At 42.0% G+C, this 132,176-nt stretch overlaps 1 protein-coding gene, 1 non-coding gene and 2 pseudogenes across 3 annotated transcripts; 3 read left to right on the top strand and 1 right to left on the bottom strand.

Moving 5' to 3' along the window:
• Window positions 1-1,568: 1,568 nt before the first annotated feature.
• LOC113931577 lies at window positions 1,569-1,699 on the top strand (annotated as a pseudogene).
• Window positions 1,700-36,459: 34,760 nt separating this feature from the next.
• On the bottom strand, window positions 36,460-36,546 carry LOC113931667. Its single transcript, XR_003522819.1, has one exon. It is a non-coding gene; the product is annotated as a small nucleolar RNA SNORD35 (small nucleolar RNA).
• Window positions 36,547-55,829: 19,283 nt separating this feature from the next.
• On the top strand, window positions 55,830-126,257 carry PDK3 (pyruvate dehydrogenase kinase 3). 2 transcript variants are annotated; one of them, XM_027609454.2, is made up of 12 exons: window positions 55,830-56,096; window positions 75,127-75,268; window positions 78,544-78,615; window positions 82,243-82,427; window positions 84,529-84,618; window positions 97,092-97,169; window positions 105,651-105,727; window positions 107,039-107,140; window positions 107,520-107,630; window positions 110,550-110,663; window positions 112,178-112,317; window positions 115,909-126,257. In XM_027609454.2, exons 1-12 carry the CDS (start codon window positions 55,991-55,993, stop codon window positions 115,937-115,939), a joined length of 1,248 nt encoding a protein of 415 aa, XP_027465255.1. In that variant the 5' UTR covers window positions 55,830-55,990; the 3' UTR covers window positions 115,940-126,257. The 2 variants fall into 2 exon arrangements, with proteins under 2 accessions (XP_027465255.1, XP_027465256.1); XM_027609455.2 differs by lacking the exon at window positions 55,830-56,096 and adding an exon at window positions 58,474-58,638.
• LOC113931458 lies at window positions 97,183-98,837 on the top strand (annotated as a pseudogene).
• Window positions 126,258-132,176: the final 5,919 nt, after the last annotated feature.

Raw genomic sequence — 132,176 nt, 5'->3', positions numbered from 1 at the left:
TACAATACTACAGAAGATAGAACTCCTCAAATCTGGTATCTTCAACCAAACCTTTTCTAGCTTTTTAAGGCTGTACCATACATATCTGGGAATGTGTGGGAGTTGGCCCTTCTTCACATCTCCATCGTTGGTCAGCTATTCACTGGTCTGGCCAGTTTTTCTCCCCATTTCCCTTACTGTAGGCCTGTCATCCATCTTTCTCCCCCAACGATGGCCACCCCCACCTCCATCCCAAGGGCTGGCAAAGACTCTCTCCTTGACCAAACTTGAGTCAGTTTCCTCCGAGTTCTCTTTTTGACTAGGCCTTGGCCTTAGGCTCAGTTCTTGACCTGGTTAGTCCAGTTTTAGCAAGAATCCTGCTGAGTCAGTTTACTAAAAACCTCCATCCTTGGTATCTGACCATCTTTGATCTCTGATCAAATTTCCCCATCTCTACCCTTAATATCTCTCATACCCTGGCCTGTCTTCAGCAAGAATCCTGTTGAGTTGGATTTGGCAGTGAGGAGTCACCCTAAGCCTTAAAGGTCATCACCTCCCAGAATTCCTTGCCTGGATCTTAGTAGAGAATGTGCTCCATTTTGGAGAAGATCCTGCCAGCCTTGATGTTTCCTGTTAGTAATTTTCCATCCACTGACCTCACCCTGCTCCTTGGCTATAAATCTCCACTTGTCCTTATTGTGTTTGGAGTTGAGCCCAATCTGTCTCCTCTCCTGCAAAACCCCCATTGCAATAGGCCCCTTCTTGAACAGCCTTCCTTACCATCTTTAACAAGTGTCCAAATAATTTTTTCTTTAACAGGGGTGAAGGAAGAAAGCAGGAAATTCTAGGTGCTGTGGTGTCATGGTATCGTGGGCACACAAAAGCTTGGAAGACCTGGGTTTGAAATCCATACCTTTTACTAACCAGTCATGCGAATTTGGGGAAACTTCTCTGAATTTCAGTTCCCTCATTAATGAAGTAGAGATAATTCTACATATCTCACAGGATGTTTTGTGGTTTAAATAGTCAAAGTTGTTAACACCTAAAATGTTGCCCAGCACATGGAAAGCGCTTGATAAATGTTTTTAGTTGGAAGACAACATCACCATCATGTCACATATCACCATGTCACAACATATGTTGGACACATTTTCAAATCCATATTGTAACTTCAAAACCTGTGGAGGTGCATTAGACGGTAAGCTGTTTTCCAGGAAAATGTCTCTTGTCTTCCATGAAGGTCTAAGGTATAAGCCAGTGTCAAGCTGTCCTTGACCTGCCCTGTGAAGATCTCAGAACTGGTTCTTCTGCACCTGGAGGCCACCCAAGGGTCATTCCATCCCTATCCTGGTTCTCAGCCTCTACATTTTCCTTCCTGCCCACAGCAGAGTTATGTGACTCCACCCACAAGACACAGTGGTCCCATTGACTGCACTGTTCTCCTGGCTTGGTGGTCTAGTGGCAAACTGGGGGTGATTGCAGTGTTCACCAATGTCAAGAGGGTTCTAACTCCCACAAAGAGAGGCAGGAATTTCCAGGGTGAACACTGAAAATCCCAAGGGATTTTTTTAAAGATTTTATTTATTTATAGCTTTGTGCAGTGGCAGTATCGTAGCCAGTAAGGGTTTTCCGAGGCGCGATTATTGCTAATTGAAACGATTTTATTTATTTATTTATTTATTTATTTATTTATTTATTTATTTGACAGAGAGACACTGCGAGAGAGAGAACACAAGCAGGGCGAGTGGGAGAGGGAGAAGCAGGCTTCCTGAGGAGCAGGGAGCCCAATGCGGGGCTCGATCCCAGGACCCTGGGATCATGACCTGAGCTGAAGGTAGATGCTTAACGACTGAGCCACCCAGGCACCCCGCCAAGGGATTTTTTTAAAAAAGATTTTATTTATTTATTTGAGAGAGAGAGCAAGAGAAAGCACAAGTGGAGGGGAGCGGCAGAGAGAGAGGGAGAAGCCCCAATCCCAGGACCTTGAGATCATGAGCTGAAGGCAGACGCTTAACTGACTGAGCCGCCCAGGCACTCCAAAAATCCCAAGGGATTCTTATCATGTGAGGGGATGAGAGGAGGGCAGGCATAGATGGACTTCTATGAGTCTGGGCAGGTAAGGGCTTAAGTATTACATTCCAGACAATACTGAGGGGATTTCTAATTTCAATCCTTTTAGATATATACCCAGAAATGGGATGGCTAGATAATATTGTAGTATTATTTTAAACTTTTTGAGGAATCTCTATTGTTCTCCACAGGAGTTAAATCATTTAACAATGCTACCGACAGTGTACAAGGGTTTCAGTTTCTCCGCATCCTCACCAACACTTGTTATTTTCTGTTTTTTTTTAAAAATAGTGGTCATCCTAGTGGGTGTGAGGTGGTATCTCATTGTAGTTTCAGTTTGTATTTCTCTGATAGCTCGTGATGTTGAACATCTTTTAATATGCTTGTTGGCCATTTTTGTATCACTTTTGGAAAAGCGTCTATTTAAGTCCATTGCCCATTTTTAAATCAGGTTATCTAATTTTTTTTTGTTGCTGAGAAACAGGAGTTTTTTATATATTCTGGATATTAACTCCTTATCAGATAGATGATTTGTAAACATGTTCTCCCATTCGTTAGGTTGCCTTTTCACTCTGTCGATTGTGTCCTTTGATTCAGAAAGGCTTTTAAGTTTGATGTAGTCCCATTTGTCTATTTTTTTTGCTTTTGTTGCCTGTTTTTCTTTGTGTATGTATGTCATGTTCAAGAAATTATTGCCAAATGCTATGTCAGGAAGGTTTTCCCCTGTGTTTTCTTCTAAAAGTCTTAGAGTTTTGGGTTTTACCTTTAAGTCTTTAATCCATTTTGAGTTTATTTTTTATATAGTATAAAGGTGTAACTTCATTCTTTTGCACGTGGGTATCCAGTTTTCCTAACACTGTTTCTTGAAGAGTCTGTCCTTTCTCCATTGAGTGATCTTGGCACTCTTGTCAAAGATCATTTGACCATAGAAGTTAGGGTTTATTTCTGGGCTCTCTATTCCCGTAATATATCTGTCTTTATGCCAGACCTCACTGTTTTTATTACTGTGGTTTTGTAATATGTTTTGAAATCAGGAAATGTGAGTCTGTCACACTTTTTTCAAGATTTGTCCTTTTTGAAAATTGTTTTGGCTGTTTAAGTTTCCTTGGGCTTCCATATGAATTACAGCATTTTTTTTTTCCATTCCTGCAAAAAATGCTGTTGGGATTTTGGTAGGAATTGCATTGAATCTGTAAATTACTTCAGGAAATATTGACATCTTAACAATATTAATTCTTCCTATCCATGAACACAGAATGTCTTTATATTTATTTGTGTCTTCTTTCACTTCTTTCAGCAATGTTTTGTAGTTTTCAGTGTACAGGTCTTTCATGTCTCTGGCTGGGTTTATTCCTAAGTATTTTATGCTTTTTGGTATTGTTTTAAATGGAATTGTTTTCTTACTTTCCTTTTCAAACTGTTAGCGTATAGAAACACAGCAGTTTTTTGCATGTTCATTTTGTATCCTGCTGCAACTTCGGTGACTATTAGTTTTAACAGGTTTTTTTGTATGTCGAATCTTTAGGGTTTTGAAGTACCGATTTTTTTTTAAAAAAAAAAGATTTATTTATTTATTTGAGAGAGAGAGAGAGAGAGAGAGCACAAGTGGGAGAGGCAGGGAGAGAGAGAGAATCTCAAGCAGACTCCATACTGAGTATGGAGCCTGATGCGAGGCCCGATCTCATGACCCTGAGATCCTGACCTGAGCTGAAACCAGGAGTCAGATGTTTAACTGACTGCGCCACCTGAAGTACAGTTTTTTTTAAAAAAACAGCCTCATTTGTTAATAAATACCAATTATGAAGAAACAGGAAAATGAGAAACCACAGGGAAAATACAGAAAAAGAACAGCTAACTTGCATTCAGAGGATTTTTAGTTTTTTGATTAGATAATAAAATACACACACACAAAATAAATAGAATTGTTTCCTTGTAACAATCTTTCTACATTGTTTGAAGCAGGTAAAGTGTTCAAAGAATACATATGTTCTTTGACATATATATAATTTTCTAAATGTACTTGTAACATATATTTATATCTATAATATATATTTTTTAATATAACCAAAACACCAATCTTGACTTTATCACAAAAGGTGTGACCTTCAGTTAACCATTCAAACTTCTAAATTTTATTTTGGGGTTAGAAATGAAATACGATATTTCCCATTAAAAAAGCTGTAAAATCAATAAAGCTTAAGAAACTCACTATAAGCCAAAACTTTGACTTTATGGAAAATTTGTTTAAAGAAATGTAATCTTTTATATAAAAAAGTTAATGTTGTTAACATTTTTAAATAACAATACTAATAAATTATATTATGATAATGTTAAAAAACAGCCTCATTGTAAGATAAAATATTAACGTATGACTGAAATTATGAGTTTCTAAATAGTTCTTGTGTAAGTTGAAACTTCACTAGAGAGGGACTTTGTCCAGATTTCAATAAACCTGAAATTCATGGCACCATCTCTAATTGTATAATACTTACCATTGTCTGTAATATAATGGAAGGAAGTGGGCAGACTTTTTTACTTACGTCTGATAAAATATTCATGCATGTGACATTTTTGTTTTCAATGACATTTCTATTCCTTTACCCTTCTAGGGAGATTTCTGATAACCCCAATTAGTTTTCATCATGCCAGTGCAGATTATAAAACACTGTGTTGGGTTTCTGGAGATTTCTGATTACAGCGAGTGTATTGTATGTGAGGCTGGTGTTTCAGCCTCACGATTACAAAATTCACAGTAAGAATTGATGGGGCTACTGAAGGAAAAGGTCTGACTTTGAGGTTCTTCTTATAGGTCAGTGCCCAGCATCTTCTGATGATGCTCTCAGACGTGCTGTGGAAGAAACAGCCAGAAATGTACTTTCAAAATCTCATTGCAAAGTAGGAATCTCTCTTTCACCAGATTCCTTGCCTGCAAACATTCTTCAGGGTAGAGATTGTTGGCATTCTCAGAGGTAAATGCACACGTGGAAGAAACAAAAACATTCTTTGAACTCTCCACCCTGAGATCGAGACCTGAGCCAAGATCAAGAGTCAGATGCTTAATTGACTGAGCCACCCAGGCACTCCTGAAAACATTCTTACTTTGCTAAAGTTTGAAAGAGTTCCTTTTAACTTTGAAAAATATATTCTGAGACATTGATTCTGAACCGTTTGGGAATTGTGGCAACATCATTGGGTTAATTTTAAACATATCCTATTCTGACTCCATCAAAGTTTTTAGTTGTCAGCCTCAGAATCCACTCTCTCTAGCTTAAGGGGTTTATTCAAAATATTAAATAGCTTTCAGAGTCTTGGAGGTCAGAGAGTTAGGCTTGGAGGCTGCACACGTGGAGAGACAGGCAAAGCTCAATTGCTTCATGCACCTGTCCCACAGGAACCTCCCTGCCAATGTATCTATGACCTTAGATCCACCATTCAGCTCTGAGTCCATGGCACCCAGCTAAAATTTTGAAAGCCTTACAACAGTCTTTAATATATAACGGACTATGAAATTTCCTTGCTGATTGAGTCTGAGTCAGGTCAACCGCTCATTTTCAAGAGGAGGAATGACATGGCTTGCACAAGGTTTTGACTCTCGGGCCAGTATAGAGGGTGAGGGTGGGAAGGGATGGGTCTCCTCCAGTCTGGCAAGAGTTGAATTAAAGACGTTGTTGGTGGGCCCAGATACCATCACTGGATTCCTTTCGCTCTTTTGTCCTTGGAAAGATGAGGCTTAGATTCTCTCCCCTACCTGTCCCTAACCTGTCCCTAAGTAACTCTGGGACCTTGGGCAAACCATGCAATCTCTCTGGCTTCAGTATCCCTATCTGTAAAACCCTTGGAGAATCAGGCATGAGCCTAACAGTAAGCTATTATTAGCTTATTTTAATGATGCTAACATCATCATTATTATTATTAAGTGTTCCACTAATCGCCACATGTATGCTATCTCATTTAATTCTCATAACCACCCTGTGAAGTGGATACTTTCATTCAGTTCATTTTATGGATGAGGAATCTGGGCCTAAAGGGGTTCAGAACCTTGCCCAAGGGGGTAAAAAAATCAGAGCTCCCATTTGAGTAGAGAACTGGCTCACCGCAGGGCACCTGCTCTTAACCCCTGCCTCTCCATCTTTAGGGGAAATTCCAGCTTTAAAACTATTGTTCTCTGATTCAACCTTGCTACCTCAGTGGGAATTGAATACCCTTTTTGTTTCTGTAAGACCTATAATTGCCCACCAAACTACACTCTTTCTGGTGTTGGCCCAGCATGATGTAATGACACTTGGCCCTTTCTAACAGGGAAGAGTGTGAGGATTAACGAGGTGATGATTGGTAAGGGCTTTGAGCCTGTTTAATAAAAGCTTGATCTTGGGGCTTCCATATGGGAAAAGAATTATTTTTAATAGGAGTGAGAAACTGATGAGCATTCAATAGCAAGTGGCATTATTTTTTTAGACGGCGGTCTCTTAAACCGCGAGCTATCATTTTGTTTAATGATTTCCAACCTGAATAAGCAGTATAACAAGTGAGCCTAAAATCAGTTGGTCAACCAAAAGGCAAACATTTTTGTAACCAGGAGATCGGGGAGCTTTACAGACTTTAAACAATATAATCGGAGAGCACCCCCTGCCATCTTACCAACTGGCAACATAAAATATGTGGGTTTTAATCATTACACTGAGATAGCTGGAGCAACCAGCTGATAGGAAGCTTAAATCTACTTGATTCTCAGGGGAAAAAATAAGCTTAAAAACCATGTGGTGTGTTTATTTTATTTGTGTGTTTTCAAATCTACTGCAAGGGATTAAGAATTCAAACACTATAAACATTGCCGTCAAGTTACACTCTCTCCTCAAAATGATATGCTAAGCCCGCTGGAAGATACACATAGGGACCGTGGAAGGGAAGTTAAGTACAGGGGCCTGGCTTCCAGCTCTTGGCGTGCTCGAGGGAGCCAACAACACCCACCTTGGCCTAGGCCCTTGCTCTGCTAACACCAATGCCATTCTTCCCTGCGGCATTCATTGCTTTGGACATTTTCATGTTTCCCATGCATACCCTGATCTCCATTAGGTCTTTCCTGCTTTCTGTGTCAAGGCACTTTGAACTTACCCTCATAACCTTATCTATCATTTTTCATCATTACTTGTTAATGTCTACCTCTCCCACCGTACCGTAAATTCCCCGTAGGTCTAGCCAACCCCTGATGCAGAGTGTGGCACAGAGTAAGGGCTTGATAAATATTTGTAAATTTGTATGTTCTTGTGGGGGAATGGGAGAAGAATGGGAAAGAATAAAAAAAAACTTTAATAGGATTTAAGATCTTCTTTCATCTTTCCGATGTCTTCATAAAAACGCATGTCATGGGGCGCCTGGGTGGCTCAGTCGTTAGGTGTCTGCCTTCAGCTCGGGTCGTGATCCTAGGGTCCTGGGATTGAGCCCCATGTCGGGCTCCCTGCTTCGCGGGAGGCCTGCTTCTCCCTCTCCCACTCCCCCTGCTTGTGTTCCCTCTCTTGCTGTCTCTCTCTCTGTCAAATAAATAAATAAAATCTTTAAAAAAAAAAAAAAGAAAGAGAGAGCAGGAGCGGGAGGGGCAGAGGGAGAGGGAGAGAGAATCTCAAGTAGACTCTATGATGAGTGCAGAGCCCAATGCGGGGCTTGATCTCACGACCATGAGCCGAAACCAAGAGTCAGATGTTTGTGCCACGCAGGCGCCCTGTCCCGTGGCTCTTTTATCACCACTGCACTCCTTGGCATAGGAGGAGCCTTTAGCAGAATTGGGATGTCTGTGACATTTGTCCTCAGTCCTTCTTCTTTTTTTTTAAAAGTAGGCTCCATGCCCAGTGTGGAGCCCAACATGAAGTTTGAACTCATGAGCCCGAGGTCAAGACTGAGTTGAGATCAAGAGTTGGACGTTCAACCAGCTGAGCCACCCAGACACCCCGTCTTCAGTCCTCTGATGCCACTTAGTTCAGACCCAAGACCATATGCATTCAGTACAGTGGCAGAGCAGTGTGCTGTGGTGTCAGAAAGGTCCCAGTGCAAATCCTAGCCCCACTGTTTACTGGCTGTATGGTTTTAGGCTATCATGGTAGCCACAAAAGTGTTCCACTTGGGCCTCTTGCTTTGTGAGCCTAGTTGACTGAGGTCCCAGCTCCTGCCCCTTCTAGATCCCCTGCTGCATAGCACCCAGGCTGTGCTTCCCTGCTAATGACTAAGCACAGTCAGTGTACCGGTGCAGGTCATTCCTGAGATGTGCGGGACTCTTCCACTGGGCCACCTTGGCTTGAGGACTCCTCATTGACCTGGCTGAGACTTCCCCAGAGCCGTGCCACAGCCCAACACTCTTCCTTTGAACTTCTGCTCCCTTCTGTATTTCCTCTAGGAGGGCCAGACTATCATCACCATCTGAAGGCTCTCCCTGCATTCTCCTGCTCCTTCCCCATGAGCCTTTCCCAGGTGCCGTCCCCCCCCCCCCCATGCATCTCTTGCACATCCAATTCCATCTTGGCATCTGCTTTTCAAGGGACCCAGTGAATTAACAGAACCAGTCACCTAACCTCTCTGTGACTCAGTTTCCTCATCTCTTAATTGGAGATAACAATTTTCTATTAGGTTTGCAGTGAAGTTCAGTGTAAATAGGTCTGGCATCCTGTCACACAGAAACTATCATTAATTCCCATCATTTTGCCTTCTATGGTACCCCTTCCTCCTTCCCATTGACATTGTCCCTCTTGAAGTATCGTGTAGCTCTTCCTTCAGGTCCCAAGGTATTAATTAGCTGACAACCCCTCTTCACCTGTGTTAATATACTAATGAGAGTAGTATTTTAACAGGGGTCCTCTGTGGCATAACCTGTAAGTCATTCTAAGAATGGAACAGCATGAAGAAATCATGAAATGGTCACATGTCTTTGGCACCCTTCTAAATCCCCTTTCTGCCTCTCTTTCTGTTTCTACCCTCTCAGTGGTGGGAGGAATAGCCTTCGGCTGTGTCTTCTCTGCCCCTAATAAAGCCTGTTGTCAGGGAGGACATGCCAGTAGGGGCCCCTGGTGTCTACTCTGTATTTAGCTGCCTATTCCTCCTGTCCATAGGATGGGCCTGCCTTGGGCAGCTGGGAATAGCGATGAGGTTCTCAGTCTCACTGGCTCTTAACTGCCTTTCCATGCTGCTCTGGAACTTCTTCTTAGCACTCCATTCTCAAAAGGCAGTCTCTCCCTTCTAGACTGGGCCTGAAGTTCTACTTGCACCAAAGTGGTTGACCAAATAGAATAGGGCTTGCTTATCCCTCTAAGCACACATGTTTCAAGCATAGCATGTAGAAGGATCTGTTTGGTAGACAGGATGGTCTTAGTGTAGACAAGTGGTGGGCAAAGTCCACCCTCTTTTCTGGTGCTGGAGACCCTCAAAATGTCTCCTTTGCTGCCCACACCTCTCTGGGCTGACCCACAGCGACTCATAAATGGCCTGATCTCTAGGATGGACCTGACATTAATTCATCATGACTTCTGAACTAGGGCTACAATGAGTGTCTTAGCTTCTTCATTCCTAGCTGATTTGAACTTTCTGAACCTTCTGGAACCTCCCTGAGAACCACCATCCCAACCCTTCCTTTCAGGATCTCCTGTTGCAGTTAGACTTGTTGCAGTCCAGTTACATGTTTGACTTGTAGGTGGCATTTTCCAAATGTCACACCTTCCTCTGTGTAGCCCAACAGCTCCCCAGGCCCTTTTATGATGGGCTAAGAGTACCATGCGATGCCCTTGAGGTGTATAGAAGATACTGCCCACACCGTCTCTCTCCCATGGTAGCATACTCTTTTCCAAAGCCTTCAGGACCCACACGCACAGGCTCCTTTGACACGTTAAAAGTTTAAAAACAAAGAATGAGACAGAGAGTAAATGCTGTTTATAAACAAGCCTACCTAGCAGACGTTGTGGGTACCCCACCCTCATCTCTTGGACCTCACCATTTCCATGTATGCCAGTGACTTCCTCCCCTAAGCTCCTGTGACTATGAGCCCAAGGCTTACCTGGGTGGGGATTAAATGCCGCAGGAGTGGTTTTCAACCAAGGGTGGCAGAAACTGGTGTAGAACTACTCCATCTTCCTTTCCCCTAGGGTGGGACAGCAATAAACAGGTTTTCCACCAGTGTCCATTTGCCCACAGTGATAACCTGCTCACTAACATAGCCTGTATCGGTGTTCTTCCCTGTCTCACGTCCCCACTGCCCTCCCAGTACTTCCTGGGTCCATGGGTCGAGCTACTTGTCATTCAAGTAGCTTCTGCCACTCCACTTCTGCTTCTGGGGGAACTCAACCTAGAACAGTCCATATCCTAAACAATATTCTCTGAGAAAAGCCTTTCACCTTGCTTACAGCAATGAACTCCAAATTTTTTGCTTGTGTACTTTCATTAGTACACACCCCTATTATGTCCATACTTGTTTATATATGACAGACTATCATTAACCAGTATATTAAGTCACAGCCTTGGGTAAGGTTTAGATCCATATTTCCAGTAGGTACCTGGATAATTTTGACTTCTTTGAAAAACCACTTCTTTCTAAAAAGATTTAATTTATTCATTTGAGAGAGAAAGAGAGAGAGCATGAGCAGGGGGAGGGGCAGAGGGAGAGGGAGAAGCAGATTCCTTGCTAAGCAGGGAGCCCGATGTGGGGCTCCATCCCAGAACCCCAGGATCATGACCTAAGCCAAAGGCAGATGCTTAACCATCTGATCCACCCAGGCACCACTGAGCAATCTCTTTTCAGATATGAATAGGTGGTATTGTTTTTATGTCAAATATGGTGGACAAAGAAGGTTCTAGAAGGAGGGGAAATGCAACATTCATTACATTGTCAGAAGGAGAAATCTAATGTTTTCTGGTTGTTTGATTCTTCTTGCTTTATTAATATTATTTCCAACCAGGGTTTCCTTGGTGGGACTCCTCAAAATTACCTGTTTATTGTGTGAGGGTCGGTTTCATTCTAACTGGAGCCTAGAATCTGTAGACACATTTTAACCAGCCAGGAAAAAACTTTGAGATGTTGCAAAATGTTGAAAGCAAATGACAAGGCTTATCATCTTATCATCCCTTCAAATGAGAAACTCCCACTCTGTCTTCAAAATAACTTGAGCATTGTTCTGGTCTTGTGACTGTCTGACCCACAGACAGGGGGGAGGGTGGCAGCACCAATCCATATCTTATCCCCTAGTTGAGTTTATTTTCTTATTCTTTGAATCAAAAAGAAATGCAGTAGAAGTTATCTCTACTTCCCCCACCCCAGTGGATCATCTTGACCACCCCTTGTAGTGTGTACCCCTCCTTTGGAGGCCATTGGTATGCTTGCATCCAGTCCCCATGTCTCCCCCTATCCTTCAAGAGCCTCCTTGCCCTGAACCCATCTTCCCATACCTGCCCAACCTCTCCCGAACACTCTGCTCCAGTCAGCCTGGCCGCTTCCATCCTCTAGCCCTTCATTTTTTCCCAGTCGTGGTGTGTGACCTCTCTCTTGCCCCGTGTGCATCCACGTTTTGTTCATCTTTCCCATGGGCTTCTGCCCAGCTCTTCCAGCCCAGAATGATCTCACTCTGCTCCTAATCCCTGGAACACGTCTAGACTTCACTGCACATTTTTTTTGGTAACTTTCCACATACTTATTTGTCCCTGTAGCTGAGCTCTAAAAGCTGCCCACAGGCCAGAGCCACCTGAGCCTCTAATAAGCCACAGAGGAGATGGAGAGTTTATTAGAGGTAACATGGTTTTTATTAGGTGGTGCCAGGTCCTACATCCCCAAAGCAGCCCACAGGCCTGAGGATCCTCCTGGGCTCTTAGCACAGACCTTGCTTTTTGGCTCTGCCAGTGGCTGTCTCCTCTGGTGACTGGCTGGGGAGTACAAACATGAATGAGTCTATGTATGGCACAGAGGCAATAAGGAAGCCATGGAGGAATTACTTGGACTTCTCCCTGAGAGGGCAGAATGGTGCCAGGCTTAGGGTGAGTTAACCCACATTTCTCATGGATTACAGCTTTTGTTCTGCCTTTCCAGGCTGAGCCAAAGACATTCATAATGACTTTTCTTTAAAAGAAGCCCACATTTATTTTTTAAATTTGATCTCCCAAAGCACAGAATTAACCCCCCCCTTTTTTTTTACAGCTTTATGAAGACATATTTCACATGCCACATAATTTACCCATTTAACGTGTACAGCGGTTTTTAGTATGTTCCCAGCATTGTGCAATCTAACCCTGTGATGATCATTTTTATGTGTCAGCCTGGCCTTAAGAATCTAGTTAGTCCCCAGTTATTCAACTGAACACTAATCTAGGTGCTGCTGTGAAGGTATTTTGTAGATGTGGTTAAACTCCATAATCACTTGACTTTAAGGGAGATTATTTTAAATAATCTGGGTGACCCTGATTCATTCAGGTGAAGGGCCTTAAGAGCAGAGCTGAGGTCGCCCAGAAGAAGGAATTCTGCCTGCAGACTGCCGCTTTGGCTCCTGCCTGAGTTCCAGCCTGCTCTTCCTGTCAGCCTGCCCCAAGGGTTTCAGAATTGCCTTGCCAGCCCCGACAAGTGCACAAGGTGTTTCCTTGCATTAAATCTCTTAATATATATCTCTGGTTGGTTATATGTTCCTGGTTGAACCCTGACTGACACAAACCCACTTATAGAATATAAAAACAAATTTCCATTTTCTATAGGAGTCTGCTTCTCTTCCCTAGGATACCTTACAATCTTCTGTCCTTCTGTTGTGTGTTCTTATTTATTTCTTGTTTTAATTATTAGTATTATTTTTTCAAATGGTAAGAACATTTATTGTAAAGAGGGTCTAGGGTTTCCATAGGAAAATCAGAATATGTGAATACTTACAATTATTTTAGTCTTTTAAAAAAATTTCAGTATACTTAACATACAGTGTTACAGTAGTTTCAGGTGTGCAATATAGTGATTCACCAACTCTGTGCATTGCTCAGTGCTCATCATGACACGTGTACTCTTAATCCCCTTCACCTATTTCACCCATCCCCCCACCCACCTTTACTCTGGTAACCATCTGATTGTTCTCTAGAGTTTAGAGTCTGTTTTTTGGTTTGCCTCTCTTTTTTCCTTTGTTCATTGTTTCATTTCTTAAATTCCACACATGAGTGAAATCATATGGTTTTGTCTTTCCCTGATTGGCTTATTTTGCTTAGCATTATGCTCTCTAGCTCCACCCATATTGCTGCAAATGGCAAGATTTCATTCTTTTTTACAGCTGAGTGATATTCTAGTATATATACACACCACGTCTTCTTTATCCATTCATCTATTGATGGACACTTGGGCTGCTTCCATAATTTGGCTATTGTGAATAATGCTGCAATAAACATAGGGGTGCCTGTATCCCTTTGAATTAGTGTTTCTGTATTTCTTTGCACGAGGGTTCTTTTTTCTCCACATCCTCACCAACACTTACTGTTTCTCGTGTTGATGATTTCAGCCATTCTGAAGGGTGTGAGGTGATCTCTCATTGTGGTTTTCATTTGCATTTCCCTGATGATGGATGATGTTGAGCATCTTTTCATGTGTCTGTTGGCCATCTGTGTGTCTTCTTTGAAGAAATATCTGTTCATATCTTCTGCCCATTTTTAAATTGGATTATTTAAAGTTTTTTTTTGTGTTGAGTTGTGTAAGTTCTTTATATAGTTCGGATACTAACCCTTTATCAGATATGTTATTTGCAAATATCTTCTCCCATTCAGTAGGTTGTTGTTTAGTTTTGTTGGTTGTTTCCTTTACTGTGCAGAAGCTTTTTATTTTGATGTAGTCCCAATAGTATATTTTTTGCTTTTGTTTCTCTTGCCTCAGGAAACATATCTAGAAAGATGTTGCCACAGCCAGTGTCAGAGAAATTACTGCCTGTGCTCTCTTCTAGGATTTTTATGGTTTCAGGTCTCACATTTAGATCCTTAATTCATTTTGAGTTTATTTTTGTGTATAGTGTAAGAAAGTAGTCCAATTTCATTATTTGCACGTAACTCGCCGGTTTTCCCAAACACCATTTGTTGAAGAGACTGTCTTTTTCCCACGGATATTATTGCCTCCCTTTGTTGAAGATTAATTGACCATATAATTGTGAGCTTATTTCTGGACTTTCCATTCTGTTCCATTGATCTGTGTGTCTGTTTTTGTGCCAGTACCGTACTGTTTGGATCACTACAGCTTTGTAATATAACTTGAAGTCTGGAATTTTGATACCTCCAGTTTGGGTTTTCTTTTTCAAGATTGCTTTGGCTATTCAGGGTCTTTTGTGGTTCCATACAAATTGTAAGATTGTTTGTTCTAATTCTGTGAAAAATGCTGTTGGTATTTTGGTAGGGATTGCATTAAATGTGAAAATTGCTTTGGGTAGTATAGCCATTTTAACAATATTTGTTCTTCCAATCAATCCATGATGATGGTTTTTCTTTATGTCATCTTCAGTTTCTTTCAACAGTGTTTTATAGTTTTCAGAGTACAGGTCTTTCACCTCTTTGGTTAAGTTTATGCCTGTGTGTTTTGTTATATTTGGTGCAGTTGTAAATGGGGTTGTTTTATTAATTTCTCTTTCTGCTGCTTTATTATTAGTGTATAGAAATACAGCTGATTTGTGTACATTGATTTTGTATTCCGCAGCTTTACTGAATTCATTTATCAGTTCTAGTAGTTTTTTGGGGGAGTCTTTGTGGTTTTCTATATGTAGTGTCATGTCATCTGCAAATGAGTGAAAGTTTTACTTCTTCCTTACCAATATGGATGCTTTTTATTTCTTTTGGTAGTCTGATTGCTGTGGTTAGGACTTCCAGTACTATTTTGGATAGAAGTGGAGAGAGTGGACATCCTTGTCTTGTTCCTGACCTTAGAGGAAAAGCTCTCAGTTATTCCCCATTGAGTGTGTTGTTAACTGTGGGATTTTCATATAAGGCCTTTATTATGTTGAGGTCTCTTCCCTCTAAACCTACTTTGTTGAGGGTTTTTATCATGAATGGAGGCTGTAGTTTGTGAAATACTTTTCCTGTATCTATTGAAAGGATCATACGGTTTTTATCCTTTCTCTTGTTGGTGTGATGTATCACATTGATTGATTTGTGAATATTGAACCACCCTTGCATCCTAGGAATAAACCTGATTGTGGTGACTTTTTAAATGTATTGTTGGATTCAGTTTGCTGACATTTTGTTGAGGATTTTTGCATCTATGTTCATCAGAGATATCAGCCTCTAGTTCTCTAATTTTGTGATGTCTTTATCTGGTTTTGGTATCAGGGTAAGTTGGCCTCATAGAATGAATTTGGACGTTTTCCTTCCTCTTCTGTTTTTGAAAAAGTTTGAGAACAGGTATTAACTCTTCTTTAAATGTTTGCTAGAGGGGCCCTGGGTGGCTCAGTTGTTAAGCGTTTGCCTTCAGCTCAGGTCATGATCCCAGAGTCCTGGGATTGAGCCCCGTATCGGGCTCCCTGCTCCGTGGGAGGCCTGCTTCTCCCTCTCCCACTCCCTCTGCTTGTGTTCCCTCTCTCGCTGTGTCTGTCTCTGTCAAATAAATAAATAAAATCTTAACAAAAATGTTTGCTAGAATTCATCTCTGAAGGTATCTGGTCCTGGACTTTTGTTTGTTGGGAATTTTTTGATTACTGATTCAATTTCATTGCTAGTAATTGGTGTATTCAAATTTTCTATCTCTGGGCACCTGGGTGGCTCAGTCGGTTAAGTGTCTGCCTTCAGCTCAGGTCATGATCCCAGAGTCCTGGGATCGAGTCCCGCATGGGGCTCCCTGCTCGGCGGGGAGCCTGCTTCTCCCTCTCCCTCTGCCTGCCGCTCCTGCTTGTTGTGTTCTCTCTCTGTCAAATAAATAAAATCTCTAAAAAAAAAAAAACAAAACAAAAAACAAATTTTCTATTTCTTCATGCTTCAATTTTGATAGGTTATATGTTTCTAGGAATTTATTTCTTCTATTTCTTCTAGGTTGTCCAATTTGTTGGCATGTAATTTTTCATAATATTTCCTTACAATTCTTTGTATTTCTGTGATGTCAGTTGTTATTTCTCCTCTTTCATTTCTGATTTTGTTTATTTGAGACCCCCCCCTTTTTGATGAGTGTGGCTAGAGGTTGATCAATTTTGTTGATCTTTTCAAAGAACCAGCTCCTGGTTTCATTGATCTGTTTTGTTTTGTTTTGTTTTGTTTTTAGTTTCTATATCATTTATTTCTGCTCTCATCTTTATTATTTCCTTCCTTCTGCTAGTTTTGGGTTTTGTTTGGTCTTCTTTTGTTGAGTGTTCTTAAGGGTGCTTCTACATTCCTCCTGCTCCCAGGACTAAATCTTGGATTTAATGTTGATTGTATATAGGTGCAATCAAAGAAATGTTCACCTCCACCAGAACAATTTGTTGGGACTCTATTTGCATTTTTTCCTATTGTAATTTCTACTAGAATATAAATTCCTCAGAGGAAAGGATTGCAGTTTGTTCTGCTTATTGAGGTATCTCAAGAGCCCACAACTCTATCTGACACCACATAATAGATAGTCCATACGTATCTGTTGAATGATCAAATGCCCTGACATTGTAAGCTCCTTGGAAGGAAGAGAGGGCCTCCGTTTCCATCCTCCATAAGAGCCTAACAGTGCTAGGAAAATAGAAGGTGCTTGTGGTAGGTCGCAGAAATGGCCACAAATTCTTCCTTTCTCAGAAGAGCTGGAATATCTCCATCTCTTAAATCTTGGCTTGGCTGTGTGAGTTTCTTTGGTCAATAGGACATGAGCAAATGTGATATAAGCAGAAATTTAAAAAATGCTTGGGTATTAAAACTTGGAATTAGAACCCTAACATGACCATAAGCTAGCCTGCTTGTGCGTAAAAGGCTACATGGAGGAGAACCAAGCATCCCAGCTGACAGGCTACCAACTACCAGACACGTGACAAGGCCTTTCTAGATCATCCAACCACCTGCCATCCTATAAGCTGAACAAAGACACATGTGCCAGCCTGGATCTGAAGGACTGCTCAACTAACCCATTGAATCGTGAGCAAAATGAAATGTGTGGTTTTAAGCCACTAAATTGAGGTCATGTGTTATACAGCAATAGATAATTGATCCAGTGCTCAATAAATTCCCAAGTTTAGTTAAAGAAAGATATGTCATCTCAATTCTCAAATATTGTGTACCTGCTATATGCCAGGTTCTGTTCTTGGCACCAAGAATATGAGGATTAAAACTTGTGGTTCCTGAAAGCCTCCTTAAATATGACACCAAAAGCACAGATGACAAAAGGAAAAAAGATATATTGGATTTCCTCAAAATTCAAAACTTATGTGCTTCAAAGGATACCATCAAGAAAGTGAAAAGACAACCATGGAATTGGAGAAAAAATTTACAAATCAAATATGTGATAAGGGACTTATATGTAGAATATATAAGGAACTTGTACAACTCAATAATAAAAAGTTAAATAATCCATTTTAAAAATGAGCAAAGGATCTGAATAGACATTTCTCCAAACAAGATATACAAATGGCTGATAAGCATATGAAAAGATGCTCAGCATCATTAGTTATTAGAGAAATACAAATCAAAACCACCATGAGGTATCACTTCATTCCTACTAAAATGTCTATAATAAAAACAGAGAATAGCAAGTGTTGGCAAGGATATAGAGAAATTGCAACCTTAATACTCTGCTGGGGGAAATGTAGAATGGTATAGCTGCTTTGGAAAACAATTTGTCTATTTTCCCAAAGTTAAATGAAGAGTCACCATATGACCCAATCTGGGGAGTACTCTGACACCCATCAACCAATTCTCTGGACACCAGTTGGATGTCCAACAATTCCATTCTGACACTAACTATATGGAGTTACTGTCAGATTCCACGTATTTAAGGGTTTAGTCCCACAAGACTGCCCCCACTTCAGATGCCAGTTGCAAGTCATACTTCTGAGTGACTGGCTATAAAGCAGAGGTTCCCATGACCCCCTCATCAGATTCAGTAGTTTGCTGGAATGGCTCACAGAACTGAGAGAAATATTTTATTTATGTTTACTGCTTTCTTACAAAGCATACAACTCAGGAACAGCCAGGTGGGAGGGATGCATAGGGCAAGGTATGGAGAGGGGAGGGAGTGTGGAGCATCCTCCCAGCAAATTCACGTGTTCAGCAACCTGGAAACTCTCCAAATATCATATTTCGAGTTTTTATAGAGCTCCAGTACCACCTCCCCTTCCCATAGGTCAGTGGGTGGGACTGAAAGTTCTAACTCTGATCACTTAACCTTTCTGATGACCAACCCTATCTTATGACCATCTAGGGGTACCTCCTTAAGTCACCTCATTAGCATAAGCTCAGGTGTGATTGAAAGGGGCTTGTCATGAATAACAACAAAAACACCCATCTATTACTCAGAAAATTCCAAGGTTTTAGGAGCTCTATACCAGAAACTGTGGGCAAAGACCAAGTATGTTTTTGTATTATACCACATCTAGCAGTTCCACTCTAGATGTATACCCAGGAGAAATGAAAATGTGCATCCACACAGAAACTTCTATGTGAACATTTAGAGCAGCATTCTTTATTGTTTTTTTTTAAGATTTTATTTATTTATTCGACAGAGAGAGAGAGAGAGAGACAGCGAGAGAGGGAACACAAGCAGGGGGAGTGGGAGAGGGAGAAGCAGGCTTCCCGCGGAGCGGGGAGCCCGATGCGGGGCTCGATCCCAGGACCCTGGGATCATGACCTGAGCCGAAGGCAGCCGATTAACACCTGAGCCACCCAGGTGCCCCAGAGCAGCATTCTTTATAATATCCAAAAAGTAGAAATAACCCAAATGTCCACCAACTGATAAATGGATACACAAAACATGATATATCCGTACTACAATGGGGTATCATTTGGCAATGAAAAGGAATGACGTTCTGATAAGTGCTATAATGTGGATGACCCTTGAAAAGATTATGGCAAGGAAAAGAAGTCAGACGCACAAAAAACACATATCCTATGATTCTATTTATATGAAATGTCCCAGCTGGGGGATGGAGGGTCACTGCTAATCGGTACAGCATTTCTCCTGGGAGTGATCAAGTGTTCTAAAATTGTATTGTGGTGATAGTTGCTCTGCGAATGTAGTAAAAAACAGCGATTTGTATACTTTAAATAGGTGAACTGTATAGAGTGTGCATTATAACTCAATAAACCTGTTTTTACAAACTCCAGCAACTTGGCCAAGGGCAAAGAATTCCTAATAAATAGCTGAGTTGGAACTTGAATCCAGGTCCAATCTACACACTCCCTTTCTGTCTAACTTTCTAGCTCACATAAGTCTGGTGTATTTATGTACCTTAAAAAATTGTGTGCATAGAAAAATAGTAATATGTATTACATATATAAAAACATTTTATCATCCACCCTTTAAAAAAAAGATTTATTTACTTATTTATTTGAGAGAGAAAGAGAGAGAGAGAGAGAGCACACAATTTGGGAGGGGCAGAGGGAGAGAACCTTCAAGCCAACTCCCTGCTGAGTGTGGAGCTGGGCTAGATCCCACAACCCATGAGATTATGACCTAAGCCAGAGCCAAGAGTCAGACGCTTAAGCAACTGAACCACCCAGGCACCCATATCATCCACCTTTATAAAATTAGTTCTTTATTTTAATTCCAGTAGGGTTAACATATAGTGTTGTATTAGTTTCAGGTGTAAAATATTGTGATTCAACACTTCTGTACGTTATTCAGTGCTTATCATGACAAGTGTACTCTAATTCCCTTCACCTATTTCCCCCATCCACTCACCCACCTCCCCTCTGGTAACCATCAGTTTGTTCTCTATACTTAAGAGTCTGTTTCTTGTCTCTCTCTTTTTTCCCTTTGCTCATTTGCTTTGTTTCTTCAATTCCACATATGAGTGAAATCATATGGTATTTGTCTTTCTCTGACTTATTTCACTTAGCATAATACTCTCTAGCTCCATTCATGTTGTTGCATATGGCAAGATCTCATTCTTTTTTATGGAAGAGTAATATTCCATCGTGTGTATCTATATATCGCATCTTCTTTATCCGTTCATCTGTGGATGGACACTTGGGCTGCTTCCATATCTTGGCTATTGTAAATAATGCTGCCATAAACATAGGGGTGCATATATTTTTTGAATTAGTGTTTTCATATTCTTTGGGTAAACACCCTATAGTGGAATTACTGGATCCTATGGTAATTCTATTTTTAATTTTTGAGGAACCTCCATACTGTTTTTCATAATGGCTGCACCAGTTTACATTCCCATCAACAGGGCAAGAGGGTTCCTTTTTCTCCGCTTCCTCGCCAATACTTGTTGTTTCTTGTGTTCTTGATTTTAGCTATTCTAACTGGTGTGAGGTGAAATCCCACTGTGGTTTTGATTTGCATTTCCCTGATGACAAGTGACGTCGAGCATCTTATCATGTGTCTGTTGGCCATCCCTATGTCTTCTTTGGAGAAATGTCTGGGCCCATTCATGGTTTTTTTTTTTTTAATTTAAAATGGATTGTGAGCATTTTTCCATGTCATGACATAGTCTCCTACAACATAAAATTTTAATAGCTACATAGTATCCCATTGTATGGCTGACCCTTAATTTATTCAACTGAGTGTTTATTATTTGGATGGTTTCTAATATAGAAAGAGCTCTTATCAAACTAACTGCTGTAAATAGGCTGATGGGCTTTTTATTTTTGATAGCATCCATGGCCTTTTATCAATGATCAGAGTAGGGTCTCTCTCTCTCTCTTGCTCTTTCTTTTTTTTTTCTTTTCATAAATTAGGTACTTTAATGGTAATTCATAGGCCACCCATATTTTTGTGCTACAGACTATTAAAATGTCTTCCCCAATCTTTTTTTTTAAATTAACATAATGTATTATTTGTTTCAGGGGTACAGGTCTGTGATTCATCAGTCTTACACAACACCCAGTGCTCACCATAGCACATACCCTCCCCAATGTCCATCACCGAGCCACCCCATCTCCCCTCCCCCCTCCCCTCCAGCAACCCTCAGTTTGTTTCCTAAGATTAAGAGCCTCTTATGCTTTGTCTCCCTCTCCCTCTCTGGTTTTGTCTTGTTTCATTTTTTTCCTCTCTTCCCCTGTGATCCTCTGCCTTCTTTCTTAAATTCTGCATGTCAGTGAGATCATATGATAATTGTCTTTCTCTGACTGACTTATTTTACTTAGCATAATACCCTCTAGTTCTAGCCACGTCATTGCAAATGGCGAGATTTCATTTTTGATGGCTGTGTAATATTCCATTATATATACACACACACACACACACACACATACACACATACACACACACACACACACACCACATTTATCCATTCATCTGTCAATAGACATCTAGGCTCTTTCCATAGTTTGGCTATTGTGGACATTGCTGCTATAAACATTGGGGTGCAGGTGCCCCTTCAGATCACTACATTTGTATCTTTGGGGTAAATCCAGTAGTGCAATTGCTAAGTCGTACCGTAGCTCTAATTTCAACTTTTTTAGGAACCTCCATACTGTTTTCTAGAGTGGCTGCACCAGCTTGCATTCCCACCAACAGCGTAGACGGGTTCCTCTTTCTCTGCATCCTCGCCAACATCTGTCATTTCCTGACTTGTTAATTTTAGCCTTTCTGACTGGTGTGAGGTGGTATCTCATTGTGGTTTTGATTTGTATTTCCCTGATGCCGAGTCATGTTGAGCACTTTTTCATGTGTCTGCTGGCCATTTGGATGTCTTCTTTGCAGAAATGTCTGTTCATGTCTTCTGCCCATTTCTTGATTTCCCCAATCTTGACACCAGTTCTTAACTATTGCTTCTTCAAAGCCCATAATCATCTTCCTTTGCCTTCAGCTGTCGCCATTGTTTGAGTTTATTGATTCTTCTTCAGTTGTTCCTACAAAGTGCTGTTTTGGCATAATGCCTAATGATCAAATTGCCATATTAACTCCTCAAATTCCCTCTCTTAGTTTTTCTTCTTAACACATTCACCCCAAGTCCTGGAAGAGGAAGAATGCTTCAGTGGTTCCCCAATGGCTTCCCATGGTTCGGAGATCCCTGAAAAGCAACCAAAGTCCCTTCACCTGTGTCTAGCAGCAGTACTAAGACTTCAGCAGCCTTCTTCCCACCTCTTCCCTAAAACTTTCAAGTGAAAACTAAATAATTTAGTAATGAGTTTGACCTCCTTCATCCAAAGGAAAACAACCCATGGGCTGGGGGAATGCGGTGCCTCACACGCCAACGTGTAGGCTTCCAACTCCGCCCTCTCGCTCTTTCTTTTAAACTTTTTACTAAAGCACAACGTATATACATAATATATACATGTCATAAATGTAAAGGTGGACATATTTCACAAACTAAACATACCTGTGTAACCAGTATCCAACTTAAGAAACAGAATATGACCAGCACTTCAGAAGCTCCCTTCATGCCCTTTGCCCACCCCCACTCCCGCCAGGACTTTTTCTTTTTCAGTTGAATATCGGCTGGCAATATGTCCAAGTGGCAAATCCAACATGCCCCTTTGGGGCAGGGCCAGTAAAGACATCACAGATTGCCACCGAATATACACTCACGGCTCTTCTGCTTGTGCCTTGGCTCTCCCACTTTCAGTGCTCTGGTATCTACCAACCTTAACCCTCACCTGAGTGTTACCTATACCCAGAGTCTCCCCCTTTTAGGTAGCTTCTGTAGCTGAGTGGGCAGCCGGCAAGTTGAGCTGGCATGGGTGAGTGGCATGACCAGGCATGTGGTGCCCTCTCCCCTGCCCTACACACTTGATAAAGCTGAAAGGGAGGGCCTGGGTAGTTCTGAGCAAGGGCCAGACGTTCTAAACCAGTGACTTTGCAACTTGGCTGTGTATTAGCGGGGGAGCTTTAAATGTAATAATGCCTGGCTCCTACCCCCAAATATTCTGATTTAATTGGCACGGGGTGTGGCCTGGACATGGGGATTCTTAAAAAATATCCAAGCGATTCCAGTGTGCAGCAAAGGCTGAGAACCCATGCTCTAAACTCAGATTCTTTTTTTCCCTTTCCAAATTTTTATTTAAATTCTAGTTAGTTAACATATAGTGTAATATTGGTTTTAGGAGTAGAATTTAGTGATTCATCACTTACAAAAAACACCCAGTGCTCATCATAACAAGTGCCCTTCTTAATGCCCATCACCCATTTAGCCCATCCTCTGCCAATCTCCCCTCCAGAAACTCTCAGTTTGTTCTCTATCCTTAAGAGTCTCTTGTGGTTTTTCCCTCTCTCTTTTTCCCCCCTTCCCATATGTTCATCTGTTTCGTTTCTTAAATTCCACATATGAATGAGATCATATGATATGTGTCTTTCTCTGACTTATTTCACTTATCATAATACACTTTAGCTCCATCTACATCATTGCAAATGGCAAGATTTCATTCTTTTTGTTGGCTGTGTAATATTCCATTACACACACACACACACACACACACACACACACACACACACACACACTACATCTTCCTTATCCATTCATCAGTCGATGGATATTTGAGCTCTATTCATAGTTTGGCTATTGTTGATAATGGTGCTATAAACATTGGGGTGCATGTACCCCTTCGAATCTGTATTTTTGTATCCTTTGGGTAAGTACCTAGTAGTACAATTGTTGGATTGTAGGGTAGTTCTATTTTTAACTTTTTGAGGAACCTCCATACTGTTCTCCAGTGGCTGTATCAGTTTAAGATGTAAGAGGGTTCACCTTTCTCTGCATCCTTGCCAACATCTGTTGTTTCCTGTGTTGTTAATTTTAGCCATTCTGACAGGTGTGAGGTAGTATCTCATCATGTTTTTGATGTGTATTTCCCTGATTATAAATGATGTTGAGCATCTTTCCATGTGCCTGTTGGCCATCTCTATGCCTTCTTTGGAAAAATGTCTATTCATGTCTTCTTCCCATTTCTTAACTGGATTATTTATTTTTGGGGTGTTGAGTTTGATAAGTTCTTTACCTTTATCAGATATGTCATTTGCAAATATCTTCCCCCATTCCATAGGCTGTCTTTTAGTTGTGTTGATGGTTTCCTTTGCTGTGCAGAAGCTTTTTATCTTGATGAAGTCCCAATAGTGCATCTTTGCTTTTGTTTCCCTTGCCTCTGGAGATGTGTCTAGTAAGAAGTTGCTATGCCAAGGTCAAAAAGGTTGCTGCTGGTGTTCTCCTCTAGGAATTTGATGGTTTCTTGCCTCACATTTAGGTCTTTCATCCATTTTGAATTTATTTTTGTATATGGTGTAAGAATGTGGTCCAGTGTCATTCTTCTGTATGTGGCTGTCCAATTTTCCCAGCACCATTGTTGAAGAGACTGTCTTTTTTTCATTGGATATTCTTTCCTGCTTTGTTGAAGATTAGTTGACCATATTAAACTCAGATTCTTTTTGGCTTTTGTCAGTGTGTTGCTCAGTGTCAACATCAGCTGAGGATTAAACACCACATCTCATTGACTCTGTAATATTTGTGTAATTCACATTAGCGCTTTTTTTTTTTTTTGGCTTTCCTTAGAGGGTTTGTGCAACACTATTTTGACAACATGCCACTCTCTCTATAGATTGAACTGACAATCTCTAAGATGGTTATGGATATACTGGGTCATTTAGCCTGAATAGGAATTAAGATGTCTTAAAACAATAATGAGTTACAAAAGTCACCCCTTAAGCATATTTGATGTGCTTTCTTATGTCTCCTGCACATGATGTGCCTTGGTAAAATAGTGTGCCTACTGGAAGCAATGTTGGTTTCAGATGTGTAAATCACACGGAAGGAGATTTGCAAAGCCACGATGCCTGATCCATCTGAGAGGTTGCCTGGCTGTTTCCTGCAGAGGACACAAGCCTCAGTCAGGGAGGGCTTCCCCGTATAGGGGCCTGAACAGCATATTTGAAAGATGATTAAAGAAGGCTTCTTTTTATAAGTTATCTTAAGAGGGAAAAGGAAATGCCTGGTTTATGAAGCATAACAAATGGGGTGAGTAGAAATCAGACAAAGTAGAAAAGGAAGAGAAAGGAGTTTGAGCAAGAAGAGAGATGGGTCTGGGGTAAGTTGGCACTTCCAGGGTATGAAAAGTGTATGGCTGACGCCCAGTAGAGGGAATGATTGGCTAGCTTACTGTTGGACTTACAGCAGGACTATTGGCTAGTATAAGCCGAGCCTCCCATGTATTAATGTGCAGAGTTGTGGGCAGGTGTCTCAGTGTTAGACAGGGTAATAAACAGTAAAAGCAAAAAGAGATATAGAAACACCTTCTGATTCCTGGGGAAATGTCAAGCTCTCCCCACTTTCACTCTTAAATGTCTGCATGAGAATGCTGTTCCCAGGCTGGGGTTCCCAGGAGCCCCGTCTTTTCCTGAGGAGTGCTTGGTGGATCCTGGCCGGGGGGTCTGCACCAGCAGAGCTCAGAGCTGCTGATGCATTTGCCCACATGACTTCAAAGCAGTGGTGGGTTCTGTCTTATATTTATACAACCAACAGAAAGAATCTATTTTAGAGAAAACACACAAAGAAGAGAGCGGAGGGTAGCAATTTCATAGTCTGCTCTGTAATTTAGTATGGTGTTCTGTGCTAAAGGAGAAAATAATCCCTGTGTTAACAGACAATGGAGGACGAGAGAAGGAAGGATCAAGCAATTTGGACCCCGGTCCTGTGAATTTTGAATGTGTTGGGAAAGGAGGAAAAACTTTTGACTTTTTCTTGTTCCATTTTAACATCATAGAGAGACATTGGTTATTTGTGGAGTCAGACGCACGGATTAAGATATAGATGGATAGATAGATAAATAGCAGGGTGGGCAGTGTAACAATAGATAGGCTAAGAGTTGCTGAGAGTACTGACCAAGGACATGGGCTCTGAAGTCAGACTGATGCCTGGGATTGAGTCACAGCCACCATGAATATGTCACCTTGGGCAGGTTATGTAAACTTTCTGTGCCCCAGTGTCCTCATCTGTAAAATCGGATAATAAAACTACATACCTCATGGAGCCTGGCACAAAGTAAGCCAATAAAAGTTTGGTTTTATTTTGTTATCATTAGTATAACTCACCAGGATATTAAGAGAGAACAGATGGGGATCATCTACTCTAGCCTGAGGAGGTCAGAGAGAATCACCTGCCAGGGCAGTGGAGGTGGTGGGCTGGGCTGAGTCTTGGATGATCAATAGGAATTGGCAAGAGAGGAGGGAGATAATATCCCCATTCTAGGCAGAGTGGGGTCTGTGGCTGAGGAACAGAGCGTCTGTAAGGAAGGTTTTTATGTGATTTATATTTTTTGAGTCACCGTTGCTGCCATATTTGACTAATAGGTGAACACATGTATGGAAGTCACAATGGTTTTCTCCAGTCCACAGAAAATGACCGGAGTGCAAGGGGGTTCAAGAACCTCTTGTGACGTCTCCACGTCTCCCCACGTTCTGTGGTCTACAGTAGTTTGGAAATCATTGCTGGAGACTGTTGTATCCTGGACCCAGGCCCTGCTTTCCTTCAACAGTGCTGTCCAGCTGGAGAGCCACTGGAAGTTTTCAAACAGGAGAACCATGATGGAAATGGTTATTCCACGTCTATTTCAGTGAGCCTCCTTTCAGTGTGCCTTTATGTGTAGCTGACTCTAATAAATCAAAAAACTACATTTCCCAGACTCCCTGGAAGCTGTGCAATTTCAGTTCCACCAATCAGATGGTGGTCATGTGAGACAAATCCAGACTGCCTTTAAGTGGGGAAGGAGGCATGGTGGGAAGCTTCAGTGCTGCAGGTGTATCTTTCAAGAGGTCTGGTGTACCTCTGAAGCCAATGGTTCCAATAGTGGCTTCCAGAATCCCCAGATTATATCTGAGGTTGGCAACCCTGGGGCCAGCTGTTGAAAGGGCAGCTTGCCGATTTCCTCATACAAGTCCCTCCTGAGGGTGGTGGTTTGCTGTCAGGAGAACCCAGTCAGCACATGTCTGGTGTTGGCTGTATCCGGGACCCAGATCCTGCTTTCTTCCTGCCTTTAGCCAGTCCAGGTTCAACCCCACTCTCTGTGTCTCCTTTCCCCCACCTGTAGCCCTCCATTCAAGTCATAAAGTCATGGTCTCTACCACAGGTTTGGGAAAGAAATCTCTGCCCTGGGTCTAGGTTACCTTCCTCCCAAAAGGCACCTGGGCTTCTTAGGCAAATTTCCCCCATACCCCTCTTTATGCAAAATTGACCATTTCCTTCCTTCACCTCCCCAGATACCTTGCCACAAAGTAATGCCACTTTGTGGGGGGAAGAGTGAAGTAGCCTTGGGGGGGGGGTCATGCTGATACAACAGGCTCAAAGATCTAGGTAAGCCAACTGAAATGGAAGGGCAGGAGTTCCCAGGTAATTTATAAAGGAAGCAAGTTGAGACAGAAGTAAGGAGCTGTCCTCTGAAGTGGAAAGAATGACCTTTCAGGATCTTGAAGCAAGTGCTTAAAGAGAAGTGTGATGAGTAAACTGTAGGAGTGACCTGGGGAGGGGTGACCTCCACCAGGCCCAGCGAGGTTCCCACCAGTCCTAGAGACAGTCCCCAGACACCTGGCCAAGGGCACTGAGCAGGAACTGAAATCCGGCCCATCCCCCACTTGCCCGGTGAAGGGCCCCAGCATGGGGCTGTGGGCTGCAGGAGGAAGGGGGAGGTGCCTTTTAAAATCCACACTGAGGTGTCCTGGGGGCAGCCCTAGTTCCAGGGGGCGGGATAGGGAGGAGAGGCCCAGACACTGTCCGTGTCAAAGGCTTCTGACACCTGGAAGGGTGTCCTCTCCCTGCGCCAAGGCACCGACACCCGGTGGGCAGAGCTGTCTTCCCAGCCCTCCTCCAGCTCTGAGACAGCAGTTTGCCCTTTTATGACATAAGCACATGCAGTGGGCAAGGTGGCATTGACTGTTACTGTTTCCTCTGCCAAGTGTTTTCGTGCTATAAAACTGCAGAGTACGAACTCTACAATCATTCTTTGGACTTTAAAAATTGCTTAGGAAAGAAGAGGGTGTGGGGAAGAAGGGGAGGAGGAAGACAGGGAGAGACAAAGTCCTTTTGGATTGCAAACTGCCAGTTTCCCTTCTTGCATTTGGTCTTTTGTTCCTTGCCTGGGGAACATGTTCAACAAGTATAAAACCAAATCAGGTTGTTTTTGGCAAGGCTTTCTGCTGTAAGAGCAGTGCGGGCTGTGTCTTCTGCTGCCTGGCACCACATCCACCAAAAACAGACAACAGGTCCAACCAGAATGAGCTGCTTGGGCAGCAGGGCCCTCAGCCCGCTGTTCACTGGGCATAACCTCTGGAGGGAGTGGGGCGGAGCAGGCGGGGAAGAAGGATGTTCAGCAACAGCAGGAGCGCAGCCCCTGTGCGCCCTGGGCGAGAAAAAGGAAAGGGCAGAGAATATGGTGGGGCGAAAGTCTGCTTTAAGGGCTTTCAACCAGAAATGTCAATCACCAAAACCACTTTTTTAAAGGCACCAAAGCGAAGGAAAATGCTGTGCACACGTCTGTTTACTCCATCTACAGTAAACTGTAGGAGTGACCTGGGGAGGGGTCAGCAGATGCCCTGCTCCCCCACTTGCAGTCCCCAGCATTGACCATTTTCATGCACTCTTGCCCAGCGTCCAGCAGTCAGCAGTGGCTGCTCACACCTGGCACTCTCTCTGGACACAGCACCCTCGCTTCTCAGGCAGGGTGACTCAGATGCATGCCTCCGGCCACCCAGGGTTCCCCAGCAGGATTATGCTCCAGTGGCCCACAGTGGCAAATTGCTTGCCAACACACCCTTAAGTGGCTCCCTTTCCTTCCCTTCCTTGCCTAACTTCCCCACTGCCCTAGTGATGTTTCCTGAAATCTCCCAAATCACCTACTTGCACTGGAGTCCTTCTATCAGCGTCCAGTTCTGGGGGAACCCAAGCTAACACATCCTCCTAGCCTTACCCATTTTGATAAAATCTGCTCTCTTCCCTTGTTAAGTAGGCTTAACTTTGCTCTAAACTTCTCATCCTCGGACTTACCACTAGGTTGGAGTGGCTCCTCTATCCACACAACTTGTTGGATACAAGGGGTATCCAAGTTTTAAAAGTCCTTTTGTGATTTTTAAAAAAAGATTTTATTTATTTATTTGAGAGAACAGAGTGACAGAGGACGAATGGGGGCGGGGGTGGACAAAGGGAGAAGCAGGCTCCCCGCTGAGTGGGGAGCCCGAAGTGGGGCTCGATCCCAAGACCCTGAGATCATGACCTGAGCTGAAGTCAGACACTTAAGCAACTGAGCCACCCAGGCGCCCCTTCTTTTGTGATTCTTTAGGAACTTTGCCAATTCTTTGATAGACTGTAATTTGTTGTATTAGATATTTGCTCTGGTATCTAAATCATAGACGAGCTTTTTCTTGGCAAGTGTATTTTCTGAGAGATGATGTGAGTAGGGTCATGTTTTAAATATATTAGGGGAATTTAGAACTCAAACTAATTGTCTTGTGAGTCCTTTGATGAAACAAACCCAAATTTATGAACTTTCATGTATTTTCTTTCCTTAAACTGAACTATACCCACTTTGCTTTAAATGGGACTTCACCTATAGTCTCCCCCATTTTTAAAAACTTTTAAGTAATCTCTCCACCCAGCATGGGGCTGGAACTTAAAACCCTGAGATCAAGAGTCACATGCTCTACCGACTGAGCTGGCCACATGCCCCTAGCCTCCCCTATTTTAATGCTACTTCTGCTAGTGTCATTTAGCCTGTTTCTAAGGCTCTAATACAGAACTATCTGAAATACAATATCGATGGCACAGAGCCTACAAGAGAATAATTTTATTCTCCAGCATCACTTTAGGGCTACCGTAGTATGTCTTTTTCTGTCATTAATTTGTGGAGAGATGCTGGATAAATCCCTGACTCTGCATTCTTCTGTTTTTCCAGCATATTAATCAATAAATTAATATTTGAAGTTGTATGAACTAAAGAAAGAACGGGACTATAGCCCTTCCTTAGAAACAAAATATTAGGGCTCATTTCAGTATAAAAGTTATACACACACACACACACACACACACACACACACACACACACATACAGAGAAAACTAGAATTCAGAAAAGGGGAAGAAAAGCATCTATATTTCTTCTGCATAAAGACAGTCAGCATCACATTTTAGTTTATTTTCTTCCTGCCTTTCTATGTACAGTTTTTGTGTTCTTATTATCATCGTGGCATCAGATATCATCTTAACAGCAACATCAAATTTCAGGGAGTACATACACTGTTGTCTACTTATCCAGTTCCCTACGTTCAGGTGCTTTCGCCCTATTTTTACCATTATAAACGGTGCCCAGCATGACTTAGTTTGTGTGACAGTATGTTCTGGAACTTCCCCCAGCACTTGTTAATCCTTGTTAGTGTTAAGTCATGATGGGTAGATCCCACGCTACACAGATAATGAGATCATGAGTTTCTGTACCTCTCCTCTGCACATCCTGAGTGCCTGTTCTGTGTGGGGCACCTTGAAGGAGCCAATGATGAATAAGATACAACATCTGTCTGCAAGGAGCTTGGCCTCTGGACGAGGAACACAGACCTGTCATCCATTAATAATAGCAACTAAGTAAGAAAGTTCTACACCGGGTATTAGGAGAGCCCAGAGGAGCAAGTCTCTGACCCTTGCTAGTGGAGGGTTTTAGAAGCGTTAAGATTTTCTAGACAGTGCAGATAAAGAAAATAAAAAAATAAATCAGGGACGTGTGATAGCAATGGGAGGAGGGCAGCCCCAGTAGACAGAGCAGATGGGAGAGGCCTCTCTGAAGAGGTGAAATTTAGACTGAGACCTAAATGACAAGAAGGTTTCAGCCACTCAAGGACCTGGTAGAAGAGTGTTTAAGGTGAAGGACCAGGAAGCACCGAAAAGACGGGAGTGATCTTGACTTGTTCAAAGCAGAGCATGGTAGGAGTGACGTGAGCGAAAGGGAGGGGAGTAGAGTGGATCTCAGGGAATGGGAGAGCAAAGTGAGGTGGGTCAAATGAAAGGAAAGCAGGGCAGCTTTGAGAGCTCAGCTGCTGTTGGAGAACATGCATCAGGAGCGGTTCCAACGCATAAGGTTGCATGACTCTGTCAACATTTCTTAGTAGCACCAGAAGAAGAGAAGGCAGATGGCCTGACTGGTACATGCTTGGAGGTTGCAGAACAAGTGTAGCAAATAGACAGTGGAGTAAGGGAGTGGAATGTACTGGGAATGGAGAGTTTGTAGTGTTGTGCTCTAAAGGCCAGGCTGAATAAGAAAAGAATGGAAAATAAGAAGGTTGGAAGATAAGGGTGTGACAAACAGGGAGAAAACAGAAAGCTGGGGGATTGGAGGCCTCAGAGAGTTTACAGAGCCTATGAGATGGAAACAAAGTAGAGAGAAAGCTAGAAGGATGAAGGGTTTTACTCTGAGAATAGAATACTAGGGTTTAAGAAAGCAGATAGAGTTCAGACAGCTGTGGGTGATGTCAAGGTCCATTGCTGAAGTAAAATGGAGGTGATGGTTGAAGCCGTGATCAGGGAAGTATGGTGCAAGCTAGGGTATTAGTTGATTTCATCAAATCAAAACTTTTGTGCGTCAAAGGACACCATCAAGAAAGTGAAAAGACATGGGGCGCCTGGCTGGCTCAGTTGGGGGAGCATGTGACTCTTCATCTTGGGGTCATGAGTTCAAGCCCCACATTGGGTGTAGAGATTACTTAAAAATAAAATCTTTAAAAAAAGAGCAAGTGAAAAGACAACTGACAGAAAGGGGGAAAATACTTGCTAACTACTTATGTGATAAGGGTCTGGTATGAAAAATGTGTATAAATAACTCTTACTACTCAGTGACAAAAAGATAAGTAACCCATTTAAAACTAGGTAAAGGATCTGAATAGATATTTCTCCAAAGACGACATACAGTCAATAAGCACATGAAAAGACACTCAACATCATTAGCCATCAAGGAAATGCAAACCAAAACTGCAATGAGATACCGCTTCATACCTCGTACCAGAATGGTTATAATCAAGTAATCAGATAATAAACAAGTTTTGGCAAGGAAATGGAGAAATGGGAACCCTCATACACTGCTAGTGGGAATGTAAAATGGTGCAGCTGCTTTAGAAAATATTTTGGCAGTTTCTTAAAATGTTAAAATTAGAGTTACCATATGACCCAGCAGTTTTACTCCTAGGTATATACCCAAGAAAAACGAAAGCATATGCCCATATAAAAACTCCTACCCAAAAGTTCATAGCAGCATTCCTCAATAGCCAAAAGTGGCAACGACCCAAATGTCCATCAACTGACAAATAAATAAGCAAAAGGTGGTATGTCCATACAATGCAGCAACTCAGGGGCGCCTGGGTGGCTCAGTCGGTGAAGCGTCTGCCTTTGGCTCAGGTCATGATCCCAGGGTCCTGGGATCGAGCCCCGTGTCAGGCTCCCTGCTCAGTGGGGAGTCTGCTCCTCCCTCCCTCTTGTGCTCTCTTTCTCTCTCTCTCTCTCTCCCTCTCTCTCTCGCTATCTCAAATAAATAAAATCTTAAAAAAAAACAATGCAGCAACTCAGATGACCCTTGAAAATGTTATGCTAAGTGAATGGAGACAGTTACTACTTGTAAGTAGTTGCTCAAAGTAGGTTAGGGGACGGAGATAAGCATTTTCTTAATGAAATAGAACAGGCTAGATTAGATTAGACTAGATCAGATCTTTATATCCCAGCTTAAGTGCCATTTCCTCAAGGAGTCTTCCCTAACTAGGTCAAATCCCCTCTCTCTTGGAACCTGTCCTTGATAGCACTAAGCACAGTTGGAAGTTTGTGTTTATTTGCATGATGATTAGATGGACGTTGGGATCCCAGGATGTGACTATAAATGCACTGCATCTCCAGCACTTAGCATGCAGTTGATGGCACATAGCAGGGTTATTTGTAAGTTATCTGTTCAAGGAAGGAAGGAGAGAAACTGGTTAGTGGGGGGTCAAAGTTGTAGATGCAAAGAACAGAGTATCCTAGAAGGAAAGGAATAAAATGTGGGATGTAGATGAAGTCTCTAAAATAAAGGTCTCTAAGACATTGTTTTTCAAACTGGGGGTCCCAACACATTAGCGAATTGAGAAAATGATATACTAAGTTGTGGCCAGAATTTTTTAATGAAATGGAATAGGGTAGGCTAGAAAATATCAGAGGTGTGCCTCAGTCACTCAGACTCTTGATTTCAGCTCTTTTCATGATCTCAGGGTCGTGAGATAGAGCCCAGCCTCATGCTGGGCATGGAGCCTGCTTAAGATTCTCTCTCCCCCTCTCCCTCTGCCCCTCCTCCCACTCCCCACCCCCACCCTCTCTCTCTAAAAGAAAAAGAAGAAAAAAGAAAATATCAGAGAATATAGCACATACCAAAATTTTCATGAAACTTTTGTTTCAACTATATATAGTTGTGTGATATATATATATATATATACACACACACACATACATACATACATGTACACATGTGTGTTTTATGTCATGATTCTCCTGTGTTTCAATTTTGAAAAATTGAGACACTCCTATACCATACCCTCTGGTTCAAACATTCATGACTATAATTCTTTTGTGAAGCACTGATCATTCTAGTAGATTGAGAATCACAGACTGTGAATATAAGACCTTTGGTGGTTTGTGCTAGTAATAGCATAGCATTTTTTAAAAGTCATTTGTTAAGTACAAATTAAACATTAATTTCTCGAGTATAAATTGAACATTAATGGAATTTCTCAAGTATAAACATTAATTTGAGTTTTTAAGAACAAGCTAAACAATGGTTGCAATCTCTATTAAGGTGTTATTCAGTCTCTAAAATGTATCAAGTTATGATTATTTCTAATCATTTATGATTAGGAAACCCGGGAAGCCAGTGTTTAGTTATGTGGCAAAATGCATTGTCCTTAATTTAATTTCTTTTACCATGAGTTTTTCAAAATGGTTTAATTGTAAGATTTCTTTGAATGTGTGTAACACATCACATGTGCCTAACAGTTCTTTCATTTGTGGGAACTGTGTGTGGTGGGAAGCCCAGGGCCTTTGGAGCCATTCTAGTCTGCAAGGAATCCTGGCTTTGTCGCTTACTGGCTGTTTGACATTTGACAAGTTGGTATATTGGGATCTTGGCTTCCTTGTCTATATAACGGAAATAATTTAGGTGGAAATTGCCTTTTGTGGAGGTCAAAATTGGTCAACTATCAGCAATTTCCTGAGGCTCAACCTAATGTTTATCTTACAGGGTGGTTGTGAGGATCAAACAAGACAATATTTGTTTAATACCTGGCACAGTGCCTATTAAATGTTAGTATTCCCTTTGACAAAGGTGAAAGATACTAGTGTCATTGTTTAATTATCTCTTTTAAATTGGCAGCATACACATTGGTCCATTGCACATTATATACTTATTTAATTTGTGTCTTGTTGCAGAAAGAATTTAAGTAGACTGGCACATAGTTGGTACTAGATAAATATTTGGATACTAGTGAGTTAATGTTTCTGTTGAGTTTTGTTTCCATGGTCATTTTTGAGCCATCATTTGGCACTTAACTAGAATTTGATGAAACATTAAAGAGCCCAGTTTGGATTGTTCTTTTCCAAGAGTTTGTAACAAAGTCTTGTTTTGTACTTCTATGATAGGTTGTTCTTTCCTGGGAGCCAGCCCCGTGCAATGGTGTCTGGTGAATGTTTAACAACAGACTCTCTGGAAGCAAGTGTGTGTGGGTGGTGGTGGACCTAAATGTAGTGTTGGCCAATTTCTATGCAAATACTTTGGTCACCCGTCACTCCTGATTTCAGGCTAGCAACTTGACATCACTGAATGCACAGTTGGGAAGAGGTGAGTACAGTGAGCTCTTCTGAACTAGAATGAAGATGCTCCAGCCCCACCGCTGGCCCCAGGACACATGAAACCCAACCTCAGGGCAGTGCTCTGTAGACTGGAACTGAGCATGTGTGAGGATTTTTCATTTATATTTATGCTGCTAATAAAGAATTTTCACAATTACTGAGTATTTTTGAAAAACACAACTAAACAGAATAATTGCAAAAGCCAAACAAAACAATAATTACAATATTTATTGTTATCCTACATCTGTATGACACCTTCTCATTAAATTGTTTTTCTTGATGAGACAACATGCAGGGTTTTGCTCTTCTTTTTTCCTTTGGTTAACCTATTATTTTAATGACCAAAATACTAAGTAAGTATTCCCCCAAAAAAGTGCTGTGTAATTTTATTTATTGATTCTCTCTCTCTCTTTTTTTTTATTTATTGACTCTCTTGATGATCTAACTGGCTCAGATCTTGGGAAACTCCTTTTTGGTGGGATTGTAAAATTCAACATCAATTTTTTTTTTTTAATGTGAGGGAATGTGAATCACAGTTGGGGAAATTGCTGAGGCTATGGATCATTTTATGAGTGATGTGTTTTAAGATTTAAAAAAAAATGCTTCTGCAAATAAAAGATGTTACTCCAAATCAGGGATACTAAATGGGAGGTGGTATTGTCCTGGGGTAGGGGTGGATTTAAGAAATCGATGGTGGCATTTTTGTTGTTGTTGTCAAAATGATTGGGGAGCACTGTTGACATTTAAAGGGTGGGGCCAGAGATGCTAGAACTGTAAATCATCCCATGTTCTGAATGACTTTCAAATATCCTGTGGAACTGTCATGTAGGTGAAAATAAACACCTAATTTTCCAAGACAGCAAGCACAGTATAAATTGAAGGATGCTTGCCTTTAGTTTTGCTTAGAATTTCCCCAAAGTTGTTCACCATGTTGGGAAGTCACAGCACCATGGGCAGTACTGAGTTCGCCGTTTGAGTTGCCGCTAAAGCCCACCTGTGTCAGTCTTGGCCTTGAGCCGTCCCTCACACTGATGCTGTGATAGTGTAAGCATCTGGCTACTTTATTTTGTCTTCTAGGATGGCCATGCCTGAGAGTTTACATTTTGAGGGGCATGTTATTTTATTATACATTACTTTCTTTTTATTTGTCCTTTCTGCCAGGGTATTATGTTGATTTTTTTTCCTTTACAATTATGCATAGCGATATGTGGTGTCCCCTATGGGTTTCATTTCAGGTTAGTACAGGAGGGCTACTGAATATATGTTATTAAAGGAATCATTGGGTCTGAGACCCAATAACTAATACAAATAAGTCATCCTTAGCATAATATGACAATACCATTTCTGTCTCCAAGGTCCCCAGCATATCTGCCTGCAGTCTGACATCAAAGAGTGGCGCATCATATTACCTTGGCTTCAAGACTATAAGTAGATTGTTGAACTCTGCCCCAGTCACTACCATTTGTGGCCCCAAATAACAATTTTATCCATTTTCTTTTTTTTTTCCTCCTTTTTTCCTTCCTGGCATCCGCTGAGCCATTGGCATTACTGCCACTGCCCACAGTGGCAGCCACATCCCATCATGAGAAAAAGCCATCATCTGCTGAATTGTATCCATTTTCTTGATCAGTTCTTGCAGCATTGTTATTTTGTTCATCGGAACATCTGGTGCCCTCTTGGAAAAGGACTTACTCAAAAAGTCCGGTGGCTCAAATATTATGACAGTTGTAAAATGAGGCGAACCTCCGTTTCCTTGAGTTTAGAATTTGCCCCTGAGGAATGTGGAGGCAGGCATGAGCAAGCACATCCGTTTTGTCTCATGCAGTACATAGTGGCAATAAACACCCTGGGTAAGAAAATAAGCACTTAGTGCTGTGCACACAGTAACAAAAAAATAAATATATACTTTGAGCTGGATTCAAATACGAACCTACAGGTCATGTTGTCAACACAGTGAAAAAGGAAAAAAAAATGCATCATCAGTGAATAAACCTGTAATGAGTATGCAGGGCTATCCTTTGGCAAGATTGCAGAGCACCTGGCGTTTCCAGGACTTGTATCTTCTTTCTCAGGTGCCCTTTCCTTCCCTCCCCTCAGCACCTCTCGGGCCAGCAAGCCTAAGGCTCTCAATGCACTTGGAATCGGCAAGCGTTTTTGAGCTACTTTTCTTTTTTTTAAGATTTTATTTATTTATTTGACAGAGAGAGTACACGCACAAGTCGGGGAGCGGCAGGCAGAGGGAGAGGGAGAAGCAGGCTTCCCGCTGAGCGGGGAGCCCGATGCGGGGACTCGATCCCAGGACCCCGGGATCATGACCTGAGCCGAAGGCAGACGCTTAATGAATGAGCCACCCAGGCGCCCCTTGAGCTACTTCTGCTGTATGTCAGGCAATGTGGGAGGCACGATCAAATCCATGTCTGATTTGATCAAACCCCCGTCAGAAGGAAGGGGGGCTGATACACGTTTTTTCTAACTAACTCCAGGGTTTTTTTTTAAGAGCAGACAGGCTTTTTCTGGAGATCAGAATAGTGGTTATCCTGGACAGGCAGAAGTGACTGGGAAGGGGCATGAGGGTTTCTGGGGAGCTGGTAATATTGTGTTTCTTTTTTTTTTTTATTGTGGTGAAAAATACATATCATAAAATTTACCACCTTAACTGTTTCTAAGTGTGCAGTTTAGTAGTGTTAAGTGTATTCCCATTGTTGTAAAGTAGGTCTCCAGAACTTTTTCATCTTGTAAAACTGAAACTCTCTACCCATTAAGCAATAACTCGTTTTTCCTGTCCCCAGCCCCTGGTAACACCATTCTACTTTCTATTTCTATAAATTTGACTACTTTAGATACTTTATACAGGTGGAATCATACAGTATTTACCCTTTGGTGACTGGTTTATTTCACACACTTTTGATGTCCTTCAAGTTTCATCCATATTGTAGCATGTGACAAGATTTCCCTCCTAATGTTGTATTTCTTGATCTGGATGCTAGTTACCTGAGTATGTTCACTTTGGGAAAATTCATTCAGCTGTGCATTTATTAACTGGACATACTTCTATATGCATGTTCTACTTCCAAAGAGGACTTTACTTTAAAAAATAGATGGAGATAAAATTTAAAAATCATTACTACTATTTCTACTAAGCTATTAGTAACTTGTGTTAATGTTTCCCAGAGGTGTTTTAGAAGTACCAGTTAGAGAAGGCAATGCTTAACTCAAAGGGGTACTTGCTGAAGGCAGAACTTCAGAAGAGGTGGCTTGGGGCACCTGGGTGGCTCAGTTGCTGAAGCATCTACCTTCTGCTCAGGTCATGATCCCAGGGTCCTGGGATTGAGAGCCCCGTGTCGGGCTCTCCACTCAGTGGGAAGTCTGCTTCTCCCTCTGCCCCCACCCGCTGGTGCTCTCTCTCTTTCTCTCAAATAAATAAATAAAATCCTTTTTAAAAAAAAAAAAAAAAGAAGAGAGGGCGCCTGGGTGGCTCAGTTGGTTAAGCCACTGCCTTCGGCTCAGGTCATGATCCTGGAGTCCCGGGATCGAGTCCCGCGTCGGGCTCCCTGCTCGGTGGGGACTCTGCTTCTCCCTCTGACCCTCTTCCCTCTCGTGCTCTCTATCTCTCATTCTCTCTCTCTCAAATAAATAAAAAATCTTTAAAAAAATAAATAAATAAATTTAAAAAAAGAAGAGAAAGGGTGCCTGGGGTGGCTCAGTCTTTAAGTGTCTGCCTTTCGCTCAGGTCATGATCCCAGGGTCCTGGGATCAAGCCCTACATCAGGCTCCCTGCTCCGCGGGAAGCCTGCTTCTCCCTCTCCCACGCCCCCTGCTTGTGCTCGCTCTCTCTCTCTCTCTCTCTGTCTCTCTCTCTCTCTGTCAAATAAATAAAATCTTAAAAAAAAATGAAAAAAGAAGAGATGGCTTCACACAGGCCCTATTCAAATTTTACCTGAAGTGTGGCTCTGAGCCCCTTTATACAGAAGCCTGGTACTGCCCATCACAATCCAAAATCACTAAAAATTAATACCCTGCCACCACCAAACAAGAGCAGAAGGTAAAGGGGGGAAAAAACTGTCCTTAAAGAGGGGAATGAAATTGGGAAGAAAGCCCACTGAAGAAAATTTTAGGAGAAAGAACAAAGAACCAACTGAGCCACCCAGGCGCCCTCTCTTCTTTTTTTTAAAAAAGAGTTTTGCTGATTGTTAGAAAAACGAAGAGCCAAACAGATAATCAACACAGGACACCCAGTGAAACTTGCATTTCAGATAATCAACAAATAGGTTTTTAAAGTAGAAATACGTTCCAAATAATGCATAGGACATACTTGTACTAAAAACCTAGGTGTTGTTTATCTGAAATTCACCTTCCGCTGGGCGCCCTGTATTTTACCTGGAGAGCCTAGATACAAGGGAAGGAAGGAGGGAGACAAAATCATGGGGAACACAAAAATGTCTTTTCAAAGCAGGGAACCAGCTCAAAGCCAGATTCTCTGACAAGTACCTAGCACTGGATAATATTCCCTGTCCTAAATGAGGGAAAGAACTTTCCACTAAGAATTGGTTTGATTTTGCAATTAAGAAAAAATTAGACTTTTCTTGAATGTCTTGCTTAGGGGTCCAGAGTTTAATCCAAATCTTGTCACATTGGCTATTTCCCAGAGAGCTGAGTGACAGAATAGGATAACCTACAAGAATGGTGTGTGGGGCTGCAGGGAGGAAGGGCAAGGGACTTCCTCCGAACACCTAGTACCTGGTAGTGACTTATCTTGTCAGTTTTCATCTGAAGAAATTTTGATGTATATAAATAGGGGTTGCCATTAAAAGTAGTGCATCCGTAGTGGTGGGGAAAAACAAATTCCTGAATGCTCCGCCCTCCCTATTCATCAAAGCAAAAGCATCCAAGATTCACTTAAGGTGAATGAAGGCATTTGTTCTGGAAGAGTTGGCCTTGTCACACAATTTCTGATTCACTTTGAAGCCCTGCAGCTAAACCCTTCTAATTCTGAGTCAATAGAAGGGATAATCAGGCTTGATCAATGAAAGTTCTCAGGCTCATTGTTTAAAAGAAATAATTTTTAAAATTGCAAGTATATAATAGGGATTAAATAATTAACAAGATGAGTCTAGGCTGGTTTTGCAAGGCCCATTTTAACGATTGGTTTTTAAATCAGAAGTATAGTTGCGTGCAGCTAAAAGCAAGTGTCCTCTAAATAGTTTGTTAGTAGACCTAGGTAAACTCTATGTTCTATGATCTTTTTACACCATTAATTGCTTAATAAGCTTTTCTTTCATAGAGTGTTTGAAGTAAACTTTGGCCTAGCTCAGGTCGAACGATCACAAAACTTTAAAACCATGAAGACTGAATTTATTACATGGAAGCTGTATCTGTGATTGTTATCAACTGGATATGTAGAATCTTGGTTGATACTTTTTATGGCTTTATGAAACTGTCAATAGCCCTGACCTGTATGTCCTTGGACAGTTTCCTTAGGTGTCTATACCTTAACTTCCTCATCTGTAAAATGAGGGAGGGGGTGGACGATGATCTCTAGCCTCCAAGCTCTAAAACATCATGACGAGATCACACTAAGGGTGGTGTCTATCTCAGGGAGTGCTAACTTAGCACAACTTACCTAGAGGTTTCCTTGGTAGGGATGGTTATTATTTTAATGAATAAAGGTAAGAAGAGTATAGAAAAAGTGTTTTCAGTTGCTTCTTGTCCCTTGGAAATCTTTCATGGGTGAAGAATCAGAACTTGGGGAAAAACCAGAACACCCATAAAGCAATAATGTCTAGAAGAGACCAAGGATTGAAGAACTGAGAAGCAGTTACTACAGGGAGAATAGATGCCATGAGAGAAAAACACACCCATCTTTGCTTCCTCAAAAAACCAAATTGTGCCTGCTGGGAACAAGAGATTGACTCCTCGCTAGGACATTGAGTGCTGCCAGAAGCAATATCTTCCATTTGATTCCCATAACAGGAAAAGCATGTAATGGCAACTGTAACACAAGACAAGAGACTATGCCCAGGCCTGAGTGTTTCCACCCACCCCAGCTCTGAGGTGAACAGTCTGTACGTATAGCACCTTGAGGATCAGGCTCTCTCATCTCCAGAATCTTCATACCCATTAAGTCAAGTGTTTAAGATGCAAATTATTTGGATCATGAAACTCTTTTTGTTTTCACACTCATTGCCAAATATTTGTGCACTTTCTGAACATTGTTGTACAAATTATAAACGTATCTAAAAATGTTCAGCCACGGCTTCTTGCTGAGACTCTTCCACATGAGAGAGCTTGTGACCATCCCCTCAGCCACTTTCTCAAGAAAGGGACAGCTTGGAAGGGAGACTTGCAGCTGGGAGGGTAGACTCTGGCGTCAAACAAGGCAAAGTCACTTCAACTGCTTCACCAGCTTCATTCCTTCCCCACACCATGGCTCTGCCTTCCTCACCAAGGGGACAGAAATCTGGAAGGATATTTTAAGCGCCCCTGAGGACTGTGTATATGTGGACACTATGGAGTATATGAGCATACGCGAGGACTGACTAATCAAAGCTAATATTCAAGGGGGTCTAGGAGAAAGAGAGTTGTAACGTGGTCAGGATCAGGATATGTACAGAGTGTGTATGGTGTGTGATATTTTGAAGCAAAGTTCAGGATTTGTTCCAGAAAACTTGGCAAAAATTTTACCCTCTGGGGCATAGGAGGTGTGGTAGGCAGAAGAATGCCCCTACCCAAAGGTGTCCACCTGTTTATCCCCAGAACCTGTGACTATGTTATTTCACATGGCTAAAGGGACTTTGCAGATAGGATTAAGCTAAGGGTCTTGAGTCAGGGAGATGATTCTGGATTATCTGGACGGGCCCAGTGTCATTACAAAGGTTCTTATAGGAGGGAAGCCTCTAGAAAGCAGAAAAGGCACAGGCATAGATTTTCCTTTAGAGCTTTCAGAAAGAATGCAGCCCTGCTGATCCCTTGATTTTAGGACTTCTGACCTCTAGAATTGTAAGAGAATAAATTTTTGCTCTTTGAGACCTTGGTGGTGGACAAACAGACATGGGCTCTGCCAATATGGAACTCGGAGCCACAGGAAGAAGACTGGCATTAAAACAAAAATTGCTATTAATTAACTCAGGTATGCAGTGTGCTGTGAAGTACTTCATGGCACTTGGAGAATGATTAAAAGGAGATCTACTCCTTCTGGATGGTCAGGGAAGGTTTCCCTGAGGATGTGATGTTTAATAAGGCAGATTCTAAGGATGAGTAGGAGTTAGCTGTCTCGGGTCAGTGGGGGTGGAAGGAGCCTTGAAGAAAGATGGAAGAGCTTTTCCAAAAGCTGTAGGCAAGCAAAGTGTTGTGTTTTAAGGAATTAAACTAAGTCCAGTATTGTTGGAGCCAACGGAACAAGGGTTGATGCTGTACAAGAGGAGATGGAGGGGTGACTAGGGCCTGGGCTAGGCAGGGCCTTCTAGGCCAATGAAGGACGGTGGTATGTCCATATTTACACTTTTAAAGATCACTTAGGCTATAGTGGATGAAAGAATGGATTGAGGGGCAAGAGAAGATACCAAGAGACCAGTTATTAAGGACACAGCCTGGGTAAGAAGTAAGGTAGCTCTGGTCAGGATGGTGGCAGTCAGGATGGAGAGAAGCAGAAGGGTTCAAGAGATAGATATATAGGACAGAGAATCAAAAGATTTGATGATTGATGGAGTGTGAGAGGTGACAGAGAGGGAGGTGTTAAGGATGATGCCTAGGTTCGTAGATGAAGCAACTCTGTCAGCAGAATTTCCATTTTCTAAGGAAGGGAACAATGCTGGAAGAGAAGAATTTTGGTGGGAAGATCGGAAGTATGACTTTGGACCTGGATAACTTGAAGGGGCCACTGAGACATTCAGGTGGAAATGTCAAGTAGGCATTTGCCTACACAGGGGCAGGAGATTTAAACTTAGGAGTCAGAATTTCAATGGTAAGTGAAGGTCTGGGGACAGTGGAGGCTGGCGAGGAAGGGAGAAGCTGGTAAGCGGAGGGCCTAGCAATCTCAAAGGAAGCAGAGGGCAGAGAAAAGACCGGGAAGTGACTAGAAAACCAGGAGAAAAACAAGGAGGGTGTGGAGCCACTGAACTGAAAGGAAAAGAGTTTTGCAAAAAGGAGGGAGTGGCCGTGAGATAAAAATAAGAACTAAGAAGTATTCCTGGGACATGAAGATCTTTGGTGACCTCAGCATGAATTTGGTGTGGTGGAGGAAAGGGGATGGCACCTAGGAACTGCCATCTCTTCTAAGTGTTTCTGGCAGACGCTGGTCGGAACAGGGTCTTCAGGAAAAGCTAAGAACCAGTGAGAAGGCCGGAGGGAAACTGTTGCTCGCGACCGGCTGAATTACGTGCCCCGCCGCCACCGCCACCGCCACTGCGCATGCGCAGCGGTACTTCCCCGGCCCAGAAAGACAGAGGTAGGTGGTGGACGCGGCTCCAGACTGCCGGGGCCTTAACCGTATCTCCTTGTTCACTTGTCACCTTTGGCCAGAATCACTCCATCACTCCTTCTTTCTCTTAGCTCTCTGGGCCTTGCTAGCAGCCATCCCTGTCTCCATTCTTGCTTATTCTGAGACTGGACCCATGAACTCACCCTCTCATTCTCTTTCTTCCTTTGGGTCTCCTGGTGTTGGAGAGATTTTGTGTCTCCAGGGAGTGTGAGTGAATTGACATTTCAGAGCAATTGTTTTGAATTGGGTTTGAATTCCCATGTGCAGGGCTGGCAAAGACACCCAACAACAGCCATCAGTGGGGAGCTAGTCCCATGTGTATATGCAAGGTATCTGGAGAACCGCTTAGTGTGATGGCTCTGATACTTTTCACCCTAAGCAACACAAATCTCCCCAACCTGACCCAAACTGTAAAGGAGGTGTCCTGGCCTATATAACTGGCGGTTCAGAGGAAGCTTCGGGGTTGGTTTGATTTAGTCACCTGACAACATCATCAGGGACCCTGTCTCTTCTCATTTCTGCTCTGCTCTCTACAAAGTCGGCTTCACCCTGGTCACGAGACGGTTGTCAGCTCTGATGCTACATGCTTAGTTGCATGCACTCAGAGATGGGGAGAAGGTAGAAAGAGAAGAGAGATTCTTCCAGAAGCTCCCTCTCAATAGCAAGCAAGTTTCTTTCACAGAAGCCTCCAGGAAATGTCTCCTCCTTTCTCATTGACCTAAATTGGGTTGTGTACCCATCCCCGAACCACTAATTTTTAGATTGAGCCATATATTTCATTACGACAGGGGCGCCTGGGTGGCTCAGTCGGTTAAGCATCTGCCTTCAGCTCAGGTCATGACCCCGGGGTCCTGGGTTCGAGCCCCGCGTCAGGCTTCTTGCTCAGTGGGGAGCCTGCCTCTCCTTCTCCCTCTGCCCCTCTCCCCCTGCTTGTGCTTGCTTACACTCTCTGTCAAATAAATAAATAAAATCTTAAAAAAAACATTACTACAAACAAAGGAGGTGTGTATGCAGTGGTTCTTCATGGAACATGGCCAGTCCTGTGAGCAAACAAAAATAGTGTATTCGGTGAGTGACTTCATGGAGAAGTGTGAGGGGAGGGTACAAGTCTCCTCCCTTGTGAGAAGCCAGGAAGGCTATTGGAAGAGCCAAAGAGTTGCTCCGGGTTGAGGATTCAAATAATGGTAAGACAAAATGTTCCTCTATTTTTTGTCTACTGAAATCCAGCTTACATATAATTCAGATGGAATTCCCTGACCATGACTATGAGGTTCATAGAGGAGTCCAACCTCCTCCACTTTTATGAGGCAACAGAGCATAAGAATGGGAACGGGTGTTGCTTGGACTATGCTGCCAAATAAAACTTACTCAAGACCAAAGTGACTTTTCTCACTGAAACCAGAGCAACAACAGGAATCCTGACAAGGAAAACACATGCATACGTGCGTGCGCACACGCACATGCGCGAACATTCACACACACACACACACACACACACACACACACACACACACCACAGCCACAGTGAAAGAATGAAGCCATTTTGAGGGAGAGGAATAAAAGAAGAAAAGGGTTATACAAGGAGAAACAAAATACAGCTCTGACTCATGCAATAAGCTTGTGTGGTGAAAAAATAATTGGAGAATAATATCAGAGTTCTGAACTTGGCTTTGAACATTAACATAGCTTTCACTTGTACATTTGGGGGTAGTTATTTCCCGCTTTCACTATTTCCTTCACCCTCCAGGTTAGGAAATTATTCCCTCGAGTAAAACAACATTATTTTCTCTTGTTTTCTGGGAAAGTGCTTATGCTAACTCTTCCCTCAGGATTTGTTGAATAAGTTAGTAGCTGATGAAAGATAGCAGCAGGTGACTACATTGGCATTGATAAATAATTGAGTACTGTAGTTAGAGTTAGAGACTCATGATCTTTTTTCTAGAGATCAGCTGAAGTCCAGCCCTCTCACTTTACATATGAGGAACTGGGCATGGAAAGATAAAGCAATTTCCCCAAATCCACAGAGCTACTTAGTGGCAGATCTAGCCCTGGGACTTCGGGGTCAGGGGTCTACTAGGCTATGCTGTCCTGCTCAAATGTATCGAACAGCCACAGTGCCCATGATTGAAAGCTTCCTCTGGCCAGGAGGGTACCATCTCCACTTCTCACAACAAATCTTTAAAGGAGGTTTTATCACTCCCATTTCCCAGGTGAGAAAACCAAAGCTCAGAGCCGTTAGCTAACTCACTTAAGACCACACAGTCAGTACATAGTAGAACGGCCTAATCTTGCGGGATGACCAAGTAGGGATTACCAGTATCTAAGGCTGATCCTCCACCTCCGTGGGGACTGGTGATGGCTTGCCTGGTATCACAAGGAATGCCCAAAGGGCCACACAACCAGAAGTATTGATCTAGCTCCTTGGCTATGGTGCCTAAAGGTTGAACTTGGGGTCACTGCTAGGAAAGAGCAGAGTCTTGAGGGAACGGGATGCTGAAGAGTTATGTTTTCTTGGGAAGGGAAACTATATGGAGCAAAGGGGAACTTTTCAGGCTGAGTTGGATGATACTTGTCAGGTGGAGACAGGGTGAAGGGAAGGGTTCTCTGGAGAGAGAACAGATCCTGTCCAGCTCCGAATGGTATCTGGACTGAGGCTGGATCTTTGAGTCCCTAACTGGGCTGAGGTGTTTATGGAATCCGATAGCATGCATTTATAGAATCTGATCAGTATGCTACGACTGTACTGTTTTCAAAGGGGGTCCATCGTTACATAGAACTGAATTAACTGTAATCCTGGGCTCAAGATACACAGGTTCATACATGGCTCCCTCTTTAAATAAATACACAAACAAATGTGAACACTCATGAATCCAACATCCAAACCAAAACCTAGAGCAGTCATTGAAGCTGTCTGACAATACCAAGTTTTGAAGAGGAGGATATGGATTGACCAAACCTCTTATTCATCCCTAGGAGTATAAATTAGTTTAATCAATTTGTATTATTTTGTAGTGTTAAACATTCTCATGGAATCTATAAACCCATCCGAAAAATAACATTCACAGCAGCACTGTGTATTTGTCATTCATGGGGCTAAGTAGCAAATTTTTCTTCCCTCTACATTGAAAAGTATCAACAAATACAGGAATCTTTCTTTTCCAAGTGGGGAAAGTCTAGCTCTTCAACAGCACCCACTCACAGGTGGGTGTTAGTTACGGTGTTAGGCTGTATCACTTGTCACCAGTCACGTGTTTGTCGAATTGGCATCTAGGACAAGGGAGGTGTAGTCCCATTTTTTAATGAGGCTTGTCTGTGCAAAGTGATTTGAGTTTTAGAGAACTCATCTGCTTGCATTTCTTTGGCATCGCTTCTTCTTCTCATATCGGTCTTCAAGTCATGGCAGAGACAAAAGCCTTGGCAACTGGATCACACCCCGAACAGTAATCCAGTGTTGGATTTCCTGGCTCTACCATACATCAGTGGACAGCCGTGGGCAAATTCCTGAACTTGTCTGAGCCTCAGATTTCTCATCTGTAAGTAGGTAAATTCACGTGTGCCTTGCGGGGCTGCTATAAGGGATTAAAAGAGCAGACTGCTCCTAACCAGCTGTGGAACAAAGAAGCCCAGCAGCAAATGTTAGTTACCTTTTCTATGGAAACAGGAGTGTGAGGAACACCCTGCAGTATATCTGGCACAGCACTTATCTCATTGAAATTTAGCATGATCCCCAAATGCAAGGCACAGATGTAATTTTACATTTCCTAGAAGCCACACTTAAAAGCGAACAAAAAAAATGAAATTAATTTTAATAATATATCTGATCTAACCTATTTAACTGGTGTATCTAACATGTTACCATTTCAACATGTAATCCGTATAAAAATTATTGATGAGATAGTTTGTGTTCGTTTATTTATTTATTTATTTATTTATTTATTTGGCATACTGAATCCTCGAAATCCCATGTGAATTTTACACTTAACAACACGTCTCAGTTGGATCGGCGCATTTCAAGGGCTCAAGAGCCCCACTTGGCTAGTGGTGCTGAGTTGGGCAGCGCAGCTTTAGCACTTCTAAGGAGAGTGAATCTCTTTAGATTTTGAAATCTGGCCTCTTCAGTTCTATTCTAGTGCACAATTCAAACAGTGGGATGCGAATGACCCCATTACTTTTCCTTTACTATCACTAATTTATAGTTGTCTCATAGACGGGACACAGGTCACATTATCCTAGAGCAGAGGTCTCCAGTCTCCTTGGGAGAAAGGACTGTTTTTCTTTTCCTCAAAGCTTTCAAACCTCCAGAAAATTAGAATAATTGGAGGGAGGGAAGGGTGGAAAGAGTTGGGGCTGACAATAAAACTCCAGCACGCTGGAGAAGAGTCCTTCCTGGATGCTACACAAGCCTCCTGGATGGAAGGAAGTCTTAGTAACTTTGGAACTGACTCAAGTCTCCTGTCGGGTTCACATTCGGTGGTCGTGATGGTAGAGACTGGGGGAGAGGCTGCACCTCGGCCAACAGCTTGGACGGATGAGGGCTGTGCTCAACTTGCTCATGTGAGAAACGCCAAGTTTTCCAGATAATGGGTGGCATCTTAGATGTCAGAGTCCACTGCAAATAATGGTTCATGCTCAGTTAATTATGGGCACTAAGTAAATATTAATAGAAACTGATAAGATCACGATTTGTATAAAAAGAGCAGTAGATTCTGCAAGTTGCTATATAATTAACTTTCATCTTTTGGGGTAAAGGAGAGCTGAATAAGGCCTTTCATGTTACCTATTCTGGGTTCATATTTTTGGATTGTGTTCCCACCCAGAGACTCCAAGGATCTCCTAAATGTCAACCTAACCATGGTATCACTCAAAACACTCTTTGGTGGTTCTTGTATTATTGGCATTTTGCTGTTTCCTTTCAGAATTTTTCCATGAAGTTTTTGTGATCTCTTCGTAGCAGAGCTCAAATTTAATACATCATTTTGTATCTTGCTTTTACCCACTTATAATATTTGCATTTTCCATGTTCTCATATAGACTTCCTACAACACATTTTTAACAGTCTGATGGTCCACTGAGTACATGTGCCATGATTTACTTAACCGTTTTCCATTATTGTCTTTTCCTTCTGGATATTATAGGATGTAATTTTGTTTCATAACTTGTGCACAGGAAACAGTACCTTTCTTTATTTTTTAAAATAAGATTAAATCTGGGTTTGAATTCCCATGTGCAGGGCTGGCAAAGACACCCAACAACAGCCATCAGTGGGGAGCTAGTCTCATGTGTATATGCAAGGTATCTGGAGAACCGCTTAGTGTGATGGCTCTGATACTTTTCACCCTAAGCAACACAAATCTCCCCAACCTGACCCAAACTGTAAAGGAGGTGTCCTGGCCTATATAACTGGCGGTTCAGAGGAAGCTTCGGGGTTGGTTTGATTTAGTCACCTGACAACATCATCAGGGACCCTGTCTCTTCTCATTTCTGCTCTGCTCTCTACAAAGTCGGCTTCACCCTGGTCACGAGACGGTTGTCAGCTCTGATGCTACATGCTTAGTTGCATGCACTCAGAGATGGGGAGAAGGTAGAAAGAGAAGAGAGATTCTTCCAGAAGCTCCCTCTCAATAGCAAGCAAGTTTCTTTCACAGAAGCCTCCAGGAAATGTCTCCTCCTTTCTCATTGACCTAAATTGGGTTGTGTACCCATCCCCGAACCACTAATTTTTAGATTGAGCCATATATTTCATTATGACAGGGGCGCCTGGGTGGCTCAGTCGGTTAAGCATCTGCCTTCAGCTCAGGTCATGACCCCAGGGTCCTGGGTTCGAGCCCCGCGTCAGGCTTCTTGCTCAGTGGGGAGCCTGCCTCTCCTTCTCCCTCTGCCCCTCTCCCCCTGCTTGTGCTTGCTTACACTCTCTGTCAAATAAATAAATAAAATCTTAAAAAAAAATTACTACAAAGGAGGCTCTTCCCACCCCCCCCCCCCCCCCCGTCCCCAGCACAAATCCACTGCATGGGCAATAAACAAAAGTGGAGGTACTTACCAAGAGAAGAGGGAATTAATTTACAGAGATTACCAAAATGTCTCATATCTTCCAACTTCTGTTTTCAGTCCTGTTTTCCAAAAACAGCACAGCAGCCCAGAGCTCAGACCTGAAGGCTCCATTGTCTTATAGGTCAGGGAAGATCAGCTACCTCTTTCTGTTGCTCCTCCAAGAGGTACAAGAACAAACCACAGATTTAATTTCTTCATAAATTATCCTGCCACACCATTCCTGTGCTTAAAATCTTTTTGGGGGGGGAAAGGGGGAAGAGAGCGACCACAGTAGTAGACTGAAAACCCTCCTTTGTTAGAGACAAAAGGACAGGGTAAATGGACTTGAAGAGGATTTGTACCACCCGGAGTAGTTTGTCAAAAGAATCGTGAATCTGGGCACTTGGAAAAATAGAGCTACTGCTTCAAATCCCACTCATCTTCGCACTCTTAACTTTCCACTCTTCGAATCAAAAGGTGGGCTGGTGAGTGTTGGACATAATGAAAATTTCCTTCAATAGGTTAATGAGTAAATAAATTGTGCTCCCTCCAAACCACGGAATATTATTCACACCTAAAAAGAAATGAGCTATCAGGCCACAAAAAGACATGGTTGAACTTTAAATGCATATTACTAAGTGAGAGAAACCAATCTGAAAAGGCTGTATGATTCCAACTGTATGACATTCTGGGAAAGATAAAATTATGGAGACAGTACAAAGTTCAACGCCAGCCAGGGGTTAGCAGGAAGGGATGTGTAGACAGAGTACAGAGAATTTTTAGGGCAGTACATTTGTCCAAAGCTACAGAATGTATAGCACCAGGAGTGAATAGTAAAATGCGGACTTTGGTTCATAATGGTTCATAATGATGTGTTGATGCAGGTTCACTGATTGTAGCAAATGTGCCAGTCTGGTGCGGGGTGGTGATGGTGGGGGAGGCTGTGTGTGTGTGCGTGGTGGGGGGAGACAGGACGTGTGTGGGAACTCCCTGTAGTTTCCACTCCATCTTGCTGTGAACCTAAAAATGCTTTAAAAAACATAAAGTCTATTTTGGGGCACCTGGGGGGCTCAGTCGGTTAAGCATCTGACTCTTGGTTTTGGCTCAGGTCATGATCACAGGGTCATGGGGGGTTGTGCCATGTCCGGCTCAATGCTCAGCAAGGAGTCTGCTTGAGATTCTCTTCTTCTGCCTTTCTTTCTGCCCCTCCCCCCAACTCATGCAAATGTGCACTCTCTTCTCTCTAAAATAAATCTTTTAAAAATATTTTAAAATGTTAAAAATAAATAAATAAAGTCTATTTTTAAAATGCAGGCTGGTATCAAAAAACATGGAATTGAGAGTCAGGATACCTGGATTCAAATTTGGACTGTCATATACAAGCTGTGTAAGCTTAAATTATTTTAACCTTTCTATGTCTTAGTTCGCTCACCTGTAAAATGAGGATATGATTCCTTCATCAGACTTACGCGAATAGACAAACATAGGTCCTTTCACAGAGCACATGGTAGGTGCTTTTAAAATATGTCATTTGAGAGTAAAGGGAGAAGGAGGGAGACACAGGGACACCAGGAGTTCATAGCCAAGTCAAATGTCGGTGGAGGCGTTTTATAACAAGATCCACCCACTAGTGATTGATGATGAGATAATCAGGGGTTATTTTTTCCTCTCATCTATTGCACTTCATTTCGGCTTTTGGCTTTATCAAATTATGATTTGATAAATTGCCCATTATTGCCTGAATTACTCAGAATACTGTCCTTGCCTTTGTTTCCCATTGAGAGCTGACAGGAAGGAATGTGATTTGGGGTGGTTTTTACTGTTCCTGTTGTTGGTTTTCATTTATTTAAAAAATATTTATTGTGGGCCTAGTGAGTGGTCCTGATGCTGGACATGGTAGCAAAGCAGCGAGAGAAGCTAGACTTGGGCTCAGCCATCACAGGTGTTGTGTCTAGGGTGGAAGACAGACATTTCTGAAATTCGAACAGTTTTGAGTATTACAATGAGAAGCACAGAGAATCAAGGAACAGTGTAGCAAGGGGAACAATTTGCCTTCCTAGTCAGGGAAGGCCTCCCTTGTTTTCTAAGTTGATGCGGCTGCTGAGGTCTGAGGCATTAGCCAGAAGGAACAGGGAGCTGGGTGAGAGTGCCTAGGGTAGGACAGCAGTTCTCGCTCTTGAGCATGAGTCAGAATCACCTGCGGGGCATGCAGATGAGTTGACTATTACTGTCGGACAAAGTATTTAAAAACTGAATAGCTGGAAACAACAAACATTTATTACACCAAGCCATGAGAGTTTCTGTGGGTCAGAAGTCTAAGAGCCACTTAGCTGAGTGGTTGTGGCTCAGAACCTCTCGCAAGGTTCCAGTCCAGGTGCCAGGGAAAAATCTGCTTTCAGGCTCACTCCCATGGGGTTGTCCACAGGGCTGCCTCACAGTGTGGCAGGTGGCTTCTGAGAGAGAAAGACGGAGAGCAAGGGAGAGAGAGAAAATCCCCAAGAGAGAAGTCAATTTTTTTATATTTTTTTAATTTTCACGTTATTATTTTTTTGGTAATACATATTCTTTAAATGTTCAGTAGTTATTCTATGGTTATAAAATATTTTTATTAATATCTTATATTTTGGGGCACCTGGGTAGCTCAGCTGTTAAGTGTCTTCCTTCATTTCAGGTCATGATCCCAGGGTCCTGGGATCGAGCCCCGCATCGGGCTCCCTGCTTGGCGGGAGGCCTGCTTTTCCCTCTCCCTCTGGGGCTTGTGTTCCCTTTCTCGCTGTCTCTCTCTGTCAAATAAATAAATAAAATCTTTTAAAAAAATCTTACATTTTTTCTTTGAATATGCCTTATTTTACATTTTGTAACCAAAAGATACTGCTTTCTCCCCTGTTTTATTGAGATACAATTGACATATAACATTATATAAGTTTAAGGTGTACAACATAATGATTTGGTATATGTATATATGGCCAGACGATTACCATAATATATTTAGTTCACACCCATCAACTCACATAGTTACAGTTTTTTCCCCTTTCGATAAGAACTTTTAACAACTCTTAACTTTCAAAAATCCTAGTTATAAGTTAAAATAAGTTCTGGGGATATAACGTACAACATGATGACCATAGTTAATAGTGTATTGTATAATTGGCTTTATTTTTTTCAAACAGTTTCAGATTTACAGCAAAATTGAGAAGATAGTACACAATGTTCTTATATGTCCTATGCTCCATTTCCCCTACTATTAATAGCTTGCGTTATATGTTACATTCATTAAATTTGTGAACAAATGTTGATATATTATTATTAAACACATTTCGTCCAAAGTTTATCTTTTATTAAGAATTCTGTAGTTGTGGGGCACCTGGGTGGCTCAGTCGGTTAAGCGTCTGCCTTTAGCTCAGATCATGATCCCAGGTCCTGGGATCGAACCCCGTGTCGGGCTCCTTGCTCAGCTGGAAGCCTGCTTCTCCCTCTGCCACTCCCCCTGCTTGTGCTCTCTCTCACTCTCGCTCCCTGTGTCAAGTAAATAAAAGAATCTTAAAAAAGAAAAAAAAGATTTCTGTAGTTTTTATTTAGTGTCCTTTTATCTGTTCCAGAATCCCATCCAGGATAGCACATTATATTTAGTTGTCATGCCTCCTTAGGCTCCTCTTGATTGTCACAGTTTCTCAGATGTTCCTTGTTTTTAATGACCTTGATAGTTTTGAGGAGTACCGGTCAGGTATTTGTAAGAGTGAAGTCGTTTTATAACCTAATCTTTGAAGTGAGATCTTATCACTTCTGGCCATCCTCTATTTGTTGGAAGTGAGTACTAACTCAAGCCCACACTCAAAGGGAGAAGAATTAAATTCCATCTCTTGGGGGGAGGAATATCAAAGAATTTTTGGCCATGTCTTTAAAACCCTCAAAGCTTGTTAAAACACAGATTGCCAGGCCCCACCCCCAGGGTTTATCATTCAGTAGGCTTGGGGTGGGGTCCAAGAGTTTGTATTTCTAACAAGTTCCCAGGTGATGTTCCTGCCGGTGGTCCAGGGATGTTGCTTTGAGAGTCACTGGGAGTGGGCCCAGGCAAACCTTGGTGTGTACAAGGAATTGAAAAAAGTTCATCAAGATCTACTTATTTCTTTCAAGATCCTTCTAACTATAACCAGCACTGAAATCAACTCACTGGTTTAACTTCTGAATTTTGCCAGTTAACATGAGACTATTAGCTTAAAAAAACGTATTGCTGTATGAAAGAGGTAGAACAATGTTTTATTTTTATATTATTTTATTTTATTTCATTTGATTGTCACAGATGCCAGGGAGAGAAATCAGGTATCTCCATCCGACATAAGAGGTAACTGGGACAGAGAAAGGCTAAGTGACTTGTCTAAGGCCACACAGCCAGTTAATGATAGAACCAAGCTTAGAACTCAGTCATTTGAGCCCTGGACTAGTGCAATTTACATTACACCAGACTCTCATATATTACACCAGACTCTCACACCCACTCCAACTTCTAGGACTTCGCCAGCTTTTGGAGAAGCATAAGTAAAACTAGTCACATGACAGTTGAAGTAATCAAATCAACAGAATACACTGATTGTGTTCACTGGAAAAGGAAAGAGTGACACAAGTGATGTGCCAACTCAGAAAGATCTTCTGCTGCTTAGGTTGGGAGAAGCTTCCTCTTTACTGACTATCGCAGCCATCACCAAGTACACTCTGACATCCGGGTAGCACCTGCAAAAGTCACTGGAAGAATCACAGGCTGCGGGTCTTCTTTTTGTCTGCCCATGCACACTAACGGGATTGCTTAGCTCGGCTGGCAAAGTACCCAGCTAAAGAGGTTGTCAGTACATCTCTTCTAGGTTTTGGTTTGAATGGAGAGGACATGGTAGTCTATGTACCATACCACCACCAAGATGATCAAGATGTATTTGAAAATCTAGAAGTATGGGCAGACCACTGGATGCCTTTGAGGGTATGTATTACTTTTCTTTAAGTTCAGAATAAAGACGCAACTGGTAAGCAAAGAATTGGGTGCATAAATACCCAATGAAGTCACAAAAGTTAAATAGCTACACACCAATAATTTTATTCAACGAGAAAACCAGCCTAATCAGATCAAAAGAGTGGTCTCCAGTTACATTTTTACCTTTCCTTAGAGAACATTCTACTTTTCCTTTTAACTGATGTTTATACATTCCCAGAAATAAGGTTTGGTGAAAATGGTTAAAGTCAGCAGTACTTCATACACCATTAGGAAATCATGATTTCATATACTGAGCCCCGAGTTCAAGTTCACTGGTATGCAGAGAAAAAATACCCAACACCTAGTGTAAGCATAGACTCCTATCCAAATGTAGTGGTGCTGGAGGTTGGTGAAGCCTGAAAGAGGGAACTGTCCTATGGTGGTGGTGGTTGTGGTGCTGGTGAGTGAGGCGGTATGAAAGATAATGCCAATGACCTTTAATTTGAGCCCTTCCAGTGGTAGTGGTGGTATGAAACAGCCAATTGGTATGAGAGAGAGTATGGGGGTGGGAGGCACGAAACCAAGTGTCAGTGATGTTAGAATTGATACAGTCCAACGGTGGTTGTGGTGGCACGAAACAGTCAATGACTTAATCTTGTCCAAATGTGATGGCCTCAGGTGGGAAGATGGTAGGGGAAGGTTGGTGGGAACGAGAGGCGGAAGGCCACGAAACAGAGGGAGTGACCTAACATTCCTGTCCAAAGGTGTTCAAAAGACAGTTTAAGGGTGGGGAGATGGGAGTGTGGGCGGAGGCGGTGCGGTGGGCCATCTAACAGAGATTTAGTGACGTGACAATTAAGCCTGTCCAACGGGTGCGGGGCGGGCGTGAAACATAGCCACATTTAATTCTGCCTAAGGCGGTGGTGTGGTGGCAGGCATGAAACAGCCACTATTGTTAAGTGGTAAAAGGGACATGAAAAGCAAAGTATCAAGACGTAATGAGAATCCTGAAGGGCCGTAGCCCGCCGGTCCAGGGAAGGCCTCCCGGAAGAGGGGCCTGCGGCTGAGAGCGGCCTTGAACAAGGCGTAGGGCTGGCTTCCGGGCGTGGACGCCGGGCCTCCTTGCAGTCCCACGGCACCTTCGCTACCTCTGCCTCGCGAAGGACTTAACCGGGGGCGGGACGCGGGGCTGCTGCACTTGCCGGGCGGGGCTCAGACCCAGGAGCAACGGAGGGAGGCGCGGCATCTGAGCGAACTCAAGCAAAAGAAAGCGAGGGCGGCGACAGCGAATCAGCGGCCGGCGCGTGCGGCCGCGCGCCCCCCGTGCCCCCGGCGCCCTCCGTGCGCCGCGTACGTGCGGCGGCCGGCTCCGCCCCCGTGGGCGGGCCCTGGGGAAGCCGCGGGCGGCCGGCCGCGGCCCGGGAGCTGCTGCTGCTGCTGCGGCGGCTGCACCCGCGGCGCCAAGGCCGAGGCGGAGGCAGGGGTGCGAGCTCGGCTGACGTGCCGGATCCGCGCGGCTCGGCTGCATCGGCTCCTGCGGCTGCCTGAGCGTCTCGGCTGGTGTGTGCACGGCCTCGGCGAGGATGCGGCTTTTCCGGTGGCTGCTGAAGCAGCCGGTGCCTAAGCAGATCGAACGTTACTCGCGTTTCTCGCCATCGCCACTCTCCATCAAGCAGTTCCTAGACTTCGGTGAGTGCGGGGCCGCGGGCCCCCACGGTCGCTACGGTCCCTACAGCCCCGGGGACGCGGGGCCGCTGCCTTCCGGGCCCGCCGCCGCCGCGGGTCTCTGCAGCTCGGGGCAAAGTCCGTGGGAACCGCGGGCGGGTCTCCGGGATGCCCGGGGGCTCTCCCGGGGAGTCGAATTTCGGGGCGCGGAGGGGGCAGGGCCTGGCACCCGCACACCGGCCAGGGCTTTACTTGGAAACACAGAAACCGCGTCCGAGGACCCTCCTCCAGGCGGGACTCCCCAAACCTGCTTCAGTAGCTTCAAGTCTACTTGACACAGACCTCACCCGTCCTTAAAACTTAGTAGCGGAATGTGGGTGGATTTCAATGCTTTTACTTGTAGATTCTTTTGTTGTTGTTGTTGTTGTTGTTGGGTAAGAGCTGTTTAGAAACACCTTGAGGTCGAATAAATTATGCAATAGCATTTTGTTCCTTTTTTGCCCTAAGGTGCTCTCGTGTGCCTGGAGTGGCAGGACTCGAACTGTTGTCCTTTTCGTGTAATGTTAAAGCAGTTAGAGGCCTAGACTGCGAACGCCTTAAATGCTGGGGAGGAGAGGACGCGTGGGCTCCTAGCGTCAGAGCAGGGTCTGATACACCCCCGGTCTCGGTGCCGACACCTTTCGTCGCGCCTCTCCTTTTGTGTCCCACCACCTTCTCCCGGGTCGAGTGGGCTGGTGGGCAGCTGACGCGGATTGAGGTGGGAGCGCGGAAGACCCGGCCGGCCCTCACCTTGCCCGGGAGGCCTAGCTGAGATGGGAATAGATTCCACCACCTTATGCTCACCGGATCGTGTTTCCCCAGAGTGGTGCCTTTTCAACCACGGAGCGAATACTTGCAATTGCTCAAGGCTTGGGAGGTGGTTGTGAACCACCGGAGAGTAAACAAAAATGCGCACCCAGGTATCCGAATGGAGTTCAGCATCCTTGAAGGGGAGTAAAATGGAGCAGCAAAGATGTTCTGAGCTCTCAGGGGAACATAATGGGGCATCTCTTCATGTAATGAATTTTATGTAAATGTAAAGGGACGGTATCAGGTGGGAATAAAAACTAAAGGTGCAGAGGAGGTAGAACATCCAGGGAAGATCAGATACGCAAAATGTGATGTTGCCTATGCTGAAAAAGTTGGGATAGGAAGAGAGGACTAGGTTAAAGTCGAGGCCATATTAAATTTTAAGCACCCACTTTGCCAGAGAATGATGAGGAGAGTCAAAGTTCAATGAGATGTTGATCTTGGCATCTTAAACTTCACTCCTGAAAGCTTTTCAGTAGTTAACAAATCTCTGGCCACTTTTGAAATTTTAGAGGTTTGAAGCAGCTCCTGACTTAAGAGTTTAGAAACAAAAGGTCACTGTTGCTATAAATAGCATGTTTTCCATCTCTAATTTATGGTTTAGAGAAGATTCTGAAGGTATCAGCTTCACTGGGGTAAACTGAGTTAAGTTAATTCACAGTAAAAGGAGCAAAAGGAATCCAGAAATTCCCCATTTCTTCCACCCTCAAACTTGACATGATAGCTCTGATAGCTTGGCGAAGTTTCAGTTGATTTAGTTCTACAGCAAGCTAGTATCTACCCATGTTAATAGGTGTCTTGGCAAGAATGTTACTTGAGTAGGAAAACCACAGTGGGGGATAGTGTTATCGTGGAAAACCCCTGGGACCAGTATCTGGAAATAAGTGTGCTAATTTTTGCTCTGCCACTAACTCAAGAGTGTGGCCTTGGCTGAGTGAACCTCACTGGGGTTCATTTTCCTCATTAATAAAATATGTGGATTGTATTAGGCAGTCTCTCAAACACAACTCCTGAACTGTGTGATTGTAGTTTCAAAGGAAAAGGGATGAGCTTCTGAAAAGAAAATTACCAAATCTCCTGATAGGTATTTCCCATAAAAGGCTTCTGACCTATTTTGGGAGAGGTAGAGGGATACACTAATCTAGGATAATGGAAGAAGCCTAATAATTGAAGTCTTTTCCTTATAAGGACGCTCGCAGAAGAGCTATATATAATTGTAGTGGAATTTGCTAGAAACTACAAGGCTAGTTTGTAATATCCAGAGACAGGTGGCAGGCAGCCTATGTTTAATGACAACTAGAAGAGTGTTGTCACACAAAGGCCATCTTGACTTCTACCTTTCTTTTAGTTCTTCTAGCTCTTTTTTTAAAAATTTTTATTGTTATGTTAATCACCATACATTACATCATTAGTTTTTGATGTAGTGTTCCATGATTCATTGTTTGCGCATAACACCCAGTGCTCCACGCAGAATGTGCCCTCTTCCAGCTCTTGATAGTTCTTTTGTGGCAAGTAATGTAGAAGTTTGGGAATTTAGAATGGATGTGGGGATATTTTTAAGGTAAGGAGGAAGAAGAAGAGTAAAGAGGCTTCATGCCCCTTCATGATTGTTGAAAACGGCAGATGAAGGCCACCTCATATGCTTAAAGGACCTGCTGGGGAGCAGCAGATGACTGCATGAAGCCAGCCAGGTGTGGACCGTGGCAGACTCCAGAAGGTATGTGCTGGCTCCAGAAGGGGCAGGTGATTGGCTCCAATTCAGTATATTTTAAAAGACCTGAGGCTCAAACAAAGTAGGTATGTGGACTATATTTACCTCCAGGCTGCCACTTTGTGACCTTTAGGATTTTCTCCCTCACTGTTTTACAAACAGGACATAAATTTTTGACAGAGTAACTGGACAGGGACCAAAGAAAGGATGTACATGGAATTCAGTGTTTCAGTATTCATTATAAGCACATCAACAAATAAATTGTAGTTTCTATGGCCCCTGAAATAGCTTTATTATACTAATCTATCCACACTAGTAAAATGAGATTATCTTCCTTGTTTAAGAACAAAGATGAAAACTGGTTGTTACGTCAGAAGTAATGATTTTAAAGAAGGTTTCTCATTCTCAACACTCTTGACATTTTGGGACAGGTCATGGTTGGGGGTGTGTCCTGGGCATTGTTGGAGGTTTACTAAATAAAGCAGCTTCGCTGGCCCCTACCCACTAGATGCCTGCACGTACTAGACAGCACCAGTTGTGACAACCCAATGTCTCCAGATAGCCCCACGTCCTCTGGTGGAGCAAAATCACCCTTTGTGGAGGACCACTGCTGTAGAGCATTTAGATCTGTGCTTTTCATGCCTGGGTCCCATCTCCCAAATTTATGTAAATAGTCTGGGTGTGGGGTGCAGGGCACTGGTATTTTTGGAAGATTCCCAGGTTGTTCTTAAGCATAACCAGCATTGAAAACCACTAATGAGATGATCTTCTGATCTAGAGTACTGTTGCCCTTTCGTATGTGTGCCGTATTTTTCTGTGCCCTTTAAAATAATAAGAGTTTCTTCAACTCCATCTTTACTTGAAGTATGGCGTTCCACCCAGTTAGCAAGTGTTCTAAATGGATGAGTTCATAATGGCAATAGTGCATTCTAAAGGGTGGGGTTTTTTTTTTAAATGAGATTTTCTTTTTGGTCTGAGATGGGAGTTACATGGTTTCAAATTCAAAAAGTGCCAAAGGACATAGACAGAAATGTCATCTTCCTACTTTTGTCCACTAGCCTCCCCATTTTTTGTATAAATGGCAGCTTGTTATAGTTCTGTCCGTACCTTGCTTTTTAAAATTTATACCTTAGGGAGATTTCTGTATCTTTATCTACAGTACTTCCTTTTCCTTTTTTAGGGCTTCTGAGAGTTTGTTTGTATGAGTGTTCTATAATTCATTAGGAGAGCGCCCTCTTTATGGCTGGTGGGTTGTTTCTAGTCTTTGCTATGGCAACCAGTGCTAGCATGAATTGTCCTCTACATGCCTCATTCCATGCGTGTATGAGTGTATATATAGGGCATACTCCTAAACATGGGATTACTACCTCAGAGGGTGTGTGCATTTGAACCTTTCATAAACATTGTCAAATTGCTTTCCCTAGAGGCTGTTTATCCTCTCACTAGAAGTTTCTGAGGGCGCGTGTTTTCCTATGCTTTTACCAGACTGTCATCAAACTTTTGATAAGTAAAAAGTGTTATCTAGTTAGAATTTTTTCTCCTTGAGTAAATGATTTTTTATTTTGGTTTTTTATTATGGAAACTTTTGACCCTTACAGAACTAGCAAGAATCATATGTTGAACTCCTGGGTTCATTATATTGATAGCCACGTACTGTTTGTAGATCTTGTGTGTATGTGCAGTCTGTCAGATTTTCTTATCAATGCCATGCGTTTCAGAAAACTTTTTTTTCTGTATTAAGACCAATTTATCTTTCAAATAATCTGTTCTTTAAAGATTTGGTAGTGGGGTGCCTGGATGGTTCAGTTGGTTGAGGGTCGGATTCTTGATTTTGGCTCAGGTCACGGTCTCAGGGTCGTGAGATCGAGCCCCACGTCAGGCTCTGGCGCTGGGCATGGAACTGCTTAAGATTCTCCCTCTCCCTCTTCCTCTGCCCCTCCCCCCCTAAAAATTTTAAAAAAATAATAAAAAACTTTACAAAAATGAAGATTTGGTAGACTCCCCCTGTGAAACCTTTTAAACCTAGTGTGTTTGGGGACTATTACTCTTTGACAACTTTCTGTATTCTGTGGTATTGATCTGTATAGATTTTCTGTTTCTTCTAGAGCACATTTTGTCATATTTCTTTAGAAAATTGTCCTAGTCATTGAGGCTGTAAGTCAACTTGCATAGCTGAGGTAGTAGTCTCTTATCAGTCTTAATTTTCTCTGTGGCTATTCCTCTATTTGATATTTGTTCTCCCCTCCCCTTTCTTGATTAGATTATATGGTAGTTTATGATTGGATTCCTTTGTTAGTTTTATGACTTTTGTTTTCTAGTTCATTAATGTCCACTTCGACTTTGTTAATTCCCTCTGATCGCCTCAATCTCCTCGCGTTTGTTATTTTTCTTCTGAGTTGGACACTTGGTTTCTTTTCTGTTTTGCTCTTTAAGTACTTAAGGCTACAGTTACTCCTCTGTTACTCACTGCTTTAGCAGCTAAGGTGTAAGTATTTGATCCCTCTCCTCCCAGCTCTTCTGCATCTTCAGATTCTTGTTCTGTGAACTAGGAGTTGTTTTGAGTTTTTAAATTTTCAGGGCAGGTACATCCTGCATTTTAATTTTCTTTATGTTTAGTTTTCTTGCATTGTGATCACAGAATGCTATCTGGATTATTATTTCTTTAATTTGTGGATGTTCACTTTGTAGCCCAATGTGTGGTCATTTCCTGTGACTGTTCCTTCGGCAGCAAAAAGAAGATGATGTTCTCTTCTCAGGTTACAGAGTTTGATATACCATATTAATTATGTTATATACTTTTCCTATACCTTTACTTTTTTTATCTACTTGATCTATCATGACCTGAGAGAAGTTCAAGTCTCCTAATATAATTCTCTTTCTCCGTATCTCTCTGACAGTATTTCCTTCATACCTGTTTGCTGCTGAGACATTCTTAACTGTCAGGTCCTCAGTGCGAGATGGACCCTTTAGCGATATAGAGTGCTGCCCTCTGTCCTCTGATACTGCTTTTTAGCTGGATTCAACCTTATTTGACATTGAGATCCAGAGCCTTATTTTCCTCTTGTTTACATTTTCTGGTGGAGCATTGTTGTTTTATTTTGTGTTTTTTTCCTTTTTTTTAAATTAACATATAATGTATTATTTGTTTCAGGGGTACAGGTCTGTGATTCATCAGTCTTACACAATTCACAGCGCTCACCATAACATGTACCCTCCCCAATGTCCATCACCCAACCACCCCATGCCCCAAGCCCCTCCACTCCTGTATTGTGTGTTTTTTTAATTTTCAGTCTTTCTGAATTACTTTGCCTTAATTGTTGTCTTGAAATGTAGTATAGGGGTGCCTGGGTGGCTCAGTCATTAAGCGTCTGCCTTCAGCTCAGGTCATGGTCCCAGGGTCCTGAGATCGAGCCCCACATCGGGCTCTCTGCTCTGCGAAAAGCCTGTTTCTCCCTCTCCCACTCCCCCTGCTTGTGTTCCCTCTCTCGCTGTGTCTCTGTCGAATAAATAAATAAAATCTTAAAAAAAAAAGAAATGTAGTATAAAGTTGGGTTTTGCTTTGTGAATCAAACTTTCTCTTTTATGTGGTTAAGTTTAACCAATACATATATTTGTTGATAGGAAAGATCTGTCATCTATAGTGGTGAACATCTGTAATTTTCTCTTGCTTTCTATTTTTAATGCCTTAATTTTTCTACTGTATTATATACCTCATTTGTTTTGTTTTATTATAGTTCTTTTAACAATTATGTTTGAATTTTTGGTTCCTGTGATTATCTTAGGCCTTTTTTGTCCAGTAAGGTCACCACCAGCCACTTGAGCCTATTTAGCATTTGAAATGTGGCCAGTGTGACTGAGAAACTGAATTGATTTAGATTTCAATTTAAAGCTGATACTTGATTCAATTAACTGGAAAACTTCTATGTTTATAGCAGTTTGGATATGTGACTCTCCCTTAAGTGTAAATTTGATGAAATCTAATTATAGGTCAGTTACTTTTGATAGCAATTTAGGTTTTGAATTGAGTTGTGCTATAAGATGCACAGTGGATTTCAAAGACTTAATATAAGAAATGGTAAAATATCTCAATCTATTTTTATATTGATTCCTTGTAGACATAATATTTTTGGATATGTTAGATTAAATGAAATGTCAAAACTTTCACCTGTTTCTTTTTGAGTTAATGTGACTGCTAGGCAGTTTTAAATTACACATGTGTCTCACATTATTTTTCTATTGGACAGAGGCTTCAGATAGAATATATTAATTCCTCACTAGGAGTAAGAGAAGTATCACATTTTCATGTTCAGAATAAACATTTTATTGATTTTATTTCTCAGTATAACTTTTATGGTTTTTCTCCCTATGAACCTGTTACTCTCAGGATTTTTGGACTAATTTATTGTCGTTGAAGGGCAGTTCATGCTAATGGTGGCTCTTTGTTATATTTGCAAAAGTTTGAGTTCTGTCTTTCCATTGAGTAATTGTTATGAATGAAAACTTCTCTTGGTGGTATAAGGAAAGGAGAACTTGGACTGTTAAGACGTAAATTAAAGACAGAACCTTCTGAATCTTGAATGAGTTCATAGGAAATGATTCACATTTTCATTTGGACCTGCTGTTCATCCTTCAGTCTCACTCTGGCCACTTCTGGTTCCTTCACTCCTCACTTTGATTCCCTCCCTGCAGACTTACTTCCCATTCGCTTTATTTCCCAGTTCCTTTGCTCTTGTCTTTTGCACAGCTGCACTGGTTTTAAAGGTGTTTGTTCCTGCCCTCCTTTTATTTTATTTTATTTTATTCAAAACCGTCTCCTCACAGAGGGCAGCGCTCGCCCCTGATTTGGAACCTCTCACAGCTTCTTCAGCTGTTTGCTGTCTGCAGAGTGGGCTCTCCGTAATGATGATTCCTGGCTCCATGTAAAGGTTATTAAACATTAAACACCTTAGTGGTTATATAAGTTTAAACTTCCATAATGTCCGCACATTTAAATATAGCATCTCCCAGATAAAACCACCAGAAGGCAGGTTGTCTGACAGCTCGGCTTTCTTTTCACAGAAAAGATTTCTACAACCATCACACTGCTTCTGTGAACCCGGGAGCCTTTAGCTATTAGAAGACAACAGCCGATTTCCTTATTTTTACTGTTCTTGAGGTTTAAGGGCCCAGCCGTCTTCTGTTTTCCTTTTAGAAAGTATTTTAAGATTCTGATACCCACTGAAAAGTTGACTTTGGTTTCAAATGACTGCTCTTCGAAAAGTCTTGGTTTTTAAAGTCATTTTGCTCCTCAAAGCCTGATTATCACTGGAGAGAACAGTGATTTTGTTTCCAGGGGAGATGAAAAGATTTTTCTTTTTTTAAATTATCATGTTAGGAAAGAGGAAAAACAATTGCATTTGTTTTCTGAGTGTGTTTATTTTGTTCCTATACATATATGTACACGATACACCTTTTCTCTAAGCAGGAGGGTTTTTCTCCTGTGAAGAGTTGCCAAGAATTAGACTAACCTGTTGGGAGACAGACGCCTACTATTCAGAATTAAAAGGGGAAGAGAACGATTTTATTTAGGATAAAGATGTCTAACTTGGCTTCATGCATCTTGATCAGTATTTAAACTTAAAGTCCGAATTGGCCCTTTGGGGCCTTCATGATCAGATAGGGTTGGATTTCAACATAATCTGGTTTATCAGGCTCTGGGTGCTTAAATTGTGACTCTGGCTTAACTGTATGCAGTTTTGTGTGGGAGTCTGTAGTCTTGAAGGGGAGACCTGGCCACACTTGCTGACCTCCCGATGGGTGGTTTCCTCCCACTGAGCTTTAGGAAATTTGTTAGGCTGTTGGCAAGCTTCGAGAAACCTTGGATTTATTACTGATTGGAATCAGAAAATATCACTGCTTTTCCTTTTCCTTTATATCATACGGGCATTTAATTATTTGACTTCCGTGATAAGCTGAAGTCAAGAGTAGGGCAAATGCTTTTGTTTTAGGAATACCATAGTGGAAGATAGGTTGTCAAACTGTATAGCCCAAGAGCCAGCCCCCTGTTTTGTTTTGTTTTTTTCATTAGTAGACCTTATTTTTAATAGTTTTAGGTTCACCACAAAATTGAGCAGAAAGTACAGGGAGCTCCCACATACAGCCGCTCCCCAAATACAGTCTCCGCCATGAACCAACATTGGCCCATCATTATTATCCAAAGTCCGTAGTTTACGTTAGGCATCCACTCTTTTGTGTTGTATGCCCTGTGGGTTTTGATGATACCTGTTTTTGTAAATAAAGTTTTATTGGAACATGCCCATTTATTACATACCGTCTGTGGCTTCTTTCCCTTCACAGCAGCAGAGTTCACTGTTTGGCCCAGAGAGCAAACAAGTTTACAGTCTGGCCCTTTACAGGAAGTTTTCCACCTCTAGTCTAAGTAATTGTATCCTGTTAAAGTAGCTTGCAGTGATTGATCTTAATTTGCATTTAAATGATGAAGATCTGGGGCGCCTGGGTGGCTCAGTTGGTTAAGCGACTGCCTTCGGCTCAGGTCATGATCCCGGAGTCCTGGGATCGAGTCCCACATCGGGCTCCCCCTTCTCTGTGGGGAACCTGCTTCTCCCTCTGCCTCTGCCTGCCACTCCCCCTGCTTGTGCTCACTTTGTCTCTCTCTATGTCAAATAAATAAAATCTTAAAAAAAAAATAAATGATGAAGATCTGTTTCTCCCATTTGCTAGTGAAAGTAAATCTTGGCTATCTGGAGCATAGTTTGGAGTTAGCTAAGCCTTTTCCAGGTAATCTGTGGTTTACCCATAGGGGATGTGCCCCTGAGTGGAATTACCATGTGGAAGGCCAAGTTTAAGTGTACTGGTTTCTCCACAGTCCTGCCACAGTGAGGTTTTATGATTTTAATTGTATAGTAGGTAACATAGAAGCTAAACATTTTCCCTTTTTTCCTGTGTGGGTTTATTGTATGCATTGTGTGTGTAAAGTGTCCTTGACCATTTACTAACTGGAATCTGGAGTTTTAATCATTTGCATGAATTCCCTGTATCTATTTGGCATAGTAACCTGTTGTGCTGTGTAAATATTGTTTCCCACTGTGTTCCCTTTTGTAGTAATTATCAAAGTATACAATTAAAGGCATCTGGAAAGAATATCACCTCTAATTCTTCCATCCATTTTTTTGTGTGATAGTCTTCTAGCTTTTGCCCATATATTTACATATGTTCATGCTGAATGTTGGTTTCCTTTTTATTTAGTGCACAGTCTGAGTTTTTATATACTCAATCATTTACAGTGCTTTTATCAGGGTCAGATTTATCACCTGTAGCATTTTGCAAATTGTTACTAAACCCCTCTGGAATTTATTGCCCTTCTGAGGGGACTTTTGTAGCTAACTCACTTTTGCTCTGTTCTGTTGTCTAGTTGCATAGCAACAATTATTAAGACCTCAAATCTTTCTTTGTTGTTTCTGTTTTGTCGCATGCTGCTCAGTTCACAGAGTAGTTTATATTTGTGGATTCTATTCAGTCAGACAACTTTTCTGATTTTAATTAAATATATGTTGACTTTTGCCTTGTAATTTGTGTTGAAATTTGGTAAGGGCAGTTCTTATTTATTACCATAAATTTTTAGAAATTCTTGCTGTTCTTGCCCACCTGTTCTTGGTATTAGTTAAATTACAGGAAAGTGTGCTAAGGGGACTGTGGGTGGCTTGCCTGGCATTAATAGAAACTAACCTGGAAACATTCATCTAGCCCATTTCACTTTTGGGAGGGGTCAGTCAGTTTACCTCCATACTTGCCCTGGGGGCAGAGCTGGGTTTGATTGAGACCCCTAGTGGTATCCTTCATATCCCTCAAGGAGAACCCTCTTCCTGGTCAGCGTCTCATCTTTACTGAGATGATACTTTCTGCGGTAATGAATGGCACAAAAATTACAGCAAACTATTATATTTACAAAGTTCTATATTTATATTCCCTCTAATTGAATAGTTGGGGTTCTAACTGAGTCATAGATTATTTCCTGAAGCATCACGCAAGCAGTCATGATTTTATTTTCATTCTTAGGCTTGATACATGATTCCAGTTGACCATCTGAGTTGTACCAATGTTGCTTGCTTTCTTACTAGGGCATGGAGGTCAGTATATACTAGTTTCACTGTTGGGAATAAATTACTAAGTATCTAACATTTTCCTGGAGCAGAAAGTTAAATATTTCCCAATGTCTCCTTGGCCAGAAAACAGTACGGTCTTTTGAGGTTTGTAATATACCTATCTTTTCCCAACAAATTGTTAACGTTTTCACAGACCAGGGCATACTCCAGGTTTTATGTGAACCTTTCCTTGGCTCTGTTCTAGTAGAGTACAATGTTTCCTTAAACTTGGTAGCAGATATTCCTTGTATAAATTTGGTTAATTCCTCCCACTCCTGATGTTAAATAGAAAGCAAAATGGTAATTGGCATTTTGCTCTTCCTGTACTGGTCAGGTAATGTGCTCAAGTGAGCGCTTTCTTTCTAATCTTCCCTTCAGCTACTTGATCACAGTGAGGTTCCCTTTCTCTAGAAGCTGCCCTTTGTATAGAGGAAGACCACTTCTTTGGTTAGCCTTCTTTCCAGATTCTCTGCCATGTCTTCTCAGGCCTACATACTCATATCCTGCTTCCTTAACCTCAGCTTGGCTTCAGTAAAGCTGTTCAAGAAGGAAATGAAAATGGACTCCTAGCATTTTCTGAGTACTTACCAACATTGGTATAAAATACAGTATCGTGGACTTCTCACAACAGTCGTGTCCATGTTACAAATTGGGAAACTGAGGTTCGGGGCAGATCAGAAAAGTACCCACACATACAGTAGAGCCAGGGGACCCAGGACCTGCTCATCTTACCACCCCTCTGTAGCCGAGGAAGTAGCTAAGGATCGGGTGCAGTGTGGGAACAAAACCCACTAGAGGGGAAGGAGCGACAAGTGCCCTGTCGCCGCTTGTCGAGAGTCACGGCATCCTGAAGTACAGCCATTTCCTCTATGAATGTGTTCAGTAGTTATCTTTCCCATGTAGGGTCATCTAGAGAAGGAGAAAAAGGATAGTTGGTAACGCTGGAAAGTCTCTTAAGACTATGACGACGTTCTCCATCGGTTTCCTAAGAGGCTGAAACAAATCTCAGACATGAAAATAGAGACTAAAAATAGATGGGTAAATGGTCCGTGTCCAAACCTAAGGAGGTTTTGATTTGTTTTCCCTGGTCGGATTTTTTGTGACTCACATTAGTCAGGGGTCTTTAGTCCTGCTGCTCATGAGAATAATCTGGGGGTGGGTGGGGTAGGGTGGGGTGTGTGTGTGTGTGTGTGTGTGTGTGTGTGTGTGTGTGTGTGTATAAAACTAGTGATACCGGCCCCTCACTGAAGCCAGTTATATCAGTCTCTGGAGGTAGGGGCTCTGGTGCTGGTATGCCGGAGGTACCCAGGTGATTGTCATGGGTTAAGAACTGCGTTAGATCCAGTAGACTCTTGGGCTAAGCCTAAGGGCTGTGAACCAGTTCAGGGGATGGAGTGTGTGAGATGCTGAAGGTTGACACTTAAGTTGTTTAGGAGTCCATCAGCATTATTGAACACCTGGATTTAGAGTGAAGTAGCGGGGCGCCTGGGTGGCTCAGTCGTTAGGCGTCTGCCTTCGGCTCAGGTCATGATCCCGGGGTCCTGGGATCGAGCCCCGCATCGGGCTCCCTGCTCCACGGGAAGCCTGCTTCTCCCTCTCCCCCTCCCCCTGCTTGTGTTCCCTCTCTCGCTGTGTCTCTCTCTGTCAAATGAATAAATAAAATCTTAAAAAAAAATAGAGTGAAGTAGAAATTGAGAAGCTTTGGGAAATTGTCAAGGCGCAGTCCCTACCTTTGAGAAACTGATAAATGAGAAGCAGGGGAAAATACATAAATTTATACTTGCTAGCCCAAATTTATGAACCCCGTAGCTTTGTGGCATGCTCTCCTGCTGTCCCTACCTCTCCCTCGAAGGTTTGTGTAATAGCGGTGGTTTCTGGGAATCCGTGACATGTTTACCCTCTTGTCCTTCATCCAGAGTGTCCTTGGAGGCTCTCTGGGTGGAGAACACAACTAGAAGAACACATAGAAAAGTGTGTACTATTTTTCTTGATTTCTGGCTCCTTTCCTTGACTGCCTACTCGTAGCAGTGCTCTCTTCAGACTTGTTCCAGAATTGAAGTCATTAGGCGAGGCTGGTGTAGGATACGTAACTATATAGAGATACAAACCAAAATCCAACCCTCTCAGATTCACCCAATGGGAGCTTGAGCTTAGAGATCATCTCTCCAACCTCCCCAATTTTCTATGTGGGAAAGTAGAAGTCCCAAGTAAGGAAGAGCCTGCCCGAATCATTAACTAGTTGTTGACATGACATCTTTGCTACCTCATCCAAGAGGAACCAGAAATCATTCTCTCTAAGAGGTGAAGAGAACTTACATTTGTGTACCACTTCCTGCCAGGCATAATAGTAGGCAGTTGGAGCTAAAATTCTCCCAACATCCAGGTGGAGTAGATACTTCCATTTCTTGGATGGAGATGCCAAAGCTTAGATGATTTAAATATCCTGCCTAAGCAAAGTTAGGGGCAAAACCACACTTAGAATTCAGGTAGATGGAGTCTTTCTTTCTTTCTTTTTCTTTCTTTCTTTCTTTCTTTCTTTCTTTCTTTCTTTCTTTCTTTCTTTCTTTCTTTCTTTCTTTCTTTTTAGAGAGGGGGAGAAAGAGGGCGGTGTAGGGGCAGGGAGAGGGAGAGAGAGAGAGAGAGAGAGAGAGAATCTTAAGCAGGCTCCACACCTAGCATGGGGCTGGACGTGGGGCTCGATCTCACAACCCTGAGATCAGAACATGAGCTGACATAAAGAGTCAGATGCTTAACTGACTGAGCCACCCAGGCACCCCTCAAGTAGATGGAGCTTTTAAACCTATGCTTTTTTCAGTTCAACATGGTATACCATTTCATTTAACATAGTATGCCACTATCCCAATGCACTTCTTTGCAACGAACATAATCTCTGTTAGTAATGCCAAGGTTTTGTCTAAATTTGTTCTGCTAGACAATCGGGAAATTGCATACTCTACTGCTCATCTAGTCTTACCATTTCCAAACTCTCAGATTGATACCTACTTCATTTACTTACACTGAAACAGTTCTTATTCTCAGGACCACCACCACTTGTTAGCCTGCTTATCGTCTCTGGGAATATGAGCAGCAATCTATGTGGACTTGTAGTCAAATCTTAATTTCTGGTGCCTACCAGTAGCGTGAGTGTGGACAAATCACTTAATCCCACTACACTTCAGTGTCTTTAGCTACAAAATAGAAATGATAGCATCTAATCATAGGCTTGCCGTCCTGGTGAAATCGAGAACATGCAGCACAATGCATGGCACATGGTAGGTGCTCAGTAGATGTTACTCTGCTTTTATTATGGGAAGTCAGTGACACAGCATTTCCTGGATGAAATCAGCTTCCTGCTAAGAATAAAAGCTGCATAGGGAGCTCTTAACCTTGAATGTTAATTATCTTAAAGTTTGTTGGCTGAAGGTCCCAGCTCTAAAAACTGATCATTTTCCAAGAAACATAGCACTTTCAGTTCATTTGTGCTTTGAGCATTCCTGGCTTTGGATCCTCTTCATTCACTGTAATGGTTAACTTAACATTTTGCTTCAGTTCACCTCGAAGATGAGTACATGGTGACCTTTACTTAAATGTTCCTGCTTCCATGACAACAAGGCATCCTGTAACTTACCAATCTACCGTTAGGACTATATCCTAAAGCCCCTTCTGGAATTAGGTTGATATGAGTCTTTGTGGTGGCTTTGGCTACAGTTGTTACTTGCATGTTCTCGCTGGTCAAAGCTCTGTTTGTGATATCAGTTCTAAACACATCCATGCCTTTTTCCTCCACTCCCTGGCCTGCCATACCATACTGACAGTTACTGCCACTTTATTATCACCTTCCTTCCTACCTTTGGCTCCTCTTCCCCTAACTTGAAGGATTTGATACCTCTGACCAAATATGTAGAATGGAGTGGTCTATCTATAAGAGGAATTTACCATTCTGAGCAAATATGACCTTGCATCCCTGAATTTTATTTGCTATAGTAAGTTTATACAGAAACTTACTAGGTATTTTGATTTTCAGTTCTAATCAGGAAATATTTATTAGATATGTACGGTTGTTGCATATTGTGCTAGTAGACTCTTCAGTGTTCTGAGGATCCTGGGACCCACAGGACATAGAACTCAGTGAATAGGGGGAATGGCAGAGAGGTTGTCCAGGCAGAGGGCACAGACTGTGGACTCACAGTGAAATCTATTTACACCTGGCATGCAGAAGGGCGGGTTTCTCACTAATCTGTTTATGGACACGTATCTACCTTCGAAGAGTAAACAGGGTTCTAAAGAGAGAGGATGAGGGCACTAGTGGACGTTACTCACTTTCCCTCAGCACAGAGGTAGATGCCCCTCAGGGAAGGGATCGAGTCCCGCATTGGGCTCCCTGCTCAGGGGGGAGTCTGCTTGCTTCTCCCTCTGACCCTCTTCCCTCTCGTGCTCTCTGTCTCTCAAATAAATAAATAAAATCTTTAAAAAATAAAAAAAATAAAACCTGAAGGCTTTTAGAGGACATTCAATTAAAACCAAAAGACTTTTTTAAGTTGAGTAAAAAAAACCCAAAAAAACAAAAAACAAAAAAAGATTGTTGGAACTCTTTGATTTAAACTGAGTATCCAGCATTAGTACATAGGACAAAATACTTCCAACTTCCATGAAAACCACAGAAAGTTTAAAAAAATGTTGGACCTTTCATATTTATTTTTAGGTTCACTAATTAACTAAAAAAGGCTTACCCCCTTGTTTAAACTGATGTATAATTAAGGTATCTGAGTACAAAGAATTCATCTCTAAAGCTAAGTAAGAATGTAGGAGGCAAAACCTGAGATTTTTCAGATATTCTTTTTTTTTTTAAAAAGTATTAAAAGTATTCTCTATCTTCCCAGTAAATCATTGAGAAACTACCATAGGTCAAGTCCTCTCATTGCTGCCATGGGGGATACAGAGACAAAACACGGTTCTTTTTCTGCGCCTTCATAATAAGCTGATAATCCAAGAGGGCTAGAATAAATGCCTCCTGGTATTTGGTTATCTTAGACCATACCTAGTCGTTGAATTTTCTAGTTAGTTCAGAGATGACCAAAGGCCTTTTATTTTAAAATAAATAAAAGTGGATGGTAGGGACACAACATACTTTAATCCCTTTTAATCCCTTTTTAATTATGTAGAATCATCAAATGAGCGCAGGCAACCGCACTGGACCAGAATGTAGCAGAGCTCTCAGGGCTTAGCAAGTATCAGGTTATTTGCTCTGGCACCCCCTGGCCTCAGGCTGTTCTGCTTTATCATCCTTTGCAATCATTAGTGCTGGCTCTTCAATGAGCCCCCTCTTCTAAATTTTAAGAGGTTGTCAGTGTTAAATATTAAGCACTTTTTAACCCTTACTACACCTCTATGAAGGTAGGTAGTGTTCCTGTAGCCGACTACACCGAGGCTTAGAAGTGTAATGACACTTGCCACGTCCATAAAGCTCGGGAGGCTCAAGTCAGCGTTCAAACCCAAGTCTAACTCTGGCACATGATCTTGGCCTAATATACTGTTCTGGAGGTCTCTTGTCTTTTATCTGAATTCTGAAGTTCAAAAAGCTCTAAAACTTGGGACGGGGCGCCTGGGTGGCTCAGATGGTTAAGCGTCTGCCTTCGGCTCAGGTCGTGATCCCAGGGTCCTGGGATCGAGTCCTGCATCGGGCTCCCTGCTCCTTGGGAGCCTGCTTCTCCCTCTGCCTCTCTCTCTCTCTCTCTCTGTCTCTCATGAATAAATAAATAAAATCTTTAAAAAAAAAAATAAAACTTGGGACGCCTGGGTGGCTCAGTGGGTTAAGCATCTGCCTTCAGCTCAGGTCATGATCCCAGGGTCCTGGGATGGAGTCCTGCATCAAGCTCCTTGCTCAGCCGGGAGCCTGCTTCTCCCTCTGCCTGCCGCTCCCCCTGCTTGTGTGCGTGTGCGCTCGCTTGCTCTCTGACAAATAAATAAAATCTTTAAAAAAAAAAAAAAAAAGGCTCTAAAACTTGTAGTTGTTTTTTCATACCTTCGGTGACAAAACACGACCTGAACTTACTTCAGGCCATGGTCTTTTTTCTGCTCCATGTAAATGATTTCACCGCAGCTTTATTGTGTCTATATCATAGACAGTGGATGTACGTACTCCTTTTACCTTCCGAAAGTCGGAAAACCTTGACATTCTGAAACTGTCTAGCCCTGTGCATTTCCAGCACAAACGTGGCCTGATGGCCCCTTGCCACCTGCCAGCCAGCTCCCACTTCTCCTCGTCCTCCCCCCCTCCCCCCAGCCCTAGGCTTCCAGTTTGCTGCTCCTAATATGCTGTGGACATGGCAGTTGAAACATGTAAACTTTAATGTCTAAAACACTGAGATAATTTTTTCAAATCCTGAGGTCATACTGCTACTCACAGTTCCAGTTCAACCCCTGTGGGCCCCTTCCTCTCCTGCATTCCCTCACTTGCTTCTCCTACAGGGAGAACGGAGACATTTCTTCTATGCTTGAAAAAAAAGGTGTCCTTTTTATTTAACCAGGATGCAAAGTGTTTGTCCTGGTATGTGAAAAGTTAGATGCACATTTTACCTTAGATAATAACAGGTCCTTCATTTTATGGTATGATTCACCGTGATTTAAGTATCAGCACTTTTAGTGCACTTAAAATGATTCGTCTATAAGAATCCTCCAGAGCGTTTTAGGAATGATACATATTATCTGAAGCAAAACAGCCAGAGTCCCTTTAAATGTTAATCATCTGGAGCCAAATAAATGTGTATAGAGTAGATGATGGAAGGTCATTGCTGGGATATCACACCCCTTTTTCCTCACTCAGGGGAAAAGTGGAAGACAGAATCATTGATGAGTTAAAGATGCACCGAAGGCCTTCAGTATATTCACCTAGAATGAGGGAAGTAAGGGATGGATTGTGTAAGACTAATCTTTTATTCTAACTTTTTTAGCATGGAGAAGGGGGCTCAGGGGTCAGTGGGGAAAGAATGGTTCTGCAGATGACTTTCATGAGTGGGTTCTTTTATTTCTAGTCTTATTCAGTGGGGAGAGGAAAGGAATAAACCAGAACTTGGCTGCAAGTGTTAGCAAATCAGATTTATTTCTGGATCTCTGGTTTGCGGCCTGTATCATATTTGGAAGAATGAGGAGAGTTTGGAGGAGAGAAGTGTTCCCTGAGCCTTGCTTGTTTGTCTCTGGGCCTGGCCCCAAGGTTGCCCATCTCCAAACAGCCTCCTGGCAGTATGGAACATCAGGAAGGCCTATGGAGTGTGAGGGGGTTGGGATGGACCCATAAGTATCACAGAGGACAGAACACTAATGTTTATTGATCACCTGCTTTGTGTCAGGCTCCATACCTGTTACCACATTTAGTCTTTACAAAAACTGAAATTTTATCCCCATTCTACAGGTTAGGGCAGCTGCGATTTAGAGCAATTAAGAAGCTTACCAAAGGTTTCTTACCCCCAAATGGAGGAGTTGGGGCTGAAGCACATTTGTGTCCCCAAAGCTCATGTCCTTTCTCTCATGTCCCCAGTCCCCCAGCCGTCATCAGGTTTACAGCAGGACTTGGGGCCCATGCTACTCTGGTCAAAGCAGCTGGGGAAGACGCTTGGGTTTCCTTGTTCAGGTGGCTGTGTCCCTTTTCTCTCACTGTGTCCCAGCTATCTAAGTTTTATGCACAACCAGCTCAGGGCAACCAACAGAAGACTCTGTGACCTCTGTCTTTATGGTCAACACCGGGTCTTACCTCTTGGTCATGTCAGAGTAGATCACTCTGCTTCTGAGCGCACCTGTGAGCTGCTTTCTCTGGCACATCCTGAGCCCCGTGTCTTAATCAGAGCAGGTCTGTGGCTGCTTCCCAGGGTGACAAAGCTCTGATTCCTGGAGAAACACATTTGAAGAAAACCTTAGGAAGAAGCAGTCGACACACAGGTGGTGAATATTTGTGGAATGAATGGGTCTTTTGCCTTCTGGAAACCCCTGTGAACAGGAGTGGATTTACATGTTTTCCTACTTTTGTACTTGGCAGTTTTCCCATAGTGTTAATTTGAAAACAAATTCAGATTATATCCCAGGTCATTTTTATATCACTAACGGTAACACTAGAAATGTATTTGTGTTAAAAAAAAAAAAAAAAACTGCTTTCAAGGTTGCCTCTTGGAATAAATGTTCTTTTTCTATTCTAATTAAATTATTTTCTTAAACTTGCAATTTCAGAGGATAAAAATTTCACTAGAGACTGCAGGATTGTTTAATTTTCTCCTCCTAACCGGTAACCATACTATCATGAGAGCACTTTATTGTTCCATCTGTTAGATTATAAAATCATGGAACATTCATTGTGTCTTAACAGGGAGAGATAATGCATGTGAGAAAACTTCATATATGTTTCTACGAAAGGAGCTTCCTGTAAGACTGGCCAACACAATGAGAGAGGTTAATCTTCTGCCGGATAACTTGCTTAACCGCCCTTCAGTGGGGTTGGTTCAGAGTTGGTAAGTAAATAATGTAGCTTTAGATCGGTCTTCCCATAATGCTCTGAACACCTGGCATGGAGCCCATTTTCCCTAAAAGTACGTGTATGGCATGTGTGGGAATGAGTCATTCGGGATAGCTGCAATTTTCCAAGCAGTTAAAAGTTTTTTTTTTTTTTTTAACCTGACAATTTCACATTGTCTTAATGAAAAGACTTCTAAACTGTACAGGACAGCTTTCTTGACTTTTCAAATTTTATTTTTCTGGTTATAAATGTAATTGTTCACTGAAACAAAAATTAGAAAGTACAGAAAAATTTAAAGGAACCCATGCGGACTGGTCTGCAATCCGTTGGATAAGGGGATGTTGCCACTTTTTGATCAAGTCTCAGCCTTGTTCCTTTTGTTTTCCTGTTAAAGGAGTTTCTTGGTGGCAGTATTTGTTAGAGAAAATTAAGTCATTTAAAGGGGAACCTCGGATTGTAAAAATGCCAGTACGTAATGTGCTTCATTTGCCTTATGAAAAATAAAAAAAAAAAAATCTCAACAGAGAATGCAGCAAACACGTGTTATTTAATTGAGGAAGTTGAATTTGTGACTCAACTACCCACTAGGTAAGCAGGGTGAGGTCAGTGAGTGGTAGGATGTAAGAGCAGGTGGTGTATTTTCAGAAAGGGATTTGCATATATTCAAGAAACACTTTGCTCTCCTCCTCCGTAGCTTCCTACCCCGGATGCAGAGTTTGTTCCAGCAGGAGCAGCGAGTGCTTGTTTGCCTGAAATTTCTTTATTGTTTTAAGAGCATCATCCGAAATTTTCCCGCAGAAAGTGTACACTCACTATTGGGGTCATTGTGGTGGGGATTGGAGGTTGACTAGCTGGGCTTCAAGTTCCCTGGGCCTGGTGGCAGTGACTGACAGTCACACTGTCTATTGCTTATGTAAAAGTTACTTCGGGGGCTTCAAAGTGATTCAGCTGGCGAAGTATAGACTTAAATGCTGGGGTCAGCTCTTTTTTTTTTGTCTCACATTTCTCTTCTGTAGCCATCCCAAACACATGCATGTCACGTCTTCCTTTTTTTTAAAAAAAAAATTCAATTTCAAAATAATTTCCTATATAACAGAAAGATATGCAAGACTAGTAGCAAGAATTGCCATATACCTTGGCCCAGATTCACTAATTGTTAACATCTGGTGCCATTTGTCCTGCTGTTCTCATTCATATTCGCGCTCTCTCTCTGGGTGTGTGTGTGTGTGTGTGTGTACACACTTAGGGTATATCAGACGTGGTACACACATAACATATATGCTACACATTATTTTTTTTCCTAAACCATTTGGGTTAATGGTATACATGCCCCTCTACCCCTAACGACTTTGGTATGTATCTCCTTAGAACAACTCTTAGAAAACCACAGTATGATTATCAGATTTGGCAATTTAACATTGATTTAGTAATATTTTCTAATGTGGGAGAACTTGTTCTCGTTTCATTAATTGCTCTAATAGTGCTCTTTTTTAAAAATTTTATTTATTTATTTGAGAGAGAGTGAGAGAGAGCACGAGAGGGGGTAGTGGCAGGGAGAGGGAGAAGCAGACTCCCTGCTGAGCGGGGAGCCCGATGCAGGACTCGATCCCAGGACCCTGGGATCATGACCTGAGCCAAAGGCAGATGCTTAACGACTGAGCCACCCAGGCGCCCCAGTAGTACTCTCCCCCCCACCCCCCAGCAATCCCTGCCTCCCCAATGCAGAAATCCAGTTTAGGATCACACATTGTGCTTAGCTGTCATTTCCTTTTCCTCTTAAAAGTGACTCTTCCAACAGGCCGTGAAGCCCACCTCAGCTAGAGTGTGTTCTCCTTGTTCTCTTGACTTTCAGGCTGGGAAGCTCAGCAGCATCTTTGGCTCCTCTCCACTCATGACTCTGCTCTTTAAGTGAACTACTTATCTCCCTAGAATCCTGCTGGCGTGTGACAGGATAGAGGGCCTTGTTGCCTCTGGCTGACTTTGCCCTCTGAGGGAGGTTTGACCTGATGATTTCAACAGTGCCTAATCCATAGCCTGATTTGCCCAGAAGCTTTTAAAAAGGATATCCAGAGATGAACATACTTTAGTATCATGCATCGTTACAAAGTTCAAGTGAGGCTGATTAATAAAACATTATTCCTGTTCATGTATTTATATGCTGTGCAGTCATTTTTTGTTACTGGAGTACCCTCATCCTCCCTCCAAAGCTGGATAGGAGGATTAGTGGTAATTAATTGTTAGAAATAATTATATTAAGGGATAATTCTTTCGAGGCATGTTCAGATCCAAAGCAGAGATGACACACCTCTGAGTAATTGGCTTCTCTGAATCCCCTCCAGATCCAGCAGGTTCTGTCCGGATATAGCTGCCTCAGTAATGTGCCTCTCTGGATCCCATTTTTCTGTGTTCTCCAGATATTTATTTTGTACACATTATTTCCTGTACTGGCCCTGATTGAGATATGTAGCTATTTTTAATCCAGAAGCTGTTTCTGAGGACCTAAGAGGCATTCCTTTCCCTCCTCTGCAGTGTTGATGAGATTAGTTTAACTCTGAGAAGGAACGTTTATTTCTAGTTTCGAAGTTCCCAGCATGCACTTTAGTGTCACACATGTGTTCCTTACAATTCATATGCACATCTTGGCTAATGAAACTGTAGATTTGGTGTACCAGTTAGAATATGTTTGTGAGTAGCAGAAAATCCAACTAAACCATACATTGGCTCGTGTAGCTATAGGATGGGCTTTTGGTGTTAGTTGATTTAGAGAATTCATGAGATTATCAAGGCCCTGCTTTCCATGGTGTCGGCTTTATTTTCAGGCTGGATTTCCTCCTGGTGGCAGAATAGCTGCAACCTTTCCAGGGTTTACATCCCCAAAGCCCACTGTACAAAAAGCAGAGCAAGTTAATTTCTCTCCCAAAGACCCCCACCACGTCTTCCCTTTTATTTTACTTGCCTGAATTGGGGTAGTGTGCCCATTCCTGAGCCAGTCCCTTTGTTCAGGGGAATGCAGTGCAATGACAGGCTTAGGGTTAGACTATTGGACTAGTTAGTAATCAGTGACAAGAAAAATACTGTTACCCAGAGAAAAATCAGGCCACCCAGGAGCTTTGCATGGCATCAGCTTCCCCTGCAGCACTTGGGCTGCAATTGGTGGTGGAGGGGAATGGGGTAGATACCTGAGTGAAGATTTAGGGTACTCTTAGGAAGAGGGAAAGGAGGAATGGATGTTGGGTAGGCAATTAACAGAGTAACTCATCTTTTTTTTAGGTATATGCAGAGCTTTCTTGAACTTTTAGAATATGAGAATAAGAGCCCTGAAGATCCACAGGTCTTGGATAAGTAAGTATGGTACCAAACTTACCTGACAGTAAAAGCATCAGGTTAAAAAATGTTTTGGTAAATGGAACTCATGTCATTAAGAACCAAGAAGTGTAATTTGGTGAAAGCATTAAGTTTGTTAATGGGTAACAACTCAATATCACATTTTTAAACAATTAAAGTTAATTTAACATAGCACAAAATGAATAATGAATGACCCTTTAAATTATATTTCATGTTCTAGGTCTTAATAAATTTTCACTCCTGGTGAACTGGTGCCGGCCACTCACTATAAATATTGCAGTAAATGTACCACCTAGTGGTAGTTTTAAGAATGCAGTGGCCTCTGGAGAGACCTGAATTTATCTACTCAGTCCTTTACAATTTTTTTTTCAATTTTTAAAAAAAAATTTTCAGTGCAGCATAATAGTTGAGCTCAGGAAACCTGTAATGCTTTTATTTTGGAGCAGCATAAAAGAGTGTGCTTTTAATATAACGACCTGAATTCTCTGCTCCTGTTCCGCACAAAGGCTGCTAACTTCTCTAACTGGAAAATGTTTCTGTTTTTTCATCTTCATTTAACTGAAAAAATACTCACCCTAGCTCTGAGTGTTGTTTGCCTTTTTTTTCCCCCAAGAGAAATTAAGTATCCCCTTCACATTACTTTCCTCCTGTTTCACGTACACACGCGGGACTGCACATGGCAGGCCTGTTTGTGCTGAAGAATTTTTTTCTGCAGAGAATCTTGGTCCACAGAGTTGTGACACCAAACGCCTTACATATAGGCATTCCAGAAAAAGAACTAAGAAACACTGTTAGCAAAGCACCCGTGGCTCGAGGCATTCAACCCAACCGTTTCAGTTCACAGATAAGGAAACTGAGGTCAGAGAAGAGCAATGACTTGTCCAAAGTTGTAACATGAGTTGGTAGCAGAGCTGGATCTGTAAATGCTTGTTCCAGTTCCTTCATGCACTGTTGTGCACAATGTACCAACTGCGAGAACCACCGGTGTGCACCCTGAGTAGCGAGCTCCAGTTTAGTTGTAAATTAAAATACAAGGGGGAAGAATCCCCACCTGTTGTATACCTTGCTAGGTGTTTTGCGAATGGATTTGTGATTTGTGAAAGGGAGGCGTTGCATTAGAGCCCCAGATGCAATGTTCTTGCTAGAGGCCATTGCTCTCATTTAACGTACTGAAATTAAAGGAATCGAATCCAGAAGCTTTGTTTGCTCACAAGTCATTAGCTAGTAACAGTTTGTTTTGCTGACATCCTAGAAATTAGGACTGACTTCTCTAGCTTCAAATTTTAGGGTATAGATTTGTGGAAGTAAATAATATTAAATTGCTGCCGTATGTTTCCCAGAATCCTGTCTCAGTTTCTGGAACAGGTTATTGGTCAGATGCAATTTATGGACATGAGCCCACTTTGGAAACTGCCAAGTGCTGGATCCAGTGCGTGTGAGATCATAATGATAATCGCTCTCCCTCAGTGAGTTTTGGTGACTTGCCCAGGTTCACACAGCTAGTCGGGATAGCTGGGGTTTCAGAAGCCCGCTGCCTCTGGCAAAGGAAGGAAAGGAAGGTGAGCTAGTCACTTTACTCATAGTGGTAGCCTTTTCCAGTCCGGCAGAAGCTGTACAGGAGTCCCAGGCACAGAGATCATTTAAGTGAGGTGAAAGCAGCTTAGAGAACAGGCTTGTTTCTCTTAATGATAAAGTTAAGAAGACCCCGGAAGACGGGGGGAAGCCTTCTGAGAATCGAGCCCTTGAGGCAAGTCTCCTCCCTTCTGCTAAGTTGAGGTGCTTCTCTACTGTAATGAAATCTTTCACTTGAGTGATATTGAATTTATAAATACGTTAGAAAGAACATTATCTAGAGGACAGATCGTCCATTATCAAATTTCTTGTGAATAATTATGACCTTCCAGTTTCAGAGTTGATTTATTCATCTCTGCTGTCTTTGTGTGTGTGTATTTGTTACAGGAGTATTTCATCACTGAGAAACATTAAGACTATTCAGATAAGTGAAAAGAAAGTCACTCCAAATTTCCATTACCAGGGGACAACCACCGTTAACATTTTCCTTGCATTCCATACTTTTTCCTAGGCATCCATATTTTTATATGTGCACAATATGTTTTACAAAAATAACTGTGGACATTATAGATCTCTATACCATTACTAATGGTTTCAAAATGGTCCGTCTACAGGTAAGTCATGTGATTTGACCTCCTGTCATTGAGTTGTAGAATGGTTTGTATTTTTCTTGCTATTCTAAACAGGGCTCTTAAGAATAGTTCTTAAATACAGCCGTTGGCCTTGTTCTGTCATTTTCCTAGGATCAATTCCTGGGAGTGGAATGAATCTCTTTGGTCTTTGATGTATGTTGCTCAGTTGCCCCTAGAAATGTATCAGTTATGCTTCCACACTCTAGAGGACACTGGTTATTCTCCCCCAGTGTGAAGAGTGGAGACTAATTCTGCATTGTTTTGCTTTTCTATTACTCTTTTCGAAGGGGGAAGTTATTGGCATTTGCGTTGCCTCTGTGGTAAATTTCCCATTGATACCGGATCCCTTGCCTCGTTTCCTGTTAGGGTGCTCATCTTTTCCTTCATTAAAGACAGTAGCTCTTGCAAATGTATTTTCCCCAGTTTTCACTTTGTTTTTTGACTTTAATAACCTGTATCCCTGTAGAATTGCCGAAATTCTGCATAGTCCTATCGTTTGTTTCTTCAGGGTTCTACCTGTGGTATTAAGCTTAGGACAGCCTTCCTTACCATAAGGCATACTATACTATCTACTTATTCACCTGATTTTCTTTTATTTTTTTTCTGTGATTTTATTCTTTTACGTTTAAACCTTTTAACTAAGTTATTAGCTTAAGGCTTGAAATTGGGACGTGACTTAAATTGGTAGCCAGCTGTCCCAACTAATTTGATGGTTTCCCTACTGACTTGGAATGTCACTTTATCAATATGCTAAATTTTTATGCATACATACTTACTTGCCCTTGGGCCTTGTTCCAAGCTTTTTATTTGGTTTCATCGACTTGTCTCTCTGTTCTTAGTTACCATTCTTAGTATATTTTTCCCTCTGTATCTTTATAGTAATATACCATAATTCTTGACTCAGTTTGTTTTAATTGCCTTTGTTCTGTCTACATTTCATCACTGTATTTTACTGCTATGAGAAATTCATTTCAAAATTTTACTCTTAAAAAGTTTCACATTACTTATTCATGGAAGCTGTTGCTTTGAGATTTTCTAATAAATCCCTGGAAATTTGGGGGGATTGTCCTCATGTTGTCAGAAGAAATGTTAGTGTGTTCCACAATTATTCAGCAAACGTTTATGGAACCTGTATTATATGTGATCACTTTTCCATAAAGTCAGTGGATTCCTAAGAAGGTATTCAAGCATTTTTTTCTTTACTAGAACCTTTTACTTTTTGTGTCTGTGAAAGAATTTGGATAGAAGGTTCCAAGCAAAACCTTGGGTAATACTTTAGTTTCTCCTTGTAGCGCATAATGATAATATCTCTACTTATAAAAATACCAGCACCTAAATAGTCCAGAGACAGCGCTGGAAAGTTTATGCATCAGTGCGTGAGGTATAAAGACTGACCACTTTTTATCTCCCTCCCACACAGCTTTCTGCAAGTTCTCATCAAAGTCAGAAATAGACACAACGATGTGGTCCCTACCATGGCACAAGGAGTGATTGAATACAAGGAGAAATTTGGCTTTGATCCATTCATTAGCAGTAACATCCAGTATTTTCTGGATCGGTTCTATACCAACCGCATCTCTTTCCGCATGCTTATTAACCAGCACAGTAAGTGGGGTTTTTGGTCCACTTTCAAAAGGGCACCCAGAGTGATTTCTCCCAAATGTTTTCCTGTTTCTTCACTTAGAATTTATTGATCTGAAGTTTGGTCAGTAGAAATTTCATTTCTAGTTTAGTTTTTCCTAAGTAAATCCTACCTATTAAAAAGCTCTTCGTTAATGTTCTTTGTTAATGGAAATCCTTGAAATTTTGATGTTCATATTAGAGGCAGGAACTCTGCCTGCCTTTTAAGCCTCTGCTGTTACATTCCTGGGGAGGGTGAGAGAGTACTTTGCTGTGTCTCTGAGAGTGGGTTCTCGTCTTTATCCAGGATGTTATGTGTTTTTCTTTTTGGTTTTAAAAACACTGATACTGGGAATATTGAATTGGCATTTTGACATCTGAGCAATTGATCTTTAATTTCACGGTGATCATTGAAATCAGATTAAGCAAATTGTCAAACCATAGTCTCATATGGAGAGTTTTCATCCACTCACCAGGATGATAAGCAGATAAAAAAAACAAAACCAAAATTCTTGCCACAAAAAAACTTTTTGGCTCATTTTCAGCATTGTCTCTTTGCCTGATTTCATAATTCTTATGAAAAAGCATCTACATGTCTAGAGTCTAAATCATCCTCTTTGCTGAAGCAGAAAATGGGCAGAGCATCTCTATTAATTTGATTTATTTGGATTAGTGAGTGTTATACAATTATTATGTGTGGGTTGGTCCCAAATGTATATCTTTTAAAAATAGAAATGTCTGACAGTTTATAAGAAATTTAAATGAAAAAAGAACCTAATTACTATTCAATTAAGCTACTTACACAACTACAATTTCTTTTTGACTTAAATGTGTCTATCTACGTATATATGTACATGTTTTTAGATCACTGATAAGCTTGTACACCTCTGTTTTTCTTCCATTTAATCATTTGGAAGTTTATGCATTGGCCTAATGCCCTTATTTGTCATTTTTCATAATTTAAAATCTCCCCTATTTTTTTTTAAGATTTTATTTATTTATTTATTTATTTATTTATTTATTTATTTATTTATCAGAGAGAGCACAAGCAGGGGGAGCAGCAGGCAGAGGGAGAAGCAGGCTCCCTGCAGAGCAAGGAGCCCGATGTAGGGCTTGATCCCAGGACCCTGGGATCATGACCTGAGCCAAAGGCAGACGCTTAAACAACTGAGCCACCCAAGCATCCCAAAATCTTCCCTATTTTATCCCCTAATTTAAATTCTCCTTTTGTGGAATCTAAGTTATCCCCAATTTTTGTTTGATTTGAAAATAAGTACACTTATAAACATTTGGATTCAGATTACTTTTTTCTTTGGGGCTCCCTTTGGCTTTTATTCAGAAGCAGTATTTTGTAAATCTTGTGTATTGTGGAGGTATTTGAATGTAGTTTTTTTTAAGATTTTATTTATTCATTTATTTGAGAGAGTGAGAATGAGAGAGAGAGAGCACATGAGAGTGGGGAGGGTCAGAGGGAGAAGCAGACTCCCCACTGAACAGGGAGCCTGATGTGGGACTCAATCCCGGGACTCCAGGATCATGACCTGAGCCGAAGGCAGTCGCTTAACCAACTGAGCCACCCAGGTGCCCCTTTAGTGTAGTTTGAAAGGTACTTGAACAAAAAAAAAAAATATTTGAAAACTACTCCCCGTGATGGAGGCATTTAAAATATTCCCAGTGAAGTCACTTCACAGGCCTGCACTAACAGTACAGACTGCATTTTCTAAATAAGTAGTGAATGTTGGAATCACTGTCTGGAGTAGTACCGAGAAGGTGAGTAAACTTGGCTGAGGAGGAAAATAACTGTTTCATCCAAGTCATATGGGGTCAGGGAGAAAAGGGCTGGACCCCTGGCACGTCTTACTGCTTTCAGACCTGCTAACTGCAACCAGCAGATCTTAGAGCATGTCCTTCCTCCTTTGCCATCCAGTAGAGCTGATCACCCCTCATTGTATGTGTTCTCTAGCTTTAAGTCACTCACTCTGGATGCTAAAATGATTCTTGCAAATAAGACAGTCCTTTCAAAACTTGTAAGGCTACATTGCCTGCTTTGTTTTTAATCTCTCCCTTCCCTTTTGTGTTTGTTTAGCACTTCTGTTTGGTGGTGACACTAATCCTGCTCATCCTAAACACATTGGAAGTATTGATCCCACCTGCAATGTGGCTGATGTCGTGAAAGGTAAGGAGACCACTATAATGTTAGTGATTGTAGGCCAAGTAGGACTGTGGTTTAGATGAGGCAACTCGGCCATAATGTTATGGTGCTGAGTTCTTTGCTGATTCATCAGGCCACTCTGGGCCCAGACCACTTGTGCCAAATAGATGTTCTTTCTGGGCAGTTCAGGAAAAGATGCATAATTAGCAGTGTTTGAAATGGGAGTTTCTACCTCATTGACTAGTTTTGTCTTAAACACTAAATGGTTGTTAGCTTAAGAAACATTCTAAGTTTTGATTGCTCCCACTATCTGAAACTTCTAGAAAATGTAAATCCACGTTCTAAAGTTCGGCTAAATTCACATGTTTATAAAATTCCAGCATCTTTTTGGTGTGCACCCCAGGTTTGGGCATCTATGTGGCATGTGAGCTTCACAGGTTCACTGGCCATCGGGCTGGTTGGACACTGTTCTAGTAGCCTTAGGGTAGAACAGAGCCCCACAGCCATACATCCTTGGTACCCAGGCACTTTGAATTTGAACATCAGTTTCCTCATTATTTATTTAAGGTAAGTGTTACCCCCAGAAAGCCTTCCTGGTTGTAAGTGACCCACCAGGTGCCTGGACCTTTTCAGGGTTTTTTTTTTTCCAGTGTTACAGTTACTCTGTGCAGCTTCAGATCCCCAAAATACCCTTCCCAAGATTGGATCTCCTACTGTGGCCTTCCTCTCTCTCCTCTAAACACCCACACGTTTTCATGACCACAGCTTTCCCAGTTTTCATCACAGATCTTAGATGCTCCTACTTTTTCTGAACTGTGTAGCTCAGTAGGAAGCAGACAAGGGCCTTGTCTTCTTGGTGAAGCTCTCAAGCCCACCTCAAGCAGAGTGACCTTTGCTGTTTGAGCTTAGAGGGCCAAGGGAGGTGGCCTAGTAGGTGCAGCCTCCCCATTGGGGGAACAGACCAGACCTTCAGTGGCTATCGGTAAGGAAAACCTGTACTATTTGTTTACTCTGGGCATTGCTAAACCCAGGGAGAAGGACCCAGGCATGGTGGCCTTAGTTCACCCAAGGATCTTTGAGCTGTTCTGGCCTCGATTTAGGTAGGATACATCTACTCGAATTATTTCAATTATAAGGTGAATAGGCCCAGCCTCAGCTCTCTAAGAATCCTGTAGATTGCTCGCTCACAAGGTAACCCGGTGGTTGATCATGACCTCTGCAGGTCGCAGGTGGAAGGGGAGCAGGATCAGTCTTTTTCTAGCATGTGTTCATCGGACCCTAGCCCAATAGCTTTTGTGAATCAGAAAGCCTGGTTCAGGTAGTTGACTGCCCTTAGAGAAAAAGGCACAAATTCGGAAAGCAAAAGGGCATTATTATGTACTGCATATATGCCTTTTCTTTTGAACTACAAGCAATTTGAGGTCTGCTTTTATGTTTTACATATGTTTTATAACTCATATAGAATGTAATATATACCTTTAAGATGGTCCATGAATATTCCTTGGTTTGATAAATGTTAAACCTTTTGATAATTTACTTTTTTAAAAACAGCCTTACTGAGTTTGAATTCTCATATCCATACAAGTCACCCATTTTATTATATTTATTTTTTTTAAAGATTTTATTCATTTATTCATGAGAGACAGAGAGAGAGAGAGAGAGAGAGAGAGGCAGAGGAAGAAGCAGGCTCCCAAGGAGGAGGGAGCCCGATGCGGGACTTGATCCTGGAACTCCAGGATCATGACCTGAGCCGAAGGCAGACGCCCAACCATCTGAGTCACCCAGGTGCCCACAAGTCACCCATTTTAAAGTGTACACACAATTCATTGGTTTTCAGTGATTCAGCACAGGTGCACAGCCGTGCGTCCATCACCACCATCAACTTCACACTGTCCTCACCGGGGAAAGAGACTCCATGACCGCTGGCCAGCGTTTCCCCCCACCCAGGCCTCGGCAACAATGGATCTACTTTCTCTCTCTAGATTTGCTATTCTGGACACATTACATAAGTGGAATCACACAATACGTGGCCTTCTATGTCTGGCTTCTTTCACTTAGCAGGGTGTCTTTAAGGGTCCTCCGTGTCACAACGTGGGTTAGTACTTCATTCCTCACTGCTGAGTAACATTCTGTTGTATGGCTATACTGCATTTTGTTGATTCATCAGCTGATGGACACTTGGGTTAGCTGGGCAACCTTGAACATGTTATGTTAACTTCTTTGGGCCTCAGTTTCTTCACCTATAAAATGGTGCTTTTGATAAGTCATCTTTATCATAGGGTTAAATGAGTTACTATAGAGAGAGCTCCCGAAGCAGGGCTCGCACCCAGTAAGGACTGCAGGCAAGTTTACTAACGGTGGTCCTGGGTCATCGTATAAGTCGTTTGGCTTCTCATTTTTTAGGTGTGATACCAGTATTGTGATTATGTTTTTTTAAGGTGTCCTAGCTTCTAGAATGCTATTTTGAAATGTTAACACATGTAGAATGACATGTGGGTTTTGCCTCAAAATGACACAAACAGAAAAGACTGGGCACGTGTTGAAAACTGTTGAGGTTGGTAATGGGTACGTGAGGAGTCCTTATACAGACCCGTGTTTATCATCTCATTGATTCTTCAGTCTTTCATTCCCTTTGAGAGATTTAAGCGATGAATCAGTGCAACTAGATAAGTAAGAGTGTTCTGGGCACCTGGTAGCACTTCTGTGGTGCAGAGAGGTGAAGTGGCGCTAACGTGGGTCAGGAAGTCAGGTCGGAGGAGAGGATGAGGAGGAGCCTGCTGCCCTTGACTCTTCAGGTGCAAAGATTCTGCCGTTCTGCGGCACTTCCTGTCTGCGCTGCTCTTCCCCGCCCTTGTTCTGTACTTGCGGTCGTGGCCTTACCTGTACTTTCGTTGGGCTCTCTGACTGCGCGGTAAATTTCTCAAGGGCCGGAATTGCTCTCAACCACTTCTGCATCCCTCCTAGGGACAGCAGTTTTGTAGTGAAAACTAGCTGAAGGTGCAAAGCAGTTGGACTGATAGGTGAAAGACAGAAAGTGGGGAGTTTATGCCTCCGGTCTACCTCACAGCCTCCTGATTTCTTCGTCCTTTGGAGTCAGGGTCTGACCACGGGCCACATCGTCCCCTTCCTCCTCCTGTGCTTACTCACAGCTCTGACTCCTCTCTTTCTCTGGCTGTTTGCCACTTTTTACCCAGGGGCACCCCTGTTGTGCTGTGAATGACGCTTCGGCAGTGTCATCATGTCATCATTCCTGCCACTTGTCGGCATAACGTAGAGCCTGGATTCCTGGTGATGCCGGGGCATGTGACAGTCACCCCCTGTGCTCTTCGGCCACTCAGATCACCACTTCCCCTGACACCCACGCTTGCACACACATTCCTGCCCCACACTCATGTGGTAAAGAGGAAGGGCTCGCGTGCTCCCTGCTCCCCCCACTGCATCTTTCAAAGCAGGTTGTTTGTCTTTCGACAGCCCCTTCCCATAAGGAACTGAGCAGCGGAGGGTGGTTTCAGTTTCGGAAAGTGCATAAACACATCAAGCTGCGTTCACACAGTCAACTCTTCTGCCACCCTTCATTCCCTTCACAAATCGTGCCTACTCATACCCACAGCACACTCAGTATGCTTGTGCATACTTTCTAGAATGCTCTTGTGCTTTTTCCACCTGGTGAGGTGGATGCTTACTAAGGGCCATTTACTTGTCCTCAGACCATTGGTATAAGTTTTGCACCTGTTGTGACTCCATAATTTATTTCAGTATTATGTAAACTGAAGAAATGGGAGTACAGAAAAGAGACTTATGTCCATTAAAATCAAGTTGAATGCTTTGGAAAGACTTGATAAAGAAGAGTCTCTTAAAAATGTAAGGAATGACAGTGAACAGATAGCTTTTAGGTTACAGGGCAGTGCTGAGTAAAAATCTCAGGAAGAACCTGAGCTCATGTTGCTTCACAAGTATCTTTAAGTTTATTACTTTTTAAAGGGATAGGGATAGGAATTCACAGATATATGTGGCATAGTTTATCTAAGAAAGATGACCTGGAACCCCAAACCGATCCATATTGAAGGAAAAGGCTTTGGCCACATCTGAAAAGGTTGGCAGAGGATAATTATATATTCAAATGTGCATTTTGAAGTTAGTATTTACAATAATAGTCATACTTTGGGGCTTCCTACTTTATCCAGCATTTTTGTCAGTGATCCAACTCCTGTCCCCAGTTGGGTCAGTTGAGAGGACTAATACCATGGTACCAAAATACTAAAAAGTGCTAATTGAAGAAAGTTTAGAAAATATTGGGGAAAAAGAAAAGAGAATAACAATACCTGTTTTCATAACTCGGTGAGAATGTTGTTTTATACATTTGAGTTCATACCACATTGACAGATGAGTATGCAACAGCAAATAATGTGAGTAATCCTTGTCTTTACAAAATCCATAGTGTTTGTCTGTTCTCCTTCTCCAGCACTGATGCCCATCACACACGACCTTCCCAGATGCATTAGCACCTGACAGTGTAGCCTCTTTTTATTCCTCAATGGAGTATTGGCCTTAAATCAGGTCCCTTTCCTACCATGGCGAAATGGGCTGGGCAGCCTCGCAGGCAACCGGAAGGTCTCTTCTCCCTGCAGACTAGAGCACATTTGAGCAGTCAGCTCTCTGTTGCATTGCCTCTGGGCCCGCTCTTAATTCTCTGAGTGTCACGGTACCTGAGCAGATGCTCTTTCTGGCTCAAGAGAAGACTGAGGGAATGAACAAAGTGGAGAGCACCAATGGTCAAAAGGCCTGCAAATTCTTGCGTGTCTTCTGGTGGAAAGGCACTGGAATCTCTACCCCCAGATGCCCCAGGAGCAATGATCAGAAGGTCTCAAAGGGCCCACGCCTCACAGTTATTCCCAGTACACCTGAGTGCTGTCCTTCAAAGAGGACAGTATCTTTTGGCTCTTAGTGAAGTCTTACTGCTCCCTTCCCCTTTTTTGAACAGTTGGTATTTTTTCGTTGGCTTTTTATCTTCTCATATCCTACTAGATTTCTCAGTTACTTTACTTGGTGTATCTCTATCTCAGATACTGTTTTCCTCTCATTCTGTTTCTGGAAGCTTGATGTGGAGGGAGTAGGGGTTTTGGGTTTCACTGACAGCTCTGCTATTGATTTTTGCAGCTGTGAAAACCCTGCATGAGTTAAGCACAGTCACATCTCCAGCCCACACGCTCTGTGTGCACGCGCATGTGCCTATGTGTGCGCATGTGTGTGTCTCACAGCCTTACGGAGCCTTCATGAACGCACAACGATGCACACTTAGGTCTCTTGAGACAGGCTACAGAACACCTTTATGTAGAAGGGTAGGGACAATATTTTTATTTTTGACTAGGCAGTTGTATAAATGTGTAAAAGTGGGGTACATCTTGCATAACACTGATTAAATGTGCAGAACACTGAAGCATGACTCCTTGCTGCTTACTTAGCACATTAATATCTACCTTTACACATCTGCAAATTATAGCCTCCTGGTAGTGAATGCTAGAATTAGTGTTATAAAGCTGTTCCTGTTATCCTCTGGGAGGTACCTTCTGTTATGACCCCTGTCTCTCCTGTCTTTGTAAGAAAACAGGAAATAAATTGGAAAATCCTGTGGTAGGATCATTTTAAAGGTACAAACTTAAATGCTTGGTACAGAAGTCGGCCCTCACAGTGATGTTAACTTGCCTGTGTTGTTCCTGCGTGCTATTATTGCTCAGCATAACAGCATACAAATGGTATCCTGAGAGCAATGTCATTATTCTGGTTCAGAAATAATGTCTTGTGCTCTTACTTAGGGTTCTTCAGGTTGCAAGGTACAGAGATCCACTTGTGTTAGCACAAGAAACAGACTTATTAAAAGAATCTAGTAGGTTCCATGGTAGTCCAAAGGCAGGAAGCACATCACAGTTGGAGCTACAGACATTGGAACTGGGAAACAGAAAACAAGGTTGTTTTCTGTGTATCTTTGCAACTAGGGTTGCCAAGTCATGGTCCCTCCATCTTTCTCTTGTCTGTAGGTTGACCGACTTGTTTAGGGCAGCTCGTTTAGGGGAATGGTGGGCACTCCAGGCCCTCTAGATTATAATAACTCCCAGTGTGTCCTTTTTGTCTTCTGCCCTGCCTGAGTGTCTTGATCCTAAATTCTCAACAAATGAATTTAGTTGGCTCAGCCCATCTTTTTGCCCATGACCACAGGTTTTAGGATTCTGGTCAAACTGTAGATTGGTTGCCCTATATTAGATGTTCTGTCCCCACTTGTCTAGTTGGCTGTGGTTTGGAGAGTAGGAGAAGGTCCAGTTCATAAAAAAAACTCTGGTTCCCACTTGGGATGGGTTCTGGGTAGAAGGATGATAAACATACCTTACCAGGATTTCTTTGTAGCTTAGAAGGGTTTCTAAAGCAGCATATCTCTGACTTTGTGATGCTTCATGGTCATTTATGTCACCTCTACTGACAGTGGCTTTTTACACTTGAGCTTGAAAGTTTTTTATATCCTGTTAGACCCAAGTTAGGGACCTTGGCACCCTCGTGTTTGGTTTTTCAGCACTCACTCAAATTTATCCTTGTCTAGCCTCTTATATTTGTAAACAAATGATTATGTGTCTTTACGATAGGGGCTAATATTTGATAGAATTCTGTGGTGAATTTTGAATAGGAAAATCTTCTAATAAAAAAGTCTAATAAAGGGCTCCTGGGTGGTTCAGTTGGTTAAGCGACTGCTTTCGGCTCAGGTCATGATCCTGGAGTCCCGGGATCGAGTCCCGCATCGGGCTCCCTGCTCAGCGAGGAGCCTGCTTCTCCCTCTAACCCTCCCCCCTCTCATGTACTCTCTCTCTCTCATTCTCACTCTCTCAAAATAAATAAATAAATCTTTAAAAAAAAAGTCTAATAAAATAATTTACATAATCTATTAAACATTCCTGTGTGCTTTTTTTTTTTAAACTAATTCCTGGGGCACCTGGGTGGCTCAGTCAGTTGAGCATCCGACTCTTGATTTTGGCTCATGTCATGATCTCAGGGTCCTGGGATGGAGCCCTGCACTGGGCTCCACACTCAGTGGGGAGTCTGCTTTGAGAATCTTTCCCTCTCCCTCTGCCCCTCCCCACCTTGCACTCTCTCTCTTTGTCTCTCAGGTTAATAAGTAAAAAATAAATCTTAAAAAAAAAACCCCTAATTCCTGGCTAAGTTGAATCTTTTGGGCTACTTGCTGTTGAACCTTCACCCTAACCTGTAGATAAAATATATTTAGTCTTGTGTGTTTACAGTTTGAGTAGCCTGGGGAAGTATATATGTGTGCCACACCGACAGTTTTGTTACTTTATGATCATTATTTTTCTTGAAAACAGATTTTTAAAATAATAGCATTTATATTCGGTGACAATAATAGTCATTTCCTGATACTTGCTTTTAAAGTTTGGTGGTAAATACTGGCCCAAATATATTGCAGACAAAAATAATTTGGTAAATTATCATATTCTACAATTTTGGCTTCTAATTAAAAAACAGAAGTGTTACTAGAATGCTTATTGTAAGTAGAACTTGCATTTTACTCTAGAATAAAGGAAATGAATTAGTAAGCCAGTAGTTGAATTTTGGTTATATTGTTTTAAAGCTTTTTCATGTTTATGTTATTTAACTTAAACAGAAATTGTTTTGTTTGAGTATACATGTGCTGTCATACGCCCCAGTACCCCATGACCATTCATGTCCTGGGAGAGACAGTGACAGAATTAGCATGACCTAGCCTTGGCTTTCTAGGCAAGTGGGCCCCAAATCAAGCTTCTCTTCAGAATTACTTGCTAAGTTTTTTTTTTTAAGATTTATTTATTCATTTTAGAGAGAGAGAGTTCACAAGCAGGGGTAAGGGCAGAGGGAGAGAGGGAGAGAGAGAATCTTAAGCAGACTCTGTGCTGAGCATGGAATGCAGGGCTCAGTCTCACAGCCCTGAGATCAAAACCTGAGCCAAAACCAAGAGTTGGACACCTAACCGACGGAGCCACCCAGGCGCCCCTTAGTTTTTTAAAAGATGGATTCCTAGGCCTCAATACAGACCCGCTGTATCATAATTTCCAGGGGTTCATTTTATAATCTGTCTTTTTTTTTTTTAACTTGGTAATGAATTCTACATACAGCCAGCTTTGGAAAACACTCTAGGCCTTAGTTCCCAGTCTGACCAAAAAGAATATCTGTCATCAGTATAACTGACTGCACCTTGAAAACTTTCTCATGGATAGGAGGATTATTCCATTTCACAATGCCCCAACATTGGCTCCAGCCATCCAGTGCTCTACAGACTGAGCCAGCCTGGTGCCCCCATAATGCAATTCTTAATTACAGCATTGATACACTATAATTAGGAGTATGGTTTAAAAATTCTTATTCACATGTGGTTTTAGGAACCATACTGTGTCTTTGCGTTTCAAGTTGCTTGTTTCTTTCTGGACTCTGTCATCTTGCACATGTTATACTGATGTAATACTTTCTCTGTATAATGCTCTTATAATCTCACGCTCCTGGCCAAGCCAGTGCCATGAGGAACTAGCACATTTAGCGGGACTGGGTTCTTTTCCTTTTAGAGTGAATGGAAGAATGGCGTTTAAATGTCTTTAAAGGTGTTATATACTTGGGGCACTTGTTTTGTGGAGGTGTGTTGGCTTTGTATGTGGTTAACGAAGCATCATTTTCAGATGTCAGTATTTGTTGGTTGAAGGAAAGTGGCCTTGGAGGTTCTCAGTCGGCTTTGTGCTATCGTGTCACTAGGTGGAGATGTAGCCTTGTTTAGCGGTGTAGCCCAAGCAAAGAGTGAGTCTTGATTTCTTGTCTCTTTACAAGATGACTTTGCACGTATTTGATGAAGTTCCTTCTACTCTAGGGAAAAACTTGTAAATTTAGTATAATTCTAAATTTCATTTTCTTTTATTAGAGTTTAAAATCAATCCTACTTTAATGTCTGTTTTCACACTGATCAACTCTGTTTTAAAAAATATTTTTTTCCTCTTAGTAACATGTCCTTTGTCCCTCGTTGTTTCATCTTGTCATAGTTAATCTAATGTCTCTGTGATTCTTTATAGTGGTTTAATTCTAAAAGTCTAATAAAATCAGAATTTTTACTTCGAGGTCAAATATTATGTAAAATTTTAATTCGGTAGCAATATGAAGTACATGAACCAAAATTTATAGTCTGAACATACCTGAATCTTATCTTTATATTATTTTAGGTTGACAGTGTCAAATTTTAATATATTTAAATTCTGTAGGGGTTACTTTTTCCCTCTTTCTTTCTTCTGTTCCTCTTGAATCTTTTGTTTTGTTTTTTTTTAAAGATTTTATTTATTTATTTGACAGAGAGAGAGACAGCGAGAGAAGGAACACAAGCAGGGGGAGTGGGAGAGGGAGAAGCAGGCCTCCTGCTGAGCAGGGAGCCCGACGCGGGGCTCGATCCCAGGACCCTGGGATCATGACCTGAGCCAAAGGCAGCTGCTTAATGACTGAGCCACCCAGGCACCCCTGTTCCTCTTGAATCTTAAGTATCTATGCACAGTATTGATGTGGAGGATTTAAAAAAAGTATAAGCCAGTCTCCAGAGACCTGGTGTCAGTTGAGAACATTGCAAACGAACCTACGAAGCATTTTAAAGTAATCTGAATATCTGATCTTTAGAAACTGTGAATGTGGAACTTTAAAAGAAAAATCTCACTTTGGAAAAGATTCTGGCTCTTCCTCAAATGTTTAAACATTGTGATACCTTATGATCAAGCAATTTTCCTCTCCTAGGGATATATCCAAGGGAAATGAAAACATATGTTCACCAAAAAAACTTGGACATGAATCTTCATAGCAGCATTATTCATAATAGCCACAAAGTGGAAACAACCCAAATGTCCCTCACCAGATGAATGGATAAACAAAATGTGCATATGTGCAGTGTCATACTATTCAGCTGTAAGGAGGAATGAAGTACTGACCCACGCTGAGACACGGATGACCCTTGAAGACACTCTGCTAAGTGAAAGAAGCCAGACACAGAAGACCACGTATTGTGTGATTCCACTTAACATAAAGTGTCCAGAATAGCAAATCTAGAGAGAGAAAGTAGACCTGTGGTTGCCGAGGGCTGGGTGGGGGTAAACGCTGACCAGCGGTCATGGAGTCTCTTTCCCCGGTGAGGACAGTGTGAAGTTGATGATGGTGATGGATGAACGGCTGTGCACCTGTGCTGAACCACTGAATTCTGTGTACACTTTAAATGGATGACTGGCATGGGTATGAGAATTCGATCTCAGTAAGGCTGGTTTAAAAATAAACTATCAAGAGGTTTAACATTTATCCAAGGAAGGAATGTGTATTGACCATCTAATAGAGATATACTAAGTTCTGTATGAGTTACAAATCCAGTGTAAGACAAACCCTGACCACAGATTGCTTACAGTACAAGAGAAAGGGCACCTGTGCAGTCTATAATCACCTTTGCTTTCTGAATGTTTCCCGGCTTTTGGGATGTAACTGCCTGAATTCTCTTCCAGCTATTTCTTTAAAGTCCTGATCTTCTTACCCTATGTCTTTTTTTTTCCCTTTCAAAAGCAAACTGTTGCTCCTCAGACTTCAATAAATATCAGCCTGAATCTATTACCTTTAGCTAACTTAAAGGACATTTTTAAGCTATGGTAGTGTCCCCAGTAACTTAGAGTGTGTGGCTCATGGAAACCCATTCACTCAGCAAATACTTATTGATATTTCTTTACAAATAATTGGCAAATCTTAAAACTTTTGGCATTATTATTATTTAAAAAGGTATTTTAAAATTCTTTTTATTTCAGTTGATGAACCAACATTGATATATTACTATTTTTTAAAGATTTATTTATTTATTTTAGAGAGAGAGCACAAGCGGGAGGGGCAGAGGGAGAGGGAGAGAGAATCTGAAGCAGACTCCACGCTGAGTGCAGAGCCCGACTCAGGGCTTACTCTCACGGCCCTGAGATCACGACCCGAGCTGAAACCAAGAGTTGGCCACTTAACCAGCTGTGCCACCCAGGCGCCCCAACATTGATATATTAACTAAAGTCTCTAGATTACATTAAGGCTCACTCTTTGTGTTGTATAGTTCTCCTGGCTTTAACAAGTGCATAATGACATGTATCCACCATTGCAGTATCCTACAGAATAGTTTCACTGCCCTAAAAATGCCCCATGCTCTACCTATTCATCCCTGCCCCTCCTACCTCCCCCTGAACCCTTGGAAACCACTGATCGTTTTACTGTCTCTGTGGTTTTGCCTTTTCTAGAATGTCATATAGTTTTTTAATTAAGAAAGATTTTTTTATGATTGAAGTATAGTTGACACACAATGTTACTTTCAGGTGTACAACATAGTACTTCAACAATTCTGTACATTACTCTGTGTTCACCATAGTAAGTGTAGTCACCATCTGTCACCATGCAAATCATACCCACAAAAAAAATAGCACCTCACAGCAGTCGGAATGGCTAGTATCAGAATGACAAGAAATAACAAGTGCTGGTGCAGATGCAGAGAAAAGGGAACCCTCGTGCACTCTTTGGGGGAGTGTATTTGGTCCAGCTACTATGGAAAACAGTATGGAGGGTCCTCGAAAAACTGAAAATAGCGATACCGTATGATCCAGTAATTCCACTTCTGGGTATTTACCCACGGAAAACAAAGACGCTGATTCGAAGATATATGCACCCCTACATTTATTGCAGCATTATTCACAATAGCAGCCCAAGTGTCCATTGATGGATGAATGAATAAAGAAGTGGTATATACATACAATGGAATATTACTCAGCCATAAAAAAAAAACAAAAAGAATGAGGTCTTGCCATTCACGGCAACATGGATGGTCCTAGAGGGTACTATGCTAAGTGAGATAAGCCAGACAGAGAAAGACAAATACCATATGATTTCACTTATATATGAAATCTAAAAAACAAAGCAAATAAACAGACTCATAAATACAGGGAAACAACTGGTGGTTGCCAGAGGGGCAGGTGGAGGGGTGAAATTGGTGAAGGGGATTAAGAGATACAACCTTCCAGTTATAAAATCATTAAGTCACAGAGATGTACAGCATAGGGAATATAGTCAATAATATTGTAACAACAAATATCTTTTTGCTGCAATTTAGTCAGGTTGCATGGTGTTCAGAAGTATAGTCTTGAGTTTATAGATTTTCATGGAAAATGCCTTTTAGGAATATTTAAAAGCTAAACAAATGTATGCTTAGTATAGAACTGGCCATATTGTCATTAGCGTGGTATTTTGATGTTGTTGTGGTCGTTAAATCTTTAAAAGAGGAGAAATTCTGGTTCAGTCATAATAATTCTATTATGGCCAAAAAAGACTAGTTTTTAAAAAGCAATAATTAATTGTGAATCCCTCAGGTTAGTAACTATCCTGGTTTTGTTTATTTGTCTGTCTGCTTATGTCTAAAGCTAAACTTTTTTCTTTCTTTGCAGATGCCTATGAAACAGCCAAGATGCTGTGTGAACAGTATTACCTGGTAGCTCCAGAGCTGGAAGTCGAAGAATTCAATGGTAAAAGAAAAATCAATTTAACGTTACATACAAATAAGTTGACTAAAAATCTGATGATACCTGAGCTGTATTTCAGTGACAGCCTCAAATTATGCTGCTTTTTCATCTTTTATTTCTTTTTAAAGCCTTTCTATCTCTTTGGTCACCTAGGTATATTGTTGTAAGGAGTTTTTGTACAGGAGTATGTACAAAATTTGCACTCAGAGTTCTTGGAACAGAAGTCATCAAGGTAGAAAGTGCACAAGCATATGAATAGGCAGTTCTCAAAACAACAAATGCCAAGCAGCAGTAAACATATGGAAACGTGTTTAATAAATCAGAGGAGTACAAACAAAAATGGAGAAATGCCAGTTTTGACTTTGAAAATGGCAGTGATTATAATGTTGTCATGCTCTGAATTGGTGCCTAGAAAAATACTCTCTCGACAACACTTACACATTTCTGGTATAAGTTTAAATTAATACAGCCTTTCTCCAAAAATGCTAGCAGTGTCCTTTCTCTTGGCCCAGTAAATTAAAATTCAGTAATGGTCATATTCTTTGGTCCGGTAAATTAAACTTCAGAAAATTTATTATGAGAAAATAAAAGTGTACACAGATGTATGTACAAGAATAACAATCACAATGGTTTTCTTAAACAGAAAAATTAGAAAACAACCCACGTTTTCCACAATAGAAGATTATTTAAATAAATTGTGGTATGTCCATAGGTTAGAATACTAAGCAGCCATTCAAAATAATGCTTTAAAAGAATATTGAATGTATGGAAAAAGTTGAGTTTTTTTAAACACAGGCTATCGAAGTTTGTAGTGGCGTAAGTTCAGTGGAAAGTATCTTGAAGGATACAAACAACAGCTTTCTGGATGGTAGGGTTATAGCTGGTTGTTATCTTAGTCATATGATTCTATATTTATTTGCATGTTACCTTTATTCATTTGTCAGTTATGAGAGACATGCTCTTTGGAAAAATACAAACAATAGAGAATGTAGAGTAAGAAGTGAAAGTCCCCTTTCCTTTCGGTGCTGCGGCCGCAGCCATGAGTATGCTCAGGCTTCAGAAGAGGCTTGTCCCCAGTGTCCTCTGCTGTGGCAAAAAGAAGGTCTGGTTGGACCCCAGCGAGACCAATGGAATCACCAATGCCAGCTCCCATCAGCAGATCTGAAAACTGATCGAAGATGGGCTGATCATCCGGAAGCCTGTGACTGTCCGTTCCCAGGCTCGGTGCCGTAAAAACACTTTGGCCCGCCAGAAGGGCAGACATATGGGCACTGGGAAGAGAAAAGGTACTGCCAATGCTCGAATGCCTGAGAAGGCAACCCGGATGAGGAGGGTGAGAATTCTGCGCCGGCTGCTCAGAAGATACCGTGAATCTAGGAAGATCGACCGCCACATGTATCACAGCCTGTACCTGAAAGTGAAGGGTAATGTGTTCAAGAACAAGCAGATTCTCATGGAACACATCCACAAGCTGAAGGCCGACAAGGCTCGCAAGAAGCTTCTGGCTGACCAGGCTGAGGCCCGCAGATCTAAGACCAAGGAGGCTCACAAGCACCATGAAGAGCAGCTCCAAGCCAAGAAGGAGGAAATCATCAAGACTCTGTCCAAGGAGGAAGAGACGAAGAAATAAAACTCCCTCTCTTTTGTCTGTACATAGTGGCCTCGGCAATAACACAGATCAGTTATTCAATGAAACCAACCTTTATCTGCCAAAAAAAAAAAAAAGAAGTGGAAGTCCCCTTACTCTCTCAGGACCATACAGAGCTTTGTTTTTTTACGTAAATGGGGTTGAAACTATACATGTTCTATAACTGGTATTCTTGACTTCGCCTTGAAGATCTTTGCATGTATTAATGTCACGTAGAGATTATCCACAGTGTAGATTGCCATTATTTAGTCATTTACCATTGAGCGGACATTTAGGATTTCTAATTTTCCCATATTCTTTATAATGAACAGTGAAGGGTGTGTCTGTGTCTGTAGGGTGGGAAAATTGTGAACACGTGGAAGCATTTCTGTAGGTTGGGTCCCTAGAAGTGGAATGACTGAATCTTACATACGGTGTGGGCATTTACAATTAAAGATCAACCAAATTCCCTCTTAAAAATATGCCAAAAATGTATTTTGCTTATAATGAGATCAACATGTGAAAAGACGTGAGACTGTTGTTGTAGGACAGTTGCCCCTACATTCTCCTAGAAGGTATGGAATCAGAGCTGCTTTGTAAGTCTCTTGGGTTCTCTGAGCAGAGTTGTGCCCATATTTTGGATCAGTACACTGCCAGAAGTGAATGCACTTCGCTTGAGTATTCCTGAGTAGAAGCATCTCAGTCTTCTCTCTTCTTCATACTGGCTAAGTGAGGCCTGACCTCACCGTGCACACTTCTCTTTGTCAAACATGGAACTTAAATTCGCAGGTAGTAACCAATTGCTCTTTTGCATGAATGGCAGCCTGAGTCACCGTAAAGGCCAGAGCGGCTAGCCTGCTCTTGCTGATTCCCAGCAGTCAGCTGTGTCACACAGTTCTTCTTAGTGAGGCTGTCACACTGGGCAGTGCACCTTACCAGGAGAGGAGATTAACGACTATTTTTGGCACTGTCTCACGCATGATTTTTGAAGCCCCCTTTCCCATCACTAAGATAAATGAATGCTGCTGGTTATAGGCAGCCTCTAGTTTCCTGTTGCTTTGCGCAATGTGGTTATGATTTCTCTTTATGATTTTCTGAATGTCAGATCTCTTTGGGGGCAAGGCTAAGGGCTGTGATTCAGCTTTAACAAGTTCCGTGGGAGAGATGCAGGTCAGAGGTTGGTCCTGAACACCTTAAGTAGATGTCACTTTATAGAGAGTGGATGTTTCCCACAGCGTGTCGCCTATCTCAGCTTTCCTGGAAGGAAATCCATCAGATCCAGATTCCCATGACTCATTTTTAGAGCCCGTGTGAACTAGCAGAGCTGCTGCTTTCACGTTGCTTCCATTACCCAATGGGCGCCTTGAACAGGCGTGAGTAACAGCACTGCCCTCTGCTCTGCACTTGAGAGTAGTGAGGCTGCCGCTAGCCCGAGAGAAGCTGTGGTGCTTCCTGAGAATCGTTCCATTAGTTTGACATACCATCTTTCATTCTGAATCTTTGGGGGTTTTTTTCTTTGCCATTGTAGACCCCTGAGAAACTAGTGAATACGACCATGGAGAACATACTACATGAACACCATCAGTATTTACCAGTCATCACTAGAATTCTGGATATTGGGAGCCAGCTCGAATGAACTTCCTTTATTAGCCATTTAATAGCACTTAACAGGAGCATTAGAAATAACAGGTGTTTATCTTCTATCAGGTTTCAGATTTTTCCGACTCGCCCCCGGTGGCAACCCACGTTGGTTTCTCCAGAGACAAACATCCATTTTGTCACAGTTGTTCTCATTTTAGCTTTCTGATTCTCCTGAGAAATCACTTGCCAAAACATTAAGCAAAGATACCTCTTTTTTTTTTTTTTAAACCTGTTTTGGATCCTTCTGGTGAAGGTGAGGCAGCATGGCTCAGAGGAATGGTGTGCGCTTTATAGCCAGCCAGGTGGTGGGGGGAACGCGAGGAGCGACTTCCTTGTCTGTAAGATCGCCTTGTGTGGTGATAAAAGGGTACTGTTTCTCGGGCCTTAAATACAGCACCAGACACAAACTGGGTATTTTTAAAAGGGTGGCTACTGGAAGTCAGGGTTGACTTGGGAATGATAAGACTTATGGTTACTACTTGCATTTCTTCACCATTTCTAGATTAGTCTTTCCTGTCAAGAGGTTCATTCATACCTCTGGGTTTGGTGGGCAACATGAAAACTTCGAGTCAGGGGCGCCTGGGTGGCTCAGTCATTAAGCGTCTGCCTTCGGCTCAGGTCATGGTCTCAGGTCATGGTCTCAGGGTCCTGGGATCGAGTCCTGCATCGGGCTCCCTGCTCAGTGCAGAGCCTGCTTCTCTCTCTCCCTCTGCCTGCTGTTCCCCTTGCTTGTGCTGTGTGTGTGTGTGTGTGTGTGTGTGTGTGTGTGTGTGTGTGTGTGTGTGTGTCAAATGAATAAATAAAATCTTTAAAAAGTTTTTAAAAAAGAAAACTTCAAGTCATACTATATATACTTTGTTACAAGAGGGTTTACAGGGGCGCCAGGGTGGCTCAGTCGGTTAAGCAGCTGACACTGGATTTCAGCTCAGGTCATGATCTCAGGGTCGTGGGATCGAGCCCTGTGCCTGGCTCCACACTCAGTGAGGAGTCTGCTTGTCTCTCTCCCTCTGCTCTTCCCCCTGCTTGCACTCTCTTGCTCTCTCTATCTCCAAAATAAATAAATAAAATCTTTTTTTTTTTTTTTTTTTAAAAGAGGGTTCACAGGGGCGCCTGGGTGGCTCAGTTGTTAAGTGTCTGCCTTCGGCTCAGGTCATGATCCCAGGGTCCTGGGATCAAGCCCCGCATCGGGCTCCCTGCTCGGCGGGGAGTCTGCTTCTCCCTCTCCCACTCCCCCTGCTTGTGTTCCCTCTCTCGCTGTGTCTCTCTCTGTCAAATAAATAAAATCTTTTTTAAAAAAAGAAAGAGGGTTCACAGAAAAGGTGTGTATCTATCCTGGGATCTTTGATTTCTAGTTTCCCTATATTGGATACTTTTGTGGGTATTTTCAGTCAAGGGGTTCTATACAACAGTTGAAAAGCCATTGCTGGTAGTCCTGTTAACACCATAAAGTTAATCTTTTAGTAATGATACTAGCCAACATTTATTGACTACTTACGTTGTGGCAGGCTCTTTGTAAACTAGTTTATCACTATTATCCCATTTAATCCTTATATTAACCCAATGGGATATGTATTGTGCCCATATCAGATATGGAACACTGAGGCTCAGATGTTTTCAATACCTATTAGTGTGTCTATTAAATGCCAGAATCAGGAATTACTCCCAGTATGACTTTGAACCATACTGTGTACTGTTTCTAATAGCCTTATCCATTGACTTTGGGACTTGATTAATCATCTCTAAGTGCCCAGCTACCTTTTCTCTTAAATGCATTTCTTTTCTGCTTAGCCTCTAGTTTTTTCATTCTTATAGGAGAACTGTCCTATAAGATTCCAAATAAAATTCTTTGTATCCTATGTGGAGTTTTGTTGGTATTCATTAAATGTTGTTTCAGCTAATGGTTTTTGAAGCAATGACTCTGTAAAATAGAGACTTGATTATTTCTTGAGTCTTGAGCATGAAAAACCTGGGCCATTTTTTTCCACCTACTTTTAAAAATGTACCCTTTGATGGAAAATTCATATTGCATTTGTGCTCTATTTTAGAAAGTTAATAAACATCTGTTAAGGGTCCACTACATAAAAGCCTTTGGACCCAGGATTAGGTTAAGAGTCATGGACAAAAGCATTGGACTTGGTTTTAAAAGGAAGGAAAGACATCTAACCTATAATGTTCCCAAAGAAAATAAAAGTACAAGTAATTGAGTAAGCCTACAGATGACTCCTAGAGAATGTTGGTCCAAGTGAAAAGAAAAAAAATATCAAAGATTAGATCTGGAAAAAGATTTGGAGTGAAAGGTTGAATTCAGAAGGCTGTTTATATAACTAATCATGCCTTTTGGTACAAGATAGCCTGAGTGTTCAACTTGTTCCTGGGGATCCATTAAAATGACAATAAAGGAATACAAAGAAAAACAGCAAAGAAACCAGGAGCAGTCATCAGTGGACCACTGGTCCTACCTCCTGCCAGAGGGTAAACCGATGGAAGTCTGCTGATCATGGACTGAGCAGAAGAAGCCACAAAGGAGAGGCTGCAGCAAAGATGCGGGGACCCTGGGAGCAGAGCCAGTAGGTGCAAAGCATTAGAAAGGGAAGCCAAAAGGTAGGGGTCAGTTGAAAGCTGGTCTAAGGCAGAGCACCGGTGGGCTTGGGCTGTGCTCTGCCTACAGTCACAAGCATTTTTCCTGGGGCAGAAATTAAAAATAGGAGTACTTTCTTCAAGAATAACCTTGGAAAAAGTGGGGCTGTTCACATACCTGTTGTTAGCCCAAAGTAAAGCCCTCTTCATTGAGAATTTGGGGCACCCTCTGGTCAGAAGCCAGCTTACTGTCTGCCCATCCTAAAGTCACTTGAGAAGTCTTGACCAGATATGCAGGGCTCCAAGTCAGCCTTCTCCTTTAGTTGAGGGCCCCAGGGGGAAATGAACACCGGCTCCCTCAAATGATTCATCCAGTTCCTCATTCTTCAAGAAGAGTATAACTACCAAGGTCTATCAGACCTCGGGCAACACCCAGCAGCATGAGGAAAACCTGACTAGCATTAAACTTACCAGCTGCACTGCCATGGCCAGGAGACTACCTCTCCCCCCCCCCCCCGCCCCCGCTTTCTAAATTCGGAGAGAAAATGATTTTGAATGCAGAATTTTGTGCTAAGCCAAACCTTCAAGTGAGTCAGAGGTGTAAGGATTGAGAAATTTATTTCCCAAGGGCACCTTTCTGAGGTAGGGTACTTGACTGACTTGATGGTGTATATAATATGGACATAAGAAATAGTGAAGAACATACTAGAACTTCATTCAAAAACAGTTTGAAAATGATGGCTATGCAGCATGTTTGGAAGGCAATCAATTCTAATTTGAAAAATCTTAAAGAATGAAATGGATACCATGCACTAGAATAGAAGCTGGAAGATCTTAGTGATACGGCGCGGAGAGCATGTTTCTTGTCCAGTTACCGAAGAGGAAGGGTAGTTAGAAGATCCAGGAAACAAAACTGTAAGAAGGACACAGTCCAAATATTCAGTAACCGAAAAAAAGGGTAGCATGATTTTGAGATGTGGGTGGAGGATTAAGAGAATCCATTTCACCTTAAGGCCGAGAACATTCTTCTTCATGTCACCCATGAAGCGTCATTGGAATCACAGGGAAGGAAATGTTGTTCAACTACACTGTCGTGGCTGCCCTGCAGTGATCCATATTTACCTAGTTATGATGTTTCCAACACTGTCAATTTTCAGCCTTTTTAAAAAAAAAGATTTTATTTATTTGAGCGGGAGAGAGCCTGAGTGGGGGGGGGGGGCAGAGGGACAAGCAGACTCCCCACTGAGCACAGAGCCTGATGCAGAGCTCCATCCCAGGACCCTGAGATCAGGACCTGAGCCGAAGGCAGATGTTTAACCGCCTGAGCCACCCAGGTGTCCCTCAATTTTCAGCTTTTGAAAAAAAACCTATAGACAGAGTACAGAAGAGTTCATTAGGCTTGCAGACCAGAATGGAAATACTGTCAACCAAAAGACTAAAGCAGAAATAGTAGCAAGTGGCTGCCTCCGAGTGCAGACTGGGGGATGAGATGGGAAATGGTAGAAGGACTTTTACTTTTTTTCTTTTTTAGAAATTTCATTTCTTTCTTTATTTTACTGAATAATTTCAAAAGTAATCATCAAGGAGTTCAGGATTCGGAGTCACAAACTCTTGGTTCAGTTGTCCCATTTCAGGCCTCTTCTGCTTCAGCAGGCAAGTCACATAACCTCTGCACAGCCTGTGTCCTCACCTATAACCTACCTTCCCTGTGAGCCACACTGTAGTGTCATGAGGATTCACTTGGATAATGCATATGTAAGCTTTTCATCAACCGCTAAGAGCCTAACAAATGTTTGCTCTACTTTATATCCCTGTTACTTACTTTATTAGAGGAAGTAGTTAGGTCAGGTCGAAAATTATAACATGGGTGACTATGTCTCTGTTCTACTGGAGAATGTTCACATAGTAGTTTCAGTCTTTTAAGTGATTTTGGGTCATGAGGAGGAAGGACCAAATTTTCCACCATCTACTTTATAGCCCACGCTGTTCTTAGTGCCTGACATGGGATGCAGTGTTTCTCGTATTTTCCTCCGGAGATCCCTGATGCAAGGAGAAAGGGCTTTGGGTCTCTGGAGGGCATGGTTGTGGGCGGGGGGGGGGGGGGTTGTCTGCTAGCTACTAGTAGAAAAGTTATGTGAACCTTAAATTCTACTCTATAATATGTCTTGTCTGTTGAAATTGGACAGAGTTAACATTGCTCCTTAGTCTAGTCTGCCAAGAAGATGCACCCCTTTCCCTCTGTGGCTTCACATTCCCCATGATGACCACTGGGGTCACCACTGGGGGTGGTGTCGCCGAATTTGACAAACACTGAATGGTATTTAGATGACTTATATAATGCTCAGAATATTATGACATACATGATAATATTCCAATTTTGCTCAGCCAAGGTTCAGAGAGATTGAGTAACCTGCCCAAGGTCACATGGCTGGTAAGTGAAGGAGCCGGATTTCTCCCTGGGTTTGTTCGACTTCCAAGCATTTGCTTTTTCTCAGCCCTGCCTTTAGAGGTGGAAACCTAAATTAGCCTTTCGTGTAGAGTTCTTTTTTATGTACTTGGAAAATAGAATGCCAGCCACATTCTTGACTTTCTTATAGTTTTGGTCCTTATTCATTGATGGTCTTTGTGTCTGTTTTCAGCCAAAGCTCCAGACAAACCTATTCAGGTAGTTTATGTGCCCTCACACCTGTTTCACATGCTATTTGAGTTGTTCAAGGTAAGTGGAATTTAAAAACACGGAAAGAAGTCTTCATTTTAAATTACTTTGATTCAGGGCATAATGGATTCATTGGATTAGCATAAGAAAAAGGTTTTGCATAACCATTTTAAAACTTCTATTTCTGATACCCTGTGGGTTTTATCATTTGTACACTGTGAGATGAAAAATTGCTGTGTATGGTATAGTTTTCGTGAATATTAGTACATATTGATTTTGAAGCTTAATTGTACTGTAGTGATTTTATGTAAAAATCCATACTGTTTTTTCTTCAGTTATGAGATTAGAGATGCTTTTTAGTTTCCAAACCTGGCAAAGGCTTTATTGATGGTAGCCAGATCAAAATAAATACATGTGTTTGCATATTTATGTTTCCAAACATTAAGCACGTTGGTGCGTCAACGGTTCTTTTCCTACCGAGAGACCCCATAACCCTTTTACGTATTTCAGTCCATTCAGAAGCTCTGATGGAAGCAGAGGGGAAAGATGGTGAGGGGCTGGACCAAAAAGAGGGACCCCACACACAAAAAAAGCACAAAACCTCTTTAGATTCTCTATGGCTTAGCTGTTGCTTTTGTTAATCAGTAGCTCCTGGCATTTCTAAGAGCAGTATTATAGGCACAAGGTGTTTAAGCTACAATTTCATTTCTTCCGATGTGTAAAACCCTAAATTGAACACCTGAAAAATCAGTTATGCTGATTTGCTTCCCAAAATTATAATGTCACTGATGTAACACTTTAAGGTTGAGATGGGCATTCAATTGTGAACTTTCTCTTCAACAGCTGTGGCTTTTTCAGAATTTCTTTTTAACTGACATTGCTTCTGCGTTTTTGTTTGTTTTTTTTCCAGCCAAATGATTAATTTCTGTGGGAAGCATGAATACTCTCAGGTTTTCCGCCTTCTTTAGAGGAAAGGTGCTCTGTAAATGCAGACTGATAAGGATTTAAAGTGCATCAATGAGCCTCTGCAGCCTCCTTACATGCGATAAAAACATTCCTCTTGGTTAAGAGTTGAATAACTTAAATACCCTAAGGCAAAAACAAAAAGAGAAAAGAAAGAAAAAAAAATACCTAGTATGATGGATGGAAATAAAACTAGATGAAATCAAAATAAAGCATCGGGCAATTTTTCCTTGATCCAAACACACATTTAGCTAAGTTCTTTAGAGGAAAAAAAATGGTGTATAAATCCAACTAATATTTGCTCCACAAAAGCGTTATTGTGTAATAAGTAATCCTGTGCTAGTTTCTTTTTTTAAATTGTGGTTTGTGAGTCAATGGTATGCTACAAAAAAAGCCTTATTATTTCAGAACTCAATGAGAGCAACAGTCGAACTATATGAAGACAGAAAAGAAGCCTACCCGTCTGTTAAAACCCTTGTTACTCTGGGTAAAGAAGACTTGTCCATTAAGGTAACTGCTTTATTTGCACATATACTTTATCAGTTAATTTAATAGTAACCCAGACCTTGAGGAATCCGAGGGAAGAGAAGAAAATGCACCCTGCATGTCTTATTTGTATGTACCACGTTAGATCTTTGGCTTGTTACCTCATTTAAACTTATCGAGCCCCATTTTTCAGGAAGCTGAACAAGACCTCGGCCCAAGTCTGTCGGATTCTAGTGCCCTTCCCTGACTCCTTTGTTTTAGGTCGTTCACAGTGGAACCATATTTCCCTGGGGGATTCAAAGCCCTTGTACATTTTAGAGTTACCTGGTATGTACTTTAATGAACTTCCTGCTTCGTACTAAGTATAGATTGACTTTTAAAAAACCCATTTTGTACATTACAGATAAGTGACCTAGGTGGTGGTGTCCCACTTCGAAAAATAGACCGTCTTTTTAACTACATGTATTCAACTGCTCCTAGACCTAGCCTGGAGCCTACAAGAGCCGCCCCTCTGGTAAGCATCTTAAAGTGCTGCTTAAGGAAAGACCATTAACACGAGAAGGGCCTCCAGCAGAGTGGCCTTTCTCCTTGGCTCCTTACCCTAGCCTCTTTGAATTCGAATGTTTCCTGCATGATTTGGAGGACTGCTACTTTCTTTGTGAATCCTTTGGACTTAGATTTTCTAATTTTGTCCAAGAAACACTCAGAGCTGAGTACCTCACTTCCTAATGTAGAGAAAAAGCACTTCCCTTTGGTTCCGACTGCTGCGGGAGCACCATTCCCCACCTGGTGCTACCCTCAGAGAGGGTAGAAGGTTAATAGCCGGCGAGCAAAGTTGCCGCAGAATGCTTACAGTTGCCGCAGAATGCTTACGGCTGCCGCGTGGTCCTGGGCACTTGGGTACTGCGCACTGTGGAGACCCAGATCACCCGGGGCCTTTGAACTTCCCCATCACATCTGTTTATGTAATTAGAATGTTAGATTATGAACACATTAAATTTTGTATAGTAAACAGCATAAGGAGGGAACATATAGGTGGCGTATGTATTTTCTGAGCCCTTTCTGTCTCGGCTCTATTAGGCAGTGAGAAAAGCCTCAGGTTACCATGGCAGCATTTAGATCCTGCTAGGGCCACACTTTGTTCCCCTGCTGAGTGTTTCTAATTGACAAACAACAGTTGAACCCTTTGTCATTAAACACAGCAACATATCTATCAGTCTGCAAAATGGTTGAGGGTGCAAATTAAGTTTCATTTTCAAGTCCTACCTGACTGATAAGCACGTGAGATTATATTTTATTTGTATGAATAAAATCCAACACTTTGCATCATTTATTCGAGACAGAGTTTGTTAACTCAACATGTTGAAAATGGAGAAGTCATTTTTATAGGAGTCAAGAAAATTCTTGAAAGATCAGCTTTGAAAGGCATGGCCTTCACCAGGCTCTGGTACCTACTTAAGTAAATGTAGAGAAAGAAAAAAAGAAAAAAAAAAAAAACACTGCAAGCAAATCTGGAGCCTTCCCCAGTTGTTTGAAAGGACTGTGGATCCTCTATTCAAGGTCTCAAGAGAGCAATTTGCAGACAGCTGTTCCGTCATCTTTTTTTAAAAAATGAAACTGAATTGATGTAAGAGACCTTAAAATATTATGTATCTTACCTCCCATTTTATAGATGAGAAAATAAGGTTAGCGCCTTGCCCAAGGTCATTGCACTTATTAGGGCACAGCCGCCACTGGTCGTGTCCGCGTTCTTTCCCATGTCCCATACGGCCTCTCCTTTTGAAGAAAGGCTTCCACTAGCATCTGTCCCAATTATCAACTGTATATATCCCCAACTCCTGTCAGATCTTTTGATACCCTGGGAAAACCTGGATGAACCTCACCCAATCTGAGTTAGAGACCCCTCTTCTGTGTTCTCACAGCTTACCCAGCTCCTCACACCCACGACGGTATTGGGCTCAGGCGTTCTCCGTTGTTCCCTGGTAGACCTGAGGGCAGACAATGGGCCTTGCTGGAATGTAGGAGGCGGATTTCCTTGGCGTCTTCCTAGAGTATTCTGGTTTCTTTGCTGTGGTGACCGCATTCATCATCATGGATATGTTGTCCTCACCACCAGCCGTATTCTGCCAGTACTAAAGCCCTGGAATGACAGTGCACTCGGTCATACCCAACCCTTTGAGTTAGGCCCTGCCCTGAGGAAGGAATCTAGGAAAGATATTTGCAAATGGTAGAAATCCATGTAACCTGGTCAAATTGTTGCCCTGTAGTAGCCGTTATAATAGCAGCTTCCGTTTATTTACTTTTACTAGGTCTTTAGGCACTGTGTCAAGACTTGACACTTGTTATATTATTTAATCCTCAGAGCAGTTCTGAGGGAAGCTTTTTATTAAATCTTCAGATGACAAAATAGTCTCAGAGAGGTTGAGTAAACTGCTCAGAGTGGATTTCTACTTAGGTCTCTCTGAGCCTAAAGCCCGCGCAGCCTCTGCTCTACGAGCGCATTACCCCACTGCCTCCCTCATTAACCTAGTCACGGAATTCTATCAGAGGGGCCAAAGCTTGAGGCACTGAATCTGCCCCTCCACTCCAGACTTACTGAGATTAGTCTCAGTAAGTTCTTACTGTTCTTGCAATTTCTGAGACCTTTTCTTTTTCCAACAACCTGTTACATTCAGGGTTCTAGGACATGAAGATATAGGAGGGTTACTGGAATTGTTTTCTTTTCTCTAAACATATGTGATCTACCATATATCAAAATATATCAGCATTCCCGGAACCTTAGGAAGTAGACTCTCAGGAAATGTTCTTTTCAGTGTAGTAGCCTGGGTACTGGTAGATTTGAACTCTTGTGCTACTCAATTTAATTTTCACTTCAGAGAGCAAGAAAATCTGATAATGGAACTTTGGGATGATGTGGTTTAGTTTTGTTACCAGTTCAAATTCCACTTGATTTGGAATTTGCTTTAAAAATGCTAACAGTTTACTGTAAAATGCTAAAAAAGCATTAGTCAAAACTTGGAGTATTTCTAATATTTTCCAAACATAAAAGAAGTATTTTTGCGAAAATAGATTGTTTGCCCTAAATGAGTATACACATCATTGTAAAGGGTGGATCAATAATTTATTTGCTTTAAACCGGAATTAAGAATTCCTTTTAATTGGGGTGCCTGGGTGGCTCAGGCAGTTGGGCATCCAACTCTTGATTTTGGCTCATGATCTCAGGGTCCTGGGATTGGCCCTGCGTCGGGCTCCCCACTCAGGGGAGTCTGCTGAAGGATTCTCTCTCTCCCTTTCCTGCTCGTGCTCTCCCTTGCTCTCGCTCTCTAAATAAATAAATTTTTAAAAGAGAATTTTACTTTTCCTGAATAGTCCTCATACCAAGTATGTTAGCATTTGTGCATGTCTCATTGTATTAATTTTCTTTTCTCGATAGGCTGGATTTGGTTATGGCTTGCCAATTTCTCGTCTGTATGCTAGATATTTCCAAGGAGATCTAAAACTCTATTCCATGGAAGGAGTCGGTACTGATGCTGTCATTTATTTAAAGGTACTGTACTTTATTAGTTATATGAAGACATCTTTACTTTTGAAAGCTTTATAATAACTAATGGAGAATAGCCCTACATCATCTCTTAGGTGCCATTTCAGATTTACTTCAGTTTTATGGGAAAACCAGGGTATGTCCTGCCCTTGATTTTATGCTCAGAGATAGCAAAATACGAAACGTGGAGATGTAAAAACTAAAACACTGATTTTTAAAGCCGTGATTCTTACTTGTGATTCCTTTTAAATTGCATAAGCATTGACAGGACTAATCTAAAAGGAGACAGATTTTCATAAACTGAAGTGTTTGAGTCTTTTACTTTAAAACTCGCTGGCTTTCCCAGAGTTCCAAGAATTCAGTAATCATAGTACGGTGATATAAATAGGCTGACTTAATAACAAAGCTCCTGTAACAGGTTTTCTCATGCATTGGTGGCATCAGACTTTTATTTATTTCTAAAGTCTGGAATATTTGGAGGATTTCTTGAATAGGTAATACAGGCACGTAGTACAAAATTGAGAAGCTACAAAAGGGAAAACTTAAGTCTTTCCCACCACTGTCTCTAAGGCACCCACTTCTCTTTCCCAGAGGTTACCATGGTACCAGGTTCTCATGGAGCCTCCTGGAGTTGATTCTGTATTGATGAACATATGGGGGGAGATAATTTTTTCCCGCACAATGATTATTTCAGCATTTTGCTTTTCTTTCTTTTTTTTTTTTTAGCTTTCCCATATAGCTTGGAGATCTCGCTATATCCATTCATACAGAGCTGGTCATTCTTTTTAAGAGCCGTGTAGTGTGTTATGTGTTGTATGTCATGTGTTATACCATTACTTAACCAGTTATTTGGAGTGTTTATCTTAGATGCCAGTGCATCAAAATGATGTGATATTTGATATCACCTTATGGGCTTATGTTTATAAACTTACTATGTACGAAACTTTATTTCTTTTTTTTTTTTAAAGATTTTATTTATTTATTTGAGAGAGAGAGAATGAGAGATAGCACGAGAGGGAAGAGGGTGAGAGGGAGAGGCAGACTTCCCGCCGAGCAGGGAGCCCGATGTGGGACTCGATCCCGGGACTCCAGGATCATGACCTGAGCTGAAGGCAGTTGCTTAACCAACTGAGCCACCCAGGCGCCCCCGAAACTTTATTTCTGTATGGGCCCTCTGGGAGAGCAATTGGCCAGTGATAGTGATAGTGCTTGGCCTAAGACCATATAGTCAAGATGATTGAGTATCTCAAAGCAGTATTAACTGAAGTAAAATGCTTTTTCTTCTGCTTACTTTATGTACTTTAGTACTGGTTTTAAATGAGTGAATGTTTTTGTTCCTTTAAAAGAGCTTTAATTTCATCCTGGCCAGTCTAAGTTAACTATGAAAATTTAACTTTAATATAATTCCAAAAATATGCATTAAGGTTTCTAATGTTTTAAATAGTAAAATTTGGGTTAGTATTTCATGTGAGAAAAATGACACTGTGGTTCTTTGGTGTATATTTTTGTTTGTCTCTTAGGCACTTTCAAGTGAATCATTTGAGAGACTTCCGGTTTTTAATAAGTCTGCGTGGCGTCATTACAAGACCACACCCGAAGCTGATGACTGGAGCAATCCCAGCAGAGAACCTAGGGATGCCTCAAAATACAAGGCGAAACAGTAATTTCCCACTTTGCTTTCTATTATAAAGTATCTGATTTTTCTCTAGAATGTACCAGCCAGATGATACCTTTAGCCAAATCTTCTTTGTGGTTTTCCCCCCCCACCACTGGAAGAGCAAAGTGATCTCTAAAGAAAGGTTGGAGCAGCTTTTTCACTCCAGACAGGAAGGACAGCAAGAACCAGGTAGCCAGAGTAGCCCTTCCACTAGAGGTGCTGATGTTCTAGGAGTCTTTATACTGTGGAGGTATTAACAACAGTGAGCAAGGTTTATCCTGCCATAGATTTGATTTTAAAAGTAAGCTTTGCAATTTATCATCACCTATAGAGATCGACAGGAGAGTGTTTAGAGAAAGTCTGTGCGTGGGTTGAATCTGAAAAAAAATAAGTTAAAATTATCAGTCAAGATAAACAAGATGTGGTTTATCCATACAACGGAAAAGGACACGGACTTTATGAGTCCACTTAAGTGAGGTATCGAGCAAAGTCAAACTCATAGAGACAGAAGGTAGAATGGTTGCCAAGGGCAGGGGGAATGAGGAGTTAGTGTTTAATGGGTATAGAGTTTCCGTTGGGAAGATGACAAGGTTCTGGAGGTGGATGGTGGTGATGGTTGCACAACACTGTGAATGTACTTAACGCCACTGAATTGTGCACTTAAAAACAGCCATTTCTTACCATCTTACCAGATAGCAAAAGTTATGTATAGTTTACCACAATAAATAAATGAAAACAGAAAAAATCAAACTAATCACAGAACAACAGATTTCACTACTTTATGGTAATAAGGGCAACAATTCAATCTTCGGTTTCCAATTATTTTTTCTTCTTAGAGAGAGAGCGTGTGCATGCACACGCATGAGCATGGGGGAGGGGCAGAGGGAGAGAGAATCCCAAGCAGGTGCCGCGCTGAGTGGGGAGCCTGACATAGGGCTCAACCCCAGGACTCTGAGATCATCACCTGAGCCAAAATCAAGAGTCAGATGCTTACCTGACTGAGCCACCCAGGCACCCCCATTTGGGTACCTTTTGAAGTACAGTGTCTCCTGACAAGGCAGGATAAGAATTTAAATCTTTCCCTTTAATTACCAATTTTCAAGGTTAGAAGTTGAGGTAAAATCCACCTTCAACGGTAACAAATGAGTTTTGGCTTTCTCTTTTTCGAGCATTATTATGGATAGTATAGACTTTCCTTCAGTATGTTTCAATTAGAACTTAACACACACACACACACACACACACACACACACACACACACACATATATAAAGTGCACAAGTCTTAAGTTTATAGCCTGACACATTTTTGCATTTATATTTCTAGCACCTGGAAAGCCTCCCCTTTCTGATCAGACTCTTCCCCCTTTAGCATTCCCACCATGTAGCCATTATTCTGACTCTCTCACCCATTCTTATAACTGACTCTATCACTTCTTAAACTTAAAAGGAACATGTAGTATCTTTTTGTGTCTCGATTTCTGTGAGGTTCATCCATGTTATTGCATGTAGCAGCTATCTTTTTGATGATTAAATTGGCACACCTTTGGCCATTGGTAATTATTTTGAGTCAGATCCTCGGTAACTATTTCGAGTCAGATCCTCGGCATTCCTTTGCTTAAACCCTACTGATCTTTGAAAGCTTTTTCTGGCCCAAGATGGTATCTCGGTCTCATCTTACACCTTCCCTGCCTCCATCCTAGAATCAGCCATTTCCCTCAAGGAGTCCTATTTGCCTCTAACAGGTATTAGAAACCCTTATCTGGAAGTTGGGGGTGTATATTATACCTTGTCTAGCCCCCTTTTCTGGACAGAACCATACAATACATATTTTTAAATCATAAGTTCATATCGATATTTTCAATTTGATTTTAACATTGCAATATTTCACCCAAATGTAATTTAATTGTGCATATTTCTTCTTATCCTGAAAACCTTGATTCTTAACATAATGCGAAAGAAAGGTATTTGTATGCAAATATAGTTGACATAGCTTTGTGATTTTGCCCCATTATAGTAGTGTTGGTCTTTTCTGATGAATGATATAAAGGGTATCTGTATTGATATTTTTCTCTATGGAAGCATTGTGATGGACCTCTGTACAGTATTGCTGGACCAGTCATTCATCTCCACAGAGGAGTTTGGTTTGTGCACGTGAGTGCAAACGTACACATGGCTGTGCATACAGACATACACATACCATCCCTGGCCAAGATTAAGCTAAATCAGCTTGAAACAATTGGATCCATTTCCCTTGATTACATTTTCAGTCTCTGTGTCAGGTGACATGTTGGGCATCACTGTGACCGATTAATGCAAGCTATTGCTCTGCTGGAGGGAGTTATTTGGGTAGTACAGAAGCAGTCTTTATAAATAATATGGTCCATTTGGACTGTAAAAAGATGGCTTTAATTGAATCTTGTTTTAAATGCCATTTTAAATAGTTTAGCAGGTTGTATACTAATTATGAGTCTTGATTTCTAATATATTATTAGGTAAACAAGTTTTAGCAGAAAGCAATGTTTAAAATTGGAAAATGGTTAGCCTGATGATTAAAATTGTTAAATTATACAAATAGGATAATTGATGGTGATCTTGGGAAAGTATTTAGTGTAGCTATGGTAAATTCACTAGGTGAATGAGAAATGCTGTAAAAATATTTTATAATCAGATTTTTTTTTTCCTTTTTTTTGGCTTTATAAGTTTTTATTTTTTTATTTTTTTTAAGATTTTATTTATTTATTTGAGAGAGAGAGAATGAGAGATAGAGAGCATGAGAAGGAAGAGGGCCAGAGGGAGAAGCAGACTCCCTGCTGAGCAGGGAGCCCGATGTGGGACTCGATCCCAGGACTCCGGGATCATGACCCAAGCCGAAGGCAGTTGCTTAACAATCTGAGCCACCCAGGCACCCCTATAAGTTTTTATTTTAATTCCATTTAGTTAACGTGCTGTGTAATATTAGTTTCAACAATACAATATAGTTATTCAGCACTTCCACATATCACTCGGTGCTCATCACAACCTACTTGGATTTTTAATAACAGTTTTATTGAGATATAATTCACATACCCCATAAAATTCACCCCCTTAAAGTGTACAGTTTTAGTGTATTCACAGAGTGTGCGACCCTCACTACTGTCTAATTTGAGAACATTTGTAACATCTCAGAAAGAAACCCTGTACCCATTAGCACTCATTCCTCATTTCTGATTAGGTTTTTAACTGAGAGTAAAGAACTGTTTTTAAAGATTTTATTTATTTATTTGTCAGAGAGAGAGACCACGCGCACAAAAAGGGGAAGGGGCAGGCAGAACAGGCAGAGGGAGAAGCAGGCTCCCCGCTGAGCAGGGAGCCCGATGCGGGACTCGATCCCAGGATCCTGGGATCATGACCTGAGCTGAAGGCAGACGCTCAACCGACCAAGCCACCCAGGCGTCCCAGTAATTCTCTTTCTGTAGTAACCATAGAGAATAATTCTGAGATAAGTCAAAGCTTTTTGAATTATCACTGTAACTAAATGCTCTGAGTACATCTTGGTTAAATAGAGAAGGCTGTACTCAAACTCACTATGGATATCCCTGTTATTTTCTTTGTAGGGACAAGATCAAGACTAATAGAACTTTCTAGAGAACTGAATGCTCATGTCCTCTCTGAGAAGAAAGATTGTCTTCTGCAAGTCAACCAGAGAGAACTCCTTTCCTCCACCAACTCTGAGCAAGGCACCATAGTACTCCAGCGCTTGAATGTGTAATTTCTCTATATGAGCTGGACCTTTTCCACAAAAACCTTCCTATAGCTGCTCCAGATCTTGACTAAAGTAGTAACCCGAGCAGTTTTTCCTAGTACATTGCTGTGGTTTGGTTGGCGCCTGTCGTAAAAGAGCACAGAGCCTCGTTAGTGCTCTGGTGCCCTCATACCTCCCTCCTCCTTGTCATAGAGTCGAGTGTCTACATTCTCCCCAGGAGTCTAAGCTCCTTCCTCATTCCACATACAGCCAGTTTCTGCGGTTGCTCTCTGTGACCAAACACCATGGTTTTCCAAACCACTGACTAAGGCCTGGGTGATCTGGAAGTTGAAGACACCAGCAGAGTGTGTCTTGAATAATTCAGTCCCGGGGCCCTTCCTCTCTCATATGCGTCCTTCCTCACTCTGTGATTTCAACTTTTGCCTTCTTCCATCTGATCAGAGTGAGGTGCGGCAACTTTCACATTAGCTCTTACTCTCTGATGCATTGATTTTATTTTAAAATTCATTTGTGTACTTCCGTTCTGTCAATTAAAGCATTCCAAAAGTTGTCTTGGGATTTTTCACTTAACCCCTTGGTTTCAAAGATCTTAAGTGAAAAACTACCTTCCGGTCATTGTCGAGTTTGTGAAAAGTGGGAAGAGGCATTTTATGCTACGTAGAAATTTTGCCAGTCTACTTATCATATTCTGTTCCTTTGTAGTTTTCTGAGGAATTGGAAGTCCCTGTGTGATGCACTTTACTAGTGTAAAAATCGGCTATTGAAGGGAAAAGCTCTTTCTAGTTTATTTTGAAAAATGCCCTTGGTTTTCATAATTTTCATTTTTGTGACTTTTGGGCCAGTTTTAGAATCGTCGATCTGATTTTCATACTCCTTTACTTTTTTGCTGAAAGCCGGACTGGGCAGAGGCCTTGGGGTGAGGAAAGAGAAGCAGGGTTGTGTTGACCCCTCAACAACAGAAGCCTTCCAAGAGCCTGGATTAAAGGCCCAATTTATACTGCTCCACAGGATGTGGTTCTCTTCACTGTAGTTTTTCATATCATCTACTCTGCCTTCTCTTGACGCCCATATAAATGCTTCCATCCAATAGTTAAGTATTGAGTGCACTGGTGGAAAAGTTGTCCTTTGTAAAGTATTCCCCTCCTTGAGTGCCATGGCGGTGGTGGCGTTTTCTCCGCTGGGGCCCCCAGGGTAGGAGGGGTCTCCCTGGGATGAGTTGTGCTCTGACCAGCTGCACATGGGTCAGTGGCGGCCCTCTCTCTTCGTTCCTCTGAGTCTGATTTTGTTTCATTTCATTATGTTACCTGAGCTCGTGGTCGTTCCCTTCATCTTTAGAAAGGTCTCATCTCTTCTTCCATCCTTAGAAGGATCCCATCAGAGAACTCGTATAATCCATCAGAGAAGAGAAAGACAAATGGACTTCTGAGAGAGGGGGGACGGGGTGGTCCATATGGAAGCCTGCAGGCTTGAGGACGGAGTCCGTGTCTTGGGGATGGGGCTGTGCCATAGGATTGTTTCCTTGTGTAAGAGATGTGAAAATAATGACCCTTTCCATTTGAAGTCCTTGGCTTTCTTACCAACGTTAGATAGCATATCATTATCTTACTAGGGCCTCCATTTCTAAACATACACCTTTATACTTTCAAGTATGAAATACTGTAGTGGGAAGGAGGCCACAAATTCAGGGCTGGTCCCTCCTGCCTTGTTCTGGCAATGTTCTACCATGTGGTTGAGGAGATTGTTAGGCCCTCCCCACAAGCTGCATTTAAGGGTTGAAGAAGGAAAATAACAGGTGGGAAAATTCTATCCCATTTTTCCCTTTACAGGTCTTTTTCAAAAGTAAAGGTTTCTTACAGTGTTTTAATGACTTCATTGGTAGTCCTTCTACTAATGGACTTTCTGGCTCACTCCTCTCCATCTGACCCCAGTAGTCTTGGCTCTCCTGTCTGCTTTCTGCATTAAGAGTTGAACTTTGCTCCCAGAGCAACCGTGAGAAGAGTTGCAGGAACATGTCGGGTTCTCACAGCTTAGTGGCCCACACATTGGTTTCTGCCTCTTGTCGCCTATACATGCTTCTCTGAACCCAGGTGCATCCCTCTGGCTGTTTGCTCAGGTTGTCAAAGCACATGGTCAAATTGCTACATAGAGGTTGTAAAATAAATAGACATCGACCCTTCTTCAGCTAAATTCAATTAGTTCGCCCATTTCCTCTGTGTTTCCCTCTCATTTACTTGATTTTTAGTATTGGGGGACTACATCTACTGTTTGGAATAGTTCCTGGCACATCATAGGGGCTTAATAAGTACTAGATGAATCAAGAAATGAAAATTGACATTTACCTTGGGTGGTGGGGCAACATCTTTCTACGTACTTAACGTATTTTTCTTTCCAAAGTAGAAATATTTCAGGCCAGGAGCTGTGGAAATACCGAATCTCCTGTTTATAGTGTTGAGAAATGACTTCGAAATGTAGAGAAATGAAAGGAAAGAAGTAGGGATGGACCCACAGGAACCATCTGTTCCTTTTTTTTTTTTTTTTTTTTGTCTCTGAGTATCTGATTTTGGCTCTTTAATATAGTGGGTTCTTTCCATCCAATCAAGTGAGACGATTTTATAGCCTTGCTTATAGATTCCAAAGAACCTTCACATAAAGCATCCCGTTTGATCCTCAGAGTGCCGTGAGGTGGGCCATGCAAGTGTGACCTCTGCTCTTCATATGCGTTCGAAAGCAGTTCTTGGGTTTGCCGAGGTGAATGGAAGAACCCAAGTGAGGAGCTGGGTCGTCTTGTTCCTGGGCCTGTGCTCTCAGCGGTGCACCAGGTAACCAGCATCATCACTTTTGAGGAATTTCTTAGGTATATTAACCCTCAAGGGTAAGATATAAACCAAAATGTGTCTATAGCGCAAGAGAATTGCATTCAGGAGAGGTTTTCTTTTGTGTGTTTTCATTTTGGCATAGTTAGTTAGAGGAGATAATCGAATGGATTTGGCAGCTTTTACCTAGAAAGACAGGCAACTTAGAGGGTATAGCTGTAGGTAATTACTAGAGTTATTTAGACTTAATTCTATGTTTCATTTAGCTCCGTGTTCACTGCCAGCCCTTTCGTACAAAGCCTCCACATTCAGTCCTTGCTTTTAGCCTTTGGTGGCCTGGGTTTCAGCTGTGGTTGGATTTTCTTGCATATTTACAAATACGCCACTGTTGCATTTCCTGATGAACAGTAACTTGGCTGCCTCTCAGATTCTTGGATCACATCCTTTTTCCCTCGATTCTGTGGATGCATCACTTTATTGTCTTCTAGCGTTTTGGTCCTGAGAGGCCTGAGTCCAGACAGATTGTTCTTCACCCTATTGTAGATGACCTGCTTATTTGGACTGAGTGCTTGGGGCTTCTTGTTTATCCTTGAAATTCATGACTTCGTTCAAGTCTGTGTCAGAACTGACAGTTGTCTGTTGGCTTTTTCTGGTCCATGATGAGCGTTACACATTGACATCCGTGCCTTACTCCATGCCTTCTCAGTTTGTTCTCTTCTTCAGTACTTTGTCCCTGTGTTGGTTCTGTGTCAGCTGGCCTTCGCATTATCTTTCCTTTGATTATTTTCATCCCCTTGTCTTTCTTGATGGTGTGAATTTTTTCCCTCAGGCCTGATCCTCCTGTGTCACTAACTCAGTGTTGATAGTAGGCCTAGATGCTCGCCGTGTGAGTTTCACTTCTGTTACAGTTTTATTTTTGATCTCTCTTTTCTTAGCTCTGCCAGCTTTTTTCTTTCATTATTTTGCCCTCTCTGACTTCTTGTTTCATTTCTTGGAAGGCTGAACTGTGTTGTCTACAATTTTTGTGGTTTCTAAAATCATTCTGTTTCTAGAGCGTACTTAGTTGTCTTAGGTTTCTTTCCTTCCTTTTCTCTGGGTTGTTTTGCTCTTTTATTGTTGCACAAGTATCATGATGGGTTTTTCTGCTTATTATTTGTCTTTGCATGGGACCAGTTCTTGCTGCCCAAGAAGAGTGTGGAGAAATCTTCCTCGACTCCTCTTTTCTCAGGTGGAAAGTGTTTGGTCACCTTAGCACTTAAACTGTAAAGCTAGATACTGCTGGTTTGTAACAGTGGAGGTTGTCGGCTAGCTGGATATAGGGGAATGAGGAGTGAAGCGAAGCTCCTTGGGATATTTTGTCGTCCGAGTGCCTTCCGCAGGTGCTGCTGAATCCTCTGCCCTGGGGTGCCCGGGTCTCACTGGGGGAAAAGGATCCGCCTGAGCTTCCCCACTTCCACTAGGTGTCGCCCTAGCAGGAGTGTGGAGGCTTTGTACTTGCACTCTGCTGCAGTACATGTGGTCAGCGTTTGTGTGTTTCTGTTACTATTTCTCTCCTGAGTTCTCACCCTCCCCTCCCAGGTTTGGTTGTGAAAATGTACCCGCACAGCGTGCACTGGGCTTCTCCGGACTGCCGCCGGTCCTTGTTTCTCCAGGTTAACAAATAATGGGTCCACTCCTTTGACAACCTCTCCCAGACTGCCCAGCAACTGTGGTCTGTTTGGCAAATGCGAGAATGCTCCTCTGAGCATTCATTGTATCTGTCAGACACTCCCCCTGGAGTCCTTGGTATGGGGTGGTGGCTTTTATTAGTTTCATAATGGACAGCTTCTTTTTCAGTTTTTGGATGTGTGTGTTGAAGGGCAGGAGCACTTATATAAACATGCGTTTATTCTGCCATCTTTCCTCATGGTCCAGGTGCATAAACATTGACTTTGAAGATAATGTCCTTCATGATCATAATCTGTATGAAAGTAAACAGAAGAGACCAATGTCGCTAGCAGGAAAGAACCATTAATAACTTAATCAATACAGGATTTTTGTTTGTTGTTCTGTGTGGAAAGATAACTTTTAACTCAGGTTCCTGTTCCATTGATTAGAGGTATCAGTACCTTCTGGTTTGAAAATAGAGGACATTGTAATGAACTTAAGAAGTTATCAGCCACCGACAATTATTAATTAGTTAATTAAATATGATAGAGTATTTCAAACTAGCACATAATCAGAGTTATCAACAGAAGTAGAAGCTATTTTCAATTAACAGGTTGCTAGTCCAGCTGTCTTACTGAGGGCATTGACCCTGGTGAGAGCTTGATTGTGATGCAGGTTTTCTTTCCTGTCTTTTCATTTCAGCCCATTTAAAAATTTGGTTCACTGAGAGAGGAGTGCTGTCCTCATCAGGATTATTTTTGTTATTCATGAATATGCTGAGGTGGTGCGTAGGTCTGGGGCCTACTCTAGAGGCACACGAGTTAATGTTTCCAAAGTGCATTTACAGGTGGACAACGGGGTGGGGGTTTATTGGGGCCGTTTGTTAGGGCTGAAGTGTCCTTTCCTCGGCGGCCAGCATATTCCACCAGGCAGACTTTCCTCACCTTCAGAGCCCAGCATAATGATCAAGGAGCATGAGTGACAGCCTTGCTCTAGGTACCAAACTCCACCATGCAGTGCCTTCCCCGAAAGTCAGGGTGTTTGCCCTGTTTCTGTCCCGGTGTGAAATGGAGAACTGAATGTGTGCCGACGTGTCAGGGACGAATGAAGTGAAAGTGGTAGACGGAGGAGTCGTGGAAAGGAAAGTTGTGTTCATTCCTCCGTTTAAATAATGAGTGTGGTGTGCTAGCTACTGTGCGAAGTGCTGGGCACGTGGCAGGGATCAAGCGAACGGAAATCCCTGCCTCACGACCCGTTCTTGTAGGGGAAACCGACAAGAGACACAAAACGAGGAACGTTTCCGGTACAGTGGAGAGAGAAATAAAGTGGAGCAGATCAGTACAGTGGAGAAAAATAAAGCCAGGAAGGGGATTCATGGGGCTAGTTGGGGGGCCCCAAGCCCTGTAAGTGTTGTTTTCGTCATGGACAGATGTGTTCCTTAGATGAGGAAGTGTTTGTGATTCCGGAGTTCTTTTCACTTTTGCATATATTCCTGGGCATTGGGAGAGTCCGTCTTATGTGCCTGGTTCTGTATGTGGCTCTGCCAGGGACCCTGCCGAGGGCCGAGCACGCCTCTAGGTAGCCGGAGCCCCGGAGCCTGTTGCGGCTCCCCACGGGGCCGGGGCCGGGGGGACCCTGATCAGGTGAGAGGAGCCAGCTTTTACTGTCCACGTTCATTGAATGGTGTGCACTGATGTTTCCTCATAACCAAAATGCAATGACAGCAGTTTCCACGTGTCTTTTTAGGACCTCAGAAATCATTATTTAAATACAGTTATAACAGGGGGATGCTGCTGCTGGAGTTAAAATAGCAGCCTGTTGAGAGGAGTGACCCTCTGTACCACTTCCACACTGGTTTTAGAGGAGGAGGAAGGGGTTGCCTGAGAAGGCTTCCCTCTCAATTCCTTGGGTTGGCATCAGCCGTGGTCACCCCTAAAAATGAAGAAAATAAAATGACAGCAGTATCGTGGTCACAGACGCCTTGAGAAACCTATTTTTCCGCCTTCTTGTCAGGCTCTACAACAGGGACCTGAATTGCCCCTGATCCCGGCGATGGGGTCAGTGTGGCGTCCGTGTGGCCGGGACAAGGGCTGCTCTTTGTGTCATGACACAGTGGCCCTCTGCAGTAAGCAAGAGCCCACCCCATCACACACATGGGTGTCCTCACAGCACTTCTTAAGCCCGAAGCCCCGTGCCGCGGGGTGACCCCCGGCTCTGCACCCTTTTCCCTCCAGCGCTGTCACCTCTACAGGGCAGTGCGCCTCCCACCTCCTGGCTGCAAGCGACTTCAGCTGTTGGAAGCACCAGAGCTTGATGTCTGGGGTCCCGTGGCCCAGTTTAGACTCTTAAGACATATTTTTTGTGGGGTGTTGGGAAATGTTAGAGAACTACAGAGTAGGTTGGTGGTGATACTGGGTCCAGGAAACTCACAGTGAAGAGAGTATGAACTTAACCTGCAAAATATTTCTCTGTTCTATAAATCTCTCAGTGACATTTGGATTAATCAAGCATAATTAAATGTAGTTAGATTTTTGTCAGATTGTAGTTCAAAATAATACTCATCTATGGAGATGGTAATATATTCTGTAGAAATTTTATTAAGTACTTTAGTTAAGCAAACGCTAAGGAGAACAAAATCAGCCTCAGGAAGGTTAATTACTTAAAAAAACAAAGTATAGTAGATTATGTAAATCATTTTAATTTTAAATACCATGGCTTGAGCTTTAATTTACATAGAGAGGTATTTTGGATTTGTTTTTCATATTTTTCAAAAGTACAGAATTGCAATTGCATTCTTTAAAAGTTCTGATCACTTTAGGTTTCCTTTAAGTTTGCTTAATTTTTTCGTGTTACAGTTTCCAAAAGGGAAGAATTAGAACTGCATTCTTTAAAATGCAGTTAATGATTTCAGTATTCCACTAAGTTTGTTTCAGCTGTAAGAACTGTATTTTTATTTCTGTACCTTTAAAGAAGTGATCTTTTGAAGGGAAGTCTGAGGAGAGAGAATGGTTGTGAAAGCGTCCTGCCGTGCCTGGCCTTTCAATAAATGAAAAGAAATTTTTTTAAAAAAGGTAAAACATAAAGAGCTTAGACTATTAAGATAAATCTTTTTATTTTAATAATTTCTTTAAAGGGAGAAGTAGAGAAACCAAAATGATTTTAAATGTTATATTTTTTTGTACTCAGAATTACATTTTCACTATGCTTGCATGTCTCAGGGAATAGCCTTTGATAAGAATCCCCGTGCAAATCTCTGAAACTGTATCACAGTATATTCTGACTTGATAGTTCTTGTCTAAATTTCTAGAAATAGAGTTTCAAAAGTATTGTCATCTCAGGAACATGAGATTACCCAAGAAACTTGAACTTCACCCTTATCACCACTCAGATTCTATGTGCTTTAGGCCTTTTCAGAGTAAGTGACACTTAAATGTCCTTTGTTTAGTAGGTATACAGAGGTGTCCCTCATACTTATCTGAGATGTTCACAGAGAGAAAAACCCTGCAGTTTGATTTTGTTTGCTAAGTTTGCTTCTTGGCTTTCCAGTTTTCTCCTGGATTCTGTTTACTATTGGAATTGAATCCTTTGGGGATAATAAACTTTTATTTAAAAGAACATTCCATTAAATACTTCTAACTTTTGCCAGCCTAAAAGTGGCCTGCTAATGTGAATTCTGTGCATAACTTTTCCGAATGGGCCAAAATAGAACAAATGTCAAAGAGCATATATACTGTAAGCAGTGTGTTGCCCCACTGTTAGCAAAGTATTAAGAAACATCCAGCTCCGGTGCTTGGGGCTGTTTTCCCAGCTCTTCAGTTCCTCTTTGCCTTCCAGTCTGGTCAAAAATGGCAAGCTAAGAATGGAGTGCATATTACTGACAGAACTACTTAATGTTTTAAGATATTCTTACCTTGAGATTCTTTTGGAGAGAAAGGAAAAAGAATCCTAACATTCAATTCTGACTCTGTTTTGGCTCTTCATATATGCCAGACATTAAAAAGACAATTATGAACGTTCAACCTGATTGGAAGTCAAAGGCATTCACCATTTAGCCGTGGTAACGTAGTGTCACCAGAAGAGTTTGCGGAAACAGGTAGGATGCGTGTAAGATTTCATACTGTTGTTTGTAATACATCCTGGTACCCCCTTTCTTCTAAATTCCATTTTATTTTTGTCCTTTGAACTGTTAAAACCATGGGAAACCTCAATGAGTATTTTAAAAGGCACTCTATTTATATGAAGAACTGGCGTATGCCTTTATCTCAAAAACTGCTGAGGTTACTCTCCGATGTGTTTAATTAGAACAAATGCTTTAGAATAATTACAGCTAAAGCCTGTGACTGTGGGGATCTGAAAACTCTGGAGACAGCCTGCCACTGAAGAGGGCTAAGGCTGAACCGCGGGCCCCAGCGCCTTGCTTGCCGAGCGCGGTCAGGAGGTAGAGTTGGCCTGGCTGGCTGGCGTGGCCGGGGTAAAATGGAAAATAGAAGGGGTGGGCCAAGATCGTTTCTCAGTTCCTCTAGAACTCTTCCTGTGGAGAGCATCACCTAAAGTCCCTTGGATCTTGCCTTTCACTTTTAAAAGTTCCTCTTAGTGCTACCATGTAAATCTGACCAAGTAATTGTGCATACGCTTCAAATGATTCCTTAGAGTAAACCAAACTAAATGTATCTTGACTCTGAGTAGACAGCGAAGGCAAGGTCGACCTAGAAAAGAGAAAGTGCTGAGTATTTAAAAAATTGAAATTGACTTCAGGGTTGGAGGAGTCGAGTTCCAGTGCCCCCTACTCCGCTTCCATGATGCTCCTCGTTAGAGCGATCACTCTCTTATGCTGCCCTGCGCTAGAACCCAGTGCTGCCCTCGCATCGAAAACCAGGCTTGCGCTTGAGCCCGTCCCGGGCAACACGACCCATGTTTTAGCAGAATGGAGCATACTGCTGGAGCGTTCTGGCTAACCCTCATCTCTGCTGGGCTCCTTGGTGGTAAAGTCATTTGAGGTTGTAACGGCTGCTTCAGGTATATATACACACCACACCATCTGTTGCTCCAAGTTCACATCCTCACAAAAGTTCACAAGCGCTTGCAACTTAAATATTTTCCAGATTTAGAACCCAAGTTGTGAATACTTAAGAAACACTTGAACCAAATAAGAGAAGTCATTGCAGGGTCAAATATACCATCGTGAACATATCTAATGCTGCATTTAAATGTAAAATTACTTGCTCAGCCAGTTTTTCGTCGTAACTCTTTGACGCACAAAAGCAGTGTCTACACTGGGAACCATAGCTGATATGACAGGAGAAGACTATTAAATGAAATAAAAGTTCATTACAGTTTTTGTACCTGTAAGTCCAAATCTGACCTGGTTCACTTTGTGCATCTGTCACCTTAGTTACAGTGATAAGTGTACGCATGTGGCCAGTGTTCACGAGCTGCCTTGTGATTCATAGAGTGAAGTCCAGCCCCTCATGTTCTGTGCTGTTCTGTGGCCCAGCTGGTACACCCTGTCATGAGTGAGGGATGACTTTGGTTTGAGGTAATTTGCAGCCTCATGTTCTGTGAAGAAACGTTCTGTTGTTGTGATTGTTGGAAAACCACAACCAGAGAAGTGCGTGGCTCGGGTAATGTTCCCATGAGTTGCAGAGACATATGTGGTGTGTGTCATAGCCACACTAGTCCTGGAGCACGTGGACAATTCTGTACCAACGCCATCAAACAATAAAATGGTAGCTGTGATTCACTGTGCGTCAGCGTGGTCTTTTCCTGCGCCCTGGTCTGTAGTCTGATCCCTGCCGCCTCTGATCCTTGTCTTCTCACTTTCTGAAATTCAGGAAGCGAGCAGCACCACACACCTTTGTAAGTTGCTGGGAGTGGACAAGGATACTTAAGATCTTATGATCCACTGGAGTTGTAGGTTGTTTGGATTCTCGGTAGTGGGGAACATCCTGTTGGCAAAATAAAGGAACTGTTTGACAGTAAATAGTTTTAACGATATTTTTCAAAATACGATCCATGGATCAGAGAGAGGGGGCCATATATTGTCCACGCCAGGACCGTTTTGACAGTGAAAACAGCACTGTTAATAATTATACTGTAAAGCATGTAAACAGGTGTAAACCAGGGCTGTGCTAGGCAAATTGGGCCTCACTGGCCATGGACCACCTACACTGGAATGACCCGAAGTGCTGGTTAAATGCAGATTCCTGGGCTCTCCCTCCACTCCATTCAGATGCTCTGGGCTGGGGGCTTTGGAATCTATATTTTAACAAATGCCATGGGAGAATTCTTTAAAAAGTGTAAGTTGGGGACTGTTGCCATATGGAATACGCAGAAGATAAACAACTTGAAATTTGCAATTAAAGGGCTGTTGATTCCATGGTGTCTTTTGAGGGACTGGAGTAGCACCGACACCAGAACCCAGGGCCTCCGAAGACACGTGGCTGTGCTTCTGGACTTGCTGAAGAACTAAGAGGTGTGGTCTTCATGTTATTTGCCAGTGTGTCATTCTTTTACACAACATTCAACGGTGAATGCTCTTTTTAAAATTTGAGAGCCACATACCTGCTCTCTTGTATATTTATCACTAAAAAACAGACCTAGAAAATTCGATGCAAGAAACTTGGGTTTGAATGATTCTTGGGGCATGCTGATAATGAGGAAATCAGCACATCTGCCTTGATTCTACTGTGCCTTGGTTTCCTTGTCTATAAAATTAGGGAGTTGAACTCCATGGTTCCAAAGTTCTTTCCAGGTCAGCTGTTTTATGGCACCCTTTAAAACCTAAAATAGGAAGCAGGTACTAACCAGCTGTTCTCATGTTGTGATCTGTTTTGCCCAAAGCATACAGAAGCAGTGGCTCTTGAAAGTGACCCTGGCTTTCGTTCGTAGTTTTCAAGTATCTATCTGGTTTTACCAAGTCAGCCACTGTGCTAACACATCCTTCACGACTAGGGAATAGTGTTCTTGTTGCAGCTACTCTGGCCCAGTTTGGAAATCATATGGGATGTATGGTTGAGGCTCACCAAGAGACCCTTCAACTCAAACGTCTGTGGTTCTGGGAAGCTGCTGCAGGGCACTGCCCCTCCGTGTACATTTTGACTTCCTTCTCGGTCTTTTCAAGGTTTTCCAATGACTTAAGGCATGTATGCAAATGATTATCTGCTGATATTTTCAGATGTTCACATCGTGCTAACACATAAATGTACCCTTTGATAACACAAATAAATCCTAAGGCATCGTGTAGGAGGGGTTGCCTCTGGGAAGGGTTCCCGTAGACCACTGTCCACCATGAGAACGCGGTGATGGCAATGTTCTTTACCTGAGCTGTCCTATATGGTCGCCACTGGCTGCCTGAACACTTAAAATGTGGTTGGTTCAACCGAGGAACTGAATTTTCAATTTAAATTGTATTCATCTAAATTTATTTTTATATTCTTAAAGATTTTTATTTATTTAGAGAGAGCATGCACGAGCTAGGGGAGGGGCAGAGGGAGAGAGAGAGAAAGAATCTCCAGCCGACTCCCGTGTTGAGTGCAGAGCCCGACGTAGGGCTGGATCCCAGGACCCTGAGATCATGACCTGAGCCGAAATCAAGAGTCAGACGCTTAACCGACTGAGCCACCCAGGTGCCCTGTATTAATCTAAATTTAAAAAGCCACATGTGGCTGGTGGCTACTATGTTGGACAGTGCAGCTATAAATAGCCATTACATGCTGTTGAATTTTTTTAACATTGGGCACCCATTTTCAATAGTGATTGGGTTGGATGCTTAACAGTACCTTGGGCATTTCTAAATGTTGGTCTTAAAATGAATCCTTTGCCCCCTGCCCGTTTCTGACACTTTTATCACCTTAATAGTCTCTCTTTGCATAAGCAAATGATACCTAGACCTTTTCCTGTCATAGCTGTATGGCCGTTGATCATCAACCTCTGAATCCAGTTACTCTCCAAGGCTCGCTTTGTTACCTGAGTTGAAGTATTAAGTATAGCCCGGAGGGTCTCAACCCAGTCTCATTGGAACCTCTGAGTCCTGGACCCCACTTTGGATCCATTCTGTCGGATGGTCTCTGGGAAATACTTTCTAGGAGATTCTAACATGTGGCCAGGTTGAAAACCACTGATGAAGTCCAAACTACACACCTGCCTTTGAGAACAGTAGAATGCTGGCGGCAGCAAATCCTGTCTCCCTCACACAGAGTGGGTCCCAGGGTCCTTGCAACTTTATTGATGTTGTTTCACAGGTAACTGGAAGTTACTTAGAAGAGGTCAAAAGCCTTGTTGCTGTGAATTTGGGGCAACTGAGCAGCCTTGCTGTTTCTTACTGTACAAGAAACTCGAAGCTAATGGTACTCTTGCTGTCCTCTGGCAGTCTTGTCCAAACAGAATTTGCCAGTCCTCAAACAAAATAAACATGGTAATGATTTTTAATAACAGTGATGGATGCAGAAGCTTCCACAGTTCCTTAGTAACAGTTTCATATAGTGTAACTGTTTCTAAAGTTAGAGATAATTATTGTCACCTTGCACTGTAATTGGAACAGAACTTCCTATATGAAAACTGCTCTCTTCCTAGGGCTTCAACAGGTAACAAAATAGCAAGTTTATGAGGGCAAATACTGCCCCATTACCCAGGTGAGAGAGGCCCGTCAGTCACAGGGCAATCGAGGAATTTAGAGAGACTTCGGATGGCCACGTCATTCATGAAACAGCTCTGTCCACAGAGGCGAGTTCTGGCCCAGGCTCTGCATGTGTTGTGAAGGCCTTGAAGGAAAGTATGTGCTGATGCCTTGGGACTTTGGTAGCTTACCTAGAGCCTCACTGTTGATGGGTCTAGTTCAGGGACGGACATCATCAGCCTCCTCCATTCAGCGTCCTCAAAGAGTGGTTTCTAATAAACTGAAAATCTATTTAAAATCTACTTATTTTCGGGGCACCTGGGTGGCTCAGTTGTTAAGCGTCTGCCTTTGGCTCGGGTCATGGTCCCAGGGTCCTGGGATTGAGCCCTGCATCGGGCTCCCTGCTCCTTGGGAAGCCTGCTTCTCCCTCTCCCGCTCCCCCTGCTTGTGTTCCCTCTCTCGCTGTGTCTCTCTCTCTGTCAACTTAATAAATAAAATCTTTAAAAAAAATCTACTTATTTTCCCCCACTCTGAGTAAGAGTTAGCAGTCCTTGCACTCAGAGAAAGTTACAGCACCCACACCCAAAGGGATGAGTAAAGTAATGCAAAATTAGTTGTCAGTAAAATCATTGTAAAACTCTATTTGGCAGAATCAGAAGTTGGACTGTTCATCAAGAGCTCAGGAAAATCAAAGGTAGGGCCAGTCCAGAGAGGCCAGGGTTGAGAGTCTAGCTACTGAGCTGAAATTGGGGTGGGGGACAGGATTGTGTCCTTTTTCATCTTTGCATCCCCAGGACCTAGCAGCTCATTCAAATGTTTATTGAATGCTCCAGACAGGAATGTATGGTAGGCCTTAAGTTAAAATGCTAATAAAAGGCCACAAGGGGAAAATAAGTTACTCTAGAAAGGAGCATGGAGTACTTTGATACTGGATGGCTGGAAGGGAGTTCTGGCTTCAAGCGGCTGTGGTCAACATCCAAGAACCAGAACAACCAAAAACCAAAAACCAGGTGGAGAATAGGCAGGAAACAGATTCTGCCTGCTAGTCAAAAACTGTATTCCTGGGCTTGTTTCAGCAGGAACATAACCAATGATCAAAAGCTTTGGTTAACTGCCCTTTTGCTTCTTGCCTTCTTGAGATAGCCAAGTATGAATTGGAGGATATGTACGGAGAACGGGGCAGGGGGACTCTTAAACTTCCTTCTCTACCAGCCATGGCTCTGTGTTCGTAAGTTGAAGACCCAACACATCTCTCCTCATGGACCAATTAACATGTTCATTTGGGTCAGACATCTTCCATTATACCTATTCGGTGCTTCTCTTGTGGACGTCAAGACTTGGGAGAAACATTTTAAGCAGGTTCATCATGAGTAGACACAGGAATTATAAAAAGAGGAATATGAATCTGTCTGCATGAGGGTTACTGTTTCTCAACTCAGGAACTGGAAAAAGGTTCAAGGGTTTATGATGATTATCAGTCACCTTGTGGTAGACAGCATAATGGCTCCCCAAAAGATGTCCGCATCGTAATCCCCAGAATTTGGGAATATGTTATATTACAGATTACCTGGCAAGAAGGAATTAAAGTTGCTGATGAACTTAAGGTAGAGAGATTTTCTTGCATTATCCTCATGGGGCAAAGGTAAACACGAGCCCTTAGAAGAGAAAGGCAGAAGGCATGTTGGAGTAGTATTATGTGAGAAAGACTGCACTGGCCATTGCTGGCTTTGAAGATGGAAGGGGGCCACGAGCCAAGGAATGCAGGCAGCTTCTAGAAGCTGGAAAATGCAAGAAAACATTCTCCCCTAGAGCATCCAGCCCCGCTGACCCCTTAGTTTTAGCCCAGTAAGACCCATTTTGGACTTCTGACCTCCAGAGCTGAAAAATAACCTGTGTTGTGTTAAGCCACTGAGTTGGTGACAGAAGTAGGAAACTAATATACCCCTCTTCAACTTCTTTCTACTATTGTTAATTCCTGGGTATCAGATATGGAAAAAAATAAAGAATCACTGAATCAGTTGTGTTCATGTTGTTGTGTGAGCAGACTCGTGAATGGCGTCTTGTCAACGTCCGTCCAGTGGAACGTGACGACCAGACAAGAAAGACTGGTTTCTTCCTCAAGCTATGTGCATGGCAGAAGATGACAGATTTTTCTTTGAACTTGGAAATTTTCGAGTGACAAGTTCATTTGCAAGTATAATTAGCTGAAAAGGTCCCTGTGGAAGGGGTAAAGTATCCCAACTCTTTCAGGTATAGATTCATTAATTCTTTTAAAATGGAAGGTTACGTATCAAATATTTTAGTTATGTCTAATCCCTCCATCAGAACTCTGCTTTTGTGAATACAAGTACAGTAACCTGGCACATCAGTTCCTTTCCCTGCCCCCCAAAAGAGAGAATGAAGGTAAGGAGAGCAAAAATTGCTTGTAGGAGACAAGTCAACCGTGCACTAAGGCTTTCTCCTCAAGTTTCCCACATTCGGTCAGCAGCGGCTGAGAATCAGCTAATAAGGTTTTTTGTTTTTTGTTTTTTTTAGAATGTAAGTTAGGGCGGTGCAGCTGGGCCTAACAAAGGTCAATTAGCCCTGACAGGTATATATGCTCTTAATGATATTTTCAGGTTTTACTGGTGGTTTATTGGTTTTTACTTGATGATTTCTTAAAGGATTCGATCACTGGGTGTGTATATCGGGGCTGATGAACTGTCATGCTTTATCCGAATGGCATCTCGGTGGGAGTCTTTCTGTCTAACGGGGGAATACCTGAAGACGTTGCTTAAACATTCAACTCCAATATCCAATGAGGACTCCAGTACCAGAGGACCGTGTATGTGTTTGTGTGTAAACATTTTTGATAGTGTACTTCTTTTATCCCAGGGGTTCTGTTTATTAACAAAAGCTAATTCTCTTCAGGGCAAATATTAGAGTTCTTCACTATGAATTTTATTATGCTTTAGAACGGATTTTTCCGTTGAGAACATTTCCGAGGTATCACAAAGTCCGGAAGAAACCTGTAGCTGTTACCGTAATTACGACCTGTCAAGAATG

The sequence above is a fragment of the Zalophus californianus genome, chromosome X, assembly GCF_009762305.2.
Source record: "Zalophus californianus isolate mZalCal1 chromosome X, mZalCal1.pri.v2, whole genome shotgun sequence".
Lineage (NCBI taxonomy): Eukaryota > Metazoa > Chordata > Mammalia > Carnivora > Otariidae > Zalophus > Zalophus californianus.
Note: the sequence above shows the minus strand (reverse complement) of the source record. Positions and strands in the feature narration are given on the sequence as shown.

What these genes read in the sequence shown, in the direction of transcription:
- PDK3 (XM_027609454.2), top strand. Translation starts at nt 55,991, where the DNA reads ATGCGGCTTTTCCGGTGGCTGCTGAAGCAGCCGGTGCCTAAGCAGATC. An exon ending in GTGGGGTTGGTTCAGAGTTG is followed by an intron (nt 75,269 to 78,543) that starts GTAAGTAAATAA and finishes TCTTTTTTTTAG; the next exon opens with GTATATGCAGAGCTTTCTTG. An exon ending in CTACAAGAGCCGCCCCTCTG is followed by an intron (nt 107,631 to 110,549) that starts GTAAGCATCTTA and finishes TTTTCTCGATAG; the next exon opens with GCTGGATTTGGTTATGGCTT.